This window comes from Eptesicus fuscus, chromosome 12, assembly GCF_027574615.1.
Source record: "Eptesicus fuscus isolate TK198812 chromosome 12, DD_ASM_mEF_20220401, whole genome shotgun sequence".
Taxonomy (NCBI): Eukaryota; Metazoa; Chordata; class Mammalia; order Chiroptera; family Vespertilionidae; genus Eptesicus; species Eptesicus fuscus.
This window is the reverse complement of record NC_072484.1, coordinates 9,946,084-10,087,488: the sequence shown is the minus strand read 5'-3', so window position 1 is coordinate 10,087,488 and position 141,405 is coordinate 9,946,084. Positions and strand designations below refer to the sequence as shown.

Here is a 141,405-nt window from a genome sequence, read left to right as displayed (position 1 = left end):
ATAAAAGATTATGAAACTACTGCCTAGAGAGGTTGAACACATTCCCAGAGTCACACAGCCTATACGTAGTGACAGGCTAGGATGCTAGGTCGTACCCTTGAAGGCCACATTATCCTACAAGAACTCTGTGGATGCAGGAGTCAGAGGTAAAATTCAACCAAACTGAAGGTAGCATGTGGAGTTAGCAAGACACAGTGCCAGACTCCAGAGCTGCTGGCCCTGGAAGTTCAGAGTTCAGTTCTAAATTTATTCTCCAACCTCCTTGTGGGTTCTAAATATGGCCAAGCTAGTCCTTCCAGCCTAATCAATGACGTGGGTGCGCTGTTTTGAAGATCAAACCCTTTTCCTGCTATGAAAGTAATAAAATGATGCAGAGTTTGTTTGGAGAGCAGTCTGTTAGCAGCCATCTGGAATGAGCCTGAGCTCGCTGATGGTGGACACATGTGGCTGTTAACTGATTTCGCGGGATTAAAACCGTTTCCTAAACCCAAGTCTGAATTTCTCCTCCTGAATGAACCTGAAACAGACCGTCCGGAAATAGCAAGGCAAATACTTCTAACCTGAACCGATAATAAGATTTTCCTAAAATTACTACCAATAAATAAGACAAAATGGGACTCTTTAGATAGTCTCCAGGCCGGAGAGAGAAACAGTAGGGTCTTCGGGGACTCCCAGGCCGAGTCCCCACTTCTCTGGGAAGGTGCTGGTGGGGAGGGGAGTGCTGACTGGTCCATTACCCCTTCTCAGAGATGCTGCCTCCACGGATACCCTCATGGTCTGGCCACCAATGACTGAACAAGCCCTGAACGTTGGGCCCAGGAGAGACCACCACTCGCTGCCCAGAAACATACACCTTCTGGTGCTTGGCCCAAAAGGGTGAGCCCAGGCATCAAATTGCCTCCCTCGGGGATGCAAATAAGAGATACAGGACGTTGCAATTGGTGCCGGTACTAGAGCTGAAGGTCATGGATATATGGAGTGGGAATGGCCATTCTGGGGGCACACAGATGTGCATGGAAGTGGCGCAGGCGCTGTGGCACCCTGGATCACAGTGATGGTGTTGTGTGGCTGGATCAAACTTCACCTGAAACCCACCCCACCATTGGACTTTTCAAATTCATTGTATTAGATTTCCTGGGGTTTGATGTTTGTGTTTTTTAAATATATTTGTATTGATTTCAGAGAGGAAGGGAGAGGGAGAGACATAGATAGAAACATCAACGATGAGAGAGAATCCTTGATTGGCTGCCTCCTGCATGCCCCACACCAAGGATCGAGTTCAAAACCTGGGCATGTGCCCTAACCGGGACTCGAACTGTGATCTCCTGGTTCATAGATCGACACTCCACCACTGAGACACGCCGGCGGGGCTTGATGTATTTTTTTAATAACCAAAAGGAACCTCTCTATAACCTTCCAATGCATCCCTTTTTACCTGAAATGGTTAGAGTCGGTTGATGACCCACAGAACCCAAACAGAGCACACCCAGCGGGCAGAAGCCTTTGGGAGAGTTTAGGACACAAGGCAGTGTCCCTGCAGGTCCCAGCAACAAGCTTCCTTTTCCTGTCTGAGGCCCTCGGAGGAGGGACGAAGAGGTTAGGACTTGGCTGCAGGAACACGCTGTCCTCACGCCGACCCTTTCAGCCTCAGAACTGCTGGTATCGGACTCTCTGGAGGTTGGACAAAGGGTGAAGCCAGGAACTCCTGAGGCTGCGGGGCAGGGCAGGGGCCTGGGAGAGAGGGGCAGGCTGCGAGGGAGCGGAAATACGTCTTTTGTTCCCCTTGGGCCCTTGCAGCACAGCTGTTGTCCACAGTGAGCTTAGCTGACAATGGGGACGAATAGCATTCACTCGACAGGCAGTGACCCAGTACTGAGGGAGGGGGGGATCCGGGGGGAGCAGTTAACCGAGTGTCACCGAGGTGAGTGGTGGCTCGGATTTGAACCTACGTCTGATGGGCTCCACGTGTGGCACCTTTTCCAATATCTGCCCTCGGACTTCCCTTCCAGCTGGTTCTGCAATCAGCAGCCCCTCCAGACGTCCCTCGGTGGCTGCGAGGAGCTCACTGCTGATGAGGAAAAGGATTAGCCACAAACCTGCCTGTCCCTCCAGCCGCCGCCAGACCCACCGGAGGCGTGGGTGTGTCCGCCTACCTGGGAACATCTGCTTTTGTCGTCAGACAGATCCCCCAAAGAAGGGGAAAGCCAAAAAGAATGAAAAGTAAACTTCCAAAGGAAATAAATAAGCCATGAGAATTGGCCACATCTGTGAAACTGAGCGCTTCAGAGCCAGGCACTGGGCCTGCGTGTGAGCCCAGGTGCTGGGCATCCAGGAGCTGCCATAATGGCTGCAGGGCTGCGCCTGGGGGAGCTGCTGGAGGCCTGGAGGCCCAGCCCCCTTAGGCGGTTCATCCTCCAGGGCCCACCCAGGACCCTCCTCTCGGCTGCCCAGCACCGCTTCCCCCATTGGCTCCTTGCCTTTTCCCAGGGGCCCCAGCTGAACCGGAACCCAGATGAGGATTTGAATCCTCGTCCCATGTTCACTGGCTGTGTGACTTGGGGTAAGTCCATGCTCCTCTCTGAGCCTCAGTTTTCTCACCTGTACAATGGGGAGCTTATGCTAGACCAGACGTTTTCAAACTGCTGATGGCGCCTGTCTGTGGGCTGTGAGCTCAACTGACTGAATCCCGACAGGCATGTACTGATGTAGTTCCGCCTCCACGGCGAGGGGTACGCCCTGTCCTTTCTGGGGACGGCCACGTGCTTCTCTGATCCCACCCGGCACCTCGCTTGGAGCTGCTGCTGGGCGAGCATGCTCACTGGCTACGTGGCTCGGGCTCTCTGTTCTGTTTCTCTGTGCATCGTCTGCCAGCCAGGAGTGTGGCTCGGTCAGAACGAGGGTCAGGCAGCCCGGTCCGTCCTGACTCCAGGGCGGCTGCCTCCCCACGCCTCTGCTTCAGCATCCGCCATAGGGAGTCACTCCACGACGTCAGAGGACCGTCCTGTGAAGTTGACCTCAACAGGCTCCTTGAGGTCAGGACAGCCCTCGGTACCTTCCCACCGCCGAACCAGCAGCCAGGTCTTGGGCACTGACTTTGTGACTGATTGATTGGATGGGGCTGAGCTGGGAGAGGAATGGATATCAAAGGGCTTACCCTCTACTTTCTGGCTTCCTTCGGCTGGCTGCCACCTCCAGGACAGCCCTGACCCCCGTCCCCAGCATCACCTCCATTGGAGAGTAGGTGTTTGGCAGAGCACGTGACTGGCTTTTATGATATTTAAGGTGGGGCAACAAAAGCCCATTGAGGTCTCTGTGGCCGGACCAATGGCCTGAGGGTGGGTTCCCGAGCGCCGTCCCGCCTGTGCGCCTGCCGCGCCGCGCTCAGCCCGGGGCAGCACTGAGCCAGAGCCGGGTCAGCGGCCGAGCTTCCTGGCTAACCTTGACCTCTGGGTCTTTCTGATCCAGGGGCAGCAGCCGTCTGGAGTGAGTCTCCCCTGAAGGACGGACCTCCTCTCGATGCTCTAGTCAGGCAGAATCCCACAGGAACGTCGGGAGGGTTCGGTCTGAGTTCCGTGTGACACTAGGCAAATCACGCCGGCTCTCAGAGCTTCGTTTCCGCATGTCCCTGGGCTTAGAACGGAACCCACACACTGGTTTGGGCTTGTGTCTGACACCCCTGGTGGGTATGGGCTGCTTTGATGAAGTGTCGAGATGGGTTCTGAGGCTGTTTTGCTCCCTGGGAGAGGGTGCTGTGATTGATTGTCAATGTCTGCCAGGAATTGAAGGATGGGCAAGAGGAGTCTGTTTGGTGTCACGCACTTGCCACCCCAACCCAGAAGCGCTACAGGGCTCCTCAAGTTGTGAAATGGCTCCGATTCTTACGGTTTCACTGGGTCACACAAAACGTAAGCTCTCTCTGTGGATTTGACCTTCTTTCTAACAGCACCCAGGTTTCTCCTGGGCAGGGACCCAGCCCCACTCTTCAGCGCACACCGTGGAGGCCCGTTCAGACCCCACATCGCACAGCCTCAGTGGCTGGCTCGGCCAGGAAATCTCCTCCGGCCCAGGTCACTGGAAATCAGCCCTAAGAGCCCCCACCCCCACTGGATCCAGCCAGACCTGAAGCTAAACCTAATCCTACACTTTCACATTCTGTGAGCCAATACATTGGCTTTTTTGCTTAAGCCAGTATTAATCAGCATTTCATCACTTGTAACTCAAAGAGTCCCAATGTGCAAATTCTTTCTTCTCCCCAGGCAGGCCCAGAACGGGCACCAAAGAGGGTTTGGCTAACATGACAGTGAGAACATCTGGGGCTTTGTTTTTCTTTTCTTTCTTTCGTTTTTTTAATTTTTTAAAAAAAATCCAGGCTGGACAAGAAGCCTAGAATGCAGGGAAAAAAGAGACCAATTTCTTCAAATGTAGAAGCCTGGGAGACCCGTCGTCCTGAGGGGTCTGTGTGATAAGATGGCCCCTGCTTTGGATGAGTAGAGTCAAAAAGAGGGCAAATTGTCTGGAACATCCTTCTATTCCCCCCAAAACAAAGTTTTCATGAATGCTTTTTCCTTCGCTTCCTGGGGCACTGAATCTAGCGTGGTTAAAGTTTGTTTAAAAACACTGACATAAATCATAAACACCCTTGAGAGGGACCATTAACCATCAACCAGCAGAGTTAATATCCCTGCACCCCCGTCTCCTCCAGCTAAATGGCCTGGAACCTCCACCCCATCCCCAGAGGAAACGTCCCTGCCTTGTCCTGGAACATTTCAAAATGGGGTTTCTGCGTAAGTTCTTGACGTATCCTCACCCAAGCTCAGCGTGCTGGCCTGGCTCCTTCACGCTGAGGGGACCATGATGTGGAACTAACAGCTCTGGACATTTCTGGAGTCTGGCTCCGGAAGTTTTTTCTGGAGCAAATTCTTCTCTGCACCTCCCCCACCCCACCACCCCTCTCGCTCTCCTTCACCCACCTCCCGGCAACCATCCGGGAACCTGAAAGGCACAGCAGCAGTGGGAGAAAAGTGAAGGCTTTAGAGTCAGATAGACCTGGGGACGAATCCTAGCCTGGCGCATACTTGCTATGTCACCAGGGACAAGTTGCTTAACCTGTCTGAGCCTCAGTTTTCCTTTCTGTAAAATGGGGATAATGCCACCCACTGAAGGGCTGTTTCTGAGAATTCGCTGTTACGGTGCTTGCACTGCGCCTGATTTAGTAGCAAATGGTGGTTGTAGTAGTAATGTTTATGTCATTCTCATTTTGATCCGCTTAGACCAGGGCGGGAAGGAAGGAGGATGGAGAAGAGAGAGGAGAGAAGTGTGTTTGGGACATCCTCAGAGCTTCTGCATCATCTAGTTCGAGACTCGCCCTTTTCAGCCTACCGGGTCAGCCCCTGAAAAGCTGTCTGCTTTATCCTTTCAGAAGACTGATTGATCTCTTTCTTCCCCGCGTGGGGAAACTGAGGCTGGGCCTCGGCCCAGATCCCAGAGTCCATTGGCAGGAGCTCTGACCACCGGGTCTGCGGGACCTTGTCACGGGTGCCTGAACAGGCCGCGACAATTGTGGCACAGCCTCGCTGGTCCTTCTTCGTCTCTCTGTCAGCACAGTTAGCACAACCGTCCCCACTTCAGTGTGCGATCGTTTCAAGAACAGGTCACAGTGAGGAAGATCTCACTGCACTTTCCTCTTCGCCTTGCCTCACAGCCCTCCCTTCTTGGCCCTCAGGCGTCCCCCTCCTGGAAGACTGGGTTATGCACAGAGGGCTGCAGAGCGCACCACGCAGCACGCGGTTCCTCGTAACCGAACAGACGGTGGACCTAAAAGCCACCCCTGTGAGAACACTGGTGCCAGGGAGGCAGCAGTGAGCAGGGCATCATTTTTGTAGCTTTTTTGAGAAAACAGTTTTTAAAAGTCCATTAGTGCCTTGGCCAAGTAGCTCCGTTGGTTAGAGTGCCATCCCATTATGCCAAGGTTGCTGGTTCAATCCCTGGTCAGGGCACATACAGGGATCAACCAGCGAATGCATAAATAAGTGAACAAACAAATTGATGTTTCTCTCTCTCTCTGCTCTCTAAAGATTCAATTAAAAAACACTTTAAGTCCATTAGCTCCCAATTAACATGGCAAAGGCATAGAATTTTCCCGCATGTTGAGAAAGTAGAAAGGTCTTCCTTCAGTACCTTGGGCAGGAGCCCATGCATAGAAGGCAGGACATGTCTCTGTCCTTGGCCTCAGCCACAAAGGACGGGAGCATGGAGGAGGGTGGTGGTGAAGAGTATGGACTCGGGGTGACCTGGGTTCAAATCCCAGCTCTACCACTTACTAGCTGTGTTACCATGAGCAGGTTATTTTGCTTCTCTGTGCCTCAGTCTTCCCATCTGTCAAGTGGGACTAAGCGGATTTCCTCAAAGAGTTGCTGTGAGTATTAAATGAGTTGATGTGTGAGGTTCTTAGAATGGGCTTTGGTGGATAACAGGCATTCTACGTGTCTGCTGTTTCTGTGTATCTGTGTTTTTTATACAAGTAGAGTCAGCTCCAAAGGCCGGGGTTGCACTGCCCCTCCAGGGGCTCGAGGGGGAAGCTGCACTGAGACCACCAGCCACCAGTGTAGGGTGGGGACCCTGGAACTGCAGCAGGTTGAAAGGCGGGAAGCTCTGATGTCCCGCTCTCCCTGGCTGCACAGGGTCCCCCGTGGTCAGGATGGGGCTCCACACGTGCCCACTCCGGTGTGGACACACTGTTCGGGCGAGGGCCACGGTGACTGCGGCAGGGGCTGGCGGTGACAGTCAGGGTCAGGGGCCAGATGCAGTGGAGACGAGGGTTCAGAGCCAAGGTGGAGACAAGGGGGCCAGGCAGGGCTCCGGGCCCCAGCTCCTCCCGCTGCAGCCACAGATGCCAGGAAGGCAAGCAGTGACCGGGGGCATCGGGCACGGCCGCAGACCCCGCCTCGTTCCCCCGCTGGGGAGTCTCATGGTCAGCACACCTCTGGCCACACAGACCCGATGGTGCCCCCTAGAGAGAGGCTGAGGAGGCAGCGGAGGAAATCTGAGCTGAGCAGTACCTAAAGGCCTGAAGTGCTGGGTCAGATTAAATTGACCAGATGACACTAAATCTGGTGTTTTTCCTTGTTGCTCTGGGACTGGGGTTTGTGAGAAAGCTCAGATCAATTACAGGAAATAAAGAGAAGACATTTCTCTCCACACACGCACGTGATAGCGTGAGTGAACGGACCCGTCCGTTCAGCAGGCCAAGAAGCCGCTAGGTGTTGGGGTCCTGTGTGAGGCAGCAGCTCTGCACCCATGGACCAGTCACCTAGCCCTGATGTGTGTGCCCTCATCTAAAAAGGGGCACAATAACCACACCTTTCCACCTTATGGGTTCACTGCAAAGACCAAGAAGATGAGTAAACGAATGGATGGACAGATGGAAGGGACCTCTGGTTGGATTACAGATTCAGGCAAGAAACCCGAAGGGGCAGGATGGAGCTTGCACTGAGCAGCTGCCACAAGGCCACGCCCGTACCTTGGGGAGGGCCCCTCACCAAGGGGAACCCCTACCTCCATCCTCACTTCACCAGCCTTTCTCCCTGGGGCTCGCGGACCAGTGCTCGGAGCCGCCGGGATGCTCAGCATCCTGTGCCACCCCCACACGGAGATCTGCTGTCCCTTCTTCGTGGATTATGTTCCCCATGGGGCTGCTGTTGCCCAAAAAGTGGCCGGGCCTGGCGCCACGGAGACAAACAGGCCGATAGCCACAGCATCTGATAGCCCAGAGCCTGACCCTCGTGGGAGAGCCGCAGCCAGCTGGCAGGAGTCCCACGGCCTGGCCGCAGCTCCTGGGCAGTCAGTCCTGGCAGTGACGGGACAGAGGGGAGGGGTCAGACTTCAGCCTTCACGTGGTCACGGATGCCCGCCTGAGTCAGGAGAATAAGCGCAGGCCTGGATGCACATCACAGGACCCGGGAGCCTTAGCAAATACGCTGCCCACACTCCCTGCCCGGGTCTGTGTGACCCCCAAACCTGAGCCTGACCCCTCATGTTGAACCAGGCTTGACTGCCCTTAGAGGTGCACATCTGCCCCCCATCTCATCTGGGGCTGGAGCCACTGGAGCAGAAGGGCCACAGGGGCCATGTGGCCGTGGTCTGTCCCTCCCTCCCTCCTAAGTTGGGGTGTGAATCAGACCCTGGATGCCCACAGGTACGGAGACTGGTTGGCAGCAGGTTGGGGCTTGGGGGTAACCTCAGCCCCGCTCCTGGCTCCTCCCCACTCTAGCTGATCCCACAGCCTCTTGGATGCTGGGCACAGGGGCCCCCCAGCTGCCCTGAGAGGCAGGTACTAGGAGCAGGCTCCTGCTCAGTGTGCATCAGGCAAGCTAGGAGCCAGGCCCCTGGGCCAAGCCAGGAGGCCGCTGTGCTGTTTCTCTCATCTTAACTGAGCCCCCCCCATCACCATGACAACAATGGTCAGCATGAATGAAACCCTCTGTGCCACTAGCCTAGGGATCCCCACAAACCCCAGCCCGCAGGTAGGTTATGTGATAACCCCTATTGGGCACAGGGGCGGGCTAAGGCCCCGCTGGTCAGTGGAGGAGGCAGGGCTTGAACCCAGGCAGCCTGGCTTGGAGGCAGTGCCCCCTGCCATGTGGCTGGCTCCTCCACGCTGGCCAGCCACCCCCGGCCAAGCTCTGCAGCCTGGCTTTGCCCTTCGGGAACCCCCATCCCCCCAGAGGCCTCCAACCCACTCGCTGGCCGGGGCAGCTCCAGGCTCGCCCTGCTGACACAGCAGCTAGTTCTTGGCCCCAACGCCGCAGTTGTTGGAAATTACAATCCTTCCTTCCTGACTCCGAGCTCACGGCTCCAAGAGGCTCCTAATGCGCACGTCCCCCATTATCCAGAGCAAGTTCTTTCCATGGCCACGGCCCAGGCGTGTTAAAATGTAAACTGCCGAGCACCAGGCGGCAGCAAGCTCGTTTGTCTCTGTCAGGCCCCGCCAGGCCCCTCTCCCTCGCTGTCAGCCTGCGAGGGGCTTGGCCAGGCCTGGCCCGAGGACTCAGGGTCCGAGGACCCCACAGAGTGCACCACGACGTGAGCATCTAATAGCCTTGTCTCAATGTCGGATAAATCACACCTTCATGGACCATTTTCCAGTTTGCAGCCCCAAGTCAAGACTCCTAAAACGTTACCAGCTGTCAGGGAGGAGATGTGTGCCTCTGGCACGCGGCTTCCTACCCGTGGGAGAGCCGGGCACGGGTGATCTGAGGCAGAACGCAGCTTCGTGTTTGCCACTCGACCGGCGTGGCTCAGTGGTTGAGCATTGACCTATGAACCAGGAGGTCACAGTTCAATTCCTGATCAGGGCACATGCCTGGGTTGTGGGCTCAACCCCCAGTGTGGGGCATGTAGGAGGCAGCCGATCAATGATTGTCTCTCATCTTCGATGTTTCTCTCTCTTCCTCTCCCTGCCTCTCTGAAATAATTTTTTTTTTTTTTTAAGAAAAAGACAAGATTCCTCCCCTCACCTTGTTATAGCCTCTTTGGGGGACATGCGTCTGGAGAGGTCTGGGCCAGAAGCATGTCTCACATGGCTGGGACTCTGGGACAGAAAGTATGGAACTCCGTGCTCGTGGAATGGGGCTGGAGGGCCTTGAACCCTTACCAGCTTTGGAGTCAGAAAGAAAAGGGTCCGAACCCTAGATTTGCTATTTACCAGCTGTGTGACCTTGGGCAAGTCATTTCACCTCTCTGGGCCTCAACTAAGTAATCATAGCTAGCACCCCCTTCGCAGATTGTGGAGGGGGCTAAATGGGAGAAGAGGAGAAAGGAGCTGAGCGTGTGCTTGGGGATCCTGTGATAAGGGGCGTGTTAATAACAGCTAATCTTTATTAGGGGGTTTCATGAATTGAACACTATCCCCCCAAATAGGCATGTCTCCTTGGAGTCTTAGAGCATGACCTTTGGAAACAGAGTCTCTGCAGATGTAACTGGTTAAGATGAGGCGGCCCCCAATCCAGTCCTGTGTCCCTGGGGGAGGAGGAGAGGACAGCTGCTCACTCACCTGCTCTCTCCAGAAAAAGCCCAGCAGCAGAGCAGGTGAGGCCCAGCCACAGCAGTGGTGCAGGGAGCCCTCCGGCCCGATCAGTGCCCTCAAACAATTCCAAGGTCATCCCTGCATGTACCCTACCTGGGTTTCACGCAGTTGCTGCCACTACGCAGTAGAATGGGGAGAAAGTAGCAAAACACAGGCAAAACCATCCTTGCGATGCAACCCAACAGCAAAGATCCCCCTCCCGGGTCAGGAGTGTTTTTCCACCCGGAAACCAGAACAGTTCATCTGAGTTTCTTCACCCTTTGTCCCAAGATGCAAAAATGTCAGAAATGTCAGAAATGTCCCCCCTCTGGCCTGAGGGACACGATCTCGCCCTCGTGGTCCATTTCCTGCACCGGCTGAGAGTCGGGGTGAAGACCACTGGCCGGAGAGGCAGGACAGTGGGTTGGCTCCTGCTGGGCCATGTGGATACTGTGGGGCGCACGGGGGTGGGGGTGGGGTGTCCCGCTCTGGGCGCCAGTTTTCTTAGCTGTAAACTGGGGGTGATAATGCCTGGTCGTCATCACACAGATTAAGCTGGAGCCGGTCATACAGGGCTGTTTTCCTCTGTCTTCCCTAAGGGGCCAGCGACGTGAGAACCAGGCCTCCATCAGTGCCTCCCAGACCCTACATTACAACGCGGGGACGTGGGCTGTGGGCAAATCCATTTGTGTCCACGGAGCACCCACTGCACGCTCCACGCCATGCCAGTTTCTGGGAGGTTATTTTTTTATATATATGTTTATTGATTTCAGAGAGGAAGAGAAAGAGAAATAGAAATATCAACAATGAGAGAGAATTATTGGTCGGCTGCCTCCTGCACACCCACTACTGGGGATCAAGCCTGCAACTGGGCATGTGTCCTGACCGGGAATGGAACCGTGACCTCCTGGTTCATAGGTCGACGCTCAACCACTGAGCCACGCCGGCTGGGCTCTGGAAGGTTATTGATAACTGTTAACACGGATGCTTAGCAATACCAGCAGGAGCCACCATTTACTGAGCACTCGCTATGTGCTTTGCCTCAGTTAATTCTCACAATAAACCTGCAAGATACGTGTCATTAGAACCCCCATTTTCCAGGGAAAACTCAGTTCAGCAGGAGTAACTTGCTCGAGGCCCCACAGTTCAGTTGGACTCCCTTTCAACTCTGCCTCCAAAGCAGACCCTGCTGCCCGCAAGTACCCACGGCCCAGTGGGCGGCTGCGGTGAGACCAGACCCCCCATAGATATGACATTCCTCACGCAAGCTTGTATTCCTAATGCCCGACACCAGGTCAAACAATCCATACGCCTTATGTCGCTGAGACCTCATAAAACCTTCCTAAGAAGCCATCGTCATTATTATCCTGTTCGTATAGATGAATCGAGGCCCAGGCGGTGACAAGGATGGTGGCACGAATAAGCCAGGAGCAAAAGCTGGCCTTCCTGACTCCACATCTAAGGTTTTGCCCCCACCCTTTTCAAAATGGGGCTGGATACCATGGGTGCTAAATCCATGCAGACAGCCAAGGGTGTTGGGGAAGAGATCCTAGGGGGGCTTCCTGGAGGAAGGGGATCACAAAGGATGGGCAGAACCTGCCAGGCACAGAGTTCCTCTCTGCAGACACCTGAGGGCATTTGCCAGGAACCTGGGAGCTGGAAGGCCCCAGCCCCATCCTTCTGAAACGTAGCCCCTGGCACCTCATTCCCCCAAGGGACGCAGGAGGAATCTGTCCTGCCTCCCACCCCGCCCGCCCCCACCACACAGGCCTGTCTGCATGCCAGGCAGGGCTGGCCCTGCGCCCGGTGCACCTCTCTCCGCTTCGTTCCTCGGGCCTCAGGAAGGAAGGTCCAGAGCCAAGGTTATCGTGGGGCTCGCATACCTTAGGGGAGGGCTGGGTACACAAAGCACAGGTTGTTCAATGCAGCATTTATTTGCGATCACAAAAGACTGGACCCAATCTCACGTCCGTCAGCAGGAGCCTGGATGAAGACACTCAGGCACAGCCACATGCCACTCAAGGGTCAGGCGAGGAAGAGTGGGAGGGACGTGAGAACACCACCAGCTGACATCTGGGAAGAACTTCACATGCACACGGGCAGGGCCTCATCCACGCGCATTAATCCTTACATCAACCTCAGGGGCGGGACCGTGATCATCACTTTAAAATGAGGAAGCTGAGGTGTGGGGAGGTCGAGTCCCTGGCGCCAGGACCGCTGGCTGTAAGTAAACGGGGCAGCGGGGATTTGGGTCAGGCAGTGGGTGTCAGAGCCACGCTCAGGACCACCCTGCCACATGGCCTCGCCCCTCCGCCGGGAGCACCCCAGCATCTGCGAAAGAAGAGAAACACGCGGACAACCTTCGCGCTCCCGTCCTGCGCCGGCCTGACAAACGGATTGTGATAACTCAGACGCTGTGGTAGCCAGTTTCTCTCTCCACCCCGTTATGGCCAGCGGGCCCATTGATTAATTTTATAGCCTTTCCTGGAGCCAGGACAAGGAAAACGAAACGATCCGCAGGACCCCTTTCATCACCAGCAGCCGGGTTTCACGGTGGGGGTGGAGGAAGGAAAGGAAAATCAGTTTTTCCCCACGTTGAGCTCATCGACAGAACTCAAGGCCGGGCGGCCAACATGTTGGTGTTGAGAAAAGCTGTTCTCAAGCAGAACTAATTGGCAACAGAAATGGAATTTTCCCCCCCCAAAAAGGATAAACATGCTTTATCCCTGGGAATTACCCTGCGGAATAGGTATTCCAGACACGTTGTGTGCGGCGACCCGCGTGCGGCCGGCGGCCTCAGCCAGGCGAGGCCAAAGGGGGCCGTGCTGCTCACCATTCAACCAGGCCGGCCCGCTCTGCACTAAAGACGCTCGCGTAGGTCAGCGGCCCGAACCAGTGCAGCCCGGAGTGGACGTGGCTCTCCCCTTGCCCGGCATCACTTCCCTCCTCCAGGCATAGCAGCTGGCTCTGGGGCCCCCCAGACACTGGTTTGGTGGAGTTGACCCTCCCCCCACCCCCCGGCCCAGCTCTGGGGACTGCCTGGCAGGCTTCCGCCGAAGAAGAGCGAACTCCAGGGCTATTTCAGGAATGGGCTCACACCCTGAGAAACAATAGGCATGGGGGGGGAGAAAAAAAAAACACTGAATGAGGCTTGTGGGAAGGGGAGCGCGGCCATTTTAGAGGTGCAGAGAGGCGGTCGCACAAAATTCAGGACGGCAGCTCCTGCCGAGGGGAGGAGGACATGAATGCACATAAGTACTGTCAGCTTCCCAGTTCTCAGTGGGCGGAGGGTGTACAGGTGTTTTTCATTTTACAACTGGATATGGTGAGACTTGGAGGGAAGGGTAAAGGGGGCCATTCGGGCGCCCCTCTCAGTGTCTCGTGATGAGACGATGATTAGTTCAATTATGGACCTGAGGTCCATGTTTTAAGGAAAGCTCTCGGTCCTGGATTTGGGGATCAGGGATCTACAGGGACCCCTCTCCCTGGATAAGTGAGCAGAAGACCTGAGGCTGTTCCCTCTGCGGCTAACCGGGAACAAGCCTCTTTGGTCCCTGGTGGGTGGACGCGTCCAATGGCGTGTTTGGAGGGATCGCGTGCCCCCTTCCACCTGCAGGGTCTCCCCGCCCTCCGTGGGGTGAGGGTGAGAGGCGATGCTGGGCCTGGGCCTCAGAGGAGGGCTTCCCGCAGCACTGGGTGGGGGGCCTGACACCACAGAATCCAAGTCCCATCACCTGCCTGGCTCCTGGGTTTATCGGGACTCAGGTGAGGAAGAGGGTGCTCTTTCCAGAGCCCTCCAGCCCACCTGAGACAGACACTGACTCCCACTGCGGTGCGACTGAGGGCCACTCGATGGGCGAGTGGTGTATACGTGAGTGAAATACAGGCACGCGGCTAGAGGCTCCCTAGGACTCTAATTCAGGATTCTCCCAAAACGTCTGGCTGCCTTGTCACCCTTAGCAACATAGCAAAGCAAATATGTCCACAAGTATGTACTGAGTGCCTAGTATGGGCTATAGCAGTGGTCGGCAAACTGCGGCTCGCGAGCCACATGCGGCTCTTTGGCCCCTTGAGTGTGGCTCTTCCACAAGATACCACGTGTGGGCGCGCACGTACAGTGCGATGGAAACTTCGTGGCCCATGCACAGAAGTCGGGTTTCGGCTCTCAAAAGAAATTTCAATCGATGTACTGTTGGTATTTGGCTCTGTTGACTAATGAGTTTGCCGACCACTGGGCTATAGCATTGAATAAAACAGTCCCCAATCCAAAAAAAAAAATCCCTGCCCTCAGGAACCTTACATTTTAGGGGACACTGAAGAAAAAAAAATGTAGTATATTGGATGATGGATGATAAGTGGTGCAGAGTGAGCCAGTGGAGATCTGGACAGTGAGTGCCCCAGGCAGAGGGGAGAGCAAGGGCCAAGGTCCCGAGGCAGGACCGTGCCTGGCACAACTGAAAACAGCAGGTGCAGTGAGGGGCAGGGGGAGGGAGATGGGCTCCGGATCCTGCAGGACCTTGTTGCCATGGCGAGGACTTTGCCTTTTACTCTGGGCGAGGTGGGAGCCAGGACGATGGTGTCCTGAGCAGAGGAAGGACAGGATCTGATTTCCTTCTAACAGGACCCGACTGGCTGCAAGTGGAGAGCCGACTGTCAGAGCGGCAGGGGGAGAAGCAGAGGGCCCCGGTGAGGAGGCAGCTGTCATGGTCCAGAGAAAGACGGTGGCCACGCGGGCCAGCCGGATGCAGTGGCGGTGACAGGACATGGTCAGCGTCCAGTTACAGGTGGCGGGTAGAGCCGGTCAGATTCTTTTTACTGAAGCGTGGATGCAGCCAGGCTCTACTCATGTGTTTTGGGATCGAGAAAGTTGGAGACCTGGCTAGCAAGTCGAGACGTGGTTATCAAAAGGGCTCGTGTCGTGCCAGCACGGAGAGGAATGGTTTAGGTCTTTGTGGGATAAAAGGGAAAACACCCAGGACACGTGGGCAAGTGAAAAAAGGAAGAGGCAGAGTGGAGGGGAAATGTTCTCGCTTTTGAAAACCATGAATAGGAGTGAATGAACGGTCTGGGACAGTGGTCGGCAAACTCATTAGTCAACAGAGCCAAATATCAACAGTACAACGATTGAAATTTCTTTTGAGAGCCGAAAACCGACTTCTGCGCATGGGCCACGAAGTTTCAATCGCACTGTAGGTGCGCGCCCGCCCGTGGTATTTTGTGGAAGAGCCACACTCGAGGGGCCAAAGAGCCGCATGTGGCTCGTGAGCCGCAGTTTGCCGACCACGGGTCTGGGAGAACAGGCACACCTGGCCCTTAATTACCTGGAGTGAAGATTTAAACTCGGGATTGCCCTTCCTGCCACACAAAATAAAATGATAATAAACCCCGTTTTTAGTTATTTTTGAAGTTGCTATAGCCCGGCCGGCGTGGCTCAGCATCGACCTACGGTTCAATTCCCGATCAGGGCACATGCCCGGGTTGCAGGCTTGATCCCCACTAAGGAGTGTGCAGGAGGCAGCCAATCAGTGCTTACCTCTCATCATTGATGTTTCCACCCCTCTCTCCCTCGCCATCTCCCTTCCTCTCTGAAATCAATACAAATCTATTTTAAAAATAAAATGAAATAAAATTGCTGTGGCTGCCCTCTGCCATCACAACACACTTCTCTTAGCCAGTGTCCCTACCTGGGCCTCCTCCTTGGCCTGGACAGCAGGGAGGCGGAACTTGGAAAGGAGAAATATTTTCCTCTCGTGCTTGCTGACTTGGGAGAGCTGGAAAGAGCCCACCTGGCTCCTAAAGTTTCTAAAAATAGAAAGTTGTCTTAACTTTCCTATAGTTTTGGCTTAGCCCTTCCTTCTACTCATGCCAAGATGCCGTTTGTGTTAGAGAATCAGTCGCTCTGCGTGAAAATACAGGCTGGCAGGGCAAGACCCGAAGCGGGATGGAATGAGCGGGCAGCTGCCACTGAGGGGTCATCAGAGATGATACCAGTGGGGACGACTCCTCCTGCCCCACCAACCCCTGCACCCACTCCAGCCCCTGCACCCATTCCAGCCCCTGCACCCATTCCAGCCCCTGCACCCATTCCAGCCCCTGCATCCTTCTCAGCCCCTGCTTCCATCCCAGCCCCTGCACCCATTCCAGCCCCTGCACCCATCCCAGCCCCTGCATCCATCCCAGCCCCTGCACCCATCCCAGCCCCTGCACCCATCCCAGCCCCTGCACCCATCCCAGCCCCTGCATCCATCCCAGCCCCTGCATCTATCCCAGCCCCTGCATCCATCCCAGCCCCTGCATCCATCCCAGCCCCTGCACCCATCCCAGCCCCTGTATTCATCCCAGCCCCTGCATCCATCCCAGCCCCTGCATCTATCCCAGCCCCTGCACCCATCCCAGCCCCTTCATCCTTCTCAGCCCCTGCTTCCATCCCAGCCCCTGCACCCATCCCAGCCCCTGCACCCATCCCAGCCCCTGCATCCATCCCAGCCCCTGCACCCATCCCAGCCCCTGCACCCATCCCAGCCCCTGCATCCATTCCAGCCCCTGCTTCCATCCCAGCCCCTGCTTCCATTCCAGCCCCTGCATCCATCCCAGAGATCAGAGCGGGGAGAGCAGTTTGGCTGTTCAGCTCAGAAGAGGAAGTTGAGGGAAGGGTTCCAAGGCCCAGTGTCTGGAGTTTGAATCCTTCTGGGTGAGGGCTGCGGACGCTCCGCCCCAGGGCTTTTGAGATGCTGTGGGCCAGTGGTGGGCGGGTAAAGGGTTAACCACAGCTCTCCAGGAGAAAGTGTGTCTGTGTGTGTGTGTGTGTGTGCGCACACATGTGTGTACATACAAATACTATATATGCACATACACACGCACACATATACATACATACATATACTTAGGATTATTATACATTGTATTGACATAAAGGATGTGTAGCACACAATTTACAAATAAAAACAAAATTTACAATACCCCTTTTTGTAAATTTCATATCACCCATTGTTTCACACAGAACATTTTCATTGATTTTTTTCCCCCCCTCTATTCTTGCATCTGTAGTCAACCTATGGATATAATGGATGAGCGACCATAGTTCCTCAGGAATGTTGACTGATATTTAATTTTACCTTAAGGAGTAAGACCACCGTGATACAACAAAGAGCAGTCGAGCTTAACCCCTTTTTCAATGAAATGAGCAACTTGCCCGATGTTTGGTGCTATTCCCAGTGTAACAGCTAGAGAGGCAACAGGCTTTTATGTTTAATCTGCATGGTTAACTCTTTCTCCCTCACCTTCTCAAATCTAGACAATGAACAAAACAACAAATCAAACCCTGCATCATACTCATTTGCCAATTCCCAAAATGTAAACACTCCCAATACCATCAGTATCAGGCTACCAACCTGACATCGCTAACCATGAAGTTGGGAAGAGACGTACCACAGCACACGGCGATAGTGTTCCCACCAGACAGCCACCCGAGATGGAAATAGCCTCATCATAGGTGCCAAGGTCCTTGCTTGCCCGGGACCGAGGGGGCTTCTGGGACTAGCCAATCACCCTGGAGCTGGGACCACTCCGGTCTGGGTTTGAGCCTGAGGCCGAGCCAGAAAGGACAGGAGGTCTGAGTCAGTGCAGAGCTGCTGTGGGATGGAATTTTCCAGGGAAGAGAAAACAGGAGGCCACATCTGGGTGCCAGGACCTCCAACTCTGTCCAGATGCCTGCCACCCGAGGGATTTCCCACCTGCCACGGCCCTGCTGCATATCTCTTATCTCTTGGCTGCTGCCGGCCACAGCTGCTGGGCTGCATATGCAAATCGCCTGTGATAATATTAATGTGGGATGGGCGGGGGGGCGGGGGGGGGGGGGGGACGGTGCATGTGGAAAGCACTGTTTGTGTTTCACAATTCCGTTTCTACAGAGGAGCAGAGGGGGCCCGGAGTGATTTGAAACACATTTTTGAAAAGGCAAAATAAAACTGGAACAAAACCTAGTAGAGACATATGCCACTCTTTCCACACCCAGCTCTCCCCACCCCTGCCTCAGATTAACCCTCTTCTCTCACTACAACAGAGCAGCAAACACGGCAAATGACCCCGGGCCGGCGGGCGGGCGCGCTTCATTCACACCAGGAGCCCTGCCCATCCCACCCAGGACAGGGTGCCCCTTCCCGGGGCTGACATACATCCAAGGAGCTAAAGGCTGCTCAGCCGGTTGCTTCTTCCTCTGTCCACGTCTCTGCCTCCCTCCTCCCGACAATGCTCCCTCCTCCACCCCGGCTTCCTGGGGTGATCATCACAGACTCAGAACGCAGAATACTGGCCGTGGAAACGTTAGTGAAAGTCAAGTCGGAAAACCCGAGGTCTGGTTCTCATCTCTGCCAGGGACCAGCTGTGTGTCCTTGGGCAAGTTATTCCCCCTCTCTGAGCCTCTGCTTGCTCAGCGTACAATGAAGAGAATAATAACAATACCTCCTCTCTGGGGGATTGTGGGGATTCCCCAAGCTAAAGTTTCAAAATGCCTAGCACAGTGCCTGGTACACAAGCAGACACACAAGAAGTAGCAGTCATAGCAAGACCCCCTTAAAGACCGCCTCACTCAGCCACTCCATTGTAGAGATGGACAAACGGAGGCCCAGAGAGGGAGAAGGACTTGCCCAGCGCCGCCCAGCGAGACACTGCAATGCCATCTCAGCTCCACGCGGGCTCCCTTCCCGGCTTTGGGAGCTCCAGGTCGGAGGGTGAGGACCTGCTGCCCTCCTCACACCTCCCCTCCCTCCAGGGTCCGTCCCCGTGCCAGCCGCACCTGGAGCAGCCACTTCGCACTCACCATCAGCAGGTCTGGACCTTCAGCGCCCTGTCACCATCCTCCTGGGAGCAGCTGGTTGATCGCTGTAGCCAGCGGGTTCCCATTCACGGCAGGACTCGCCGCCGCCGCCCAGGAGCCACTGTCCCCGAGGTCTTTGCGACTGTGCGCTGCTGGCTCCGATAGCGCAGCCGGCTCTTATCTGGCCTGTGTCAGGGTGCAGGCAGCTGTGGAGCCGGGGTTCCAGGAAGCCTGCCTGGGGCGCCCCCAGCGGCCCGTGCCCCCCGGATGCCGCCTGCCGCTCTGGACGCGGCCGATTTGCCCGTCAGTGTCACCCCGAGCGCTGCCTGGGAGAATTCCATGTGGCCCCCAGCAGGCGGGGCCCCCAGCCCTTCACGCCCCACCCCCCCACCCCCATCTTGGCAAGGGGACTGGGAAAAGGCAGCAAGTTTCAAGTCCACACAGCGCTTGTGGTCGTGTCCTGAACTCTCCGCGATTAATCCTGGAGCATCTGATTTCTGCTTCGCCTCGGAGGGGGGTGTGGGGACGCCTAGAAGTTTCTGTTTACTCCATTCTGCGGGGCTGCGTGCTAATCACAAACAGACAGGGACGCAGCCTCTCCCCTCCCCCCCACCCCCACCTCCTTCCTCTCCTTACCTTGCCACCTTCTCCTCACGCTTTCTCCTTTCCCTCCTTTCTTCCCTCTTTGCCATCAGTCCCCTCCTCAGACTGGGATCTGATCCTCCACACACCCCTTCCTCCGGTCCTGGGTTTCCCCCAAACCCCATCGTCCCCTCTGCACCTCCCCCACCTCCTAGGATGCGAGTTGGCTTGGCTTTTTCCCTTTACATCTTTATAGTTAGTAGTCAGCTTCTTTTATTACCTTTTCCCTTTTTTTACAACCTAATTATTTCAGGGTTTGCGCCGCCCCCCCCCCCCCCCACCCCCGCCCCGCACACACACCCTCCCCTATTACATTTGTGCGTGTAAGACTCCTAGAAACGGGGTGTCTCTGAGTCAAGGGGTGGGGTCCCACGCTCCTTTGGTCACCTCATGCATCTTGCTTTTGGATTCTGCTCAGGGATGCAACCAGGAACAAAGTCCCCATTGACGGAGGCCGGCCCTGCAGGGCCTCCCAGCCTCTAACACCTAGAGACGAATTTCTCTCTGCCTCGCCTTGGCTCCTTTCCACCCTGCAGCCGCGGCAGACAAGAAATCAGGGCTAAACAGCCCCACAGAACAGAAACTGACACCTCCCGCCCCACTCCCCCACACACGCATACCCTGAAGGGTAACGGGGCAAGAGCTTTGAAAACCGAAAGTGAGCGGAGGGCACCCAAAGGTCACTTGCGCTTGTGCACGGGGAGGCGCACACAGAGGGGTTTGCTAGAAAACAATGGTTCATCACAGGAAGTGATTGGGAATGAGATCCATCAAATAAGGGCTGTTCAATAGAGCGCGGAGGAGTCGTACTGTGGCTTAAGAAGACTGAGGGGTGTCTGTTTGTAACAACAGAGATGCATCTCCAAGATGTGTTATTGAGGGACAAGGGGGTCAGAATGGAACATTTTATAATCCTGATTGTGTGGCCCTCCCCCTTACACACACACACACACACACACACACACACACACACATAAAATGAAATACTATGGAAACACGTATGAAGCCAGGAAAATAGTCTGGAAGAATACAAACCAAACTGAGTCATTACCTCTGGGAGAGGGGGCGGCAAAAGGCTTCAGGGCGATGCTCCGACCTGTAATCGCTTCATTTCGAAGAATGAAAATGGATTTGCCTGTTACTCACGTCCCAACCAGCTTCCTTCGCTGGGACACTGCACCTCACACAAGGAGAAAACCTCATCTCTCCCCCGCCCCCATTTGCCTCCTTGGACCAACTCAAAGGATTCTGCACCCTGTCAGCGGAGAAATAAACAGCCGGCCTAAGGCGTGAACCCAGACATTCTGCGAACGCTCCAGTCGGATCACCTCGGGTTAGATGTTGGGACCCCTTGAGCCAACAGTGACTTATCAGAGTGAAATTCCTTAAGAGCAGGGAGCTGTCCAGTTCTCCCGCAGCGGGCCAGGCCTCCTGGCCAGGGCAGCAGATCCGCACTTGAAAGGAGAGGACTGGAGAGGGATGACTTCGTCTCAGGAAACCGTGTCACCTACTCTAACTTATAAAACATGAAAACCTTTTTGAGGCGCTTTAAAGGAATACATTTGAACAAGTGCAGACAAAGGGCTACTGAGAAAGCACGGTATCGATTGAGCCACGTTTCTCCCCCTGGCTGGCTGCACGGAGGACCACGACTCACAGACAGGAGGGGCCCGCGGACCTTGTATCCTACCCAGGGTGCATTCTCATGCGCTATGGGTGGAATTCTCCGGCACGTTCTCTTGTGTTCTTCCCTTGTCAAGAGGCGGCTTTATCCGGGGGAGTTGCTGTGGAGAAGACAAATGACATTCCCCATAGCCCTGAGCTAGTAAGGGCAGCCCCCGCCCCGCCCCCATCCTCCAGGGCAGAAGAAAGCCCCAGGTTTGGAACTCAGTCGTCGTGGACGTGGGGTTTCCAGCCGTCTGGAGGCCTCACATAGCCAGACTGTGCAGGTTCCCAGGCTCACACTGGGTGGTACCCGACAGGACTTAGTGACACACAGGCTGGGCACCAGATATAGTGGGAGAGTCATGTTAAACCTGGGACAATGCTCTTCCAATTCCATCTGGCCTCTGCCTGGAACATCACCATTTACTAACCTGCCTTTTTTAACCAAGAGAAAGCTGGCCTCAGGCTTTCTTCACTCAGCGGCCAACAGCCTCCAGCTAGAATTGTGGTTTCCCATGGACACTTTCCAATCTTTACATTTTTGAAGTTTAAAAGTGGCTTTACCAGATAAGGAAAAACTAACAAAACGTGGAGTTTAGTTCATGATAATCCTATATAACGAAAGTCTAATATGCTAAGTGTCTGTCCCTTCGTCCATTCAACCAATCAAAGAGTAATATGCTAACGATATGCTAAGGCCGCTCAACCGCTCGCTCTAATGTGCACTGACCACCAGAGGGCAGACAGTTGACCAGTCGACCAGTTGCTATGATGTGCACTGACCACCAGGGAGCAGAAGCTCCAACCAATTGGTTAGCTTACTGCTGGGGTCCAGTAGATCGGGACTGAGCGAGATGGGCCAGACATGCCCTGGAGCCCTCCCGCAATCCCTCCCCGGTTGGCCAACCTCCCACATCCCTCCCCGGCCCCAACTGTGCACCGGTGGGATCCCTCGGCCTGTCCTGCGCCCTCCCGCAATCTGGGACCCCTCGGGGGATTTTGGAGAGCCAGTTTGGGCCTGATCCCACAGGCCAGGCCGAGGGACCCCACTGGTGCAGGAATTCGTGCACCTGGCCTCTAGTGTATCAATGTTGGTGCATTCATTGTAACAAATGCTCCATAACATGTAAGATGTCAACAGTAAGGGAGACAGTGAGAAACTGGAGACACGTTACGTAAGAATTCTCTGTACACTCTTTGTAACTTTTCTTTAAATCTAAAATGATTCTAAAAGTGAAAGTTTATTTAAACATTTCAACGGACCTAGAAAACAAATAATTCCATGTTGTTGTTCTGTTTTTTTAATCCTCACCTGAGGATATTTTTCCATTGATATTTAGAGAGAGTGTGAGAGAGAGGGAAAGACAAAGAGAAATATCTATGTAAGAAAAACACGTCGATTGGTTGCCTCCTGCAGGCGCCCCAACCAGGGCCTGGGTCAAGGAGGAGCCCGCAACCGAGATACATACCCTTGACCAGAATCTAACCCGGAATCCTTCAGTCTGCAGGCCGACGCTCTATCCACTGAGCCAAACTGGCTAGGGCCCATGTTGTTGTTGTTTAATGTATATATGGAGAGAAATAGAGAGAGAAAGCAAATGTGGCAACAATATTAACAATTAGTGAATCTAGGTGAGAGATATTTGGCTGTTCGTGGCGCTATTATCTCAACTTCCCAGCAGGTTAGGAATTTGTCCAAACAAAAAGCTAGCAGACAAAGGAAATCAATTTAAAGAGAAATATTAAGTACGTAAGAGCCCAGGTGGCAAATGAATTTGGCCAGGTGGCGGCTGAGCTGCTGGCACTTCAGGCGGAGAGGCGCCTGGCAACGAGGTGGATCTGTGACGACTCCAGGTGACCTCTCTGGGCCCTGAGCGGCCACACTCACCACGGCGGCCCCTCCGGCCACACTTCCAAACGACTTCCCATCTCTGCCCATGTTCCCTCGTGAGGTGAGCAGGGCAGGTGTCATCGTCCCCCACGGCCAGGCTGGGTGTTTGGCGACAGAGATGAGTAGAGAGGAAGTGTTCCGTGTGGACAGGCGTGCCGGGCCATCTGCACCGCAGCCCAGGTGGTAAGTGCTGTCGTCAGAGCAGAGGGGAGGGGCCTCCGCCTTTGAGAATGGAGGGGAAGCCCCAGGGAAGTGTGTCACCAGGGAAGGATGAGGAAACAGAAAGGTTACGTGATCTTTCTAGAACACCTCTACTCTCAGGCCCTCAGGGGAAGGCCAGTCCCACAGCCTTTGCCGCCCGCCCTGTGGGGCCAGAGCCTCGCTGTCTAGTCCCACGCAGTCCCCTCCCTGTCTCCTGCTTGGGAAGGGGGTGAGGGAGGTGTGGGGTGCTTTTAACAGGAGGCACAGTCTCCCAAACCCACCCCACTTGGCACAATCCATCATCCTCCTGCAGACGGTGGCAGAATTCTCCGCTGCTACCCACCCTGTCGGCCCTCAGCACTGACAGGAGCGTCAGGGTGCTGGATTCTTCCTGGAGATAAACATCACCCTCCATCCTTCCAGGCTTCTCTCCCCTGCACTCTCACCCGGCCCACAGCCTCTGCCGGCACCTCCGCTCACGCATCAGATAGACGTGCGCTCTGGTGAGCTGGGGCGGCGTCTGGGGTGACAGGCTCCCGCTCTGGCCTCGGCCAGCCGGGGCCATAAACCTCGATTCAGCAGAGAACAAACCTGCCCTGCAACCTTATCAGTTGGAGGGACTATTAGAGGCCTCGTCCTGACCTGAAAGAAAATCCAGACGCCGTCCACCCTCCCTCGGGGCCCTCCGGAGTCAAATATTTTCAGAACCAGCCCCAGTTAAGTAAATAGTTTCCTGCACGTGAATGCTCAGGGGGTTTCTCGGAGGACCTGACATTCTCCGCTTGGTGACAGTCGTTTCCTTACAAACATAACACGGAGAGCAAGCTTTGCATTCCCGGGATGACTTCCCCCGCTGAGGAATTCTGCGATCCTCCTCCTTCTGTGCTTTGATGACAACACCCCCACCCCCACCCCCGAGATGCATCCTGTATAATTTGATAAGAGCCCTTTGCGCCCCCACCCCACGCCGGTCTTTCTTCGCCACAAATTTCTAGGAAACTCTTCAAAATATGCGCCGCCTCAATTGGACCCTGATGCTGGGAGCGCTAATGGGCGTCCCCTTCAAAGCGGTTCTCTACCACTCGACCGCGTGCGTGGGGCCGGAGACAATGGGCTGAAGCGTACAATGTATTTGGCTTGGCCGGGTTCATGCTGGTTGGAATCTGCTTTGGGGGGGAAAACAAACCCTGCACATGTTTAGATTTATAATTTATACCAAAAGCACAAATACCTCGCAACAGGGCCAGAGTGAGACGCCGTTTTGAGCAGGAGCCACTGCGCATGGAGGCTGCCCTCTGCACTGGACGCACTAAGAGGGATCACAAGCTGCTGTGGAGTAAAGCCCCCTTCTTCTCCGCCCCCTCCCCAGGGCAACGGCTGTGGCAGACGCTCCCCACGGCCCAACCCTTGTGCAAATGGCCTGTTATGGCTCCTTCCTGTTACGGCTCCTTCCTCGCTGCCTGGGCGGTGCCGGTCCTGTGACCCGTCCTGAGAGGTTCCCACTGACTGCCTCCCTCCCTCCCCCCACACCGCCCCAGGCATCACGGTCCCGAGCTGGAGAGGAGGAGACGGCAGTAGAGGAAGGGGAAGTCACTTGCCCGAAATCCATGGCGAGCAGTGGACAGGCCCGGATCCCAACTCAAGGAGTCTTGTTCTAGAATCGACGTGCTCCATCCTTAGGCGCTTTCCGAATAAGACTAACTGGACTTTTCATGGTAGCCGAGTTGAAAGAGAAGCAAGACAATAGCAAGAAAGTAAAGTGAAATCATGACTTAACCAAAGCAAAAAGGAGGTCCCGCTCCCCAGATTAAACCAAAGAAAAATGGGGAAAGAACATATTCAACCTACATCTCCTCAGCCTTCTCCACCTCCATCCCCCGGCCCAGACCAGAGATGTCCAGTTCGGAGAGGAGACTCGGGGCCCCCGAGGGCTCTCCATCGATAAGCACAACCCAGAGCTGCCCTTTGGGCTCCAGGACAAGGACCTCGAGGGTGCGCTCCGGAGAGACTGCTGTGAGGGACGTTATCATAAGGGCCCCCATGAATATGCCTTCCCAGATCCATGGTTCCCTGCAACGGGCTGACCCTGCTCTCCCGTGAGGGGTGGAGCCTGGATGTCCACCCATTCGGGTCTGTGACTTGCTCTGACCCACAGAATGAGCTGGAAGGGATGGTTCGCCAGCTTTGGGACCTTCTCCCTGCACTTCCTGTCTTTGCTTTCACTTTCTTGCAACCTCAAGACCAGCAGGGGTGAGGGAGCCGGGGCCAGAAGGTGGAGGCCCCTATGGAAGGGAACCTCCGCCCCTCGGCCGACAGCCAGGCCACTGCCGGGCGTGTGCGTGGAGCACCTGGACCCTTCAGCCCGGGTCCAATTGCCAGGTGCCGGCAGTCACGCGAGGGAGCCCACGTGAGACCAGCAGAGCATGAACACACATGTCCTCAGCAGCAGTATTCCTAATCCAAAAAGGAGAAACAACCCCAATGCCCATCAGCTGGTAAGTGCATAAGCAAAGTGTGGTCAGCCACACATTGGAATACTATTCAGCACACAAAGGGGTAAGATGCTGATACATGTGTTGACCTTAAGAAGTAAGAGTCAAACCAGGCTGGTGTTGCTCAGTGGTTGAGCATCGACCTATGAACCAGAAGATCAGGGTTCAATTCCTGGTCAGGGCACATGCCCAGGGTTGCAGCTCGATCCCCAGTAGGTGGGGTGCAGGAGTAGCCTATCGATGATTCTCTCTCATCATTGATGTTTCTCCCTCTCCCTTCATCTCTAAAATCAATTAATATATATATAAAGAGTCATTTATATTACCAGCAAAATGGGTTTATTTAGAAACAGCAGAGGAATTGCAATCTGGGACAGGCAGACTACAGAGAATCACACACAGGCCTGCAGAACAGAAGACGGGAGCTGGCTTGTGCCAGGGAAAAGTGGGCAGCTGGGAGGGCTGTTTCTGGAGAGTTCAGGGAGGTAACGGCTTCTCATTGGCTGAGTGTGTCAGTTATTCACTAGCTGGGCCGTAACCAGGAGCTCAGCCTGAAGGCAACCAGCTAAAGAGGTTCAGGTGGCCACTGAGGCGTTTGCTGGACAAGGAGAAGTCCTCCTTCCTCCTCCTCTGGGGGTCTGGGTGGCAGTACGGAGAGCTCCCCCTTCAGGGCTTCCCAACCCCATTTCAAAGGAGGCTTTCTTTTTTTTTTTTGCTTTGGCATATTTTATTTTTTTTTTTTCAATTTTTTTTATTAAGGTATTATATGTGTACATATCTTACCATTGCCACCCCCCACCGCACTCCCATATATGCCCTCACCCCCCAGAGTTTTGCATCCATTGGTTATGCTTATATGCATGCATACAAGTCCTTTGATTGATCTCTTATCTCCCCCACCTCTCCCTAACCTTCCCCCTGTAATTTGACAGTCTGTTTGATGCTTTACTGTCTCTGTATCTATCTTTTTGTTCAAGTTTATAATGAGGCTTTCTTTATTTTTAACGCATGCTACGATGTGGCTGAATCTTGAAAACATTATGCTAAGTGGAAGGAGCCAGACACAAAGGCCTACTGTAGATTGCATTTAGGTGAAATGTCCAGAATAGGCAAATCCATAGAGACAGAAAGCAGACTCATAGTTGCCAGGGGCTGGGGCCAGAGGGGTGGGGGGAGGGGTAAATGGACGGTGACTGTTAATGGGTACGGAGCTGCTTTTGGGGGTGATGAAAATATTCTGGAATGAAACAGTGGTGACAGCTGTACATCTCCCTTAACATATTTAAAACCCCTGAACTGTACACTTTAAAGGGTGGGTTTTATGGCATTTAAATTATATCTCAAACAGAACAAAATGAAAAGATGAAGCCGAACAGATAGCCAACCACACAAGGCATTGTGGCCCCTGCTTGGGAGCTTTTATCTTCAACCTCAGTCTGATGGGAGCCACTGAAGGTTTGAGGCATACAATGGCAATATAGGTTTGCATTTTAGAATGCCCTCTGTGACGAGTGGGCTGGATACAGGGGGCATAAACGGTGATGGAAAAAATAAAGAGTGGACTGGAGATGGGCAAAATGGATAGTTTTGAAGGGTGATGAAGAGCGGGGTGTCCGGAAGGATGCCTGGCTTGGAGCTTGAGCAACTTGATGGAAATGGTGCCGTTTGCCGGAAGGCTAGAAGGCAGCACATGGAGGGCAGTGTGCTGCAACAGCCATTACAGAGATACAATCGTGCGTGATGAGACAAGATCTGGAAGAAATGACTTCTGACTGGCAGCACCTGGGAAGACTTCTTGGAAGAGGCAGCATTTGAGCAGAACTTGGAGGGTTGGCTTAGGGCAGTGGTCGGCAAACTGCGGCTCTTTGGCCCTTTGAGTGTGGATCTTCCACAAAATATCACGTGCGGGCATGCACGTACAGTGTGATTGAAACTTCGTGGCCCATGCGCAGAAATCGGTTTTCGGCTCTCAAAAGAAATTTCAGTCGTTGTACTGTTGATATTTGGCTCTGTGGACTAATGAGTTTGCCGACCACTGGCTTAGGGCATACAAAGATCCAAGGGGCATGCTAGGCAGAAGGAATCACACTAGCACAAATATGGGGGCTAGGAGTGTCCAGGGATAATGGGGTTCTGTTAAGCCAGGTCAGAAGGGAAACAAAAAGGATGGTGATGCATTTATCAGGGTTCTCCAGAGAAACAGAACCGATGGGATACAGAGAGAGTAACCTACGAGGAGACATTATAGGAGTTACGGAGGCCCAGAAACCCCACGATGTGCCACCTATAACCTGGAGAACCAGGAACGAGCCGGTGGAATTCGGTCCAAATCCAAGGCCCGAGAAGCAGGGGTGCTGTGGCCAAGGCCCGAAGGTGAATGTCCCAGCTCCAAGGGAACACATTGGCTCTTCCTTCACCTCATTGCTAGATGCAGGCCCTCCACAGATTGGATGATGCCGGCAGCATTGATGAGGGTGCCCTTCACTCACACTCCTGATTCATCACTACCCTCTTCCAAGACACCCTCACAGCCACACCCACAGGAATGTGTTACCGGCTCTCCGGGCATCCTTCACCCATCATACCGACACAGACAGCTATCACAAGTCTACCCCTTGTCAACTTGGCACCCATGTGCATCTCCTTGAACCATACTAAATCTCCTAATAGAGACAGTGCCTCGGTCATAATTCTGCCTAACGTGATACAACTATCCTGGGAACAACTGGAAACACCCTAAACTGGCCAGGAGGGGGTGTCCTCTCATTTCTCACACCTTCCCTGTGAGGCTCTAGCCAGTGATGGGCAACCTTTTGAGCTTGGTGTGTCAAACTTTGCCAAAATACTGAGCATAACTCGGGTAGTGTGTCACTTTGAGGAAAAAACATTATTTCGCAAATGTTTCATCCTCGGCACGCGGCCGCGTGTCATCAGAAATGGCTACGCGTGTCAGTGCTGACACGTGTGTCATAGGTTCGCCATCACTGCCCTAGGCCCTTTTCACAGGAGGCTGAGGTTCCAATGGGGCTAAGTGACTTACACCTGATGCCCCACAGCTACGAAGAGGCTGGCTGGTTTTTAATCTTAGGTCTATTTGGAAAAAAATATATGTATATGCACAGGGTGGGTTTGGGCCAACGTATAGCATGTGGACTTTATTTTATAGTCAATAAAGTCATTCTTTCTCTCCTTGGGCTGTAAAACCCAGTCTTCCCCGCAGGTCTGTTTTGGATTACACATTCCGATCCCTCGAATCTTTCGATTGCAAGTTTCCTTAAGGGAGAAATTGTGCTCGTTGTTTGGAAAATGTAGTCCGCCGTCGCACAGAAGATGATGGAGGGCTCCTGACACCTCCGTGCAGGGATGTAGGGTGTGTGTTCTTTAAGCGCCAGAGAACCGTGACCGGGGAACGCTGTATCAGGGGGGCGGTGACAGCCTCCTCGTTTTACACAGCAGACTGTTCTTCCTGCCGCTTACACTCCCGGGCTTTGCTCTGAGCCGTACCTACCCAAAACAAATACATATTTGTTCAACTCTTGTTTAATTCTGGTTGGATTCCAGTTGTTGAGATAGAATCATTTCTTTTATGTAATGCATTTTTTAAAAATGTACTTGAACATTTTTACCTTATGGTTTCAACAGCCCTGGGGAAAGTCTTGAAATATTTTTAAAGGGAGAAGGGTGAGGCAGCGGGGAGGTCACAGGGATGAAGGATACAATGGTTAGAACTTGGGGACCAGCGCAAACCTAGTTGGAGACGATGGGGACATCTGAAAGGGAGGAGAGTGAAGGGGAACAGATGCCCAGCACATGCCACCAGCTTGCTTCTCACCTGAGACGTCATGCAATCCGGGACACCCAGCGGGCCTGGCTGAGGGACAGAGCGACCTGGGACTGCTGGTCGCTGCCGCCCTAAGAAGAGCAGAATTGCCTCCCAAAGTTAGTCTCCCGTCTTATCTAGCCTTTTCCAGAAAGTGCATCATTTCCCAACTTGCCTCAGGACAAACACAGCCACAGGTGCTCTTTGACAAGGCAGGTTTAAGGACCTAACCTAACACCAGTGAAATGGAATGTCCGGGAGAGATTGCTAACTGAGTGATTACAGGCAAGCTACTCAGCTCCTCGGCGCCTCCGCTTCACCTTACAACAGTGATGGGAACAAGCACCCAGCCGGGCTTAGGGGAGGGTTGAATCGGGGAATCCCGGCGATGAGCTCAGCAGCGTGCTGGCACCTGTCCATCCTCGATGGCCGTCACCTGCTTATCTCCTATTTTCTGTGTCACGCGAGGCACACATCTACAGCATCGCCTTCTCCAGCCTCAGCCTCAAGAGGTGGCCCCGAGGAGCGTCTCCTCAGAGTCAGTCTGCGTCTTGTTCCACCTGAATATATGCCACCTCTTTTGTGTTTTGGCAACCCCGCCTGTGCCTTGGCTCACCTTTCGCCAGGTCAGGTGGAGATGTGCTGCCTTGGGTTTCGTCTAAGGTGGCCACTGCCTCTGAGAACTACATAGGTTTCCATCGCTCAGCCTCATTCACTTACGAGCACTGACCCTGGGACAGAACGATTCTAGGTCCTGGAAATAAAGTCGGCAAAACGAAGTCCGTACCTTCGAAGAGCTCACCTTCTCGTGGGGGAGGCAAATAGTAAAGAAAGCGAGTAGGTATGTACAGGACCTGACCCTTTCTCGCCGGAAGCAGAGAGCAGGAAGAAATGAAGGAGAGGCAGGGGAACCTCAAAGGCCCTGAGTGAAGGAGGGTGGTAGGAGATAAGGTTGGGGGGGGGGGGGGGAGATTTGGGCTATCAAAGGCTATTGTAAGGAGTTTGGATTAACTCTGTGTGAGATAAGAAGTTTTCAAAGGGCTTTAACCAGAGGAGGGACAGGCTATCACTTAGGTTTTTCCACGTTTTACCTTCTGGCTTCGTGTGGAGAATAGACTGTAGAGGGAGGGGCAGGGGTAGAAGCAGAGAAACCAGAGAGGTGGCAACTGCAAGAGTCCAGGCAGGAGATGATGGAGACTCGGTCCAGAGTTCAAAATATGAAGGTGGTGAGAAGCAGCTGGATTCTGGATATTTTTGGAGGTCAAGCCAATAGTCTTGGATGTGGGGTAGTAGTCATCTGGAAGACACATCTGCAAGGATGGAGTTGCCATCCGCTGAGGAGGAAACGGCTTCTTGATGAGCAGTGGGTAGAGAGAGCAAGAGTTCCTTTTGAGCTGCCTGATAAGTAAGGGGCCGAGGAGGCAAGTAAAGACACACATAAGGAGTTCAGGGGAGAGATGGGGCAGGAGATATCTATGTGAAGCCATGTCATTGGATGAGACCACCTGGGGAAGGAGTCATAGACGAGAAGAGGTCCAACGACCCAGGCCTGGGTGCTCAGGCTGTAGAAATGGGGGCCAGCAAAGCATCCGCTCTACAGATGCGGGATCCAAGCCCTGCTTAATGTGGTCACCAGTCGCTACCCCTCCTTGGACCTGCTGACGGTGGACGATAGTGGAAAGAGACCTGGATTTAGATTCCCAAGACCTGGCCCCTGCCACTCACTTATGGGATCTTGAGCACAGCATTCTACTGCTCCCAACCTCCTGCTAAAAGTGGGAATGCTACTTCCCCAGCCACAGGGTGATTGTAAGGACCCAGTGAGATTATGCTGGGAGGGAACACCACAAACTCGCAAGTCTTGGTCAACACTTAGTTCTTCCTCGAGGGGCCCAGTCCAGAAACTCAGCCTGACTAGGGGGACTCAGTGATTGAGGGTCGACCTATGAACCAGGAGGTCATGGTTTGATTCCCGGTCAGGACACATGCCCAGGTTGTGGGCTCGATCCCCAGTGTGGGGCATGCAGGAGGCAGCCGATCAATTATTCTTTCTCATCATGGAGGTTTCTATCTCTCTCTCCCTCTCCCTTCCTCTCTGAAATCAATAAAGATATATTTAAAAACAAAAACAAAACAAAAAAAGTTCATTCTGAGTCCGATCATATCGTCAACTTTTACTCATTCAACAAACATTTCCTGAGAGTCTCACATGTGCCAGGAGCTGGTTCCGCAGCAGTAAGGATAGACACAGCCCCTGGCTTGCTGCAGCTTATTTTCTAGAAAGGACCGTCGTCCGAACAGTCACCTTTAATAGAACTCTACTTCTCTCAGAATCCTTGCATTTTGTGTTTTTAAGGTGCTTTTTTAAAAATTTTGTTTATTTCTAAGAGGTGAGAAGAGAGATTATCAGGTTTTTATTTGTAAGTGCTGCTCCCCTGAGTACAGATATGTGTAGAATCATTGCTATGTTGTTTTTTTGTTTGTTGCTTTTTTAAATGTAGGTTTACAGTTGTGAGTATGCCAAACAGTTTATTCTTGTATTATTATTTATTAATTATTGTATTATTTTCCACATGAACAACTGTAAACCTATGTTTTTATTTTTTTAATGTATTTTTATTGATTTCAGAGAGGGAGAGAGAGACAGAAACATCAATGATGAGAGAGAATCATTGATTGGCTGCCTCCTACACAGCCCACATTGGAGATTGAGCCTGCAACCCAGGCATGTGCTCTGACCAGAATCGAACCATGACCCCTGGTTCATAGGTCAACACTCAACCACTGAGCCACACTGGCTGAGCCATTGCTATGTTTTTCTTTTTAATGTTGATTTTGCAATAATACAGGTGCCCCATTAACTAGATTACATCGGCAGTTCTGCTATGGTAGGAATAAAGCAAATGCAGGTCTGAGAGAGAACCAGTGTGATACTGTACAGCCGCATGTGCTGGGGTGAGTGTCACCGGAATTGGTGAGTGGCTGAGCCGCGCACACACTCACCGGGCAAGTGGAAGCTCCTACACTGCCAGCTGTTTTAAGGGAAATTTAAAAATAATTACTTTATTCATCGTTTTAAAGTTGAAATGGAAGCCACTGCATTTTTGACATTTCCAAGGACTCTCTTAATTAACAAACCCCGGGGGGATATGAGGCCCACCCCTGGGAAACACAGTTAAAACACCCAGGGCTTTAACTCAGGCATCGCCACTGCCTGGCTGCATGACCTTAAGCAAGTCACTACATCCCTCTTTTTTTTTTTCTTTTAATTGATTTGAGAGAGAGAGAGAGAGAGAGAGAGAGAGAGAGAGAGAGAGACATTGATTTGTTGTTCCACTTATTTATGCATTTACTGGTTGATTCTTGTATGTTCCCTGACTGGGGATCAAACCTGCAACCTTGGTGTACTGAGACGATGCTCTAACCAACTGAGCTCCCTGGTCAGGGCACAAGTCACTACATTCTTCTGACTCTTGGTTTCCTCGTCCATAAAGGAGGGATCATAATACTTCCTATCTCCTGAGAATGAAATGACATCATACCTATAAAGGCCTTTGCTTTACACAGTCCGCCCTCCATAAACGGCAGCCATGATTATGGGGACTGAAGGCACAGGGTTGGAGGCAGGCCCTGGAGAGCCCTGGGTCCCCCAGTCAGCCGGGCTCCAGAGAGGTGGTCAGCTTGCTCTGGCTGCCGCCTCAGATGGGGCGGCTCAGACCCGCCTGCCTGTGGTGTTTACTAGTAGTTTCAGCAGGAGATCACGAAGGCCCACCCTGGGGTGCTGCTGCGTGTTAGATGTTCGGATTCAGGCAGCTACAGGGAGGGAGACCAAAATAAAGTGGCTGCCCTGGATGGCCAAAGACAGTGATGGATTCCGTTGAAGATAGAGAAGCACAGACAGATATTTAGGAGAGGAAGGGCTCAGAGAGGGATTAGAGGGCAGGGAGTGCCTGTGGAATTTGGGGATGTGGCCACTTCTTGTCCTTAAATAACCTCTCCAGAGCAATGCAGCAGTGATAAGTAAAACGGACTCTCACCTCAATTAGATCTGAACTCTGAGGCTAAATTAGCACCATGGGTGCTTCTCCCTGATGCTCCTCTCGCTCTCCGCGTCGGAAAATCCCACGTCCAGCTCAGACTGCCCTCTGTTGGACATCTCCACCGCAAGTCCCGATCCTTTTCAGCTCCCCAGGAGAAGGGTAAGAGAGGACACTATTCCCCGAGAGCCTCCCAGGCCTTTGCCATATGGTTTACCTTATTTCCACGATCACTCTGTGCGAAGGTTACTGTTTCCAAGGTGGGGAAACTGAGTCGGGGCAGAGGTAAACTTGGAGGCCAAGTTCTGTGCTTCACTCACTCTTCTCAGCTGTCCCTCTCGATGACAAGGATGGTTAGGTCAAACGAGGATCAGATGTTCCTCCAACGGGGCTGCCAGGGCACCCCAAATCACAGTCCCTTTCTTAAGGGATGTAAGGCACAATCTTAAGGACCACGGTTAAATCTGTGACACAAATATAATTATTCAAAGCCTTCACTCCTGGTTCTGCATAGGGCACCCCACCAGTCAAGGCCAATGGCACAGGGCTGTTAGAGGTCGCTGGAAGCACTGGAACTTCACCAGACAGAGTCAGGAGTCTGTTCTTGGCTCTGTCTTGAACTCACGTGTGACCTCCATCAGGTTCTTCCCCCTTTTGGCCTCTTGATCGGCAAAAGGAGGAGTGAGTTCAACAGCACACGTTTCCAACTTTAAAATCGGATGTGATTTGTACTATCTTTCAAGAGGACTGTTTTGGCAACACCTACAACACCCACTGGCTTCTTGGAACCAATCCTAGAGAAATACACATATACGCGTGTGGGACGTACGCACATGATGTTTACTGCAACACTGTGAGTAATAATGACCTAGGTGCCCGCCATCACAAGACTGCCTAAATAAACGATGGCGTACCTAGACCTCGGAAAGCAATGCCACCTGGGAAAAAAACACACAAGGAAGGTATCTAAGTAGTAGAGTGGAAGTATCACCATGATATGTATTGAGTGAAGTAAGCAAGATTTGTTTTTTAAAAAATCCTGTGTGGTATGAGCCCATTGCTATATTCATGTGCATATAATAAAAGACCTAGAAGGAAGGGTAAAGGGGAGGTTTCTTTTTCCCCTACAAAATGCTTTACTTTTAGAATAAGAATGATTTCTAAATATTCTAATCTGTAGAGTGCTTTGTAAGTCTAAACGGGTCGCATCTGAGCAGTCGGAGAGCTTGAACTGCCAAAAGGGAGTGATGATGAGACTTGCACAATATTCCTCGAATCCGGGTGTGTCCAGTGCTTTGTGTGTTAGCTACACCCAACAACCCGGTGGAGTGGGGAAACTGAGGCCCCACAGATGATTGAGCGCTTTGGATTCCTACACAACGATTTATGTTCCTGTCTTTTTGGGATCTCAACCGATGAGGACATTTATCACATTGTATTGTAACTATGTGTACAAACCCCATGCTGTTCCAAATGTGGTTTGCACAAAATGTGGAATCCAGCACTAAAAACATGGGGCTTGCATTTTGTATGTCTTTGGGTTTTTTTAATTCCTTTTTTTTTCTGATAATTCATCTTTATTATATTTTACAAAAGTATCCATCTGCAACAATTAAAAATTGTAAACTGGTCCTTCAGCACTGTCTCCGAGAAGCACTGGGCGGAGGGAGTGGTTGAAAGTGGGGCAGGCCCTCCAGGTTTGGTGTAGGAATCAGTATGTCATCGATGAATGGCTACATAAATGACCCAGGAAGGAATTTGCCCAGAATCCAGGTTTCTCAAGCAGGGCCATGCAAAGGGGAGAGAGCTCAGGACTTGAAGTTCATGGCCAGACTCCAGAGGAGCATCCCTAAACGCTCACTCTCCTGACTTACAGATGAAGCTGGGAGACCTTTCCCCCGCCCCACCCCACCCCCCCCCACCCCACGTCACAGGACTGACCCGCAGAGGAAAAGTACCAGCAAGGGCCGCTCGCAGAGGCAAAGCAGCATTCACTGCTCATCGTTGCAAAAAATCAGACGGGGTTTGTGGACTAAGATAAACATTCTCCTTACCATCCTGAGCTAGCGGCTGTAAACACAGGCTCCAGGCACAGCTCCTATTTTAAGGACGGCTGTTTACGGGGAGGGTTTTGGACACATTTACCTCGGGGTGATGGGACTGAGGAGGGGGCTGGGTTCAGCCCTAGGGCTCAGGTTCATGTCTGCCTGGAAGCCCTCCGAGTGTGTGGAAAACAACTTCAGCCTGAAGTCTTTGCCTCTGCACACAGGCAAAAACTCCCCCATCCAGAAGGCTGCCGGGCGACCTTGCTCCATTTTGAAATTTCCCTTTCCAGAACAGATCTTAGTAGTTAAAGGAACCTGAGACTAGAAAAATGGCATCTTTTAAAAAAAATTTATTAGTTATTTTTTTTGTTGTTTGTTTCCCTGGAAAGTTGTGCAGTAAAAAGCAGAGTCAGAATGGACCTGGGTCCTGATCCCTCCCTCTCTGTGTGACTCTTGAAGCCAAACCCTGGATCCATCCCTCTGTGCCTTGGTCTCCACATCTGCAGATGGAATAGTCATCACAGTCCCCGAGTTACCGGGAGGATTAAGTATCAGGCTGTGTGTGGGACACCTAGCTGAGGCCTGACATGGCGGGAGCCTTCAACAAACACTAGCTCAGATCTCTGTCTAGTCGCAGACCAAAGGCATCCTGACCAGGAGCAGGTACCATTGACTCAGCGCGTGCGGTGGGCCAGAAACAGTGTTAGTGAACGACTTCTGATCTGCTGGGTTCCTTAACACGGCCCCCTAAGGCAGACACCAGTGTCCCCTTTTGGAGAGGAGACTCAGGAGAGGAGGCTGCCCCCAGGTTAGCCAGCACAGAGACAGGCAGGCAGGGCTGAGCCAGGCCCCCACTGTGCGCCCCATCCCTGGGCTCAAATGCTCTTGGCTTCCTTGATCTCGCCTTCTTTCTGTTTCCCAAGAGCATACGATCGTGGGCATTGACTTTGGATGGCTTTGTTGTTGTTCTCAAGCCTCTTTCATCATTGGTATAATTTTACATAAACTTGGCATTCCTTTAAGTTTTTTAAAAATATGTTCGGTTCTTAAATGTCTCCCGAGGGAGAAAGGGGTTTCTGTAAATGATTTCGTTTTCTTCTTCTTAATGTTGAACTTAATAAGGCTCAGTTACTGGATCTCCCTTAACGAGTTGGGTTGTTTGTTGGTTTATTTTCGTTTTGAAAACTCCTCTCTGTAGTGAACAACACTCTCTCTCCTCCTGAAAAAAATCCCGTGAGGAATTTTGATCAGATGCTGGGGCTGTGGGGACAGGTTCTCTGGAGGGTGTCGTGTTTCTAGAAGGCTCCTAGAAGGCAGCAAGTCTTGCAACCTGACTCTTGATTGACTTTTTACCTGTAGGATTGCCTCAGGGCAGGAGAAAGGGCACAATCATGCTTCCTGCTTCCAAACAAAACGATGCATTTCATAAAGGAAGACATGTTTTTAAGCCAAGAATTGAAATTCACTTGACCCTAGAAAAGGCAATGTGGAAGGGTGAGGGACCTGGAAATCAATGACGTGGGTTTGAGTCCCAGCTCTGCCACTTACCTGTGTGACCCTGAGCAAGTTACTTAACTTCTCTGTGCCTCCGTGTCCTCATCTATAACATGAGGGTGATAACTGTCCATATGTTTTCGCGAAGATGGAATAGTGTTTGCTAGGACTTTTCTGGGGTTTTCTGGAACTCTCAGGGCTAAAACTGGGAAAGTCCCAAGCAAACTGGGTGAGTTGATCAACTTGAAATGAAATGAGAGCAGACAGTATGCTCTTTAGGAACAGCCCGGCACATTTTAGTGCTCCATAATATTGATGTCATTAGTTGTAGCTGCCTCCAGCAACCATCCTATTCCTTGTGATTTGTTGCCTTGGTCTCTTGTTTCCTCACCATTCACTCTGCAGGGGCCTTCAATGTGCCTTTTATTCTGACAGTACACCCCCAAAGTCCCCAATGTTTCTGTCATTCACGGGACAAGCACTGGGAGAACTGATCATATGCCAAGCAAGCAGCTTTTCAACCAGGGGCGCGGGGCCTTTTTTCTGCCAAGGGCCGTTTGGATATTTATAACATCATGCGCAGGTCGTACAAAATTATCAACTCAAAAACTGGCTTGATATATTTGGTCAAACATTTAATTAACTTACCTCCCATGCCTTGGCAGGGCCAGACCAAATGATTTCGCAGGCCTTGTATGGCCCGCGGGCCGGATGTCCCTCACCCCTGCATGAATCCTATAGTCTTTTTCCTCATCTTTCAGGCAACATGTAACTTAAAAGTTAACATGGGGAAAATTCGACGTGATTATAAAATGGGAGACTTGAGTGATGTCCCTGCAAGCGCAGGAATGCCAGTGAGGTGGCCACCCCCGGAGCTGGGAGTGAGGCCTCCATCAGATTCTCCCTCTGCCTTTGGCTTCCAGAGCAGTGAAAGGACACATTTCTGTTGTTTTAAGCCTCCCATTTGCAGTACTTTGTTACGACAGCCCTAGAAAATGACTAACGGTCCCCTTACACAGCCCACGTCCAGGCTTTCCCCCTCATGAGTCCTGACACCAGCAAGGGCCCCACGGTCTTCTGCCTGCGAGTTTCCTGTCCTCAATCTACCGTGGACACCCAGTTCTTACTCCCAAGACGGAAACCTGCAATGATGTGCCTACATCACCATTTTCCCAGACTTACCTGAGGGTAAGAATCCCTGGATGATAGTTAAGGTTACAGGTTCCCTGAGCCCCATTCCAGAAATGGGACCACAGAAGGGGGGCCCTCAATCTACATTTTTAATATGCACCCAAGATGATTCTTAGCCTCAGGCGTGCTTGGGACACCCTGGCTTACAAGATAAAATCCAGAAGAGACCAAAGCCCTTGGTTGAATGATCTCCATAAAACGGCATCAAGCCCCCTACTTAACTGTCATCTCCCGAGGATTCCCAGGGTCTGGAATCCATCCCAGTGCACTCGCTGCCTCAATCTCCTTCAACCGTCCTTCACTCAAGGGTGAGTGAGAACTTGGAGAACTACTTTGTTCTCACCATTTTCCTCCCTAGAACATCTCTTCGTTTCCTCCTTCTTCTGGGTCTAGACTCAAAGGCCACAGGCCTTAACGTTTTTTCTAATTATTCAGAGACTAGAGGCCCGGTTCACGAAATTCACGCACGGGAGGGGGGGTCCCTCAGCCCGGCCTGCACCCTCTCCAATCTGGGACCCCTCGGGGAATGTCCGACTGCCGGGATGGGGCCTAAACCGGCAGTTGGACATCACTCTCGCAATCTGGGACCGCTGGCTCCTAATCACTTGCCTGCCTGCCTGCCTGCCTGCCTGATCGCCCCTAACCGCCTCTGCCTACCGGCCTGATGCCCCTAACTGCTCCCCTGCCGGCCTGATTGCACCCTAACTGCTCTCCTGTGGCCTGATCACCCCTAACTGCCTCTGCCTGCCAGCCTGATGCCCTTAACTGCTCCCCTGCTGGCCTGGTCACCCCCTAACTGCCCTCCCCTGCCGGCCTGATCACCCCTAACTGCTCCCCTGCCGACCTGATCACCCCTAACTGCTCTTCCCTGCCAGCCTGATTGCCGCTAACTGCCTCTGCCTCAGCCCCCGCCATTGTGGCTTTGTCCGGAAGGATGACCAGAAGACATCTGGTCTAATTAGCATATTACCCTTTTATTAGTATAGATGGCTTCTCAATGAACTTCTCCTCAATGACTTGGCCCTGCCCACCTCACCTCAGGTTCACCTGGAGCCATTCTTCTCCTTCATCCAGAAGCTCCAGGCACGGCCTTCCTTTGAATTCTTCAAACACACCAAGTTTTGCCCTTACTGGACTCTTAGTACATGCTCTTCTCCCTTGTCACCAACCTTACCACCTTGTAACACTTAAATATCACCTCCTCAGAGCTTTCCCATCCTAAATAGAACACCTCTCTCTCTCTCTCTCTCTCTCTCTCTCTCTCTCTCTCTCTCTCTCTCCTTATTCTCAGTCACGGCACTGTTTGATCAGTTGTCATCATTTAAAAACCAGAAAGTTTCACTTAAAAATGTCAGTGTCTCCTCTAAAGAGTCAGACCTGCACTGTGAAGCACGCCTTCCCGCAGGCCTCACCAGCTGGCAGAGAGCCTGGCTGGGGCTGGAGCTCTCTCCTCCGCAGGCCCCTCCCTGCCTCTTCACTCCTTTCAGTTACCTGCCCCACCACAAAGCAGTCTTGTTTGTGACACTCCCCTGCCCCGCCTCCCAGCTGGTCTTATCCCCAGAGCAGCCCCAGCATCTAGCCCGTGCCTGGCACATAGCTGGACCTCCATAAAGATGTGCTGAATGAATGAATAAATGAATGGAGGGATGTCCTGCCTCCTCCCTAAGTCTCATGGGCCACACCACTTATTCTGCCATTTAATCATGCCCTTCCCTGCAAAACTCATTAATTTGCTGTCCCCAGTGCCTACCTCCTGGCTAGATCTTATGAAAACACAAATCTGATCCTTTTATTGCCCAGTTTTAAAGATTTTTCTCCCAGCACCAACTGGAGAAAGCATAACCTCCTCCCCAAGGCCTTTGAGTTCATTGTCATCTGGTTCCCACCTACTTCTCCAGCCCCCATCTCCAGAGAGGACCCCCACCCCGCACACACCCACACCCCACTCAATGGCTCGGGGAACACACCGTGTTCTTTCTCCCCCCACACACCTCTGCTGGGAAGCTCCCTCTCCCTGGAATGCCTCCTCCCCTTCTCACTGCCCCCCCTCCCCCAATGCCTCTAGCTAACTCCTACTCATTCTTCTGCCCTCGCTCTAACCAAAGTCACTTCACCCCTGAAACACTCCAGAACTCCCTGGGCTGACTTAGTCATTCTCTCTGCTCCCACCCACCTCTCCCATACCCCGGCCTTGTACTGAGTAATGTCTCAAAACAGCAGCTGGTGTCTCCTGAGCACTTGCTGTGTGCCAGGCACTGAGTGAGCTTTATCACCTTTAGTCCTCACACCCCAGCAGAGCCCTGCCTAGAAGCCCCCCCCCCCCCCCCCCAACCTGAGAATGAGGAGAGGGGAGGGGGCAACTGGAAAAACAAGAGGATCATTTTCTAACCTCCAGCTTTCCTGAGAGGCCATCCCTGCCACCTCATTTACATTTCTCTCTCCATCCACACCTTGCCCCCTCTTCCCCCTCACAGCCAGGCCTCCCCATCCCCCTTCCCTGCTTAAGTTCTCTCCAGGGCTTTTAACAGGAACACACTATATATTTTGATGAAATAATTGGTGTATTCTCTCTCCCCTGGGATGTCAGCTCCAGGAGGCAGGGATTCTGTTCTGTCTTCTATACTACAGGATCCATCTAGCATAGTGCCTGGCTCATCACAGACACTCCCTGAACAGCTGTTAATTCAAAGAAGGTAGATGCTATTACTTACCTTCCGTTTATTCCTGTGGAAAGTGGTCTTTAGAGAGAGTTGCACAGCTGGCTGGTGGAAGAGCCAGATGTGATCTCTGGGTGGTCAACACCAACAACCCCACCACATCCTTACCTGCTGTGCCCACCACTTCCAGAAGACGTCTCTCTGTGCGTCTGACTTCTCAGCTACAGTTCCTTGGAGGCAACAACTGTATCGTATTCATAATTGTCTGATCCTGGTAGGAAGTCAAGGAATGTTTACTGAGCCGATCTCTATGTAACTGAAGTGCCAGACAGTAGGAATCATATCTTCATTCTCTTTTCTTGTTATCCTTCATTTCCATGTCAAGCACAGTGTTACATACATGGCTGGGCTTTATTAAATACTCATTAATTAATTCTATTAGGGCAGTAGGTAATAAAAATAATTAGCAATAATGACAATGAAAGGTAACGTTTATGGAATCCTGACTCTGTATTGAGTCCTATTCTAAGTGCTTTATACGTGAATTAAGACAGGTAAATCTCATAGAAGCCTCATTTTATAAATGTGAAAAACCAAGGATCACATAAGTTAAAAACTTGCCCAAGGTCACCCAACCAGGAAATGGCAGAGGCAGGATTTGAATACAGGCATCTGGCGAGTCCTGTTATCAATGACTCTAGGCTGACTTTCAGCGTATCTAAGAGATGTCCATTAAAAGGTTGCCCTGTGTGAAAACAAAAAGAATAGTTTAGTACACATTTCTGTTTTATTTCAAGTAATAAACACTAATATTCGCATCACACTTGATGCTCTGCAAAGCTGTTATCTGATTCCAGCAACAATGCAATGGGCACTGCCATCTCCTCTTAAAGAGGAGGACTCTGAGGCTCCGAGCGATTAAGAGAACAGGGTCAAGGTCACCCAACCAGCAAGGAGCAGAGCTAGGGGTTCAAATTAGCATCCATCACCTAAATTTTTTTTTTTTAAAGATCTGAGTGCCTCCGAATGCAAAGCTCTTTCGGCTGCTGCTTAAACGTGACTAAGATAATCCTCGGGAAAGCTTTGCACAGTGCCTGGCACCTGGAAGGACCCTCTTAAGTGTTAGTTTTCATCATCTTCACCAACACTTCCTAGAAACTGGACTATTTTAGCTGATGACTGCAGCCTGCCTGTTGACCCTGAAGAAAAGATTACCCTTTTCCTTCCAGTTTTATCCCTGGTAATGTTGAAATAATGATCAATCTTCATTATCCCCGGGTCCTGCAGAATGTTGAGAGCTGGAAGGGACTGTGGAGATGATCTCATTCTGGCGCCTGCCTTTGCAGATGGAGAAATTGAGTCCAGAGAGGGAAAAGGTCAGCTCCTCAAAGGTTGGGCTCATGCACAGTACCTGGCACATACTGCCTCCCACGAAGACGGTGATGTTGCCTAGAAGGGCATCTAGCCTGTTATAGGCCACAGGGGAGAATCCATCATTTCTGGAGCTGTGAGTTCCAACCCCCACACCCTCCGTGTGCATCCACGCATGCGCGGGCACACACACACACACACACACACACACACACACACACAGAATTAAAGTATTATAAGCTATTAACCAGAAAACAGATCATGTGACTTAATTCCACCTCTGCTAAAGAGCTTAAAATGCTTTGGTGAGTAGTCTGAGATTCATAAATATACACTTCAACTCTTTCTCAAAGAATTATTAACCAGCTCCATCAACTGGAACTTGAGCAATCAAGGAGAAAAAGAGCTGGCAAGAGAAACTTCTTGAAAAATACCTCACCACCATTATGTATGACTCCTTGCCACCTCTTTTTTTTTTTTTTTTCCTAAAAGTTGGAGGAAGAAGGAAAGAAAAAAGTATCATTATGCATGACAACGAATCAGTAAAACTAATTGTGGAAAATTACAAACTCTTTTCACCAAATGAACACAACCGTGTGTTAAGTTGTAGAACTTAAAGACAGAAAGTCTTGATAGGATAAAGCAGAAATGTAACAGCCCTCGCTAGCTCCTTTCGGGGTGGAGATGGGTTGGAGAGATCAGAAGCTATGTGGGTGTGATAATCAGTGGTAGCCAGTTCCCAACCAATGATTTTTGTGAACCTATTAATTTATAGAGTCCGTGTCATACACTCGCTTCACTTTATCTTCCTAACGCCCTGAGTACTAATTCTCCCAGGCAAGGGACTAGCTTTTCATTCCACATGTAGGTCTTGGTCAGCTTGAGCTCCAGGATTTGGGGGTGGGGAGGGATGATGGAAAGAAATGAGATTAGGATTCAGCCTTCAAACCAAAGAAACAGATATAAGCCCTTCTGTGTGTTTTTCTCGGGGCTTCATGTTTCTGGAGAAAGGCTGAAATTCAGGCCCCGTGAACAAACGTGTGGTCCTAACAGCTCTCAGGATGACAGGGTTCCCCTCCTCCACGGCGCCTTTATCAAAGTCTAACTATTTTCCACATTCCTCCCTCACACAGCCCAGGCGTGCTTGTGAGGCAGGCCTCCGAGCTCATTCTGCTCAGGAGATCCAGGGAGCTCTGGCCTGGCTCTCCCTTCTAGAAAGGAAAGTCCAAGTAAAGAGGGATGCCACACCCTGGGGGAGGGGAGAGAGGATGTGACGACATCTCCAGGAATGCAGGGCCCACGCAGGTGTGTTGGCACCCACAAACTTCCTTTTTAAAAGGGCCAGATAAATCAGTACCGATAACAGCAATAAAGCTCAACCACCCAACAATCACTCACACAAAGCTGGGGCTCTTGCTCCCAGGGTGTGGCCCTGGCAACTGGGGAGAGGAGGGTGACAGCTGAGATGGAGACCCCTAAAGGTTGTGGCATGTTTTGTAGTCAGCGGTTCTCAAAGTGGGGTCCCTGGGACCTTGCTAGGGGATTCTCAAAGCCCAAACTATTTTCTCAATATTGTGATGTCATTTGCTCTTGTCACCTTCCTTGTGTATACAATGGAGTTTTCTAGAAGGGACATGTCATGTGATGATATCATCACCCTGATGACTACTGGAATGTGTGCTTGTGTATTCTTGTGTCTTAAACATTTCTCACTTTTCATTCTAATACCATGAATATTGAAAGACATAACACATATAAATAAAATGCTTGGTGGCCTCTGTAATTTTTTTAAATATATTTTTACTGATTTCAGAGAGGGAGAGAGAGATAGAAACATCAATGATGAGAGAAAATCATTGATTGGCTGCCTCCTGCACACCCTCTATTGGGGATCGAGCCTGAAACCAGGGTATGTGCCCTTGACTGGAATCGAACCCAGGATCCTTCAGTCTGCAAGCCAACGCTCTATCCACTGGGCCCAACTGGCTAGGGGACCTCTGTAATTTTTAAGAGTAGTAAGGGGTCTTGAGACCAAACCATCGTACGCCTCATCACAGGAGCATGCTTCATTTCCAGCTCAGCTTGAGTCACAGAGTAGGTACTTATTAGTATGAACAGGGGTGGAGAAGGCAGCCTTATTGGGATGGTATCCTTTCCACCTGTACTGCCACCCCAAATGGCTACAAAAACCTTATATTCCCCCACAAGCATTTGGTGACCTGAACCCCTCAGGGGAAAAGATGGGGTTTTCACCTTTGAAGCCAGGTGGGGCAAGTTAGCATGGAGAAAACACACTCCCTCAGCACCAGCACCCAGCAAAGACCTATCTGAGCACTTGCCAGGAGTCAGGTCCCATGCTACACGCTCAACAATGAACAAAGCCGATGTGGTCTCTGCCTTCCCACAGCTTTCATCCAGGGCAGAAGTGAATTACACTCACACAGGAAAACTGCACCTTGTGAGTCACATGCTGGCATGGAGGTGTGCAAGGTGTTAGGAGGGATGTGAGATGAGGGAGGAAGGCCCTGAGGACTCAGGTGGAATGAAACATCCTAACCAGCTACCCTTGGCCATTCCAGGTTCGACACCCGCCTGCGGGCCCAGGCCCAGCTCAGGAGAGGGCTCAACAGCTCTTTGTTGAGCAGTAATCCCACAGTGAGCCCTTCTGCAGGTGGGTGCAAGGATCTGGGGGTCTCCTCACCTCCTCATCGCGGCCAAAGCTAAACAGGGTCTCTGTGAGGCGAAACGGACTCTAGGGCATTTGGATAGGAGTCAATCTTTTGTTATTGGTAGAAACAGCAAATGGCCAAGAAATGGCTGGAGGACGGGAGAGGAAGACCTCAAGACATTAAAATAAAGAAAGAAAAAGGAGGAAAAGAAAAAAAGCCGTGGAGGGCCTGTCTAGGAGAAATGCGGAGGGAGGCCAGACCTGCGAGGGCCATCCCGGGCCTCAGCCCACGTTCCCTCCCTCCAGGCACCCATTCTACCCCCTAGGACCTGACGGATCGCAGAAAGTCTCTACGGACAAAACCAAACCAGAAAAACCCCAAGGTTCTTTCTCCCCCCGTAACTGTGGTAGAAGCGGGAAAACTTGAATTTTGCAACCAGAGTTGCAGCCTGACACCTAAAGAACGCAAATGGGTGGTGGAGGGACGTTGTTTCAGGCTGCAGCATCCCAAAGTGCTGGCTAGCAGGAGGGGCAGGTGAAACCCACCCGCCCCTGGACGACGCACCCGGCGGCACGTTATATCCCCCAGCGGGGTGCGAGCTTCAACCCCGGCCTGGGCAACCCGGCCCGCGCCCGCGCGTGCGCAAAAGGCCCACCCACCCCAGCTCGTCTCCAGGTGCGCTCGCGCTTCCGGCTGGCCTTCCCGGGGCGGAAACCACAGGGCGGGTGCATGCGCTTTCCAACTCTCCCTCTGGGTCAGAGAGGCCCAGGGCTTCAGGTGACCCGCCCCGCCCTCGCAGCGCGAGGCCAATCGCGCTGCGGTGGGCGGGATTTTCTAGAAGGTGGCCCGCCCATGCGCCCTGCAAGACGTGTACCGATTGGTTGGCGCCGCGGGCGCAGGTGCGCGCTTCCTATTGGGTGTGGGCGGAGCGCGAGCCTCCGAGGCCTTTAAGGAGGCTGCAGGTGAGCGCGCGCGCCGCGCCTCCCGCCCAGCTCGCGTGCGCGCGCGCGGGCTCGCGGGGGAGGCGGCCGAGCGCGAGGCTGCGGAGCCCGTCGCCTCTGCTCCGCCCCTCTACCCCCTCCGCCCCCTCCGTCGCGGGTGCCGCCAAGGCCCTGAGGGAGGGAGTCGCGTCCCCGCTGGCCGCGCGGCCAGTCCCACCCTCGGTCTCGCCGCGTGAGGAGCCGCCCAGCGGAGCTCTGCGCGGGGACTCGAGCCGCGGCCGCCCCTCTGCAGGTGCCTGTGAGGAGGCTCCCGGCCGCAGCCACGTCCAGAGCCCTCCGGCCACGCACTCTCTCCCCGCGCTCCTGGGGGGCGGCCCGGCTGCCGGAGGCCGCCGCGGGGCCCGGCCTCAGCATGAACCGCAGCCACCGGCACGGGGCGGGCAGCGGCTGCCTGGGCACCATGGAGGTGAAGAGCAAGGTGCGCGGGGCCCTGGCGGGGCGGAGCGGCCGTCCTGATGGCAGCGGGGGCCTGGGGGAGGCCAGGGACTGGTCAGGGACGGCCTGAGGAGCCGCCCGGGCGTCTGGGTCGGCGAGAGGCGCGGTGGTGGGATTTGGAGGCAGGAGATGGTGGATAATAAACTTGCTGAGAAGGAGAGGGCGGGGGGATGAGGGGGGGCAGGTTGTGTCTGCTCCTGGCCCAGGTGGGTAGATGACCAGTGGAGCACTTTGTCTGGTTCCTTCAGTCTCATTCCTGCTCATGGACGGGAGTGAGGGCCAAGATACACCCAAGCCATTTGAGCGCAGAGCGGTTTCCAAACGTTTGGGGGAATTCTACCTCCTGGCCTGGGAGTGAGAGGTATTTGGAGCACCCGCGGTCACAACATGTTACCCCCTTCTGTGGTTCAGGGGTGCATGGGGTGGTGAAGAGGGAGCCCAGCGAACTACATAACCCTTTGAAAGTTGGCTTTGCTTCCTGCTCGGGACGTTCCTGGCACTGACTTGGGTATGCACTGAGTCTGTAACATGGACACGATCACCTTTCGTTTGAGTAGCACTCCACAGTTTGAGTCTGGATGCTGTTTTCATTCCATCACGCCACCTTCTCACATCAAGTGTTTTTCATTCTTGACCAACGGTATGCCAATCTGCTGATAATTACTTCGGTATCTACTGAATTCCTACATTTCCAGGCTCCCTGAGCAGGGTAGTCTGTAGGGATTAGTTAGGGAATGCTTTCCAAAGGAGGTTTTGAGCTGGAATTTGAAGGTGATCGGCAGCCACGGGAACGTTCTCATGAGTTGCAGAGCCAGAAGGAGCTTAAATAATCTAGTGTCATTCTCCCAGAAGACAGGGGCTTCGAAAGGTTACGACTTCGCCAAGCTCTGCTTTTATGACAAAAACCTTAGAGCCTTTTTATAGAGTAACCTTAGAGCTTTATAGAAAAAAAAAGAGAGGGCACTGGCTGGGCCCAGACACATGGGAAATAGAATCGGGAAGACCAAAACACGTAAAAGGGTAGGAAAAAGTAAAAGCGCATCAACTTCAGAAATAATGAAGCATCGGTGAGTGTAAGACTACTTCGAATGCAGGCGAAGGAGGGGAAGGAAAGCTTCCCGGAGCCTGTGGGTAAATGCTTTTTATTATCTAGAGTTGATAGACGAAGTTCTGTAAGTTGTTGTAACTGACATAGTCACATCAAGAATATCTAAATTCATTTTTAACATCATTTTACAGTGTTCTCTGAAAGTTAACTCATGTATCAGGATAGGCCAGTGGTCGGCAAACTGCTAGTTTCAGAAGCCTGGCTGCTTCCTAAGAATCGAAATGTAATTAGAGCAACGTAAGGCGTGTGTCTTCCCTGTGACCCCCAAGGAGCTGCCGTGGCAAATGGAAGTGACACATGCTTGGACTAAGGGTTGAGATGATTTAAAACAGAAAACTTTTCCTCTAGCAGTGTGTATAGCAGTGGTCGTGGCTGATAGCTGCCCAGTGGTTGAGTCTTCTAAGGGCATTTCTGTTATAAATCTAGTATGGTTTTGTGGGTGTTGAGGTTAAAAAAAGAAAAACCCAATATTGCATGATCTTAAAATTCAGTTTATGGTCCTAATGGTAGCAAGTCTTTAATTTTTTTTGGTCACAGGGAGAAAATGAGTAGGAATTCTAGGTACGCTGATAAATACAACCAAACAGTAATTGATCTCCCGAGACCAGGAAACCTTGAGCTCTTGGGGACTGGAATTTCAGGCTTTCTCTGATTTGTGAATCTTTCCCATACTTACGTCTAACCTATACTAGTGTTATATATGGGACCTGCCATACTGCACTTTTAGTGAACTGTGTCTCAGATAGAACCAAGGCATTCTGAGAACCTGCAGGGAATGAAGTGTCATCCCACTGTCATACTAGCTGTTGATAAATAGGCACGGTATAAGCTCTGTTACTAATGTGACACCTTGTGTTTCAAATATATATGGTTGATACATTTATCTTTAATGGATCAAATAAAACACCTGTCACCTTTACCATTTAAAAATATTTGGACAGATGTTTTCCTTTTCACTGCTTTAGTGGTAGTATGGCTTTTTACAAAAATGATCCCTGAGAAGTTAGGTTGTGACCACAGCTAGGTGATGTGTAAACCCACATTTCAGGATCTCTTTGTTCTTCATAGAAAACAGTGTCAACTTTATCATCTTTGCTCATGGAAGGGAAAAATGGTACAAGTAAAGTAATGAATATTGCAGATATAACTATAGTTAAATTGTGATACCAGCTACCATGTGACTTTTCTTTGGTAACTGATTTATCTTCCTGTTTCGCCGGAGTTGGGAAAGTTCTTAATCAATAATCAAGGTGGTGTCCTTTAATAACCTTGGAGCAGTCTTTGAGCTGTACATTTCCTAATTATTATTCATGGACAAACAATATTAAAATTAAGTTTGCATTTCTAGAATGTACCAACAGATGCTAGGAGAAGGGTGTTGATTCACATTCTGGGTAATCAAAACAAATTAGACCAAGCTAAAAAAGTTGTAAATGGTTTATATAATGAATAGTTGTTGATTGGTCTTAATTTTATCTCTACCTTCATGTTTTGTTTTTATGTAGTAAAAAAGTTCTCTTAATCCTATTGTTCTGATGCAAGAAGCATAACAATTTCTCTTTTTTTCCTGCTAACATTTGCCAAAGGGCACATCTACTGTGAGCCATACAGTTTTCTATTGTTTTTTTCATAACATTTAAGCGAGAGAAGAAAATGTTGAGCAAAGAATTTTCATCCAGTAGCTTTAGCAAAAGCACTGAAGCCCTAAAATATTCAGTGATTAGATAGATGTTACTCCCATTTCTGGATCATGGGAAGTGATAAACACTGGGGTGAATCAAAGCCCTAGGAACTTTACGTTGTGATACCAGAATAAAGAAATGAAGGAGAAACTATGACTTTTGATAACATCATAAGACTAACTCTGATATGAAGGGTGTTCCCGAGTTTTTATTTACTTTGAAATGAGAAGGTGTGACTAAACTTTTTGAGAGCCCTGAATATGAGTCACCTTGTATTTCTTGACAAGTGTTAGTGTTTATGGTTCAGGAATGTATTTTGGAAATTTTTTAATTATTTATTAGAGGTAATAGGTGGTTTTGGTGAGTTTTAGTGTAAAATAGTGAGCAGCGTGGGTAAGCAAGGCAGATGAACTTCATCGAGTAAGAGCTGTGACTCCAGATACCCATAAGGTCCTTGGAAAAATGAATTGACACATTTGTAACCTCAAATTATTCTGATAGGAACTTTGTCTGCAGGGTGCTTAAGGCTGTCTTAGTGGTGCATTAGTATTTCTTACTCATAATAGCTATTTAGAGGAAAAATGAGTTCAGTGGTCAAGCACATTTGACAAACATTTGTTTTTTTGGGGTTTTTTATAATATTCAGATGCTTATATATTGAATGTAAACCATTTAAATGATATTTTTTAAAATATATTTTTAGTGATTTCAGAGAGGCAGGGAGAGGGAGAGAGAGATAGAAACATCAATGATGAGAATCATTGATTGGCTGCCTCCTACACCTCCCCCCCCCCCCCCACCACACACACACACACACTGGGGATCGAGCCCTCGACCTGGGCACGTGCCCTTGACCCGAATCGAACCTGGGACCCTTCAGATTGCAGGCCGACGCTCTATCCACTGAGCCAAATCCGATAGGGCTAAATGGTATTTTTTCCGGGGCTGGGGGCGGGGGGGGGGGGGGGGGGGCGGGGGGAGAGATAATCAGTGGTGGAAACCTTTTAGCCTTATCTAACTGATAGTTCATAGGGAGTCAGATGATGGTGGTTGGGTGTTGCTTTGTTCCAAAAATTTGAAATTCAGTGCAGAAAAGGGATGCGCAGATACCTCCTTGCACCATGATTCAGTTTTGTGACATGATGGCTTCTCTGGTAGAGCTTTTAGTTGAAGATATCCTTGTTTTCCTTATTTCCCATAGTTTGTAGTTCTGGAATATAGTTGCTACATTCAAGCCTTTTCAGTCTGTTTCCAGAGCTTGACTCTAGGGTATGATACCTTCCTTTTAGAGCAGTCTTGATGTCGCTTCTTCTTTAATTCCCTAGTTGTAGGACTTCATTCAGCTAGATTTCAGGGGGTTCTGAATGATGGTTGTTCTGTAGTTTAGTTGTAATTTTATTGCTATTGTTGTTAATCCTCCCCAGGGGATATTTTTCCATTGATTTTTAGAGAGTAGACGGGAGGGGGAGAGACAGAGAGAGAGAGAAACATCCATGTGAGAGACACATCGATTGGTTGCCTCGCACACAAACCCTGACCGACCGGGTGGGGATCGAGCCTGCAAACAAGGCAAACGCCCTTGATTGGAAATCGAACCCTGGACCCTTCCGTCCTAAGTTCTATCCACTGAGCGAGACTGGCTAGCGCTAGTTGTAATTTTGATTCGGTCGTGGGAGAAGGTGCTTACCCTGTTTACTTAGGCCACCATCTTGACCAAAGTCATTTGCAAACATTTGCTTTAAAAATTTTTTAATCAACTGCAGGACTTAACTGAACTTTTACTCTCTGGTCTCCACAGTAACCCCTAAGAGTGTGACTACAGTTATGTAGCATTTTCCACGTGTGTGGCTGGGTACACCTTTTTGAGGAAGGCTGATTAACCTTTTTTTTTTTAATATATTTTTATTGATTTCAGAGAGGAAAGGAGAGGGAGAGAGATATAGAAGCATCAATGATGAGAGAGAATCACCGATCAGCTGCCTCCTGCATGCCCCACACTAGGGATGGAGCTCCCAACCCTGGCATGTGCCCGGACTGGGAATTGAGCATGATCTCTGGGTTTATAGGTTGATGCTCAACCACTGACCCACACCAGCCAGGCTGATTAACCTTTCCTAGGTTTCCACATTTGGGGAGCAATGCCATGCTAGTCCCATAGTAAGTGCTATAGATCCTGTTGTTCATGGACTAGATGAACTCAGTCCTTAGTGTTGGATAAGGGCCACTTGACTAATTCAGCATTTGGAGAACAGAGGTGTGATTCTAGCATAGGGAAGCAGACCTGAGAATCAGAATTGTGGAGATAAATATTGGGCCTGGTAGAGGTGTCATTCACTCCCTGGTGGTATGATCCCTTAATACCTCTCTGATGTAACTATTCCCTTTATCCACTAATTGGTAAGCTCACGTAGGCCTGAGCCTTTCAATCTCTAGGGTCTAGCCCTATGCCAAGCATGTAAACACTTCTTGTGTTCCTGGGTAGTTGTAGGACATATATTTGACGTATTAATAAAGCTTTTTAATAATAATAACAAGGAAGATGCTTATCTCTAGACTGATTTCTTAAATACTGTGCCTCCATTTGTATCATATTTTAAATGCCAAGAAGCTCAAAGTACTTTTTGTACCTGTTTCTGTTCATTCTTGCCACTTTTGTGAAATAGCAATTCCTTTTATGGGGGAAGAAACTTAGATGCTTTTTGTTAATGGTCAAAATAAAGACTTGGGCACCTCTTACCCCCTGGCCTGAGTGAGGAGAGTGCTGCTTTCAGGATCTGGGCTGCAGACAGGGTGTGAGAGGACAGTCCCCAATTCGGCCTGGGTGCCCGGGCATTGAGGTAAACCTGCATCTCTTAAAGTGATTGCCCTTCAGAGATACAGCACCAAGAAGGCACATCCCTGTGCCTTTCTTATGTTATTTTATCTCCAGATGATGAGGTTTCTGACAATAGACTGTGTCACTGGAACTATCTTCTTTATTAAGAGAAATAATAAGCCTGATAATTTTCTGTGGCATGCATTTTAAAATTGAGTCCTGTTACTTTTTAAAATTAATACATTTTTTGTCTTTATAGTTTGGAGCTGAATTTCGTCGTTTTTCACTGGAAAGATCAAAACCGGGAAAATTTGAGGAGTTTTACGGATTACTGCAACATGTTCATAAGATCCCAAATGTTGATGTTTTAGTAGGCTACGCAGACATCCATGGAGACTTACTACCTATAAATAACGATGATAATTATCACAAAGCTGTTTCAACGGCCAATCCACTGCTTAGGATTTTTATACAAAAAAAAGGTAAGTACCACTGTTTACAAAAATTGTTTTACAAATAGAAGTGGTTTTATTTTTCTCATTGATAGGATACACAGACTTTGCCACAAACTTACTGAATAGACATTTTCTGTGAATCTTACCATATTAAGCAACAAGTGAGTTTAAAACATTTTCAGTATTACTGGTTTAATGGTTATCTTTACACTTCAATAGTGTACTTTAGAAAATTTGTGGGGGTTTTTTGTTTTTGTATTTTTTTAATCCTCACCCAATAATATGCTTATTGATTTTAGAGAGAGAGAAACATCAATGTGAGAGAGAACATCGATTGGTTGCCTTCTGTAGCCCCAACCAGGGATTGAACCCACAGCCTTTTGATATACAGGATGATGCTCCAACCAACTGAGCCACCTGGCCAGGGCAGAAAGTTTGTGGTTTTAATTACTTTAATTATAACCCTCTTAGGTTTTTAAAAATAGAAATTCAGAATTTCTTGAATCTTCACTTTAATGAATGAAATTTTGTTCATTCTGGAAGATGTGGTAGAAAGAGTATGACTTTGGAGTCAGAGAAACATTCTAGTTTTTTGGTGACAACCAGCTTTCAAGTGCTGTACTTAATAGATACCTAACGGAAAGCTATTTATCCTTCCTGGGTCTCAATGTCTTTTTCTATAGAATGGGCATATTATCTCATAGGATCACTAGGAGGATTGAAAGAGCTAAGTACAGTGCCCCTGGCATGTAGTAGGCAGGCATCCAGAGACTGTTTTCTTTCCTTTCTCTTTTAGGATATTGTTCACAGAAAGCAAATTAGTAGTTACTCATCTGGAAAATTAGATAGTAACTCATTATTTTGGAGGAATATAAATGTTGATATTTGTCTTATAAAAGAACATTTGAAGTAGCCACTTTATATTGCAAATGTTTTTAAATGTCTTTGAGTCCTAAGTTTTTATTTTTTTAACTTTGTGTCTTCCTTCATGTGTGTGTCTCTGTCTGCAGATGGGCAGGGTGTACGCCATTTATTCCTTTGTCTTTGGTAAAGGAAGAGCTTTAGAAAGCTAGCAGGGAAGCAGCAGGCACTGTATTGGTGGGATAATTAAAGCCTTGCTGTGTTTGTAAACCAACCCAGAAACAGAATGGTAGGGATTACCCTTGAAGATGAAACTTTCTTTCCAATCAGTTGATAAGCATGGGACCACTCCCAGGGCTTTGAAATTCCACTGATTATGTATGTTAGCTTTTCTGGGTTTGGAGGAACTAAAGTCCACCAACAGAATAACCTGCCAAGCGTAACTTATATCTTTATCACTTGACTGTTTACAAAATATTAACAAACACAATTTTCCCTACCCACCCCCCCACCAGATGGATTTTGTAGATAACAGGGGTGTGGTACAATTAGAGTATTACTTTAGGAGATTAATTTGGCTGTTGGGATGAATTGGAGGAGCAGCAGAATATGGAAGAGGAATGGACTTAAGAGAAAATTGGTTTGGTTTTAAGGCAGAAAAGCTTATCTGGCTGGTGAGTTTCAACCGTGTTAGGAAATTAGAAATGGTAAATAAAGACCTTAGAAAACTATGTATAGAATGTTAGAGAAGAACTGCAGTAGAGGAGAGAAGGACAAAACATTTGAGTGGAATTTGTCATTTTGAGTAGAATAATTTAAATAATTGTTAGATAGTAGGCCTTTCTTGTTAGCAGTTGCAATTTTCACTAAAAATTTAGTTGCTCTCTGGAATGTGTATTCAAATGTAAAAATGACTATTTTTAAACCGCTGCCGCCTGACAAATTATTCCCTTCATTAGAAAGATTATATGAGTTGGATTATACCACCACATGTTTTTGCTACTGGATTTGTAACACTTATGTGATCATGGGATTAATTAGTCCTGACATCTTTTAAGGATGGTTATCTTCTGCTATTTCCTTTTTAAATGTTTCTATGTGAACAAAACTTTTCTATGTCATAGAGATAACCATCCAATACAATTAATAGTCTCAGAGTTTGGCTTAGAAATAGGTAGTCCATTCAACAGACAAGTCTTTAAAAAATATATAAATTTAAGCCCTGGCTTGTTTTGCTCAGTGGTTTAATACATCGGCCCAAGGACCGATGGGTCATGGGTTCAATTCCTAATCAAGGGCACGTACTTTGATTGCAGGTTTGATCCCCTGTCAGGCGCGTGTGGGAGACAACCAATTGATGTGTCAATCTCATGTTGATTTTTCTTTCTTTCTTTCTCTCTCTCTCCCCCCTCCTCCCTCTCTTCCACTCTCTCTAAAAATCAATGGAAAAAATATCCTCAGGTGAGGAATATATATATATATATAAATAATATATATATATATATATAATACAAACATGACTTAAGCAAAAAATGAATAGGAAGTTGGTTGATTCATTCCTGCTTAAAACCCTGAACTGGCTTTTCATTGCATCCAAAAGAAACTCCTTCCTCATTTGGCCTTTGCCTGTTCATCTTCCTCAGTTCTTCCTCCCTCATCACAGCTACACTGGCTTCTTGTCCCTCAGACTTTGTTGCTGTCTCTGCTTTTGCACTTGCTTTTTCTTCTAAGAAAGATTTCCCTCTAGCTCTTCCCATAGCTGCCTCTTCATCCTTCAGATCTTAGCACAGATCATGTTCTCAGAAGGGTTTCTTCTGACCACCCCTAAAGGGCCACACCCTCCCATCGTTATCGGATGAACTACCCTCTGAAGATCTGGAATTCAGAGTGTCTTTGAAGTGAAAGCTCAGGGTTGAATGCATAAGCTACTTAATAGCCTGAACTTGAAGATAGGAATGAAAAGTTTTATATTTTGTAATAATTTGTTAGAAGAAAAACCCCATACTCCATTTCTAGGGCTGTTATCATGGAAGCAAAAACAAAACAAAAAACCTGATATCTTAAAAGTTTATTTTCACAGAGAGGATTTCCAGATCTTTTCCCAGCCCCCACCCCCACTGGAGTTTAGAGTATCATCATTTGTTTGGGGGAGGGGAAGAGAAGGTACAGAGTAGTTTTCCTCCTCTTGTTGTTTAGATTATTATTGTACGGCAAACAATATTAGAAAATATCCTAAGGTTGTACCTTTAAAAAATACCCAGGTTATTCCTGTAGGTTTGGAATACAGCCAGGGAAATGTGTATTAAAAAAAATAAAAAACTTCCCAGCCAGTCATGGTGATCAGCCAAGTCTGGGGTCTGTTGAAATGCAGAGACTCCTTGCCAGATCTGATCAGAATGTGCACACCACAGTTCTTGCTGTATGTATCACCACCTGTTTTTGTGTGACATTAGACAGATATGTCTGCATCTTGGATTTATTCAGAGGAGTTTGTTGGACTCTCTAGAAGGGCCTTGCTTTAAGCATCCCCTCACTTAGGACATGGCCTTGTGGCCCCGACACCTGTACAGTGGACATTATTTTGCAAATGGACTTTAAGATTATATTTTAATGAATCAGGGTTTAATTTAGAAATGTCTAAGGTATATACATTGTAATAGTAAGTTGTAAAAAAAAACCCATTCAGTTTAACAAAAGGTATGGCCCCAGAAATTAAACATTAAATAAAATAGAGAGAGAAAAGAAAAGAGGAAATTGTGGAGTAACATCTCAGAATATGACACCAGTTCTCATGATGGAAACCTGGGAGCCACCTTCGACACATACCTGTTTTTCTTAGTCACCAAGCCTGTTAAAACTGTGTTCTAATTATTTTTCAGGTGTTTTGCCCTATCTCCATTGCCTCTGCTTCAGGCCAGGTGCCATTCTAAACCACTGCACAGCCTCCTATCTCCTCTCAGGTCCATTGTCCACCTCGAAGCCAGAGCTTTAGAGAAAAACTGAAACCCTTGGTTTTCTTCCTGTTGCCCTGAGGCCGAAGCCCATAATCCTTAACACTTCCCTGAAGTCCCCATTGGTCTGCCTGGCCCCTGGCTGCTTCTGACTTGGCTCTGGACTCCTCCTTCTCCTCCCCGCCCCCTCACCCCCAGCCACCCTTTAACCTCACTACAGTCTGTGGGCCACATAATGAGGTTTCTGTCAACAAATTCGACCACATATATGGTGCTCCATTAGAATACAGGAGCTGAAAAATTCCTATCGCTTAGTGACGATGTTGTGGCTATAGTAAGGTGGGAGTGCATCACATTCCTCATGCAGTTGTGGCAATGCTGGTAAACAGACCTACTGCACTGCCAGTCCTATAAAAGTTCAGCCCATGCAATTATGTACAGCACTTAATACCTGATTATGATCATAAAAGACTGTTGCAGGTTTACATATGTACTATACTTTTCATTGTTATTTTAGAGTTTACTCTTTGTACTTATTCACAAAAAAAGTTTGCTGAAAACAGTAGGCCCTGTTAACACCGGCAGCATCCCTATCTCATGTCTCTCTCTCTTTTAAAAAAAAAAAAAAAATTTATTTAGTTCAGAGAGGAAGAGAGATATAGAAACATCAATGATGAGAGAGAATCATTGATCAGCTGCCTTTTGCATGCCCCCTACTGGGGATCGAGCCTGCAAACCTGGGCATGTGTCCTTGACCAAAATCGAATCCAGGACCCTTCAGTCCGCAGGCCGATGCTCTGTCCACTGAACCAAACCAGCTAAGGCTCATGTCTCTTGATTGCATCATTTTCTCTTGTGCTTGATTTAATCTTGTGTAGTTTTATGCAGTAACCTGCTGTACAGGGTTGTAGCTCTGGAGCACTAGGCTAGAACATGTAGCTAGCCTAGGTGTGCAGTAGGCTATACCATCTAGGTTTGTGTAAGTCACTCATGATGTTCGCTCAACGATGATATTGCCTAACGATGCATTTCTCAGAACATATCCCTGTTAAGCGGTGCGTGACTGTGCATTGGACTCCTTCCCCTACCTCCATCCTGCTCCTCTCTTTATTCGTTGTATTCTATGCCTGGAATGTCCTTCCCTGATTAACTAGTCTCAGCGTGATCCTTACTTTCCTGACGAAGCCTTTCCTTTCCTGTGCACCATGCTAGGTTCTCATTTACATACTTGCACAGCACAGTGTACATCACAGCTCTTAGCACCTTTGTAATAATTAAATTATTTGAAATTAATTGCCATCTCCTCCTTTAGACTATAAGCACCATGAAAGCAAGCACCTTATCTGTTTTGTTCACTGGATCTATGACCCAGAAAACAATGCTGAACCACATACGAGATACTTCTTAATATTTGGTGATTGATTTTTCTTATTAGGAAGTGAAGGGATCTACAGAATTTGAATATCGCTTTAAGTGATGTTTAATCTTTGTAAAGTTGCCAGATCTGTTTCATTTAACCATTTTGGATTAGAACAAGGGTTGGCAAACTAAGCCTTGCTGGCTGTTTTGTAAATAAAGTTTTCCTTGGAACACAGCCAAGCTCATTCCTTTATGGTCTGCCTATGGCTGCTTTTGCAACAGGAACCGTGTGACCTCCAGGACCTGAAATATTTACTGTATGGCTCTTTACAGAAGAAGGTTTACAGCCCCTACATTACAATTTCAAAAATCATCTCATTCTTACCTGTCTTCCTGCTGAACTTCAAACAAGTCATAATCTTGAACTTTCTTAATGGCTCTAACATGAACTGTTCCTATTTTGTTACTATAAAAGGATGCTGATGCTTCACCCCCCGCCCCCCCAAGATTTGCTTTTTATCCACTGTAGGCTTTTATTTCTTGTATCTGTGTCTGCCACTCACTAGTGGACCCTTACCTCTCACTCTGTAACTTTTGACTCTCTGTGAGCTAAGGAATGAGATAACCAGGCTTTTCAGAATTAATGTTTACGGACTAAGGGCCTGCAGGGCTCCTCGGTAAGTAAAGCACAGGAACTTTTTGTGTGGACAGAAGTGAGACATCCTTGGCAGTTCAGTGGCCTTTGCAGGTGGCTCGTTGTCGTTCCTGTTAGCTGAGATTGTCTGCTGAGGGGCAGGCTTGGGGTAAGGGAGGTGCTGCTCTATAAGCCGGTATCATGTACTGTTGAGTAAGCCTGGCTTTATACAAGTGGAAGGTTGCTATAAACCAAATTTCCAAACTTCCCATCACAGTCTGAGTTCAGTGCTTTGATATACATACTCAGGTAGAAAGTGAACTCCTACTCCCTGTGGACATTCACCTTTACACTTTAAACTAACACCCTGCACCCTGGCTTTCTGCCAAAATATTTTTTCCCAGTGGCTGGAAACTGATTAGCTAGATGGGAGAACAAAGGTGCCTTTGTACAGGGGCATATTGCTTCTGAGAATTTAGCAGAGAGCATTCAAACAGGGTCAGGATGCAATGCCAAATTATGCAGATTTGAGGGGTTTGGGATCAGGTTTCCCATGAATAGGTATGTAGGCAACTTAATTTTGTTCGCAGTTTGTATGGACTGGAATTTTTCTTATATTAGGTGGGTTTTCTCAATTGATTGTTTTAAAATGAAAATATGTAATTTTGAAAAAAACACATTTAGAAGATGATTGTTAGATTTTTTTGGCCAAATTTTGCCAAAAAGATTTTTGTGTCAATGAATTTATTTCCACAGCCAAATTATAAATTTCTGTCTCTGTTAGAACCCAGTCTAAATATTTTATCTATAAACGAGGACAAAATTATCCTGGGTGGAGGGGGGGCGGAAATGCCAAAATAATTAAGTACCCCTAGTCTTGTACATTTCTCTGAAACTAGCTTTTGAAGATGTTCAAGTAGCATGGAAAAAAAAATGCCGAAGTTCTCTATACTCTGACACAGTTGATACTTAACATTCATTGTATGAATGTGTCAGGTATTGGCCTAGAAAGAACTCCTGGGTCTAGTCTTTTCTCTCTAACTTATTATGTCCCCATCATTTCCTAATCTATAAAGTAATGATGATAATAGTTATCAGTGTGTGTGTGCTGGGGGGTGAGGGGGGTGGCAGAGGGTCACAGGAGAGAATACAAATTGAAGCCTTGGACAAACGGTGATGTTACTATTCTCTGTAGCAGTAGCCGACACTAGGATTTTGAACTAGTTTTTTGGGGGGGGCCTTTTGCCTTTATTTTAGTTGAAATGGGATTTCAACTCGTGTGCCTGCTATTAATTTCATTTCCTTTTCTACCTCTCATTCTCTGATGAGATGCTTTGTTTATGGCTGGTCTTCCTTGATCTATGTGATCTAAGAATACCTGGTTTTAGGTGCCCTGTTTTCCCTTAATGTACCTCAGAGATTATAAATTGTTGGCTTGAAGAATGAATTCAACCCCCGGGTGTTATTTAACTCAGATAGGTTTTTGTTGTTGTTTAACTGGGTGTTGGCATTTAAAAATGGGAAGATTTTTACCTAAAAACCATGACTCTGGCAAATTCCTACAGGACATGAAGAAAAACTGTGGAATGAAGAGCAGCTGTGCCATTAAACAGGGCAAAATGCATTTTAAGTAATTGGTTTAAGAATGTGTTTGCACCTGGCCGGTGTGGCTCAGTGGTTGAGTGTTGACCTCTGAACCAGGAGGTCATGGTTCTATTCCCAGTCAGGGCACATGCCCAGGTTCTGGGCTTGATCCCCTGTGTGGGGTGGAGGCAGCTGATCAATGATTAATCATTGATGTTTCTATCTATCTCCCTCTCCCTTCCTCTCTGAAATCAATAAAAATATATTTTAAAAAAAAAGAATGTGTTTGCAAAACTTTCCAGAATTTCATTTGGCCATGGTTCATGTTGTTTCATAGTTATTGAGCGTTTTTATATTTAACATGCACATTGGGTAATTTTATGTGTACTTGAGAGGGCCACCTAGTGTTTTTTTTCTGATATAGCGTATCTTCTGCACTACATTTTGATCCCATTAGAATAAGCTAATGTTTAACTAGTGTGTTTATGTACCAAATACATTTTAATTATCCTTTCTGTACAGATTCAACTGCAGATAAATGGGTGTTTTCACAGCATTTCTATAATTATTTTATTTTATTTTTAAACAGAAGAAGCAGACTACAGTGCCTTTGGTACAGACACACTAACAAAGAAGAAGAATGTTTTAACCAATGTATTGCGTCCTGACAACCACAGGAAAAAGCCTCATATAGTCATTAGTATGCCCCAAGACTTCAGACCTGTGTCTTCCATTATAGACGTGGATATTCTCCCAGAAACGCATCGTAGGGTCCGTCTGTACAAATACGGCACTGAGAAACCCTTAGGATTCTACATCCGGGATGGCTCCAGTGTCAGGGTCACGCCACATGGCTTAGAGAAGGTCCCAGGGATCTTTATATCCAGACTTGTCCCGGGAGGTCTGGCTCAAAGCACAGGACTGTTAGCCGTTAATGATGAAGTTTTAGAAGTTAACGGCATAGAAGTTTCAGGGAAGAGTCTGGATCAAGTAACGGATATGATGATTGCAAACAGCCGCAACCTCATCATAACAGTGAGACCAGCAAACCAGAGGAACAATGTCGTTAGGAACAGTCGGACCTCCGGGAGCTCCGGCCAGTCTACTGATAACAGCCTTCTCGGCTGTCCACAGCAGATGGAACCCAGCTTTGAGCCAGAGGATGAAGACAGTGATGAAGATGACATTGTTATTGAAGATAATGGAGTGCCACAGCAGATTCCCAAAGCTGTTCCTAACACGGAGAGCTTAGAATCATTAACACAAATGGAACTCAATTTGGAGTCTGGACAGAATGGTTTTATTCCTTCTAATGAAGTGAGCTTAACACCGGCAGCAAGTGGCACAAACACTGAATTTGAAACGCGTGTTCCAAATCAAAAACTCTTAGAAGAAGATGGAACAATCATAACACTATGAAACCACTATCTGACTGTTTTCTGAGTGAAGATGCCATGGGAACCTATACATTCCGCTAGTTTAAAGCATATATACCTCTGAACCAGTGACCTGGAATGGGCATGAGAAAAAATGATATTGCAAGCTCAAAATGTTATTAAAATAGTAGTTTGATAATTGCTAATATAAACTTTGGTGGGTCAGAGGTGAATTTAAATCTAAAACAAAAGGGGCCTTTGCTAATGCGATTATGTGCTTTTGCTGTTTTGTCTACAGATAACTGGATGTTAGAGCACATTCTAGAACTGTGTGAGAGGACTAGATAATTTCCGTTTGAAGTGGTTGCATATTTAACCTGCTGTGCAGAGCCCAGTTAATTTTTCCTTTGTATTTTTAAAAATTCTAATGTGAAAAAGTCTCATTCTAACTTTTGGTACCTTGGGGACCTCAGCTCCTATGTTCTCTGTATTTTATTTTGATATTTTAATGTTCCTCTGTTGTGAATTGTAACAGGCAATGTTTCCAAGTGCTTTTTTTCCTAATTTCTAAGAAATCAAACTGATTGTCTATTTTTAGGAGTTGCTTCCTATGTTATAAGGCATCAAAACTATGTTCCTGAATTAAGAAACTCTACCAGTTGTTCAGGTGCCTGCCTGTCCTTCCTATAGTTTTCATTCTCACAAACGCATTCCATGTGGGTGTAACTTACCCTGGAAATGGCAATGCCGCTGACTCTGGGCATTGGGAGACTCTCCCTTAACCTCAACCTCTTCACCTCTTCTCACCCTCATTCCTAATCTCATTGGAAATTATCCTTTTCTTGTGTGTGTTGTTGGTGTGCTTTTATACCCTTTTAATGTATTCGAGAAGTGCAAATCATTTTGGATTTTAAAAAATGCACCCAAATTCAGAGATTTTTTACACACAGGACAAACTTGTGCACTTTTTATATGAACAACTTGGGTTTTCCTTCATGGGATTTCTAGGAACACTGCCTACACTTTATGAAAATTATATAGTATTCACCTTTGACAGGTAGACTTTATCACTATTGATTTTATGAAGCTATTTATTACTTTCTAATGCATCCACTTAGAACAAGTTAAGTGTAAGGCTGCTAACTTCCATTCCTTGCCTGATTTCACTATACAACGTGCACAAACACTACAGAATGCTTGTATATAGAAACAAAGAATAGTATGAAATACATAAGTTCCCTGTGGCTTATGGATATTACTGTCAGAGTTATTTATTGATTAATTTTATGGTAGGGCTAGTATGGATACCTATAACAATTGTGTGCTATTAAAACAATGAAGAATCAGATGACTCCGTTTTGAAGGATATTTTCTCTATATGGTCAAAATATATGAAGAAGTAAAGTCTTGATTAAATGAAGATCACTTGACTCAGAATACTTAAATGTATTTTGTTCACATTACCACTAAACATATTGTCACTAAACTGTTAATTGCACAAATATTATGTAATACAATGTACTTTTTGTTGAATTCACCGAAGTTCTTCCACTTACATACCACTGTTTTATAATAGCATTCCAGCTTTAACATTCTGTGAGTTATACATTTGACTCTTGAATGACAAAACAATGATAATATGTATAAGGTTAAATTTCATTTATAAGCGGTGCAGGGGTTCAACATTTTAAGTAAAAATACTTTCACACACTACCTCTCTCTCTCTTTTTTTTTTAACAAAGTTTTAACATCAGAACTTTTCTTGTTGGGGGGAATACTTCAGGGCTTGACTTTTTGTACAAATTTTAACGACTTGTATGTCTTCATGAAAATGGAAGTCAAAGCTTCTAATGCTTCTTATTTTAATTATCCTGCTAAAGATACATGTCAGTGGTGTCTTCAGCTAGATCTCACTTAAATTATCGGTAAAATAATTGATTACTAGATGTATTGTAAAACCAATAGATCTTGGTTATACAATAAAATGTGGATTCATTGGTTGTCTGAATCAGTTATTTCAAGTGTATCATCGTTAACAAAAGTATCAGTGGATGCTGCATAAAATTTCCTAGTACTAAGTGTCAAGCCTAACTGTGAATTTTGTTCTCTATCTTTAAGTAAATTTATGCTAATGTTCTCATGTGCTATCAACAAAATGTATGTACTTTTGTGAACTATGAATTTTCTAATTAAATTTTACATATGACAACATGATTTGTACATGGATGACACTGTTTAAACTATCAAATGTCAGTATTTTACTACAATTTTATTATAAAATGTACATTATCATTAACTGAACTTTGATTTTAAAATCAAATTGGCTTTAGTTGTATATTATTTTTTACAAATAAAGATAGACTTGTATAAAGGCTACTTTCTTGTTTGCAAATATATGAAAAGTGCCCAACAGTTATTTATCTATCACCCATTATATAAGCTATAGCAAAGTCCTGGCTTCCTTAATTTTTAAAAGATAAACATGAGCCCAGCCAATGTGGCTCAGTGGTTGAGCATCCACCTATGAACCAGGAGGTCACGGTTCAATTCCTGGTCAGGGTACATGCCGGGTTATGGGCTCTATCCCCTGTGTGGGGCGTGCAGGAGGCAGCCGATCAATGATTCTCTGTCATCACTGATGTTTCTCTCCCTCTCCCTTCCTCTCTGAAATCAATAAAAATCTTTAAAAACAAAAAAAAACAAAGATAGCCCTAGCCAGTTTGGCTGTGTGGATAGAGCATCGGCCTGCAGACCAAAGGGTCCCGGATTCCATTCCGGTCAAGGGCACGTACCTCAGTTGCAGGCTCTTCCTCGGCACAGGCCCTCGTCAGGGCACGTGCAGGGGGCAACCAATCGATGTGTTACTCTCACATCGATACTTCTCTCTTTCCCGCTCTTACACTCTCTCTCAAAATCAGTGGAAAAATATCCTCGGGTGAAGATTAAAAGGTAACATGAAATTGTATGTACATCCATACAACTATACACTGAGTAGCCAGATTATTATGATCTCTGAACGCATAATAATCTGGTCACTCAGTGTGTGTATGTATATGTATGTATATATATTAGAGGCCCGGTGCATGAATTCGTGCATGGGTGGGGTCCAGCCAGCCTGGCCAGTGGGAGGGGACATGGGCGGTTGACCGGCCTGCCTGCTGGTCGAGGGGACAGTTTGCATATTAGCCTTTTATTATATGGGATATACACTGAGTGGCCAGATTATTATGCGTTCAGAGATCATCATAATCTGGCCACTCAGTGTATATGCATGTATTGACTGGAAGGTTGCATTGAAAATGTACTTAATTCTGATAAATGTGGGAAATTGTGCATGATAATCCATCAGAGTTATCATTTAGGTTTTAAGATGATTTGAAACAAGACAAAAGTGGTTTGTAATGTGACAGTTTATCTTCTGAATCTCAAACTCACTTAGTTATACTTTCTATTGCCACCCTATATGGATTGAATTCAGTTTATCCTGAAACATGTACAGTAAAAGGCCTGAAATAAAACAGACCATTTCTAATCCCAAATTAGTCACCCTGTCATTGGCTTAGTTGGTCTCTGCACTGTCTCTTCAGCTAACCAGTGTGGAGGATAATTTTGATTCCTTGCCCCGATGAAAAACAGCTTGAAAATCCTCTTAGTAAAAATTCAACATCCTGACTTTAGACCTCTCCATCGTGGATTGGTACCCATTGTGCTGCATCCAATACCTGGTATTCATCTCAGTTTCAGGGTCCGTGAAACAATGGTGTACTAAAGCATCCCTTCCACCCTATAATGTGATCCCAATGCTGTTTGATCTTAAATCCCTGCTGCTTTCAAGTTTGCACTCCAGTAAAGGAATAAAATTTGATTTTGAAGTCGTAGAAATTTGCAAGGAAAAGCTAGCCCCCTCTGTCGGGTTGTGTACCTTAAGGTGTTCTAATTCATGGTTAGCAACGGTTCTTGTTTGCTTAAGATGTTCCCATCTTCAGATTGATGGAAGGTTCACTTGTGGGTAATGAACTTTAAGTGTGTGTATGTCAGTGACTTTGGCAGGTGAGCTCTCTTGAACAGGTTGGGAGGGAGGGTGCTTACTTATACGACATTGATCGTTGGAACTTTATTTGGGACAGCGTGTCACTTGGTGATGGTGGCTGGCTGTTACCTGCAGGGTTGAGCCTCCAGCTGTGATAAGTTCACTGATATGCTACTTCAGTGCTGTAATTGGGTGGATGCCTGACTGGTTATTGGAAGGTAAATAGAAAGGAAATTAATGTTAGATTTCATAATTTAGAAGTCCTTAGTATGTGGTAGTCTACCAAGTTCTTCCCTACAAACAGGATTTAGATAATATTTTTAAAGCTACTATGTTTATCCTAGTTGCTTTGCAATGTTTGATGTGTATTTTATAAATTAATACTAAAAGTCAGTGGAGTTTGTGTTCTTTACAAGCTGTATTTAGGTGTTTTCTCATTTTAAATGGCTCTCTTTTGGAAATGGTATTTATTCCCAAACCAGTGTTTTCCATGTAATAGAAAATCACTATTTTCTAGTTCATTATAATTATCTACTTCATTATAATCCCAAGAGATGGATAACAAAACTATTTAATACTATTAGTAAAGAAAATTTAAAAAAAAATTTAATCATATAAATAATACATAAATTCATTTTTTAAAAAAAGGTTCAAGTCCTTTTGGGTCACCAAACATACTTATGTGTACTGTGCTTTGTTATAAAAAGGAATTAAATTGGCTTAAAATAAGAGCAACTATAATTAATCATGTAAGTGGGAACACTTTTGCGAGAGAGTGGGTTTGCTGTTATGCCACAACGGGCACAAAGGAGCTGTCTCAGGTAAGTTGCCAGGTGAGTCATCCTATTAAAGATACTGTAGTAGAATGGCTTTCAAATAATTTTTGAAACTGTAACCCACAGTCAGAAACGCATTGAATATTATGTTCTAATACACAGGTATGTGTGTGTATGCATACGTATGTGTGTGTGTGTATATATATATACACACACACACATACCTGTAATTGCAAGTTTCGCAAAGTCAATATTACATGAAAAATGCTCTGATTTTCTATTCCATTTTTACATGTTTATTATAAAAACGAACTATGTCCAAACATTTTAGGATGCATTCTTTGAAAAATACGTTTAAAGAATTTTGTTTTCCACTTGAGTGATTTGCCATGGAAAAATATTAGTATATATTTTTCCTAATGGGGGAGATACACTATTGCTTGCTTGCTTTCTTATTTTGAAATAATTAAACCTAGAAAAGAGCTGCATGGAAAGTATAGTTACCCTTCACCCAGATCATACCCACATTTGCTTTATCTCTCTGTGTTTTTTCCTGAAACATTTGAGAATTTTTGCAGAGATCATAGCCCCTTAACTCCTAAAGGCAAGCCTACATTTCCTAAGGACAAGGACAGTCTCTCTCCCTCTCTCTTTTTATTTTTTGTTTGTTGTTAATCCTCACCTGAGGATATTTTCTCCGTTGATCTTAGAGAGAGTGGAAGGGAGGGGGAAAGACAGAGAGAGAGAGAAACATGGACGTGAGAGAAACACATTGATTGGTTGCCTCCCGCACGCGCCCTGACCAGCGCCCAGGATCGAGCCCACAACCAAGGTAAGTGTCCTTGACCACACACTGTCAAATGGCTAATTCCCTGCTGTGAATCCAGTCCCTCAGTGGTGGCTGTGAGGGCTGTACATGGTAATGTGTACAAAGCACTTAGGACAGGGCCTGAGGACTGATGAGCGCTCAGTGAACGTGGCTGTTCTGTCCCCTTCTCCAGGCGACCGAGGGCCCAAGGGACTGGCCAAGGCAGTGTCTTCACTCCAGTGACTCCGGGATGTTGTCCCCAGACCACAGCACCTGGGTGCCTGTTAGAAATGCAGGTGCTCAGGCCCCACCTCGGCTCCACTGGACAGAATCTCTGCTGAAGGCGTCCGGCAGGTGCATTTTAACAGGATTTCCCCAGGTGCTTCCCATGCCCATGAACGTTAGTGAAGTTCTCAAATTCAGCTCGCTTTTCCGTGTCTCTCACTCTCTCTTTAAAAAATTTTACTTATGTAATGGTGTTGTTGTTTTCTAATTAATTTGAGAGAGAAGGAGAAACATTGATTTGTTGTTCCATTTATTTAGAGAGTCATTGGTTGACTCTTGTCTGTGCCCTGACTGGAGATCGAACCTTGGTGTATCAGGACAACTGAGCTACCCAGCCGGGGCTCCCTCCTTCACTCTTACAGAACTGCTTTAATGAGCATGCTTATACTTTCTTCTAGAATTCGTAAAGATGTCAGAAAAGCCTTCACATAATTACCTGGCATATATTGTTCTGTCAGGTCACTTGGCCAAAGTCATCGCCAGTCTCCAGCCCCTTGTGCAGAGGGCCACACTGCCTGAGTCAGTGGAATCTGACTTATCGGAATTGCACTTGGGATGAAATACTGTGCCCCCAGCCCCACCCCCCGCCTGCCAAATCATTGTAGGTGTGCAGAAAACAAGCCCCTGAACACTCCAGGCCTCATTTTTGTGCTGGCTTATCTGTCCCCAACCCTCTGCCCCCCAAAAAAGGAGGAGAAAGGCTAGAATTGGACTAACAGTACAACCCACAGATGGTATCAGTGTAGCATTCCTGTTCCATTCGGTCTCCTAGCAATGCATCAGGGGACAAGGAAGTCGCATTCAAGGCATTGTTGGTGACAGACCTGGCGCAGGTTACGCTCAGATGAAACCGCCGCTGTGCCGATAGGACGTTAGCGCTGTTCCCAGGCTTTCTGCCCTGCCCGCCCGCGTGCTGGCCTCACATCTACAGGAAGTCCGAAGTTGCCTATCAGGTTCTCTCTAACGTTCCCAGAGGCCCTCAGCTGCTGTCTCAGGCATGTGCCCCAGGTGACTCAGGCAAAACGCTGTATGCTCAGTGACTCAGAAACTAAATCATTAACTTGGTAAATTCCTGAGGAGCATGGGTGAAGGAAGCTTGAAGGAGAGGGCGTTAGAATGTGAGCCTCCAATAAGGTCAGTGGCCACAAACGCATGAAACAGCTATCCCGAGCCGTGTGGCTTCTCAGGTGGACCAGAGACTGACCCTCGAATCCCCTGAATCAGAAAGAATCTCCCATCTCTCACTCTCACGGCAATGATCCACATATGGTAACTTACAACGAATATAGATTTCATTTCTTTGAATCTCTATCTGGTAAAGCAGAAAAATATGGGAAGGATTCTTGGCTTAAACACACACATATACACAACTTTTAACTAGTTGATTTTAAATTGGGAATATGCATCTACACACACACACACACACACACAAATCTGGTCTGCCTGCATGTGAAATTAAACTGGTGCACACATACACAAAATGCCAGACAATACCTGAAAAATGATTGCAGGCAAATCTCAGCCCCAAAATGGCCATGGTAATAATTTTTCAGTCGCCCCATGGGAGGCAACAGTAACCCCTTTGCAACAAAACCTTTGCAATTCAGTTGTGACCCATGAGGGCTTCTCTAGTGAGCTGCCCTTCCCCCCCCCCCCCCCCCCGGGCGCCTTGGCTGGCGTTCACAGGGCCGGTGCCCAGTGGGCCTGGCATGCGCCTCCAACAGCCAAGCACACGGGGCCAGGGGAGCGCGAGGGGATAAACGGTAAAGGGAGGGGAGCCAGGAGAGGAGGCAGGGTGGCTGGGAAGGTGGCCAAATGGCTCAAGGCTGAATGGGCGACATCAGCTCCTGACAGCTCCTCACATATCCTCGCCGTCCGTTCCCACTCGCTGCATGGATACCAGGGGAGCACAACGGCCCTTTGCCCCAGCGTCCCCGAGAATTCGCCAACGTTCGTTCTTAAAACGAGTCACGTAGAGCAAGACGCTCACGGTTTTGGGGGATGACACATTGGATGCAGAAGGTGAGATTGCCGTGCCACCCGTTAATCGGGGTGTGAAGTTGAAGTTCCTTGCCAAGTTGATCCCTTATTTTCATCATGGTTAGTTTTCCCGCTTCAGAAGGGTTTGTGTTTGAATGTTTGTGGCTGTCCTGGGGGAAGGAGCGATGACAAGGCTGATACTGCTTATGATGGGGGTATGTGCTTTCTTTCCTCTTTTAGCTGCGGGGAGACAAATAATGGTTAAGGGTGGATGAAATATTTAACAGTGGCCATACATAATTTATTCCGGAGCCGATGCCCATTTCCAGCCCACTGGTTTGCTCGCAATTAGAGCTTCTCAGAACGTCGAACCCCTCTGTCTCCTTGGCAAACTGACATTGTGCTTGTTTTTACTCTTTCCTCCCTAAGGCTCGATGGCTCTACCTTTTCCTGCCCAAGTCCTCCTTCCTGGATGCTGCTTTCATCAACAGGCAACAAAAGTAAAAAGTGGAAGCAACGTTTTCATATGCAGATTCATTTCTGGGCCCAGGGTTTACTCTGAGCTTCAGAGACATACTTGGAAAGGAGAAAAATATCTGTGTGTAGAAATGTTGTTGAGGACAAGTAGACTGCTTATGTGTCCGGTGAAGTAGTATATGATTTCAGAAGACATTTTAGGGGGAAAAAGTATATACAAGAAAAAAGCCACCTCCAGCCCTAACTGGTTTGGCTCAGTGGATAGAGCGTCAGCCTGCGGACTGATGGGTCCCAGGTTCGATTCCAGTCAAGGGCATGCACCTTGGTTGCGGGCACATCCCCAGTGGGAGGTGTGCAGGAGGCAGCTGATCAATGTTTCTCACTCATCGATGTTTCTAACTCTCAATCCCTCTCCCTTCCTCTCTGTAAGAAATCAATAAAATATATTTTTTTAAAAAGCCACCTCCAAAAACCACTGTTCAGAGATAAACACTCATGTTTTTTTGGTCCCTGTGCATATCAAGATATATTGCCTAATGCGTATTTGGACAAAAGCAGGATCACCGCCTCCATGTAAATTATTCTGAAGTCTGCGTTCTTCAGAGGAGAACATATTGTGAATGTCTTTGCTCTGTGTTTCTCACGGCTTCATCGCATCACTGTACAGATGAGCCAGCGTTTTCTGTCACCCATCCCCTATCGTAGGCTGCTTCCATTTTTTTTCATGACTATAAACAGTGCTGTGGTGAACAGCTTTTAAACACATCCTTCTGTACTTTGCAACCAACCTGAGCGTCCATCAGCGGAGGAATGCATAAGCCAACTGTGGCACACACATAAAATGGAATATTATTGGGTTGCCAAAAGGAATGAAACACTGGTATATGCCACAACATGGTTGAACCTTGAAGACAGAGTGAAAGAACTCAGACACAAATGTTAGTTGGGGAAGAGAAAAATCTATAAGAACAGAAAGTATTAGTGGCTGGGAGTGGAGGGAGATGGGAGTGATGGCTAAGGAGCGGGGGGTCGCTTTTTTGGGCGATGAAAATGTTCTGAAGTTGATTGTGGTGCTGGTTGTACAAATCTGTGAACATACTTTGATGGTTGCACCATTCTCTAAATATAGTTTACCACTGAATTGTGCACGTTACATAGGTGACTTATATGGTGTATGAGTCATAGCTTAATGGTCTGTACAGGTTGACCTTTTACCCAAAGCAGAAAATCATCTATTCTATGCCATCTGCATGTGCCAGTTCTGTCTGGGAGGTGGCAGTCCGACTCTGCTTGAATTGTCCCATCCGTGGGGACTCACTGCTTGGAGAGCTGTCTGGTCAGGAGTCTGGGTACGGTTACCTGGTCCTTGGCTCAGGGTCTCTTTTTCCCCCATCAACTCAGCAGAAATTCATTGGTGGGGTAACACCTGACATGAGGTTTATCTTACATAATCCAGGGTTTCTCCAAGCAAAACAGCTCCAGCTCCTTCACATTGTCATCAGATGACGTGACTTTATTGTCCACTTGTCTCACAGACATTTATCGAATGCCTACTTGGTGACAAATACCTTGCCTGGCAGTTTAATCGATTGTATTATTTATCTGGCCATCTAATCTACCTTCCCTTGAAAACATTCAACTTTGACAATATTCCACTTATAACGTAATACGTATTTTTTTGAGCACTCACTTTCTGCCAGACAATGTTTAAGGCGCTTTACATAGATTATCTCATTGAATCTTATCAGCAACCATAATGAAGTTGTATTATGCCACTTTACTGATGAGGAAATTCAGGCCAGAGAAGTTAAGTAATTTCATCAAGGTCACACAGCCGAGGTGCATCCTAGGTGAGGAGCCAGATCTCAAGCTCAGACAGTTTGCCTCTGGAGTCCCTGTAGTTGCCACAGTCCCTGTAGTTAGTCCCTGTGCCTTGCTCCCTCCCAGTGCTACCCTCTGTACCCAGCAGGGGGCACCAGGGCCCAGAGCACATTTCACTTTTACTTCTTTGTACAGAATTTTGTATTTTTTAGTTAAAGCATCTTCACTCTCATTTACTTTTTAGCAGGTGTGTTATTTCATTGCCTTAAGTTGGACTCAAGCCGATTTAAAAATTCTCTGTCATGTGAATTGCTGAAGACAGGATTTCTCACATGCTCACAAAGAAAATCCTCGCCCCCCCCCCCCCCCCTTTTGCCAGGTTTCATTGTGTTTGTTTTTGGCCACTGTTAAAACCAAAGGCCCTCTCAGCTTTTTGTTTGCTGCTGCTATGACTGCAGGTTTCACTGAGGGCAGTATCTCCTTTATGGAGTGCCTACTGTATACATAACACCGAACCATGTAGTCCAAGGACAGGAAAGGGCCTTCGAGGCCTAGTGAAACAGAGGTACAGTTTCCTGAAGCAAGAAAGCAAATCTATTCCCATGTCCCGAATAGTCTGAAGCATACTGTTTTCACTAGGGCACTTACCTACTTTCTAACATCTCCTGACATAACTCGACCCATCTCAATTCGATATAACAGAACGAGCCTGTGCATTCTTTTTCTCTCCCATCAATTCAGCAGAGATTCACTGGCAGGGCAAAACCTGAGCTGAATGGCATGAGGTTTGTGTAAGGCCTGTATTCAGTTCATGTAGGGTGAATGGACACACAATTTGCTAAGAAACACTAAGTTTGCTGGCAGGATGCTGCCCGCCCTAGAGGTGTTAACATTGTAAAACCCAGAGTTCTCACTCAGACACAAGTCTGTCCCCAGTGGTTTTGCATGAGGGGTGGTGGGCAGTAGTGCTCAGGGCACTGCGAGCACTTGTGAGCATGTACAGGAAGCACTAGGCTCAGACCTCGGAACCGAAGTCCTGTCCCTCAGACCTCCTTGTTTGGAGCAGTATTTTCCATCCCGCATCTGTTTATTTTTGTTTGTTTTATTGTTGTTGCTTTTTGTTTTTGTTAATCCGCACCCAAAGTGATTTCTATTGATTTTTAGAAAGAGTGGAAGGGAGGAGGAGAGACAGAGAGAAAGAAATATCGACGTGAGAGAGACACATTGGTTGTCTCCTGCACGTGCCCTGATCGGGGTTGGGGATTGAGCCTGCAACAGAGAAATGTGCCCTTGGCCGGAACAGAACCTGGGACCTTTCAGTTCATCGGCCGATGCTCTATCCATTGAGCCAAACTGGCTAGGGCTGTTTATTTTTTTAACATGTTTATTTTATTTATTTATTATTTATTTATTTATTTTTAGAGAGAGAGGAAGCGAGAGGGGTAGAGAGATAGAAACATCACTGATTGGCTGCCTGCTGGGAATCAAGCCCGAAACCCCGGCCATGTGCCCTGACTGGGCATCAGACCATCATCTCTTGGTTCATGGGTCGATGCTCAACCACTGAGCTACACTGACCGGGCCATCCAGCATCTGTTTAGAGGGGCCCACATTTCAGTATCTGGGGGAGGGGGGGGGGGGGCAAGCACTCCTCTCTTCTCTTCCTTCTCAAGACCAAAGCTAAACGTTGACATGGATGGAACCGTTTGAACCTTGACCCTTGGCCTCCTGCTTCCAAAGCTGCAGGCCCTCTCTGTAGCTGTTGTGGAAGGGGGAGGAGTCGAGAAAAACTGATCAGATTACTCGGGAGAAGGACAAGCTTTCCTTTACAGGGAAAGAACAGCAAGGGGCGCTGTTGCTGCTTCCTGTACTTAGCGATTGTTTCAGAATCGTGATAGAAACGTGCGTTAAAACCTGGCTTTCCGCGAGGCTTCTATGAAGGTGGGCTGTGTTCTGAGTTTCGCTGGTGGGGAACAGAGAGGCGACGCAGGGGAGTGGCTTCACATTTTAGATTCGTGTGCTGAGGATTTGGTGCAAAGGCAGCCTCCTGGACTCGGATATCCATCTCCCAACACATGCACCAGACGTTTCCTTTGTCCTCCAGGGACTTGCTGTCTGGTCATGAAATGACAACTTAGCAGAAGTGGGGCGGCAGGGGAGGGGGGGGGGTGGGCGGTATCGGAAGGCATGCTTAAAGGGTATATCTGTTTGGGGGTCAGAAAAAGGCTGTTGGAAAGAGACCTGGAAGGCCAGTGGAGGGCAGGAAGGGCGGTCAGCTCCGGGCACAGGGGCATCCAGACGGGAAAAGATGGATGTAGATGTGGAGCCGGGCAGACCTGGGCATGTTCAGGGGATCACAGAGTCAGAGCCTCAGATATCTTCAGGGACCAACAGGCCAGTGGCAGACTGGGCCGGGGGGGGGGGGGGTAAGACTGGGGCAAACTGGGCAGCTCCCGACCTGGCCACGTGTTACCAGGCCAGAGCAGGCCCGCTGCTTCCTGATCCCTCCTTCCTTTTCGAGAGAAGCCACACGTCTGAATGTCCATGTGAACCATGGACTGAGTGCTTATGAACAACAGGCGTTATTGTTGACAGTTCTGGAGGCTGGGAAGTCCAAGACCCTGGCACTGGCAGGCTTCCTGGTCGCAGACAGACAACTTGTCACTGTCCTCACACAGCAGAAGGGGGGGGGGGGAGCGATCTTGGGGCCTCTTCTATAAGGGCCTTAATCTCATTTAGAAGGCTCCACCCTCATGGCCTGATCGCCTCCCAAGGACCCACCTCCTAATCCCATCACTCTGGGGCGGGGTGCAGTTCCACATATTAATCTGGGGGCGTGCACACTGTCAGTCCACAGCAGCAGGCTGCGTGGCCGGGCCAGGACTTGGGAGAGACCAGCCGAAGCCCAGGGCACTTAAGGCAAGGAGCCCCTCAGTCCTGGGTGCCCGCCCTGAGAGGGAGGCCCCGCACAGTTTGTGCTCTAACTGTGCTCCTATTTGCAAGTTAGGGTTCAAAGAGCAAAGCAGTGAGAGACATGTTGGCAAGATAGGCTACGTCTTTGAACTTCACTGGGTGGGCACGGGGAGCCACTGAAGATGGATGAAGATGACCGTCCTGTGCTGTGGGAGGCAGTGAAGATGTGGGCTGGGAAGGGCTTTCCTAATAGGCCAGGCTGGAGCTGGGGAGGCGGCCGCAGGAACCCAAAGGGGTTTGGTTATCTTGTAGGGAGGTTCTAGAATCAGTCTGTCCAAGTTCAAATCCCAACTTTTCCATGTACTAGGTATGATCCTGGGCAAGCAATTAACCTCTCTGTGTCTCAGTTTCTTTATCTGTAGAATGGGCATCATAGTAGGGCCTGCCTACCTCACAAAGTGGTGGAATTTCAATGAGGCCATCTACGTGAAACGTTGAGAACAGTGCCTGGCACATAGTAGGCCCTCAGAACACGTTAGCAATGCAAACTGATGTAGAGGCCAAGGGACCACAGATCCCCAGCTCCCAGGAGTTAAGCAAGCCTGGGAACAGTGCAGGTTAGAAGCACCTGTGGGATTTTTTAAACCTCCCCAAACCAAAGCCCCACCCCAAACCAATTAAATCAGTCCCTAGGGTGGGGTCTGGGTATTGTTTTCTGGAAGTTTCCCAGGAGTTCAATGCAGCTGAGCTAGGGAATCATTGCTAATCTAGAACCTGGTGTGCCTGAGGCCTGAGGCAGAGAACTGACCTTGAAAAGACAGACAGGCAACCATTTTGCAGCAGGAGGTGAAGCCAGATGGAGGGGGGGTGGAAGGCTGAGTGAGCTCGGGGCCCAGCTGGGGGCTTCTAGGGTTCCTGGGGGCCTTGAGGGCCTGGCTGTCACCGGCACCCCAACCCCAGGCTGGGATGAAGGCCGCCATCCCGTACCCTGGGAGGACGCCCGAGGAGGAGGCCTGAGCAGCAGCTCTGAGCTGGGCTTGGGCGCCAGGGGGAGCTCGTGGGGACAGCCAGGGCTCCATCCCCGCAGCTGGTTCAAACTGGTTTGGGCAGGGTGCGGCCCAGGCCGGCTGCATTCCGGGCCTCAGGCTTGCAGCCTGCCTCACGGTCTTCCCAGGATCTGGGGGCCCTGGGGAGGACGCTGGGGCATGGGCCCCGCACACTGAGAGACGGGAGATTTTTATAAATTCAGTTCTCTTTGTTTAAAATCATTGTTTTGGCTTCCCATGGGGGTCCCCCGCCAATGCTGCAGTGAGAGGGGGCTCCCCGAGTAAGGATTACTCGCAGACTTCAGTGTGCATGGGACTCAACTGCAGAGCATTTAAAATGCAGGTGCCCAGCTCCCCCGAAGATGCTGAGGCAGAAAGTTGGGACAGGGCTCCGGGCATCTGTATTCTTAGCGAATTGTATGCAAGGCACACACATTTGAGGGGGGGCGGGGGGGGGGAGACTAGAAACAAAATGACTGTTGGCTAGCCAACTGGGCCCAGGAATCACTGGGGTGCTTGGGAAGAGGGCAGATCACTTCCCCAGACACCCCCTCTCCAGGGACAGGGTCTCTGGGCAACACCCCAGGCTTTTTGTTTTGTTTTGTTTTTAATTAGTCATTTTGGGCATTCAAAAAGTTTAAACATTATAACCAATAACAGCAGGAAAAATAAAATGTTATAACTGAACCCCCTTCTCATATCCCTCCCCAATTTACCCCCACCCCAAAGTACCCACTTTCCTAACTGTGGCACAGCTTTATACTCTCACTCCACATGTCCGGATCCATAAACAATATATAGTGTGCTTTCACGTGGTTTTAAAACTTTATGTTAATGGCAGAGTGCCCTACCGAGCCTTCTGTAACTCTCTCTCTCTCTCTCTCACGTTATGCTTTTGAGATTCATCCATCAGGGGAAGTTTGCTGAGCTCAGTCCTATTTGGCTGATCTGAGGTCACTTGTGGGGTTTTCCATGGGAGAGCCCCAGCCAGCCCGCGGGGTGAGGGTCTGCCCTCCATCCCTGGGTGTGTGTGTAATGTGGGGAAGGGCTCTGAGCAGGACGGCCAGGACAGTAATGAATGGCTAAGCGCAGGTTCAGTGAGTTCCCAGCAAATCCTTCTCCTAAGCACCTGAGGCCCAAATCTTTGCCAAGAATTTCCCAGAAAATGACTCTGGCCTCTGAAGGCCTGAATGTTTGGGTGGGGAAGTGGAGAAATTAGCAGTGGGCAGCTGTGCAAGTGGGAATTGTGCGGTGACAAATCACCCAGAAGGCAGACCAAGCATGTGCTGCCGCCCCCTCCCTACCTAGGGTCATCAGATAAAATATAAATTCAGATTTAATGGGAGGGGGCGAGGGGTGTCCTGTATATTTATTTGCAACCCTAAGCCCAGCCAAAATTTTTAAAAACGAATTTAATATTTTAAAAGGAAAGTCATCATAGGAAAAATTAGAACTCCAGACTTCCCCGTATCTCTTTACCTCGCTTAGTACTTTCTTCATTAGCATTGCTGTGGGGGCTGCGCCCCACCCTCTCCAGCCTCTCTAAAGGGTCTAGACAAGCCTCCTATGAATGTGTGGTTTTTTTTGGGGGGGGGGGGACCTCAAATTTAGTGCGCTTAAGAATGATCTGGGGAGCTTATTTTAAGCTGCTTCACGGAGGAAGAGGACCGCCACACCCGCATTCCCTGACTTCCAGGACTCCCCGCCTGGCGCCAAGCAGATGCTGGGGGAGGACGGGCCGTGGGGGCTGGGCTGGGGGCGGGGGCTTCGGTCTTTAAGTGAAAGGCTCTTTTAGGATAGCCGTTTCCCATCCTGACTGCCCGCGGGATCACCCTTGGAGGTTTAAACACAACCGGTGCCCAAGCCCCACCCGCCGCGGATTCAGGCTGAATCTGCCTAAGGTGAGGCCTGGCTTCCCGGCTTCTGAAAGCTCCCAGGACGTCCCAAAGCGCTGCGGGGACTGGGAACCATGCGCCCCCGGATTCCAATGAAAAGGGGCCCTTTACACCTCGGATGTATGTTGGAATCACCTGGCGAACTTCAAAATTACTGATGTCCAGGTTTCAACCGAGACGGTGTGTGGCCCGAACTCTGGAAGTGTCCCGAGCCCCAGAAGATTGCAATGTGCCGGGGAGTCTGAGAATCTCTTGTTTACCGGCCGTGCGCGGCCGGGCGCAGTGAGCAACGCGCGCCACTGGGTGGCGCTGCCCACTCGGCCCGGCGCTTCGGGAGGCGTGGGCCGCTGCGCGCACCTGACCTGCCTCCGCCAGGCTGGCCGCGGGGCATGCAGCTGGCGGGGGGCGGGGCTCCGAGGCCGGGTCGCGGTGACGGGTTCCCGGGCCGCCTACGCCAGCGGGACCCCGCCGTCCGCCTGATGCTGCTTGCGGACGCCGACCGGCCGGAGCCCATGCGCAGCGGGGCTCGCGAGCTTGCGCTCTTCCTGACCCCCGAGCCGGGGGCCGAGGTAGGGGACGGGGGATGGAGGTGCGGGAGGCAGGTCTTGATGTGGGGGGACTGGGGCCCGCGCGCCCTGGGGGAGAAGTGTACGGGGGCGGGGCCCCCAGCGCGCTGGTACCCGGACCCGAACTCTCGGCTTCCCCGCAGCATCCTCTCCCACGCGGCGCAGGGGCTCCGGGCCAGGAGGAGGGGCGCGAGGGTTCCCTTTTTTTGCGAAGCGGTGACTTCCCGGCGCTACCCAGAGATGCGCGGCAGGTCGCGCCCGCTTTCTCTTCCAGCCGACCCCGCCCCGTCCCCCTCTCCCCCCGCTACGCCGACCCCCCACCCCTGGGACCCACTGGGCTCCCTTCCCCTGTGGCCTCCCAGCTCGGGCCGGGACATCGGACCCAGGCCGCTGGGAGCTGCTGCCCTTTCCCCGGGGCGGACGACCCCTGCCAGGCCCCGGGCAGCTCGGCTCGGCGCTGTTCGCCAGGTGCGGGGAGGAGGCGGGCAGGCTGCCTCTGCGGGGACGCTCCGGCCTCGGTCCTGTCTGTTGCTAGGAGGGAACATACTTCGTCTCCGCCTGTACTTTCTATTTTAAACGCACAGAATAAACAGTAGGTCTAAAACTAGACCCTTCTTCATCGGAAGCCAATCTGTTGACGGTGCCGTGAAAAAGTTACTTACCCAAGTTCACCAGGAGTTATTTAGGTAGGCCTAGACAGTCTACTCATTCTCTTTTTAACTCTCAAAAGCAGTACAGAAGTATATAAAATAAAGGGTGAGCACCCGCCCGCTTTTCTCTCCCACCCGGACCCTAGATCCCTGAGACCACCCACCACCAGTGAGAGTTTGGTGTGCACCGTTGCACACATTAAAAATGCATTTACAAATGTGGGTCTGCATATCCATAGTGATATATATTTCTTTTTCTAAATCTCCACTGGATACTGTTCTGCAACTTGCTTTTCTTGACTTGAAACAGCTGGACGATGGGGCGTGACCGCTAGTGATGTAAGGTACGGCGCTGCTTTTCAGGGTGATGAAAATGTTCTGCAATTAGTGGTGATGGTTGCACAACTCTTAAGCATTTCCCGAAAACCACTGAGTGGTACACTTTTAAAAGGCTGGATTTTATGGAATGCGAATGATATCTCAAAAATTTTTTTTGTTAATCCTCACCCAACGATATACTTTTTCCATTGACTTTTAGACAGAGTGGAAGGGAGGGGGAGAAATAGAGAGAGAGAGACATTGATGTGCGAGAGACACAGCCGTTGGTTGCCCCCGGCCCACTCCCTGACCGGCATTGTCAACCAAGGTACTTGGCGGATCCCTCAGTCCGCGGGCCAGTGCTCTAACCAGAGAAAACTGGCTAGGGCTGTTACCTCAATTTTTAAAAACAGCATGTCCAATAGAAATCTAATCTGAGCCACAAATGTGCGCCATCCATGTAATTTTAAATGTTCTGGACCCACATGATAAAGGAAAAGGAAACAGGTGTGATTAGTTTCAGTTATTTAAAATGATGGTGTAGCCAGTATATCATTTCAACATGTCATCAATGTAAAAAAAGTTGAATGAGATTTTTGCATTTTGAAATCAGGTTTTTTTGTTTATTTGTTTGTTTTTAAGTATATTTTATTGATTTTTTTACAGAGAGGGAGGGAGAGGGATAGAGAGTCAGAAACATCGATGAGAGAGAAACATCGATCAGCCGCCTCCTGCACACCCCCCAACTGGGGATGTGCCCTCAACCAAGGTACATGCCCTTGACCGGAATCGAACCTGGGACCCTTCAGTCCGAAGGCCGACGCTCTATCCACTGAGCCAAACCAGTTTCGGCTGAAATCAGGTTTTTAATATTGAACTTACAATATATCTCAGTTGTGACCGGCCCACATTTTAAGTGTCCCATAGTCATCTGAGGCGGGTAGGGGCGAGTGTAGGTCTGCATCAGTCTTTGCCTTCCTAGTATCCCACGTCCCAGTGACAGTTAGCCCTATTTCCTGGGCACATACTGTGTGCAGCTGTGTGCCAGACTCTGTTCGTGGATTGTGGCATTGCCTCCTGGCAGCGACCCAGTGGCTCGGAGGCGGTTATGCCGATGTTATAGCTGAGAAGACTGAGGCCCTTGCCGAATAAGGGGCGTCCGTCCTATGGAGGTGCTGTAACTTATGACCCGTGCCCCCAGGGGTGGGCATGAAGGTTGTGTGCAGATTTTTACTGGTTTGAGCAACCTGAGTGTCTTTCTTGTGCTTGCTCTGCCTTGCTCTCAGCAGTGAGATGTCCCTGTGCCCGGTGGCTAAACCTCAGCTTCATTTAGTCTCTATTAGGGGCCGCTTTCAAGAGGAGCTGCGTGTACTAACTTCATTTTCTCACTCAGGGCTGTCTTTAACTGAGACACGGGTTGGCGCGCACTCGTTCGTAAGGGCCTTAATGAAGAGCCCAACTCCCTGTATCTCTGTGCGGCAATGAACCCACTTAGAGCGCTTGCTGACATTTATTTACCAAAAGAGGCAGAAACGATCTGAGTTGAGTCCTCTGCAGCTTCTACTTAACAGCTAATTCATTAGCAGGTCCCCGAGCCGCGGCTGTTTGCAGGTGGGCAAGTGAGTGGGAGAAGGGAGGTCTGGTTTGGGAACAGGCCTGGGCAGCAGGCCCCTCCCCCTCTGGCCTTCTCCTGAGTCCACTTTTGGCTTTTAAAGGGAGCAGTGGGAGTGTCAGACCAGCCCAGTCTAGTCCTAGGAGTGTCCTGTGGTTCCTGGTGAAGTGTACCTGCTTCATTGAACACCTTCAACCCCTACCCTACTATATGCCAGACACGGAGGGAACCACAGCGGTGAAACACACAAGGGCCCTGCCCTCTTAGGACAGGAAGCACGGAACACACAAAACCTGTAAATTGTGATGAGTGCTACGGAGAATGTGACGTGGGTGATGTGATAGCGGGCATCTATCTGTGTGCCTGGGAGGCAAGGGGCGGGGAAGGCCTCTCTGAGAAAGCCAAGACCTAGTGGTAACCAGAGGAATGTGCTGGGGGAAGAACAGAGACCCAGGATCTAGGTGGGTCACTAGCAGAGGGACCCTGGCCTGGTCTGGGTGAGATCAGGGAGGGCTTCCATGAGGCAGTGTCATTGTAGGCTGAGCCCTGAAGCATGAATAGGAGTTGGCTGAGAGGGAGAAGGAAACTATTGCAGGCAGAGGGACCAGAAAGTGCAAAGGCCCTGGGTGGGGCGCAGCAGGTGTTCGGGGCGGAAGAGCGGCAGCAGAAGGGGGCAGTGGGAGATGGGGCTCCTGGCTCACCGGCTGCAGGGGCAGCTGATGGGCCACGTGCTGAGACTGGCTGGCAGGTGAGTGTTTTACTATTTCCAGTGCCCTTGGGGGTTTCTGTCCAACCAGCTTTTGTGTCTTTTACTGTCTCTCTTTTTCTGGTTTGAACTTCCTCTTTTGGGGGAAGTTTCAGGGGGGTTTTCAGAAGCTGCATCAAGGTGGCAGGGAGAGGGGGAGATGTTTGCCTCTTGGGTGCCCTGTGACTTACAACAGTGGGGAGCTCAGGGCCCTCCCACATGGCTGAGCACTGATGCCCACGGTGAATTTCTGGTCTTTCAGAATTCCACTGGGCTCCTACGGCCCACAGATGGGGTTGATGGCCTAGAATGGGAGGAAATGAAGCCAGCCCTTTCTCACACGCAGGATCTTGGCCGAATGAGCAGAGGATGATGGCGGGGAAACCACCTGGGTCCTTTAAACACACGTGGATTAGATCAGGGATTGATGTGGTTGGTTCAAACCAGAGAGGGCTTTTTAAATGGAGAATTGTTACCATAAAAAAATCCGAGTTTCGCCCTGACCGGTTTGGCTCAGCGGGTAGAGTGTCGGCCTGCGGACTGAAAGGTCCCAGGTTCGATTCTGGTCAAGGGCATGTACCTGGGTTGCGGGCACATCCCCAGTGGGAGGTGTGCAGGAGGCAGCTGATGGATGTTTCTCTCTCATCGATGTTTCTAACTAACTATCCTCTCCCTTTCCTCTCTGTAAAAAATCAATAAAATATATATTTTTTAAAAATCCGAGTTTCTTGTTTATTTAAAATTATGAAGAGTCTGGTAATCCTAGGTGCGTGTTTCCCAGTTGCAGCCCGTTTGCCACAGTCCCCACTTTTCCCTATTGTGTCCCCATATTGAAGTGGTATCAGTTACCATTTGCCCTGGTGCTTGAACTTGTATTTTTCTGTAGTCATGATAAGAGGAGAGGGAACTGTTTCTCCAAACCACGTGTCTGGACTAAAGTAGGGAATCATAAAGATGCCCTTGAGTTTTAAGGAAAACGTAGATGAGGCTGTTTCTTTGTGGCAGCAAAGACTATTTTATTGAGTCCAGCCTGCAAACACCGTGTGCCCAGGGGAAGCCCCTCCCCCAGGCGTCCCATCCTTGTGCCTTGTGGGTCCCTTTGGGCATTCAGTCTTCACATGCTCAGATTGGAGCCTGTGGGTGGCGCCGGGCACAGTCTGCTCTGTCTCCAGCTGTCGTTCTGTATACATTTGTTCCTCGGATCTTTATGGCAGACGTGCTGTGTGCTGGGCACTGCGCTGGGCACCGGGGAGAGGCCAGGGAGACAGGTGCAGTGCCTGCCCTCAGGGACTGGCCTGGCAGTCAGAGGAGCAGACTAATAATGATCAGAGTAACTGAACGCCAGGAGACAGCTGAGGGCCGGGATGGAGATGCAGGGAGGACTGGCAGGTGCCACAGGGCCCGGTCCGGAGAGATGAGGAGCTGCCCGAGTGGGAGGACCTCGGTGATCCAGGGGGAGCGCGGGCAGGGCCACACCAGGCCTGGGGCCGTGGGGTGGAGAGTGGATCCGATTCCGGGGTCATGGATAGAAGCCCTGAGCAGGGCGAGCCGTGAGCAGCTTTATGGACTGCAGTCTGGGGTGCTGGAGGAGCAGGGTGGCAGCGGGGGGGCCGCTGATGTGCCCGTTGGGTGGACATTGACTCAGCTGACCACACCCCCGAATAGGAACCTTCAGGAGTGTGAGGAGCCAGGCCACGCGGGTGCGTGGAGAGGGTCAGGCTCTGCCTGCTGTGGAAGGAGCCATAGGGTGCCGTGCCGGGAGGGAGAGTCAGCCCGGAGCCTGGGCCAAAGGTCCCCGTCTGGCTGACCCTCAGCGCCCACCGGCCGAGAAGCTTTAGAGCAGACCAGTTCCCACTCAGAAACGACCCCAGTGCCCCTCAGCGCGCTGGTCGCGGGGTGATGCTCCTGCACGGCGGCCAGCTGCCTGCGGCCGAGTCCGCTGTGAACGCACCAGGGAGAAAGGGAAGATAAAAACCCAAAGGACTGGCCGCCCCCAAAATGTGGCAGCAGCAGGTGCAGGGCTTCAGTTCGGTGTCCTGGGCCTGGCCTGGGCGGAATGGACCACGTAGTTTCTAGGTGGGCGTGCGTGTGTGCGTGCGTGCGTGTGTGTGTGTGTGTGTGTGTTTACAGTGTTACTGTGATATAATTCTATGCACAGTTCACCCGTGGAAGTGTACAATTGAATGGCTTTTTATATGTTCACAGAGTTGCACAACCATCAGCCACAATCACTTCTAGAACATTTTCATTACCCCCAAGAGAAACCCTCTTCCCTAGCTCTCACTCTCCCCAGCCCCTCTAATCAACTTTCTCTCTATATAAATTCATCTTTTGTGGACATTTCATGTATGTTTGTGTTTTAAAGACACTGATAGGCCAGAGGATTGAAGACCCCATTCAGCCTGTGAACAGGTTCGTTTGGCCGTCATAGTGATTTAAAAATGTTGAGGTTAGTTTTGAACATTTTTGAATTGGGAGAGTTTGCATAAATGTCTGGACCATCATTTGTCTTGAACAAAACAGGTTTGGCACATTCCTACCTGGAACAATCCGCTGGAGCCAAGTAGTAGCCACCCTCTTTAGGTGGGGCGCGGGTCTCCTGTTTGCCACAGTCCCCACCCCTCCCTGCTGTCTCCCTGCCCGGAGTGCCAGCTGCCTGCTTGTGCTGCTGTGTTTCGCAGAGAGTCGAAGGGCTCCGTCAGAAGGAGGAAACGGAAAACAAGCAGCGTGCTGAAAGCCCTTCCGGAGCACGGCCCACTCCCCTGTGCTCATCTCCTGCCTGGTTTCAGGGTCTCCCTGAGTGTGGACACCCTGCTAGGGTCCAGGTTACAGTCCTCTCTCTTAAGGATATAGCATCTCACTGAGAGTAACCCAGAAAAATTACCTGACCCTCCTCAGCTTTCATCTCAAGACAGAGAGAGTCTGAGGATTGTTTTCCTCCCGTTTTCAAATGGGGAAACCGAGGCACAGAGCTGGTCGGAGATGTGGTTGGGACCACACAGCAGCCCAGGCTGCTGCTCTCAGGTGGGGCTCCTCCAGAAGAGGGTGTTCCTTTTCCTCCTGTCCTTGCTCAGGGCTGTCCTCCCTCCCTCCTTCCTGTCTTCCCTGCAGCGAACATTCATTGAGCGCAGTATTAGCGATCCATTGTCTGGTGACAACCCCAAACTCAGTAGATGGAAGCAGCTACCATTGTATGGTGCAGGGTTTTGCAGGCTGATGGGGCTCATTCCAGTGGCTCTGTTCACATGGCCCTTGTCTTCAGAGAGTGACTCGGGTGCTGCAGCGTCTCTTGAGGCCTAGACTCAGAAGTCACAGAGCATTGCTTCTAGCACATTCTATCTGTCAAAGCAAGTCCTAGGCCCGGCCGGATTCAGGGGTGGGGAGGAAGGGATCCCACCTCTTCGTGGGCAGAGTCATATTGCACAAAGGTATGTGGGTGGAGGGAGGTGGAGGGCCAGCTCTAGAAACAAAAGCACCTACTATGTGCCAGGAGTTGTTCTAGGCCCTGGGAATACAAAGGGGAATAAAATAGACTAACAGCCCTGCCCTCCAGTAGCTTTTATTCCGATGGAGGAAAAGGAAAGGAAACAAGTAAAATGCATAGTACGGTGGTAAGAGTAAAGAGAAATACACTGGGGCAGGACAGGGAATGGTAGGCGAGTTGCGAGGTCAGGGGAGGCCTCATCGAAGAGCAAAGGAAGCAGGGGATGAGCTTCACCGGTGAAGGGAACATCAGGTGCAAAGGCCCTGGGGTGAGGACATGGCTGGTGTGGTTGGTGGGGAGTGAGCAGCCGGTGATGAGGTTGGAGAGGAGGGAGAGGGTCCAGATGGTATAGGGAAAGGGAGTTTTATTTGACATTACTGAGTGAGGTGGAAAAGAGGAGAGGATTTTTTTTTAATTAAGATATAATTCATACAACATAAATCTGACCATTTTAAAGTATGTAATTCAGTGTTCTTTGGTATATTCACTCTGTTGTACAAACATCACCCAATTCCAGAACATTTCCATCACCCCTGAAAGAAACCCCATGACCGATCCCTCTTTCCCCTTCCTCGCATCCCTCGGCGGAGACCACCCCAGTGTACTTCCTGTCTGTGGATTTGCCCCTTCTGGATATTCACATCAAAGGAACCGTGTGACAGTGGCTTTCGTGTCTGGCTTCTTTCACTCCGCATACTTTCCAGGTCCGTCCATGCCCTGGCGTATAGCAGGACCCCGTTCCTTGGTGTGGCTGAATAATACTCCCCTGTGTGGATGGAACACGTTTTCTTTGTCCATTCACCAGTCGGTGGACGTGAGTTATTTCCACTTTGTGGCTGTGAAGAACAGTGTCCAGGTTTATGTAACAGCCTGTGTTTGGCTATCCTTTGGGATGTATTGCTGGGTCACAGGGTAACTCTGTGTTTAACCTTTTGAAGAACTGCCGGACCGGGTTCCAGCGCTGCTGCACGAATCCACGGTCCCGCCCGCAGGGTCCGCGGAGGGTTCCAGGCGCTCCCTCCACATCCTCGCCAACACTTACTGTTTTCCTTTTTTGGGGTTGTCGCCACCCTAGCAGCTGCGAAATGGCATGGTGGGAGATTCTGAGCTGAGGAGACTTTGGGCCTAACAGGGCCTTTCAGGGGAGTAGATTGAAGGGGAGCAGGAGAGGAAGCGGGGACCAGTGAGCGGACTGCTGCACTGTCCCAGCAAGAGAGGACAGTGCCGCCGAAACCGGTTTGGCTCAGTGGGATAGAGCGTCGGCCTGCGGACTCAAGGGTCCCAGGTTCGATTCCGGTCAAGGGCATGTGCCTTGGTTGCGGGCACATCCCCAGTGGGGGGTGTGCAAGAGGCAGCTGATCGATGTTTCTCTCATCGATGTTTCTAACTCTCTATCCCTCTCCCTTCCTCTCTGTAAAAAAATCAATAAAATATATTTAAAAAAAAAGAGGACAGTGCCTTATGCCAGGGTGGTGGCGAGGGAGACGGGGAGAAGCGGTCGGATTTGGGATACACTTTTAAGGAAGAACCGAGAGGATTTGTGTGCAGATTGGATGGGATGAGGGGAGAGAAAGAAAGATGAGTCAAGGATGCTCCCGGTTATCTGAGCAACTGGACAATGGTGTTTCCGTTTGTTGAGTTAGAGAAGACCAGAGGTGGAGGGTCTTGTGTTTTTTTATGCCAGTCACTTGGTAGGCAGGAGCCAGCCCCTCTTCGTGTGTGTGTGTGTGTGTGTGTGTGTGTGTGTGTGGTTGTTGCCAGCCCAGCTGGGAAGGTTCGACCGGCACTTTGGGAGGAGGGGTGTGGAAGAAGAAAGCAAATGCTGTGCTTCACATCTGTTAAAATAAGTGTCACTGGCCGGGCCCTGAACGTTACTTAAAGTGAGCCATTCGTGTCCTTGCCCTCGGAGCGGGACAATGTGTGCCCGGGGAGTTACAAAGGACGGCGAGGGCATTCATCCTGATGATGGGCTGCTTCAAAGGGTGCGTGGGCTGCAGCCGGCAGGCCTCTGCTTTCTGAGGCCACTTAGGGGATTATCTGGAGAGAAAATGGCCCCGTGAGTGATTTGTGGGCCTGTGGGGTGCTAATTCTGAGCTCCTTCCTGTGGGTGGGAATGTCTTGGGGCTTGTTCCTCCCTTAGCCCACCAGACAGTCAGCAAACGCGCTCTGGGCTGTCTCCTGCCTGGGGGCACTGCCCTGAGTACCAGGAGGCGGGACGGCGATGGAGGGGACACATTTCCCTCTCCCCCAGGATGGAGGGGACACATTTCCCTCTCCCCCAGGAGCATCGTGGTGGCTAGGCGTCAGCTCTGGAGTCAGTGCTTACGAGCTGTGTGACCACGAGCAAGTGACTTAAGCTTTCTGGTCCGTTGCTTCTCAGTTCAGAAAAGGGGGGAAATTCCAGCACCTGCTGTATGGAGTTCTCCTGAGGCTCAGCTGAGATGATCCACTTATGGTGATTAGCCCTTGCTTTTTCGATCCCGTGAGAGAGAGACAGAAAGCAACCACTTACACACCTACCGTGCGTGGGCTCTTTGTTAAATGGAGCCAGGTTTATTGTCAGCTTAGCCTCCGACCAGCCCTGCCCGGCCAGGGCTCCTGTCACAGGGCAGCCAACCAAAATGCAGAAGTTAAACCCGTGGGTCAAGGTCGCACGGCTGGCAAAAGAGAAGATGGGATTTGAACCCAGGACCAAGTAACTTCCTTTCTGGTTGAGATGCGCTTCCTAGGAGCAGGGCTTCAGGCGCATCTCGGGAAGGAGGCAGCGGTCCGGCTGGGGCGGGTCGGCGTTGTCTGCACCCACGCTCCCCGGGGGTCTCCAGCCCTCCGTGCCCGCTCCCGTTTCTCTCACTCGTCTCTGCATCAGAGGGAACAGCCAACACTCTCCCACCTTCGTTCTCCCTCGGCGCCTTCAAGACATTGTACCATGATTTCACTTCGGGGGGAGAACTTCCTGTGTGTTTCCCAGCCTCCCTCCGCTGAGGTCGCCCTCCCCTGTCAAGCCTCCCCCGTGCAGGCACAGAAATAGTCCCAGCTGTGAGATGAAGGTTCCAGAGTTTAAAATTGCCACGGGTACTATTTATACTCCAGCCGGAAAGATGGCTTTTTGCAGCCGTTTACTTTGTGGCGGTGGCGACGGCTGGCGCTGCAAGCAGCCGGCTCTGGCACCGGCTAAGCATTTCCCGGGGCCACTGGGTGGTGAGGGGCCTTCGGGTGCGGGGGGCGGGCCCAGGCTGCCCAGAAATGTCTGGTGTCGCCTCCCTGAGCAGCGTGATCGGCCTGGTGAGCCAGAGAAAGAGGTTCAGGGTCTAGAAGTTTCTTCCTAGATGCCTGGAATTTTTAAAAAAAAAAAACACACGAAACCCTCCCCTATTTTATATGCCTTGAGGGTTGTACATACCTGAGGGGGACAGGGTCAGACTAATTTCTACCCTCGTGATGAAAGCAGGGATTATAAACCGGCCGACCCATTCACATGCGTCTTTAGCTTGGCCCGTGGAGCGTTAGAAAAAAATGTATCTTTTTCTGAATTTGTGCCACTGGTTGAAAATTGAGACATTTCTCATGAAGTGAGAGTTTCTGGCCTCTCTTGGAAAATGAAAGGGGTCTGGCACCTTCGAGCTCCGCAGGAGGCCCGGTGGCGCGTCCCTCGGTCACGTCACTGCCTGGCCCCGGTAACCAGAGCTGGGACCCCTCACATTCCATCAAACCTCCTTTCAGTCTCCCTCGTCCCGCTCCCCGATCCCTACTCTCCTGGGCTAATGATAGGGTTTCCAAGAAACAATAGGGTGCCCGGTTCAAGCTGAACTGCAGACAACGGATAATATTGTAGTGAGAGTGCGTCCCAGGCTGTCCACAGTGGGCGGTGTCACTGAGGCCTGTGTCTGCTGACCGCACGCGTCTTGTGTAGTTACAGATTCGGCTTCTATTCTGCATCTCCCACGGCTCACGCTTCCTCTCCGGTGTTTCTCAGGAGGCAGGTCTCAGGGTTTATTGGAGCCGGCTTTGAGGCTGTGGGCTCAGACCTACATGAGAGTCCTGGCCCTGCCACTGGCTAGCTGTGTGTCCTCGAGCAGGTCACCTCCCCTCTCTGAGCCTCAGTTTCCTCGTCTGAACAACGGGGATCTTAAGGGTACCTGTGTTACTTCCTGTTGGTATTTATTTCATGTCTTTTGAAAGCTGCTTGGAGTGGATGGCCCACGGTGGCTTTGCCCAGCCCTCAGGCATCAAGATTGCGCCCAGATTATCCCTGTTTCAAATGAGGCTAGGAGAGGTTTGGCAAAGGAAAAGCCGGCCTAGAGGGAATTGGGCGGATGACCCTAACCTTTCGCTTGCTCTTTTTAAAAATGAAGGGCACTCGTCTCCCTGGAAACCTTCGCTAACCTCCAGGACGTTGTCTTTCAGGCGAAGGAGGTGGAGGAGACCATCGAGGGGATGCTCCTGCGGCTGGAGGAGTTCTGCAGCCTGGCCGACATGGTGAGAGCCGCCGGCCGGCCGGGGCGGTGGTTTCCGCAGGCCACACGCCAGGCCCGGCCTGAGTTTTCTGGGGAAGCCATTTGGGTGGAGATTTAGCAACCAGCAGGAGGGGGGCCTCGGCCAGCGGTGAGCGGAAAACCGCACGCACGCTCTCCCCCTCCACACCCAGGCGTGCTGGGCCGGCCATCTTGCTGCGTCCTCCCGGGTGGTTTTATTCCTCAGAGGAGCGGGCGCGGGCCACCAGGTGGCACTCTCGGCGCCGATGCGAGCCGTGCGGGATGCTGAGACTATATTTAACTCCCCTCGCTCCGCAGCTCCCCAGGCAGATGTGGAGTCACCAGGAAGCGCCTCAGGCCTGCGAGGCCTGGCAGGGCCGGGCGCAGCCGGGGTGGCCCTGGGCATCGCCTCCTTCCCGCACCCTCTTGCTCTCCACCTTTGCCTCCTACCCAGGTTTTTGGGGTCAAATCCCCTTAGTTGGGTGGGGAAGGACATGGAAGATGGTGCCTGAGGCCCAGAGGACAAGATCTCCACTCCCTGTTCCCTGTAAATCTCCTCTAGATCCTGGTGTCCCCAGGGCTTGCTGCCAGCCAGGTGTGAGGCCCCAAGGAGCAATGCTAGAACATTCTGGAAATGCCCAAGCTTATTAAAGGCAACCCGGCAACCCGAGATGGAGGCTTCTGCCTGGGAGCCGGGAGGGTAGAGCTCCATGCTGCGACCTGGCCCTGCCTCTCCCTGGAGCCGGAGCCCGGCCGGCCCTGTGGTGCGGACTGTGCCTGGGAAGCCAGGTCTGCAGCGGTCTGAGAGCCCACGGGGGCGCAGTAAAGCAGCCCCAGATGTTTACTGCACATCTGCTTTGTGCCAGGCACCCCATGAAGTGTGTCTCCTGTGTAACCTCATCTCCCCTAGAAGCAACCCAACGTGATGGGCACCGTGTCAGCCCCCTTCATCCTACAGACCTGCCTTGGTGCCCGCCTGGGCATGGCAGTGGACGGACAGAAACGGTCCCACGAGGGGCTGTATGTGTGTGTCTTTCTCGAGAGCCGATATTTTAGTTCAGGTGGCGGCTTGGGTGGGAGCTGGGTAATCAGACAGACTTCATGGCCTCTCAGGTTTTTCCTCTTCACCAAATATGGACGCCTTCTCTGGCTGGGCCCTGTGTGGGTCCGAGGGTGCAGGGTCCACCGCTGTCTCCAAGCCCAGCCTGCTGGGAGGGCGACGTGTGCTCCAGTCACTGTCATTCACTGTGGAAACGCTGTCATCGCCGTGTGCTCAGGTGCACAGGGAGGCTGCAGAGGTTTTGAAAAGAGAAAGAGGGTCCAGAAGGAACGGGCACGTAATCCTAAGACTTGGTTTGTTTTTTTAAAACAAAAAAAAAAAAAAGGAGCAAAAGCATTAAATTCTGCCTGGGAAATCGGGAAGGCGTCATAGAAGAGATAGTGATTAATTTGGGAGTTGAGGACACAACAGGAAGAATTCAACTGCTAAGGAGAGCGGGGTCCAGGCAGGGCATGCCGGGCGCAGCGTGGACAGCGAGGGCCCACAGGTGAGGGGCGGATTTGAAGACGGCGTGGACGGGACCCAGGGACATTGTTGTTGACAAGTCCTAGCCCATCGTCCTGTGAAAGGAGACCCCCTGTGGGTCCGGGACAGCTGGGGGTGGGAGTCAGCGTGGACAGGCCACACCTGCCTTGAAAACCACCAGGGCTTATGGGGGAAGTCGTGTTTAGGTGGCCAGGAGGCCCGAGACTGCAGGCTACACCGAGAAGGCCCTCTCTGAACTCCGAGATGGAGAAGCCTTCCTGCAAAGATTTAATACTGAGGCCGCGCTCAGGTGTCCCACGGGCCAGTCCTGCCTGCAGGTATGTTGGATTTTTTTTTGAGGTGGGGGGGGGAGGCGGGGAAGGAATTTGCTGCTGTCATTTATAGAATGTCATGCCCCAAATCTGGATTCCTGGCTTCTTAGAAAAACGAAGATCCGGCCCCTGTTGGGAGCTGGTTCCCACCTAGCCTGCATCAGCTGGAGCTGCGTAGTGGCCGCCCCTGTGGCCTGGCCACTGGCCCCTGGCCCCCTGGGAGCTCCCCTGGCTCCAGGGCCGCCTGCCGGACCGCCATCCTCTGCTCGTGTGTTTAAAGTAGGGAGCGTTCTCTGTACTCTGGGCCCTCCTGAAAGCGGCAGATAAAGCCCGGCCGAAAGGGCCCCTGATCCGAGAAATGGAAGAGAGTGCACTTCTGTGGACATGAAAACTGTTTCAGCGTGTGTACGGCAGTGAGCCTGTCCGCACGGATAGAACGTGCCTAGGACGCACTCTTGTGGCCCCGGTAGGCGTTTTGAGTTTGCAGCCCTTCACTGATGCTCTGTGCTGATGCTGTTTAGATCAGGGGGTCCTCTGGGCCCCAACAGCTGAGGCTTAGCTTAGCTGGTGCGTCTGTATCCAGGTGTTGTGAGCTCCACAGCACAGGGAGAGGTGTCCAGCTGTCAGCCCTGGCTCATTCCTCTCTTGATCTGAGCTAGGGATGCGTGGGGTCCTTTGGGAGGCAGGTGATGTCACACCATGGACCACGGTCCGGGTCCCTGCCTTGGCTTTTGGAAACACTGATCCAGTTAGAGGTCTGAGAGCAGCCAGGCTCCCTGGTACCCAGTCCAGAGGGAAGCGGCTTCATTTCTGATAAAATCAGGCTGTTAGAAAGAGTCCGGCTTCCTGTCTGGCGCGTTGACTCCTCTGCCGGCCTGTCCCTGATCGCTCTCGGTGGCTGGAATTCACTACCCTGCGCCTGTGGCCTGTTGGACCTTAGGAATAGTGCCACTTCAAGCTCTGAGTCTCCCCGCCGTGGGGCCTGGGGCACAGCACGTCACCTCTCTGTGCCTTTATTTTCTCTGTAAAATGGAGATAATGGTTCCGAGGATCTGCTGCTGCATCCAGCGACCCCAGGACGTGGGGCTGTAAAACAACGGCCCATGCATGACGTGGGCCAAGGCAGGGCACAGAGGGCGGCTCGGCTGAGCCCCAGGGCACCTGTTGCCTGGGGCTGTCCACGGTGGCTCTTCTCTCACTTGTGATGTCTGGGATGGGGGGTTGGGGGAAGCTGGGGCTGGCAGGCATGCCGGTCCTTAGTGCAGCCCCCCACATGTTGAGCTGGTGCTGCCTCGTGGCATGGCGGTGTGGCCCCCAGAGCAAGCACGCCAGCAGACTGGAAGCGGAAGGAGCCAGGCTCCGGAGGCTTGCATATGGAAATTGACACAGGGTCACTTCCATCTTTTTTTTTTTTTTTTTTGTCAAATCAGTCACGTAGGTGACCCAGATCCACGGGGAGAGGTCTTAGACCCCACCTCTTCCTGGAAGGACGTAAAGAACTTGTGGGCCTGTGTAGCCACTGACAGTGTATCCATTTCCAGAGTTACCATGAGGAATAGGTGAGGCAGGGATGTGACCCAAGGAAAGGACAGACGATGGCAGGTGTGGGAAGGATGGACATGCCAAAGGGCACGGCCACTTTGGAAAATAGTTTGGCGATTTCTTATAAAGTCAAGCCTATACTTACCCCACATTCCAGCCATGTGGCCCTAGATAATTGCCCAGGAGAAATGAAAACAAATGTCCACAAAGGCTCGAACGCAGTGTACATAGCAGCTTCGTTCATGACGCCCAGATGCCGCCGGCAGTAGGAGTGGGGGATAGAGGATCTCATACAGAGCAAAGGGCGGGCTTGAGCGCTGCCCACAACAGCCTGGGGCTCTCACCAACGTGATGCTGAGCGAAAGGAGCCGGACACGCGAGTACACTCTGTGTGGCTCCCCTAATGTGAAGTTCCAAAATCGGCACAATAACGAATGGTGGTGGGAGTCAGAGAGTGGCCAGCTTTGGGAGGGGGTGAGGCCTGGGAAGAGGCTGACGGAGCCGCACGGGGTGGTAGCGTGTTCTGCAGATGGGCGTGGGTGGTGGTTACACAGATGTAAGCACGTGTACGAGGTGATCGAGCTGTCCGCTTGAGGCCCGGGCTCTTTATGTCATGTGCACCCCATTAAAAATAACTGCTGAGCACGGGGCCTGCTGTGTACCAAGTGACCCACACACGGTAGCCACCGAGGTCATCGTCACCAGCATCAAAGCACCAGTAGGTTGTGACACTGATGAGATGATATAGACGCTGTACTGCAGAGCCTTCCGCCTCGGTGCCCTCTGGGGTTGGGGCAGCTGGCCAGGGCCCTCCGAAACCCCCATGGCCGCGGGCCCACCTTCTGGCAGGGAGCAGACTCTTCCTTCGCTCACACAATGGAGAAAATGTCCTGTTGGCCTCAGCCCAGCAGTTGCATTTGGCATTGGTGCATGTTCTTGGGTCAAGTGCATTTGCTCTCCTTCCTGGGGCCCTGAATCATCCTGGACAGCGGTCTGCTCCGTGATCTGCTGATCTGCTCCGTGATCACCTCCACCTCCACTGCCCAGACATCGGGGCTCCGGAGCTCAGCTCTGGGGAGGAGGGGGAACAGGCTGGGAAGGGAAGGGCCTGCCAGGCCCCCACCCAGTGAAGCTGCCTGGGGGTCGTCCTGGCAGGGGTTCAAAAGCATTGGTTCCTCGCTGACCTCTCTGCTCTTCTCAGGAACAGACAAAACATGCACACTCAGTGCCTGGGACGCGATGGTGTGTCGTGGGCTGGCTGTGAGAAAAGAAATGTGTCGCTTCCCTTTGACTCCCCTATAACAAGGGAAGTGCACAGGGACTAGGTGAGGAATAGGTGAGGACACCGTGCTGGGGACACACTAGGGAGTGGTGGGGACTGTGGTTAACCAGAGCAGGCAGCTGTCACCCAGCTCTAGATGGGTGTTGCCATGTGGAACCGGGCCTCAGTGTGGCCTGGTCTTCAGCAGCCAGAAACCGGGGTTTCTAAGGGAAAGAGTCTTAATTTTAGATCTTGGCACCTGGCTTGGTTGTGCTTTGCTTGGCTTCTTCTTGCGTGTGTGTGTGTTTAAGGCACGATGCTGGTTCTCTGTGGAGACACGGAACGTGAGTGCGGATCTCTGGTTTGGGGGGATGGCCTCAGACCAACCTGGGCTGGAGTCCCCCATCTCCCACTTTGTAGCTTTGTGATCCTGGGCCCGCTCACTCCGTTTTCCTGACTTTTTCTCAGTTTCATCACCGGTAAAATAAGGTTGAAGATAAAATAGTTCCCCTTTACAGGGCCCGTTTCCAGAAAATTCCCCTCTGCTGTCCCCAGCGTACAGCCTGCCTCTGGGCAGGTGCACATAGCGCCCTCACACCCACCGCTCTGGCTGGTGGAGTAGCAGCCTCAGAGAGGGGCCCTGGCTCGGCCCACAGACCCCTTTCCTCTGGTTCTTCGGATTCAGAGGAAGGCGGGATGCTCCGCGAATCCCCTCTCTGCAGCGTTCGCTTCTCTCCTGTAGGTTGCTAAGACCAAGTCCTCCCGATTCTCACCCCCCATATGTTTCCTTACCAATTAATAGAAAGAAAAGATTGCATTTGATCCACTGTGTTCTGTCCTCGCCACGAGTGACCTGCTCTGGATCGCGTCATGACGACTGCTTCTGCGAGTCGCCTTGTTGAGAGGTGGGCTTCCCTCTAGAAACGTGGCCTTGGGGAAGAAGGGGGACATTGAGGACTTTTCCCTATCGCGTAGCAAGTGCAGGTGCCGGGCAGCACACGGACAGTGGTGAGGCGTTAGGGAGGGGTGGCGACTGTGGAAGCTGGAGAGCTGCCCCGTCTGGAGGGAGCAGCTTCGGTGCCTGGGGAGACGCAGGCCCATGTTGCTGAAGCTGCTGACTCTTTTTTTTTTTTTAAATTTCTTTATTGATTACGGTGTTACATATGTGTCCTTATTCCCTCATTACCACCCCCCCCCCCCATGCCCTCACCCCCCTGCTGTCTGTGTCCATTGGTTAGGCTTATAGGCATGCATACAAGTCTTTTGGTTGATCTCTCCCCCTTTCCCCCACCCTCCCCTACCTTCCCTCTCAGGTTTAATGGTCTGATCGATGTTTCTCTGTCTCTGGATCTATTTTTGTTCATCAGTTTATGTTGTTCATTATATTCCATAAATGAGTGAGATCATGTGATATATATATTTCTCTGACTGGCTTATTTCACTTAGCATAATGCTCTCCAGTTCCATCCATGCTGTTGCAAATGGTAAGAACTCCTTCTTTTTTATAGCAGCTTAGAATTCCGTTGTGTAGATGTACCATAGTTTTCTAATCCACTCATCTGCTGATGAGTGCTTAGGCTGTTTCCAAATCTTAGCTATTGTAAATTGTGCTGCTATGAACATAGGGGTGCATATGTCCTTTCTGATTGGTGTTTCTAGTTTCTTGGGATATATTGAAGCTGCTGACTCTTAAGAGAAGCTGTACATCCAGGTTTCACCGCTGCAGTATGTTGTTTGTTTGTTGTTGTATTTTTTATAAATCTTTATTGTTCAGATTATTACAGGTGTTCCTCTCCTCCCCCCATAGCTCCCCTCCACCTGATTCCCCACCCCACCCCATACCCTTACCCCCCCGCCACTGTCTTCATCCATAGGTGTAAGATTTTTGTCCAATCTCTTCCTGCACCCCCCAGACCCCCTTCCCCCTGAGAATTGTCTGTCGCCTCCCTTTCTATGCCCCTGATTCTATTATATTCACCAGTCCATTCTGTTCTTCAGATTTTTTTATTCACTTGATTTTTAGATTCACTTGTTGGTAGGTATGTATTTGATGTCTTTTTGTTGTTCATAATTTTTACCTTTACCTTTTTTTTCTTCTTCCTCTTCTTAAAGAATATCCTTCAGCATTTCATGTAATACTGGTTTGGTGGTGATGAACTCCTTTAGCTTTTTCTTGTCTGTGAAGCTCTTTGTCTGACCTTCAATTCTGAATGATAGCTTTGCTGGGTAGAGTAATCTTGGTTGTAGGTTCTTGCTGTTCATCACTTTGAATATTTCTTGCCACTCCCGTCTGGCCTGCATAGTTTCTGTTGAGAAATCAGCTGACAGTCGTATGGGTACTCCCTTGTAGGTAACTAACTGTTTTTCTCTTGCTGCTTTCAAGATTCTCTCTTTGTCTTTTGCCCTTGGCATTTTAATTATGATGTGTCTTGGTGTGGTCCTCTTTGGATTCCTCTTGTTTGGGGTTCTGTGCGCTTCCTGGACTTGTAAGTCTATTTCTTTCACCAGGTGGGGGAAGTTTTCTGTCATTATTTCTTCAAACAGGCTTTCAGTATCTTGCTCTCTCTCTTCTTCTGGCACCCCCCAAATTCGGATGTTGGTACGCTTAAAGCCATCCCAGAGGCTCCTTATGCTATCCTCACACTTTTGGATTCTTCTTACTTTCTGCCTCTCTGGTTGGGTGTTTTTTTGCTTCCTCATGTTCCAGATCTTTGGTTTGACTCTTGGGGTACGGTGATCTACAGTTGAGTTTCTGTATATTCTTTTTTTTTTTTTTAATATATATATATTTTATTGATTTTTCACAGAGAGGAAGGGAGAGGGATAGAGAGCCAGAAACATCGATGAGAGAGAGACATCGACCAGCTGCCTCCTGCACATCCCCCACCGGGAGATGTGCCCGCAACCAATGTACATGCCCTTGACCGGAATCGATCCTGGGACCTTCCAGTCCGCAGATCGACGCACTATCCATTGAGCCAAACCGGTTTTGGCTGTATATTCTTTATTTCAGACAGTGTATGCATAATTTCTGACTGGTCCTTTTCCATTTTTTTGGTATTCTCATTAAGGTCCTTGAAGGTCTCTTCAAGTTTCTCAGCGGTTTTTAGAAGATTCTTTAGTAACCTTATAAATGTGGTTCTGAACACTGTGTCGTCCATTAGTTTACTTTCCTCCATCTCTTCTGTTCGTGACCTCCTTCGGTGTCTCCACATTTTGGCTGCCTCCCTATGTTGATGGAGTGGCTTTGTGTGGTCAGTGACCTATAGGGGCCGGTAGCTCAGCTTCCCCAATCTCCCTAGGTGGTCGCTCTTGGTACCCCCCTTTGTGGGCTGAGTGCAAAGTCTTGGTGTAGTTAAGCCTTGATTGTTGTTGGTACACTGGGAGGATTTGACCTCCAGGCCAATTGGCTGTGAGGATCAGCTGTGTCTACGCCGGGAGACAGCCTTATTCAACTAGACTTGCAAAATTGTAAAAGCCTCTGTGCTCAGCTTGGATGGGGCGGAGTTTCAGGGTGGAGCCTACAGCCTTGGCTTCCCGTCAGCCCCGCCCTATGAGGTTCCTGGGTCTCAGTGTCCCTCAGTGTACCTTTGTACTCCCTGCAAGCACCTCTGAGAGAAAGGCGCCCTGGAGTTTCGCCCGCTGCCAAACAGTCTAGTCTCTCCCCCAATGAATCTGGATTCCCAGATTCTCGCCCGGAACTGGGGTTTAGTGCAGTCGGAACTGGGGCTCAGCGCAGTCCGGAGCTTTTGTCTCCTTCCCGCTAAGGCAATTCAGTGGCACAGTCAACAGTCCGTCCTCTGAGTGCTTTCACGTGCGCGCCTCCGGAGCTCTGCCTTTCACCGCTCCTCTGTGTTTCCACCCCACAGCCCAGATTCCCCCAGTATGAGCCTGGGTCCCCAGGGTCTCGCCTGGAACTGGGGTTCAGTGCAGTCGGAACTGGGGTTCAGCGCAATCTGGAGCTTTTATCTCCTTCCCGCTGGAGAACGCCAGCCAGGTACTCAGCCGCCCCGTCCTCTCTGGCTCCGTCCTCCCCGCACGCGCCCGTGTCTCCGCCCGTGTCTCCGTACCTCAGGCTTTTACGGCTCCTCTGATTTTCCTTGTGGTTTTATCTTTCCTTCTAGTTGTGGGCGTTTCAGTCAGCCAGCTTTCCTGTGGTTCTGGATGATGTCCGTTTTGACTTTTAGTTGTATTTTTGAAATTGTTGTGCGAGGCTGCAGGTTAGATGTTTACCTATGCCGCCATCTTGGTTTCTCTGCAGTATGTTTTAAAGTCGTATTTATGTGCTTTGCTGTGGAATAGTTTTGGATTTCCGGGAAAGTTGCCTAGGTAGTACAGAGAGTTCCCATATCCCCTCACCCAGTGCCTGCTCTGTTGACATCCTACATCGCCACGCACCTCCACTGAAACTGTAAAACCCACACCAGCCGATGCTGTCACTCCACTCCACGCTTCATTTCTGCTTCCTGTTTCCCACTTGAGCCTCGCTCCTGTTCCAGGCCCGTCGAGGAGACCACACTGCCTTCAGTGGCCCATCCCCTCAGCCTCCGCAGTCTCCTAGTGCCTTCCCTTGCTTTCTGTCACTTTGCAGTTCGAGGAGCACTTATCAGGTATTTTGTACACCAACCATGTCAAACTCAGAGGCTAACACAGGCCAAATAAACAAGATTTAAGTTTATGTGGGCTGCAAAAAAACCCCAAAAACTTTGATTTTCATAGAGACATAGGTTTATTTTGATAGAGACATGCTGAATACCAAGGGCTGAAATAAATTAGTAATCGTTAACAAAAATAATAGAACATTTTAATAAAAATTAATATTTTTTCTTGAGCATTAATTTACCAGACACTGAATATCTGCACAAATTAATAAGCATAACGCAAATAAACCTAGTTTTCTTGTTCTCCGAAAGCGACAAATTTCCTGTGCGCACACCAGACAAGGCAGTCCAAGACTAATGACGTGGCAATCGGCTGCTAAAATATTCGCTGCTGGTATTAGTGGAGAGAAATGGTGCACCTGTGCGTAAGGCGTGTAAGGGAAATTAATGCAACACGATTATAGTAATCAGACATTAGCGAACATTGTAGTTTGTTATTAATAATTATGTATAAGAGGATATTGTAAAAATTAAGTTACAAAATTTTTAGTAAAACGTTTCTTACATACAGTTATATTGGCTGAGCCGCAGAAATATTTGTTGTGGGCCGCATGTGGCCCGCGGACTGTGAGTTTGACATGCTTGCTGTAGATGGTCCCTCGGTTTGGGTTTGTCAGATGTTTCTCTTGTGGTCGTACCGGGTTACGGGTTTCCGGCAAGAACGCCGCCGAGGTGAGGCGCTTCTCATCACATCATCTCCGGGCAAGTGGCTCCCACAGGCCGTCACTGGGCTTTGTCTTGGTCAGGTTTCTCCACCGCAACATTCCCACGTTCCCTCCCATCATTTGCTCCCGTCAGACTCGTGTGCATCGATCTGACACGTTGGGTTCTAGTCCAGTTTACGCTGTTGACTGTGATGTGCAGGTTGCTCCAGCTTCAGCGACTTAGCTCTGCAGGGATGGCTCCGTGTACCTTTGACACGTTGCCATCCCTCAGTTCTAAGCACGTGCCTCCTTCCTGGCCCCACGGGATGCTCCAGGCTCTTACACTTTCCCGCCCCAGCCCTGGGATCGGCCGTTTCTCCTGGAGCCCCACTTGAATTTCAACGTTGGAAATTAAGTCAAATTTGAAAACGAAAACACTTTGTGAGCTGAGTCAGGTGCCACATTTAGACATGGAAGATCTCGTTGAATGCCCAGAACGTTCTTTCAAGAGAAGCACCCATAAGCTCCCCGGTTTACAGGTGAGGAGACTGAGGCCCGCGGCTGCGCCAGACCCACCCTCTCAGGACGCTCTTCAGCCTCACGGGGTCAGAGCTGGGGGGGACTTACCCCGGACAGTGGGCTTGGCGCTAGCTGCCCAGGGGCATGGCAGGGCTGTGCCCGGAGGAGGGGCCGGGACAGGAGTGTGGTTTGGACATGCCGGGCCATGGGATGGCTTCTGGGAACCCGGGCCTCCTGAGGTGGTGGGAACAGACTCTCAGGAGAACCACAGAGGTCTCATGTACTTAGGCAGAAAGAGGAGGAAACACAGGTACAGTTTTTAAAAACAGGCTTAAAATTAAAATTTTGTCCTGAGTTACTTATCTATTGCTGCCTAGCAATGATCCCAACTTGGTGACCGCAGCGATTCTTTCCCACTTGATAGCATGTGCGGGTCAGGGGTCTGGGTGCAGCCCAGCCGGGCCCTGCGGCTCAGTCTCCGGCTACAGTCCCGGCCTGGGCCAGGGCCACGGTCATCTCCGGGCTCAAGTGGGGCAGGACTGCGTCCAGGCAAAGCCGGCGGCTCTGGGCAGGGCTCAGCTCCTCCCTGGCGGTTGGCCGAGGCCCTCAGTTCCCAGCCACGTGGGCCTCTCCAGCATGGCAACTTGCTTCCTCAGAGCCAGCAGCCGAGAGGGCAAGTGAGAAAGAAGAGGGGGGAGAGATCACGTGTGAACAAGCCGGCAACGGAGACCGCCAGCGAGGAGGAGGGACAGTCTTCTGTACAGGAGGCTCCGAGTGACAGCTCTCGCTTTGGCCACTCCTCTTCATGAGAAGTGCGACTCTGGGCCCAGCCCAGGACAAGGGGAGGGGATCACCCAGGGCATGAAGAGCAGGAGGCGGGGTCACTGAAGACTTGTAGACAGCTGCCATGCAAACACTGCTGATCATTCTGTCCTCACAGCATTCCTGGGAAGCAAGGGCCAGCGTCGCTGCTTCCCTGTCCGGTTCAGCAAAGGAGGGCTGAGAGGGCAGTGGCTTGCCCAGGGTCACACAGCTCCAGGTGGGGAGAGCTAGATTCACACTCCACTCTGAGTCCCAAGTCCGGCTCCTGTGTGCCCACTGGTGTTTCTCTGACTGCCCCTGGGCCCCCACTCCAGCTTAGCCTCGGAGCCTGGCTGAAAACAGATTGTCAGCCAACCCCAGACAAACCAGTCCAGACTCGGAGGGGCCGGGAACCAGCACTGGCTGGCTTCCCGCAGGGGATTGGGCCGCTCTCTGGCACCTGAGAGCGGGGTGCTACTGCCCTCTGCACGGCAAGGACATGACACCATGGAAATGGACTTCCCTCTCACACCGAGGGCTGGGTTTGGTGCGTTCGGCTCTGAAGGAAAACGGAGGCTGAAGTGTCCAGTTTCAGGGATGCAGGGGAGGTGGTGGCTTCATAAAATTTAGTCACTTTTGGGGTCCTTCCAAGCCGAAGAAATTGAACATTAATGAGATGCATGGGAAATGCCCAGCACAGTGTCTGCATGTGGGAAGCTCCCTGATAAGTTGTGTTTTTCGTTAACATGGTTGATGCTAATGATTAACTCATTAGTATTATTAATTCCAGGGCAGGGAAAGCGTGCCTCACCTCAAATTCAGTTGAGGGATTTGGATTCTTTCCCTTTGCTCCTTTAGTGCTTTAGAAAAGGAAGACCTGGCCAGGTAACCCGATGGTTAGAGCTCAATTTTGTAGGTTCAGTCTCTGATCAGGGCACACACAAGAAGCAACCAATGAATGAATAAATAAGTGGAACAATAAACTGATGTTTCTCTCTCTCTCTCAAATCAGTCACTCAATAAATTGATTAAATTAAAAAGAAAACGAAGATTCTTTGTTTGGGATTGGTGGTGTTGGTTGTTTGGGGGGGACGACAATTAATTTTCAGTTCAGTACACAACACCTGGGCGGGCCTGGGTCCGAGAAGCAGTGGTGTGGGTCCCTGACTGGGACTCTGGGTTGATCCTGGGCCTGCCCTAGCGCGTGATGCCACTCAGTGTCTTGGCCATCAGTGAGCTCTCTGCCGTCCCTGGCCGACCCCAGAGGCAGGCGGGAGGCCATGGTGATGGGACAGAGGGCCTCATGAGCTGTTTTGATCCTTGCAGATCAGGAGCGACACTTCGCAGATCTTGGAGGAAAACATCCCTCTCCTTAAGGCCAAGGTGACGGAAATGCGTGGCATCTACGCCCGAGTGGACCAGCTGGAGGTGTGTCCAGAAAAAGGAGCTTTCTCTGTGAGATCCGTGGACTTGTTCTGGCTCTTTCGTCTTGTCTTCCAAGATACTGATCTGACCTTGAGACTACCAGGCATCAGACCTAGTGCAGGGGGTTGGGGCCTCCACTCACGGGACATTTAAAAAATATGACAAATATGAATTTATATAAAGTATCCTATTTTAAAAATTGGTTACTTTATATAAAATCTGAATGTTAAGCTGCTTTTGGAAATTCAGAAGCTTTGATAATCCTGGGCCCACATTTCTTTAAATACTTACATCTATTTATTGTTCAAGGTATCTTATCTAATAAGAGTAATATGCAAATTGACCATCACTCCAACACACAAGATGGCTGCCCCCATGTGGACACAAGATGGCCGCCACAAGATGGCCAGCAGGGGAGGGCAGTTGGGAGGGACCAGGTCTGCAAGGGAGGGCAGTTGTGGGTGGTCAGGCCAGCAGGGGAGGGCAGTTGCGGGGGACCAGGCCGGCAGAAGAGGGAAGTTGGAAGTGACCGGGCCTGCAGGAAAGGGCAGTTGGGGGGGACTAGGCCTGTAGGGGAGGGCAGTTAGGCATGACCAGGCCTGCAGGGGAGGACAGTTAGGGGAAAACAGACTGGCAGGGGAGCAGTTAGGCATCAATCATGCTGTCAGGAGAGTGGTTAGGGGGTGATCAGGCTGGCAGGCAGAAGCGGTTAGGGGCAATCAGGAAGGCAGGCAGGTGAGCAGTTGGGAGCCAGCAATTCTGGATTGTGAGAGGGATGTCCCAGATTGGAGAGGGTGCAGGCTGGGCTGAGGGACCCACACCCCCGTGCACAAATTTTGTGCACCGGGCCTCTAGTAAATATATAAAATGCACCCATCTAAGTATACAAATTCAGTTAATTTTTACTGAAACTCACATGTGACCCAAATTTTAGAAATGGGACATTTCCGAGCCCTGGGCCGAATTGTAGAGCTGAGGCATGTGCTCGCTAATTCACCGCCGTCCCCACCATGCCCTATTGCCTCACTGCTGCCTTCTCTCCCCCATCTGTTACTGTGTGGGCTGAGCTGCACAGCATCTCATTCCCCTCCTTGCTGCGCTGCAGAGTTGGTGCCCTCCTGTCCCACCTCCCAGAGGAGGAGCCTAAGCTCCGAGACGTAAGCCACTTCCCAGGGTCACACAGCTAATTCCATGAAGCTGGACTCGACTTCTGTCCACTGGGGCTAAGCTCTTAATCGAACTGCCGCCGCAGCGTGGGATCTTGGCTCCTGGCACAGGGGAGGACGGGCGGCTGGGAGGGGCTGGCAGTGTAACAGTGGTCACCTGGACAGAGGGGCGTGGCCCTCGGAGCTGCCGAGGAAGGCCGCCTGGCAGGCAGCTCTGCGTTAGCAGAGAATTAACATTCTCGTCAGCAGAGAATGAGGCAGGAATATAATTAAAACGTTGCCCTTGGAGTAGCTGATTCATTTGAATTTTATTCCACACGTTGGGAAGAGGAAAAAGAAACATGAAGATTTGCAGCCCTGGTTCTTGCCTTGCGTGGGTCGGCCCAGCTCTCCAGCCCGATGCTTTCCTTAGCATTAGGTTCACTAACATCTATTGCGGGCCTACTATGTGCCACTCGTAGTGAGAAAGATAGGTACAGTCCACAGCCATATTCTAGCAGGAGAGACTTGACGAGAAAGCATTACTTAGCCGTTTCCTATTGCCACTGTCACAAATTACCTCACATTAGTGGCTTAAAGCATGGATTTATTATCTTATCTCTCCTGAGGGCAGAAGTCCACAATGTGTTCACAGGCTGAAGTTGAGGTGTCCGTGGGTTCCTTCGGGAGGCTCAGGGGGGGAACCACCCCTTTGCCTTTTCCGACTTCGAGAAGCCGCCTGCATTTCTCAGCTCATGACTCCTTCCTCCGTGTTCAGAGCCCACAGCCTAGCATCTCCCAGTCTCTCTCCTACCCGGACCCTCCGCGCCCCTCTCCTGAGGACCCTGTGATTACACGGGGCCTCCTGGATAAGCCTGAGCCATTGCCGCCTTTCAAGATCCTTAGTCACATCTGCAAAGGTCCTTTCACCGAGTAAGGAAACAGATGCCCCGCTTCCAGGGATGAGAACGTGGACATCGTTGGGGCGATTATTCTCCCGGCCGCCGTCAGCCCGGGTGACTTAGAGTGAGGCCAGTGCTGGTAGGGCAGGTGATGAGGGGAGGAACCCATCGGCCCCTGGAGGGCGAGTGGAGGGAGCAGTGTGGGGGAGGGGTGGGCAGGGGCACAGCCGAGACAGAAGCTCTGAGGCAGGAAGGAGATGGCACCAGAGCCTTGCAATCCAAGGTCAGGATTTGGCCTTTATCCTGAGGAACAGGAAGCCACTGAAAAGACAGGATGGCCAAGTGGTTAGGAGTGCAAGCTCTAGACAGCACAGCCTCAGTGCTGTCAGTACTCTGGGCATGAAACCCTGTGCGGCGGGGCCATCCTGTGGGCATCATAGGGCTCAACAGCATCCTCGGCCTCCACCTCCAAGATACCCCTGCCCCCCAACTTCATTATGACAACCAATGTCTCTAGATGTTGGGAATGGCTCCTGGTGGGAACCTCTGCCCGAGAGCCCTGCTGCCTGAGTCCAGTCCCGAGGCTGCCTCTTCCCAGTGTGGACCCAGCAAGTTCTGAGCCTCCATTTCCCTGTGAAATGGGCAACAGTAGTGAGGTTCTTGAACCCAAAGCGTATCGGTCTTCACTCGACAGAGATTTGTAGAACGCTGACTGTGGGCTACGCTGAGGTGGGTGCTGGGAACGTGGCTGGGGCGAGGCTCCCGGTCCCCTGCTAGTGGCTGTGGGTGCTGGGTGAGGAAGTGGCTGGGGGGTGCCTGCCAGACCTAGAGCAGACAGCTGCGCAGGGCTGTGACCTCCACGCTGAGGCCTGGAAGGTGGGGGAGTGAGCCCGGGAAGGGAGCACCGGAGGCTGGAAGGAGGAAGGCCTCCCGGGCAGTTGTGGTAGGTGTAAGAGCTCACGATCGAGGGTGAGGCTGGGGCGGTGGGCCCGCTGGCCAGGGAGGGCCCAGACATGGCTTTCGGACCCTGTGTTGAGGATGCCAGGACTCGTCAGAGGGATTATAGTTACTATACTTTGTTTTCTCTCTGACAAAGCCCAAAATAATTTTTTAAAGTGTTCCATTCACGGGTTCTTAGTATATTTACAAGGTTGTACAATTATCACCACTGTCTAATTCCAGAACATTTTATCGTCCCTAAAGGAAACTCCATATCCATTAGCAGTCATTCCCCAGCCCCAGCCTCTGGCAGCGGCTCATCTATGGATTGGCCCGTTCTGAATCTATGGATTGGCCTGTTCTGACGTTTCATAGTAATGGAATCATGCAACCAGCATGTGGCCTAGAGTGTCTGGCTCCTTTCACATAGCATGTTTTCAAGGTTCATTCATGTTGTGGTATGTGTCAGAACTTCATCTGAGTAATATTCCATCATATGGATATACCACAGGTTGCCTATCTTTCATCAGTTGATGGGTACTTGGTTTGTTTCCGCCTTTAGGCATTTATGAATAACTAGAGGCCCGGTGCACACTCTCCTTGTGGGGAGCGAGCCTAAGCCGCAGTCGGACATCCTTGGTGCTGCCACGGAGGTGGGAGAGGCTCCCGCCACCACCGCCACGCTTGCCAGCTGTCAGCCCGGCTTGTGGCTGAGTGGCGCGCCCCTCCCACTCCCACCCCCCGCACCGTGAGAGCGCACTGACCACCAGGGGGCAGCTCCTGGATTGAGCGTCTGCCCCCTGGTGGTCAGTGTGCATCATAGTGATCGGTCATTCTGCTGTTCGGTCAATTTGCATATTACCCTTTTATTATATAGGGTGCTGTCTAAATTTTATGTGGATATGTTTTCATTTCTGCTGGGTAAACACCTAGGAGTAGAATTGCTGGACCATACAGTAACTCATTTTAGGAACTGCCAAACTATTTTCCAACGTGACCACAGCATTTTGCACTCCCACCAGCATTTGTTATAAGTTTAGATAGAGGTTGAAAACTCAGAGGCCAATGGGATTCAGGACCATGCTGAGCTGGCCAACCTCAAGGCCCCCTCTGCTGTTATTTCCAACTGAAAAGCAACTGTCCCCTTCCGTGGATATGATTCTCCAGGCTTGCCACAGTCCCCACTCTGCCCTAGAGCCTCCCCACCATTGAGGCTGATGGCATTTGCCTTGTGTCACTCCCCACCTTCCTGGGCTGTTGCTTTCCTTAGAGGAGAGAGATATTTCTCTGTAAGTGGGTCTCTGTCAAAAGAAGGAAAAACTAAGCTAGTCAGAAAGGGTCATGGATTCCGAGGCCAATGGGAGAATATGTATTTCCCATGATGTGGTGTGTGACATCAGAACAACACAGCTTAGGCCCCTGTGAGAACCTGACATTGTACCGGGTAGATGGATTCCACAGCCTGACTCGGCTCTGCCCTTTGGGTAACTCTCTTCCATCTTTCGTCCCCTGCAAGTTGGGGCTGTGATGTTTGTCCCTCGCAGAGTCGTCGTTGGGCCAACCCCCAGCACATTCAGGGGCTCAGTGAGGACAGCTGTCAGGTGGTCGCTGCCCGCAGGCTGGGAGAGGGGAAGGATGCTTGCCACTCAGCCAGCCGGCCACAGCCACGGCCACGAGCCCCGGGGCTTCCAGGGAGCCAAGACCACCCTGCTCTCGGATCCGTGCGACCCACGGGGTGGACGGAGCTTGAACTGGGCCCTTTCTCAGTTTTAATAATAAAACTAACATTTACTGAGCACTTGCTATGAGCCAGGGACTCGGTGCTTTACGCCTAAGAACTTGCTTTAACCTCACAGCAGCCCCAGGAGGAAGGTCCTGTTTTAGTCCCATTTTATAGAGGAAGCGGCTGAGGCACAGAGAGGTGAAGGGGTTTGCCCGAGGTCACACAGCCAGGAAGTGGTGGAGCTGGAATTGCAAAAGTCCGTGCTCCTGACGGCTCCTCCGTGCTGAATGTTGGCACTTTCTGGGCAGGACCTGCTCTGAAGCTGGGGCCTTTGCCAGAAGTGTTCAAATGCATTAGAACTCAATATGTTTTAAAGCAATGAGGCTTTCTCTCCCCTTCCTTCCTTCCTTCCTTCCTTCCTTCCTTCCTTCCTTCCTTCCTCCTTCCTTCCTCCTTCCCTCCCTCCCTCCCTCCCTCCCTCCCTCCCTCCCTCCCCCCTCCTTCCCTCCTTTCCTCCCTCCCTCCCTTCCTTCCTCCCTTCTTTCCTTCCTTCCTTCCTTTTCTTCCTTCCTTCCTTCCTTCCTCCCTTCCTCCCTCCCTCCCTCCCTCCTTCCTTCCTTCCCTCCCTCCTTCTCTTTTTCCTCCCCTCCCTCCTGATAATAAAAGTAATACATTTTAATTGTGTAGAGAAATACATAGAAGTCGCCCATACTCCATAACCCAGCCCCCAGGGTGGCTACGATTGGCTGCCACCCTCTCTCTGTCCCCCGCCCTGTCTGCGTGGATGCATGGGTGTCTGCCCCAGTTGGCTGCAGGCTGGGGTGGCCCCAGTGTGGCCTCTCCCTGGCCCTGCTGGGCTGGGCTGCCCTCGCTGGCAGGCATTTGGGAGGCGGGTCAGACCTCGTGAGCGCGCATTCCTCAGCGTGGCCTCACTCCCCACCAGACTGGTATTAGCGCAGGGAGCGTGAAATTGGAATCGGCTGGAAGGACTACAGGACTTTCTTCTATTTCACAACCAGATGTGTCGGCCCAGGGAGGCCTCCAAGCTTGAGGGCCAGAGCCCTGGTCCTGCCCGTGGCCCCTTGTCCCCACCCCCCACACCCACACACACACACACACACACTCACACACCCTTGATGTGGCTCATTCGGCCTTTCAGCTCTGCCCTCCCAGAACCCCAGGGAGCGGCACATCTTGGGCTCACCCAGTGTCTTGCTGAGGGTGCATGGGTTCGTGCACTCACGCAGGCGCACACTCATTCACGCGTGCATCATTCATGCCCTCACCGTCCAGCTGAGCCCCTCTAGCTGACCAGGTTCTGGCCTTGGCCTGCGGACGGCACTGACCCAGCACGGGCTCTTTCAGACAAGAAGAAGGCTCAGAGGGCGAGGGGGGCTCCGGAGACGGGCTCCACAGTGACTCGGGGGCTGTGTCAGAGCAGGTGGTCAGGGAAGGTGGATCCAGGGCCAGAAGGATGAGCAGCATTCCTCCCACCAAGAACGGAGAGGGCACGTTGGCATGCAGAGAGGCCCTGTGGAGAGGGGGGCCTGCCTGGAGAGAGCTGTGTGACTGCGGGCAGGTGGCCCAACCTCTCTGAGCCTTGGTTTCCCTTCTCTAAAACAGGCTGAAAAGCGGGTCCCGATGGGAGAATATGGGAGGACACGGCGGGGCCTGGTTAGGGGTGGGAGCGGCTGCTGCTATTGTCAGGGCCCCGGGAGGTGACCTCCCAGCTAAGGCCTCACCTCTCCAGGGGCCCGCTGTGGCAGTGACTGGGGGTCGGCCTCCGCTGGCGGGGGGATGCAGCCAGGACTGCCCCAGCCGGGGGCAGATGTGGCATCCCGCTCTCTCCTCCCGCCAGGCCTTCGTCAAGATGGTGGGACACCACGTCTCCTTCCTGGAAGACCATGTGCTCCGGGCCGAGCGGAGCCACGGAGCCTTCTCACAGGCCCTGCGGAGGTGGGGGTGGCTGGGCTCCAGAGGGCTCCCCTCCTTCAGGAGCGTGAGTATCTCCCCACCCCCTCCTCCTCCCAGGCCCTGGAGTGGGAGGGGGCTCAGGAAACGGGAGGTCAGAGGGCATGTCTCAGTTCTGCAGACAGGAAACGGTGTCTGGCCAGCCCAGGTGGCTGGGTGTCTCGGTCCCGCCTGCAGGTCCCTCTGAGTTTTGAGCTTCATGTGACCGTTTGCTTATTCATCCACCATTTATTGAGCGCCTGCTGTTTGCTGAGCATGGTGGTCCATCTGGGATTACATCGCGAGCAGAAACAGACCCTGCCCCCCTGTCCCGTCCTAACAGCCTGAGGACGTGCTCATAGACCCGGAATCCAGGTGGGGCCCTCCTTCCAAGGCTGAGCTGGCCCAGCAGACCCGCGGGGCTGGGGCCAGGGAGGTGTCCAGCCCGAGTGTGGCCTCTGCGACTTGTGAAGGCCTCTCCTTCCGAATCTCTGCTTCTTGGGATCCTCCCAATGGCCCGTAAGGATCATGTGTCCCTTTTAATGATGGGACAACGGACGTCAAACTCTCCCTGCCATTGAGACCTTGGCTGTTTAAGATCCCTCTGTCTTTTCAGCTTGTCACGTGCTGACTCTCCAGCCCAGGGGACATCGGGCAAGTCCGGGGACATTTGGGTTGTCAGCTGGAGATGAGGGTTCTATTGGCATCTAATGGCTAGAAACCAGGGATGCTATTAAACACCCTACAAAGCCCCCACAACAGGGAGGTGTCTAGCTCTAAATGTCAGTAATGCGAGTGTGGGAAACCCTGCCCTGGCCTGGATTTGCTCATAATAATGGCTTATGTTAGGTCTGTTCTAAGTGCTTTTTTTAAAAAAAATTTTTTTTGTTTAATTTCAGAGAGGAAAGGAGAGGGGGAGAGAGATAGAAACATCAATGATGAGAGAGAATAATTGATCTGCTGCCCTCTGCATGCCCCCCACTGGGAACTGAGGCTACAACCCAGGCATGTGCCCTGACCGGGAATCAATCCCTTGACCTCCTGGTTCATGGGTCGACGCTCAGCCACTGAGCCACACCGGCCGGGCTGTTCTAAGTGCTTTACCTGCTGTTTTATATGGCATCTAATTCTCACACCCGTCTTTGGAAGAAGATACTTTTAGCATCACCCCCATTTTATAGACGGGGAGACTGAGGCTCAGGGAAGTGAAGGGAATTGCCCGAGGCCCACAGCCTGGTGTGACAAGGCTGGATTGAAGCCCTGGCTGACATGTCTCTGGGCCTTGCCCTTCTTAGGAACGGTGTCTGCCCAGCCAGCCGCCCTGTCCTGGCCCCGGTGGGGTCCTCACTGTTCTTTGAGGTCTGCCTGTGGGTCCCCCCTCTGTGCCTCCATTCCCCTGTGCCTCCTGCTTGCCCCCACGCCTCCAGGTTGTGTTATCATTGTGTGCATTGGGTATTAACATTACCCCCATTTCATAGATGAGGGAACGGAAGTTTGGAAAGTTTCGGGGGTTGTCTTGTAGCCCATGGACCGAATTTGGCCCCTCATTTCATTTGGCCCGGCAGTGTTACCTAAGCAGCATATCTCAGGATGCCTGACTAGGCATTCACTCGCTAGTCCCTGCCCGGATCCCACTGCCCCATCTTTCCTTACACCTGCCCGAAGCATGTGCTGCTCACCCAAGAAAGCAGAGATGTCGATCACACAGTGCCTGCCTCCAGATGAATGACTTGTCCAAGGCCAGTACCAGCTAGACAGATCTCATGGTCTAGAAACTCCTATTAATCTTGCAAAGCCCAAGCTAATGCCACCTCTTCCAGGAAGCCCTTTGGGATTTCCCCATCTCCAGACAAATGCAATCGTTTTGCCTTCCAATGACAATGAAATCAGAAGCTGCTGCTTCGTCCTCCTCTTCGCGGGGTTATGGTAACTCTTCCTGGGTGACCAGCAGCACCCTGGTCACACCGTGCTCTGCCCAGCGATGGCTCCAGGAGCACCTCGGGCGAGGAAGATCAGAGGACTTGGCCGCCATGGCCTGCTGGGCCCTGGCCCCTCTGCACTTCGCAGTCTTTTCTGTAACCCGCACAATTGTCCTCCTGTGGTTGGCACTGCTGTCACCATTAGAGGCAGAGACCAAGGCCTGAAGAGGGAGAGACACGTGTTTGAGGTCAGTGCTGGGGTTGGAAGTCAGGCCTGTGAGGCCCCGAAACTGGGGGTTCCCCGCCCACTCCTGCAGCAGGATCCCACCGGGGTGTGGCTGGGCGTGCCGGGACCTGCACCTTCTCATCTCTGCCAGACTCGGGGGCCCCCAGGCCTACCTGCGGTGACTTGTTCCAGGAAACCGGTGGCAGCCCAGGTGTGGTGAGTCATTCTGCACCCCCACCGTGTTGGTCTTGGCCCCAGGAGGGCTTTGTCTAAAGCAGGCAGTGCAGGCGAGCAACACACACACACACACACACACACACACACATGCCCGAGGGTGTCTAGGGCTGCACCTGCCTCCAGGGTGTGAGCTGAGGGCCTTTCCCTGTGAGGTAGCTCTGGGCATTGTCTCTGTTTCATAGATGGGGGAACTGAGGTGCTAACGGGTTGAATTGCTAGCTCACCCAGAGTAGTGGAGCTGGGATTCGAACCTGTGAGGCCCGGACCCAGGCCGGTGCTCTGCACTGCTTGGCTCTGCCAGGCTTTCTGCTCCGACCACCAGAACTGCTGTCTGCGGTTGGGGTCCTGGAAGAATGCCCGGATGATTCTCCATTTCTTCCATCTGGGTTTCCCCTAAGCCAGGATTTCACGCTGTCCCAGCCCTCTCCCCTCAGTGCCTGCGTGGGGCGGACACTGCCCTTCTTCGACCAGAGAGGGCGCACCAGCCCCTCCCCCTGCAGGAGAGAGAGCTGCTCCTTGCAGCCCACTCCATCTCCTGCCCCACACCCACCCTCCGAGGGTCCCGTGGAGTGGAGGCTAGGGTGGGACAGGGCTCTTGGGACTAGCCTGGGGCCATGGGATGCTGGCGAGGGGTCCTGTCACTGTGGGGTGAGCCACCCATCGCTGTCCCCATGGCCTTCCCGGAGTCGGGGGAGGAGTGGGGACCCCCTCGTGGGGCCCAGGAAGGAGGGGCCTTTTGGGGGAGATGGGGAGAAAATTGGTCCTTGCTTTTTCTGTCTAGCCCAGTGGTCGGCAAACTCATTAGTCAACAGAGCCAAATATCAACAGTACAACGATTGAAATTTCTTTTGAGAGCCAAATTTTTTAAACTTAAACTTCTTCTAACACCACTTCTTCAAAATAGACTCGCCGAGGCCGTGGTATTTTGTGGAAGAGCCACACTCAAGGGGCCAAAGAGCCGCATGTGGCTCACGAGCCTCAGTTTGCCGACCTTGGGTCTAGCCCCACCTCCTCTTCTCCCTCCTTCCTCCCTCCCTCTGCAGAGAGGGTGCAGGCAGCAGTCCCCCCACACGCTGCCCCAGCACCAGGGACCCGTGGGACTGGGTGCTGGCTGTAGCCTGGGCTGGCCCCAGGCTGCCATGGAGGAGAGGCCTGGGAATGTGGGTATACCACCCCCTACTGAGCTCCCCCCTAGCCCAGGCCTTGTACCTCTAGTTGAGCTGCCTGAGAGGTGTGCCGTCAGCCCACAGACCCAGGGCCTGCCTGGTGCCCTGGGCTCGGCGTCCAGGTCAGAAATGTGCGTTTCCATGCACAATGCATGTGTTTCCATGCTACAGTGTATGTTTTCATGCTACACTGTTTGTGTTTCCATCTACACTGTATGTGTTTCCATGTTGCACTATATGTTTCCGTGCTGCACTGTATGTGTTTCCATGCGACACTGTATGTGTTTCCATGCTGCACTGTATGTATTTCCATGATGTGTTTTCATGGTACAAAGGTCCATATTTTCATGCTGCACTACAGAAAGGAAAAGTTTTTATTAGGCTTTTGCATTGGTCCTTATATTGTTCCAAGATTTTAACTAGGAATCGTACCTTCCTTCACAGTGGCATGTTTTAGCTGTGTGGCCGTGGGCAGGTGGCGGGGCCGCTGTAAGCCTCAGGTAGCTTAACTGTCAGTTAGCTGACGTGGGCATGATCGTACGCTCGCTGGAAGACGGGTTTGGATTTGATGCAGTGACGGGGCCTCCACAAGAGCCCCAGCAATAAGGAAGAGAGAGACTCCGGGAGTCTCCGAAGGAGGGTTCTGAGCATTGGCGGGTCTGGACGGCCAGCTCTGCTCGTGCAGGACAGACTGCCGTGAGCAGGGGTCCTGGTCGTGGTGACAGAGTCAGCCCTGCAGGCCAGGCACCGTTCTCAACTCAACACCCACGGGGCAGGGGCTGTTCATCTCCCCGTTTCACAGGTGAGCAAACTAAGACCAGAGAGGCTACCCCAGGTCACACAGCTGGGCATGAGCATATGCACCCACGTTCTCTACTGCGCCCCAGACTGCCTGGGAGAGCTCCGCCCTTGAAGCTGCGTCTAGTGGGTGAATACAGACGGTGACCAAATGCTAAGCAAATTCAGTAGCCAGTCATTTCTAAAGGGGCCCAGGCTTGCTCTGAGGGGGGTCAGGGAGGGCCTTGGCGGAAGGGCCATGCCAGCTGAGCCCTGGATGATGAGTAAGAGACGGTCTGAGGTCCAAAGGAAGGGGCTCCCAGTAGAGGGAACCACAGCGCAGAGGCTGTGAGGTGGGGCCAGCAGGCGCTTCAGGAGAGGCAGGAAGCCGGCGTGGGTTGGCCGAGTGAGCAGGGGAGAGTGCAGGGAGACGAGGTCAGGGCCTCGGGACACACACAGGAATTTAAGACTATTCTAAGGGCAATGGGGAGCCATGGAAGAGTTCATAGGAGGGGGTGACTTGGTCATATTTGCTTCACGTGAAAATTTCCCGGCCTGGTTCTCTGCCCTGAGCGAAGGCTGACATTCAGGGTGGGGATGTCTTGTGGAGACTTGAGCAGGGGCGCTGGGGCCCCGGGTTTCAGGGCTCAGGCGTCAGGAGTGGGCTTCCTCCTGGAAACATCCTGTGCCCTGAGCCCACTGCCATCCTCACATCGCAGGGCCTCTTCCTGTCCAATCGGAAGAGAGAAAAGAGGCTCCAGGTGAGGGGCCCAGGTCTCCTGGCCGAGTGTCTGGGTCCCTGAGACCCTGGCTGTCAGTCCGTCTGGAGGTCATTTGCAGAAGTGACCATGTGAGATGGAGCTATAGTCATGTGGGCCACGGGCCTCAGAAGGGCTGGGGAGACCATGTCAGGTGTCGCTTATCGCTGTGTGCTGGGCCCAAGCCCAGGCTGGCCCGGAGGCCGCCATGGATGTACTGCTAACCGCGTGCTTGGGCCTCCCCTGGGCGCATGTGCCCGGGACACAGAATAGCCTCCATAATTTCTTGTAAACCACTGTTTGTTTTCTGCCGAGCCAAAACATCCTGTTCTCGGGGTGTCATTTTGATTAATTTTCCGATGGATAAGAGTGTGGTGTTTTCCATGGAGGCTGTCTGGCTAATAGCAAAACCACTTGCGGCCAGGACCTGACACCCACCCAGAGCCGGTCTGACCGGGCGCTGTGGCCTGGCCTGGACTCGGGCCTGCCTGGCCCACCTGTTCCCCCCACAAATACCAGCAGGGCAACCTGATAACGAAAATGAGTTGTCTGCCAGGTGTGACAGTCAGGAGTGGTGGGGACTGGGGTGAATTGCAGAGCCCAGGCCTCACCCAGAGGGGTGGACATGCCTTGCAGAAATGGGGGCATAGCCAGATTTCCCTATTTTGGGGGAAAGCTGTGCGCCTGTTTTCTTTCCCCTAAGTGGTAAACACTGTAGGTCAAATCTGTTGCACCTGCGTGTCACACCCAGCACACTCCCCAGCTCTGGATTTTAGGATGATGGTCTGTTCCCCGCAGGCCCCACCCCTTCAGAGGCATTTGGGACCAGGGAGAGTGGAGAGCTAGGCCCTTCACTTCTTTGTGTTAGCCCCAGCAGGAGCCTGCGGCTTTCAGCAGCAGCAGGACTCGCAGCCCACAGTTTTATTAAGCATCTACTAGTGCCCCAACGATTGTAGTCTTATATTGAGCATGTCACTGAAGGGCTTTCTGTGCCCTGTCTTAGCTTCCCATAACAACTCCAGAGATGTTCTTCCTGTTGGTGAGGAAGAGACCTGAGGCTCAGAGAGGGCTGTTCGCTTGCCCAGGGACACACAGCATAAGTGGCAGGTCCAGGCTTTGATCCAGCTTTGACTTTGTTCTATAGGTCCCTCCTCTCCCTCCTGAGATCTTCCCAAAGGCAGGAACTACAGCCCCAGTGGCCAAGGTTGCAAACTGGAGATCTTTGGGCCAAATCTACCCCATTAACATACTTTGTTTGGCTAGCTTGGTGTATTCATACATTTAATTTGAATTCAATGCCAGCATTTAAAACAAGTTTTACATAAGAATTTGTACTTCTGACTTCTCTTGAGAAAGCAGAGGTCTGGGCCCCTGAGCAGCATACCTGCCAGGCCACCATCTGGCCCATCACCCATTCTCAGTTCCTGCCTGTGGGCATTTGTGCTTCCTACCCAGGTTGAGCACATAGTAGGTGTGCATTAAATATGAATCAATGAATGCTCTTATGGCTTCCAAGGCCCTTGACGGCCTCCCCGGATTTCCCCAGAGGCTGTTTCCCGGCTGTGGAGAGCTGGGATGGCGTGCCCACGCCTCCTCACGCCCTGCAGCTTGGGGCTGCTGATGGAGGTAATGGAGGCTGTGAGTGAGCTGTCCTGCCCAGGCCGGCCTGCAGGAGTCGTCAGTGCCAGGTTTGGTGTCTCCTCCCCTCCCCCTTCATGCTCCCCCAGCTCCCTCCCCTCCCCGCCCAGCAGAGAGGAAGCGAGGGAGGGAGGGAGGGAGGCTCAGCCCTGCTGGGCACCTCCCCCTCCTCTGCCCAGTTCCCCTGGAGGGTGACTCCCGGAAGGAGGCAGGCTTGGCTGGGCTTTATCTGGTGGTGGAGGCCAGCGAGGCACCAACACAAAGGCAGACGAGGTTCCATGGCGCCTTCTCCAGGCCTGAACCGCCTCTGCTGCTCCTTCTGCCCCATCATCCCTTTCGGTAAAAATGCAACATGAGCAGATGGCAGATATTACCGCGAGAGCCGAGTGGCTCTGGTCCCCAGCCCCCCCTCCCCCGCCGCCCCCCCAGCAGCCCCCGCCAAACTGGCTCCCAGTGAGTTGCTCAGCACTCACACGTGAACAGGTCTGCTGGACTGGTAGGAACGTGCTGGGAAGGAACATTGCATTCATTCTTGTTGAGGCTCCGAGGGTGTGTGGGGAGGAAGTTCCCTTGGACAGGAGGGGTTATTATCTGGACGCCCGCATGGCGCAGGCCAGCTTCTCCCTGATTGCTGGGACCCTCGCATTGCACCCTTCCCAGACCCCATCACCACTGGGGCACCACCTGTCAGCCGCGACCTCAGGTCATTCCGACCGGGCTCTGCACATGCTGGTCCCTGCCTAGAATACCCCCCTGCTCTCCGCCTGCGAGTGTTTCTTCATCGTTCAAGGCCCAGCGGGATGTGGCCAGCTCTGGGCAGCCACCTGGGTCCCCCAGGCAATGTTCCTCTGGGCCTCCCAGTGCCCCGTTCCTCACCCTTCGAGCTGCTGAACTTTCACCTGTTGCCGCCCCCAGACCCAGGGTTTCTCAGGAGCAGGTACAGGGCTATCTTATCTTTGACTTTGAAGTTGCGATGATGCTAGTGGCCTGAGTTTTCTGGGCTCTTCTTTGGGCTGGCACAAGCTAGCACGTCACCTGCCCTAGTTTGGTTCATGTCCATGCCACCTGTTACCTAGGCACCGTCTGTTATCATCCCCACTTTACAGATGAGGAAACTGAGGCTCACAGAAATTAGAACATTTCAGCTTAGCCAGCCAGGCATTGGCATGTGTGATTCCAGAGCCCCAGGGCTCGGAATTCCAGTTCTCACCAGGATCTGGTAGGGCCCTGAGAGAGGCAGAGGGGCTGGGTGGGGACTGTGGCCAACAGAAGAGGCAGGTGTCCTCAACTCCGGCCCGGAGTAAAGGCTCAGCGTGGCCTGAGCTTGCCCTTATGTATAAAGAGGATGAGGATGTAGACTTTTATGTGAAATCAGTTGATTTTGAAGATAAATCTGAGAGGCTCATAGGAATCCAGGGGGCCTGTTGGCTCCAGGCCTCCATCTCTGCCTTGGCAAAGAGCTGTGGTGCAGCTGTGCCGAGCATGGTCCTGAGCCTGGGCGTGGGAGAGGAGGAGAGGAGGGAGAGCTGATGTCGCAGCAGTGGAGACCGGCCTTGAGAGCTGGTGCTGAGCAGGCAGGATTGGACTCACTGTGACCCTGGCCACTCCCGTCCTGGCCATGGGCACCCACTGCCCTTCTCCGAACCCTGGTGTCCTTGATGGACATAGTGCATCCAGAGGGGGTCCCACAGTGACGTGCCCGGTGTAGCGAGACTTGGCACGTGGGAGCTGTGACCTGGGCACCAGAGGGTGCAGAAGTGATGACACTGGGTCCCTGCTTGTTACTCACAGAGGGTAACTCACAGGCAGGCGCAATCAGCAGGTAATGATGAGAAGGGCTGACTGACGTCTGCACGTGCACAGCAGGAGAGAAGAGAGGCCGGGGAAGTCGCTGACATGGGCGAGGGGAGGATGGGAGGGCACAGCGTGGCCCGACGGTGGCACCCCTTCACACTGGGTCACACCCCTTCACACCGGTCACACAGCGCTCCTGAGCGAGGGTGGGCCGGGCAGAGGATGGCAGCTCGATGGGCCGTCACAGGTTCTGGGGGGACATGATGAGCGGAGGTGGGTCCTTTAGGAGTGCAGGTGCCTGTGTGATGCCTGCGCTGGGGGTGGGGCGTCTGGAGAAAGTGTGACCGTGATGCCATGGAGCCTGGAAGCTCTTGAACTTGGTTCCGTCCCTGGTCAGTGTTGTGCTGGGAAAGTGAACCACGTCTCATCAGGCAGTAAATCCGTCCAGGTGCCTCTTCCGGCTGACAGCAGCGCGCCTTGTCCCATTGCCAGCCCTAAGTCAAGGCCAGAGCTCCCGTTACTCGGAGAGTCCCAAACTACCCTGGAACCCAGCAGGAGAGGGGGGCTGCTGGCTCCCAAATGGAGGGAGGGGCTCGGGCAGCGAGGGGCAGTTTCAGGGCTGGCCATGGCTGAGCATTGCTGGACATTGCGGGGAGGTGTCCGGTGTGACCTGGTTGGGATCTCAGCCTGTGGCTCTGGGTCTGCCTTGTCCTTTCCCATGTCTGGCAGCTCTTTACTGGCCTGGACCTGGCTCCAGAGGCCTTGGGCAATGGCCCGAGTGTTTGTGTGTGTGTGTGGGTGGGGGGGGGGGAGGGTGGCCAGGAGGGGCTCAGATGGCCATAGTCATTGCTGGGAGAGAAAGGGGAGACCACAGCTGCCCAGTGCACCCAGCAGTCTGTCACTATCAGCAGGCATGTACTGAGCACCTACTGTGAGCCAAGCACCCTGACTGATAGATGAGCCACGCCTCTTGGTGCTAGAGATGTCCTGGCACTTACACGTTTTGAGGCTCCTGGTGATTAGAAATGGAAGCAGTGCGAGCATTGTGATTTAGTTTAAATGTTCATGCTTTGAAACGGAATGCACTTAATACTGAAAACGCAATGTTATGAAATTGTACACTCGGGCTGTCTGCAAGCTAATGATGGCATTTAAAAAGAATACGAATCCAGGGGGCCATAATGATAATGGAATTAGCCAGCATCCACTGAGCAGTTATATTGGCATGACATCCTGGCCCCGTTTCCAAATGAGGAAACCGAGGCACAGAGAGGTTTTAGGGGGCCAAGGTCACACAGCTGGAAAGGCGGCCACCTGAGGGGCTGGGAAGGGGACACCAGCTCTATGGACATCGGAGGGGATGTCCCAGGTTCCAATATGAGGGCCTCCTCGAGCCCCATGGCTACACCTCCCCTCATCCCTAAAGCGGCATGAGCCACCTGTCAGGGGGGTTGTGGACAGGCAGACGTGGGAAGCCCCACGGCTTGGCCCCTGGGCCCCCAGGAGGCCCCAGAAAGTGCGCTCAGCCTCTTAAGAACCTGTGGGGAGGGGAAGGGGTGGGGAGGGGGTGGGGCGGGCAGCACGGCCTGGCCTGCAGGGCACTGCTGTCCTCGGCTTCTTTCTCTCTGTACCTGGGCTTTTGCTTCTGGAAACCTTGGATCTGGTGCCTGGAGACAGCCCGCCCATCCCCCTCTGTGCACACCGCCTCTCCCTGCCCCCCACGTTCTCCTAGGAGCTGCCACATGTGTGACCCCAGCCCCTCACCTCTCTCTTCCTTCCCAGCCCCGGGGCTGGGCTTAACTCCTGGGATGCCAAATACACATCCACCTCCCCTCTTTTCTTTCACTCACGCACTTACTCATTCATTCAACAAATACCCACGCATCCATAGGAGCCCGTGCTGTCTCATGGCGCAGCCCAGGAGAGACCATGTTCCTGCCCTCTGGCAGCCCTGATCAGCGTATGCAATGTGCCCAGGGGAGAGGGAAAACTGAAGAAGGGCAGGGAGGGGTGTGTCCGGGCAGGGGGACAGGGGAGCTGGACCCTGTAGCTCATGGTGGCTGGCGCCCTGGAGGGAGGCAAGTGTGAGGTGTTCTGGGGCAGCTGAGGGAGCTGGGAGGCCTGCGTGGGTGGCAGGTTGGAGCCGGATGGGAAGGTGCGGGGAGTGAATGTAGCAGAAACGGGGCCAGTGCAAGGGCTTGGCCCTGGAGAGTGTGGAGAGGGAGCTGCCCTGCGCCTGGCCCACGTGAAGGAAGATGAGGGGTGTGTGTGGAGGCTGGGAGGTTAGAGCTGCTGGCATGGTCCAGGGAGAGATGCTGGTGGCCTGGATTAGGGTGGCCAGGGTGGAGGTGGGGAACCATGGTCTATTCTCCGTGTGTGTGTGTGTGTGTGTGTGTTCACTTGAAATTCTCTATTGAAATAACTAGTACCCCTGCGCATGAATCCGTGCGCCAGTAGCTTGCTGCTGCCCACCTGTAGCTCCCTCCACCCCCCACGCCCCCCTCCTGCCTCCCCTCATAGCTTGCTGCCCTGCCCCCTCCTGTAGCTCTCCGCCGCCCGCCTGTAGCTCACTGCCCCACCCTCCTTTTGATCCGTGATCCGGTCGTTACGAGGTAGGTGGTTACGCTTCACAGTGTAGCGACCATTTGCATATTACATCTTTATTATATAGGATTGTAGATTCACATGCAGTTATAAGAAATAATACAGCCCTGGCCGGGTGGCTCAGTTGGTTGAGCATTGTTCCGTACACCCAAAGATTGCAGGTTCGATCCCCAGGTGAGGGGTGCGGGAGGCAACCAATCACGACATCGCCCACATTGATGTTTCTGTCTCCCTCTCTCTCTCCCTTCCTCTCTCTCAAAATCAATTTTAAAAAAGAAAGAAAGAAAAAAGAGAAAAGAAAAGAAAAGAAAGAAAAAAGAAAGAATACAAAGAGACCCCTTGTGCGCTTTGTCCAGTTGCCCGCAGTGGTAACATTTCACAAAACTGTAGCACAGCATTACGGCCAGGAGACTGACATGGGTACAATCCCTCGTTCTCACTCAGACCTCCCCACTTTTACTTGTGCTCATTTGTGTTTTAAGTTCTGTATGATTGTGTCAGTTCCATACAATTTTATTTTATATAGGTTGTGTCTCCACTTTCACCCAGCCCCTGGCAACCGCTAATCTGCCCCCATCTCTAAAACTGGGCTATTCCAAAGATGTCCTATAAATGGAATCCTACAGCGTGTAACCTTTTGCGATGGTTTTTCCCGTGCAGCATAACCCCCTGGAGATTCGCTCCAGTTGCCGTGTGAATGGAGAGGATCCATCTGGGTGCGTGTGCAGGTGGAGCCCCGTTGGAGACCCCAGGGTGGGGTTCAGGGCTGAGGCCTGCGGCTGAATGAGCTGGCCCAGGGAGGCAGAGGGTGGGTTGATGCCCTGGCCTGTATTGAGTAAGTGTCTCCAGGACACCAGGTGCTGTTCGAGGCATGAGGATACGGCCGTGTACGAGACGGATGAGGTCCCTGCCGGTAACACTGGGGGGGACCATGGGGCCGAAGACCTGGAGACGGTGCTCAGCATCTTCCTCCTCCTCTTTCCTCTCTTCGCAGCCAGGGGGCTGGGCCCTGTGAGGCCAGCGAGGCCCTGGGAGTTTAGACCCGAGGTTTCCAGGAGTCCTGAGTGAGCGCAGAGGGAAGGCAAGATGGAGCCCATTCAGGATAGACCGACCTGGCTTCTCAGATGGCCTTTGTTCTTTAAGAATATTCTTTTTTTTTTCCTTTGAGAGAGAGATAGTGAGAGAGAGAGAGAGAGAGAGAGAGAGATAGTGAGAGAGAGAGAGAGAGAGAGTGAGAGAGAGAGAGAGAGAGAGAGAGAGAGAGAGGCATCGTTTGATGTTCCATTTCTGCATTCATTGGTTGATTCCTGTATGTGCCCTGACCAGGGGTCAAACCCGCAACCTTGGGACGACATATTGGGACGACTCTCCAACCGACAAGTGCCCGGCCAGTGCCAGAACGTTCTTTCTTTGACGAAGGGGTGTGGCTGGCAGATGGTGGAGGGTGGTGGTGGGTGTTTTTCATGTTCTTTGAGACACAGTGACTTGGCTTGGGTTTGGAGGCCCTGACCCCATGGACTGACTCCCCAGCTTCCATCCCAGTCCCCTTGTCCCCAGCCTGCAGCCCATCCCCTCCCCTCCTTCCTGTCACCCCGCCTGGCCACCTCACTTTTCTGTCAGGGCCACTCAGCCCTCCCCTCTCCTTTCCTCACTTATTCCCACGCTTTCCCCTCTTTAGCTCTCCATGTCCACTTCCCCTCTCTCTTCCCCACCCCCCTCCTGTTTCCCTCTGTTTCCTCTCTTTCTAAGTCCCCCTTATCTGGTTCTCCCCCGCTTTCTCTCTCTTTTCTCTCCCAGTTTTGTTTTCCGTCTCTCTCTGTCTCCCCTCCGTTGTCTGCCCCCCCCACCCCCATCTTTGATTCTCTCCACAGCTTCATCTCTGTCCCCTGCTCACTCCGTCTCTCCCTTTTCCTTCCTCTCCCTCTCAAGTCTTACTTCCCAGACCTTGAAATCCTCCTTTTCACACTCAGGGGCCGTCTGATCCACTGTCCTAACCCGACAGGACAGCACGCGAGGCTCTTGCGCGAGGGCCTCTGGGACAGTCCCGGGCCCTGGGGAAGGACGAGGCCGTGGAGGGAACCAGTGTGGCCACAGGGGCTGTGGAGGCTCCCGGGCAGCGTGCAGGTCACCTGGTGCAGGAGGGGCACCTGTGTGGGGAAGGCTAGGCTCCTGGACACCTGGACCCGGTGGCAGCCTGGGCCTTGCCTCGGAGCGGGAGCCTCCAGCTGCTGGGAGGCGGGGGAAGAGGCCCCCAGCTGGGCAGGGACAGGGCGGCCCGTGCGTGGCCTTATCTCCTGTGGGTTCTGGTGGACGCCTCTGTTTTTGCCCCGTGGCTTGTTTGTTTAATGAAGAACAGCCGCCCATGTTAGGGACCCGACAGAAGGGCCGATGGCGTCTGTGTGTGCACCTGCTTCCCGGAGCTCATTGGTGCTGTTTCCAGCCGTCTTCTGTGGCGCCAACCACCTTCGAGGCCGCTGACCAAACCTTAAGGAGTCCACCCAGAGCAGCGCCGGGCGGGAGATGGACGGCGCCCGTGACGGTGCCGCTGCGGGGCCTCAGCCGCTGCGGGGCGGGCTCGTGCTCTCATCTGGACGTGGGACCCTGCGGGCAGGGGGCCTGGCCCAGCACCCCCTGGGGAGGAGAACCTTAGTGACAGGAGGCTGCTGGCCTGTGCAGCCACTGGTTTGCTGCCTTCCCTTCCCTGCTCTGTGCCCAGAGGGGTAGTGTCTGCTGCAGCCAAATCCATCCGCTGATGTCCCCCCAGCCCACCCCTGCCCCTGCTGCCGCCCTTTGCCCCACCCTGTTTTCTCAGCCAGGAGACGGTCCCCGGGGCTGTCCCCGCGTGACCTGTCAGGCACAGCATGGAGCGTACCCACGCTGGGCCACACGGCTGTCACCACGACCGGCTGCACACTTGCGGGGCCCCGTGAAAAAGGAAGCCGTGAGGCCCCTTTCGAAGCTTGGGAAGAATTTCCAGGCGGTGACAGCGAGGATTAGACCAAGCACGGGCCACGGGCCTGTGCAGGTCGCACGCCTGGGGGCCAGCCCTGTCCATCACGTGCAGATGTCACGCTCCGAGTGAGTTCCTAAGCCTTGGTCTCCGCATCTGTAAAATGGGAGTGGCAGTCATCCTCTGCATAGGATTGTCCTCAGAGTCAGTGAGACCAGCCGGGCTCAGCTGCCGTTGCCGGCATTGATGACGTCAGTATTATTACTGCGTAGCTCGCAGTCTGTGTTGTTCGCGTTCCTCCGTGCTTTGCACATGCTGCGTGGGTCCGCTCCATTTATTGTGAAATGACCTTTTTGTCTTGGGTGATTTTAAATGTGCAGAGAGCTTGTAAAGAAGATTCAGAGTCCCCGTATGCCCCTTACGCAGCGTCCCCCATGGTCCTATCACACACAGTGCAGTCATCGAAGCTCAGCCCCAGCACCTGCCCGAGCAGCTACTCAACCCCAGGCCTGGATTCACCAGTTTCCTCTCTCCCCGTGTTCCGTCCCAGGCTCCCATCCCCGGCAAAGCGCTGCTGTTAGCAAGTGCTTTCTTTGTAACGTGGTCTCGTGTCTCCAGGGGTGGGTCACAGCCCCGGCCGGGCTGGGGCAGCAGCCTTGAGCCCCCAGTGACGCCGGAGCAGGCCCTGAGGTGTCCTCGCGTGGAGACGGGACGGTCGCCGCTGGTCTTGGGCCCAGGCCCTTCCTGTCCGCCTCGGGGGCGACAGACCAGTGGTCCGTTCCTCATGGCCCGAGTGTCTCCCGTGAGCCCGGCTCGGCTGCCGCCGGGCTGTGGCCCTGCAGACCGACGTGGCCTGTCCCCGGGGGCTGAGCCTGCGGGGAGATGGTGGTCGCCAAGGAAGAAGGTTGCAGAGTGGGCTCTGTGGCGAAGGGGGGTTGACACATGGGTGGAGGCCCCTTAGGAGGGTCTGAGGAAGGACGGACCCAGCACAAGACCCGGCGGGAGTGCCCTGAGGGGAGACAGCAGGTGCAAAGGTCCCAGCGAGGCCCAGGCCCCAGGCTGGAGGGCTGTGAGTGACGGGAGGTGACAGGCCGAGTTCAGAGGTCAGGCCGGATCATGTGCACCTGGGGTCAAAACCCCCCACGCTAAGGGGCCAGGCAGGTGGCAGAGATGACTCACACGGCCGGGGGACTGCGCGGGCGAGCGCACACGTCCCCTGTGTAGGGACGGCCGCTGCTCAGCGCCAGCTCCGTGTCCGCCAGGTGCCAGGGCTTCCGGTTCTCAGAGGAGCTTGAAATCCATTTTTCATAGGGAAATGGCATTTCAGTTAAAAACGTGAGAACAGAACCAACCAAACTAGTAAAGAAAGTAAACAGAACTAGTAAAGAAAGTCAGGCCAGTGGCGGCCTCACGGGACACGCCTGCGGTCTGGCTCTGCCTGCGGGTGTGGCGTGGGGACAGGGCCTGATGACCAGGTCCAGGAATTGGTGTGAGTCTCCCCGCAGGGAGCCGCGTGGCGCAGGGTCAGCTCTGGTGTTTGGGACAGTCCCTCCGGCTGCCGTGTGGGGAACGCGTCGAGGACAAGAGCAGAGGCTGGGAGGGCGCGGACGGCCGCCAGGGGAGAAGGGGAGAGGGGTTTGGGAAGAATTCGCAGACGGGATTGGGGATGGGTTGGCTGCTGCCGTGGGGAGTCGAGGGTGACCCCCAGGTGTCGGTTTGGACAGCGGGGTGCATGGAGGTTTAGGTAGCGGGTGGGCTGGCAGTGAGTCACTTGACTCCTGAAAGCCTCGAGTTTCCTCGTTTGTAAAAGGGCTTGACCTGTGCGGTTGGGTCTCTGGAATATAGCAGGTCCTCAATTAAAAATATTCATCTAAGTATATGTATAGCTTGTCTGTAATTGGACAGCTGCACGCAGTGGCCATGTGATGAGCAAACCCAGGCGTGTGGTGTTCAAATAGGATGACTCCCGTGCTGACCAGCACCGTCGCTGGAGGAGGGAGTCGGATCCCCTGGGGGGGCTCGGGGGTGGGGGAGCAGCGCCGCAGGGAGGAGGGGCCGAGGCTGGAGGCTCAGGTCAGGAGCTGGGTCCCAGGCAGACCTAGTTCCAGAGGGGCTGGGGCGGGACCCGCCTCACCTTGCCCTCCTCCCCTCCCTGAGGGTGTGTCAGTTCGGATGCAGGAGCCAGCGTCTTGGCAGAACTTCTGAGGGCTCCTCTGTGGTTTCCATGTTAACGCTTTCCCTCCAGCTAAAGGCAGGACCCACGGGGATCCAGGAACCTGCTCCCAGGGTCGGCATCGCCTGTAACAAGATTGCGCCAGTTGTCCCTGCGGCTAGGGGCTGCCCACTCCGGGAACCCCCAGCCCTGCTTCCCGGTCCCCAGGGCCTCCACCTCCCACGGCCACCAGCTGCCGTGGTCCCCAGGCTGGCAGCGCTGGGCAGGAGCCAGGCCGGGCGGGCGGCCTCCGCGGGAAGGGTGCATCTGTGTGACTGTGCAGGCTCCGTCCGTGAGGCTAGCCAGCCAGTCCTTCGGGCAGGATGGGACACGCAGGGGCCGCTTACAGGAACGGGAGGGCTGTGCTCAGCTGTCAGAGCATTCTGGAATACTGCCCCCCCCGCGCCCCCCCCCCCCTTCCCCAGCAGGCACAGGCAGGACAGCCGAAAGCCCAGCGGCAGGACAGGAGGGAGGCGGGCATCGAGGGGAAGGTCCTGCCACGGGCTCAGAAGAGCCCATCTGAGGCCCAGCTCTGACTTTCACCAGCTGTGCGGCCCTGGGCATAGCCTCCCCGGTCCTCGCTGAGCCTGCTTTCTCCTCCATTAAACGGCACCATCGCAGAACCGCCCTCTCAGGCTCTGGCGAGACCAGGGGAGACGGTCTGTGGGTGAAAGGCAGCAGCCACTGGTCGTGGTGATGACCCTGGGACAGGACAGCCTGGGGCCCGGGCACGGCACCGGAGCAGAGCCTGCCCCATCCAGCTCCGCCGCAGCCCCTGGAGACCTGTCCGAGCCACGTGACGGGAGCCCGGAGCCACTGCCGGCTCGGACGCCTGCAGCTCGTGTGGGCGAGGGCGTCAGGCCGGGCGGGGACGGTGGCAAACTGGACAGCACACGCCCCGTCCAGAGGGGCCAGCTCCCTGTTCCCCGCAGGAATGCGGCCCAGTGTGGCCGGATAGCTCTGTTGTTCAAGAGAAGTAGGAACTCGATACTTAATTGAAACATCCCAGTTCTTCCCTGTTGGCAGCTAACTCATTTTTAAATTTGCATGAGCCAAACCCTGTCTGTGGGCCAGATGCTAACCATAGGCCACCATTTGTGACCTCTGAGGATGCTGGGAGGGGGACCCCTCAGGGTCCCGGACTAGAGCTCAGCCCCGGGGTCACCTCGTCCTGGCTGGCTGGGTGCTGGGGCAGTGCAGATCCTGGGGTCGGCGGGGGAGCCTGGGTCAGATTCAGCTCTGCCAGTTCCCAGCTGGGCAGTCTTGGGCAAGTGCCTCTCGGAGCCTCAGTTTCCTCTTCTGTGACGGGGATTGTGGCCCCTGCGTCTCGGTGGCTGTGAGGATGAAGGGGCCTGGCCTGCGTGTCCTCGCTCCTCCTTGTCCTGGGGTTGAACGGAGAGAGGTCAGACGCCAGAGCTGCTGCTTACGTTTGCCTCCCCCCCCCAGACGAATGTTTTCATTAGAATTAGAGTCAATGGATACGAGGTGCAGAGAGTCCCCGTACACCCCTTGCCAGCGTCCCCGTCCACACCCACATCTTACTTGCTGTGCCCTGTAAACCTGACACGCTGCTGTTAATTAAGTCCACGGCTCCTTCAGACGTCACTCGTGTTTCCAACACCCTTTCCCGTTTCAGGATCGCATTCAGGATCCCCGCGGTGTTACATTGGGTCCCCGTGTCCCCCAGCCCCTCTGGTCTGGGACAGCTTCTCGGACTGGCCTGGGTTTGATGACCTTGCCAGTTTGGGGGAATAATGGTGCGGTGTTTTGTACACTGTCCCTCCGTGAGGGCTGATCTGGTGTTTTTCTCATGGTTAGACTGGGCAGTAGGTTTTGGGGAGGAAGATCACAGAGGTGAGGTGTCCTCCTCATCACATCATATCCGGGGGACACGCTGCCACCAGGACATGGCACAGATGAAGGCCTGACACCTGGCCGGGGGGGGGGGGGGGCTGGCCAGGTCTCTTCCCTGGGCAGTTACCGCCCCCCCCCCTGCCCCCACGCCGTTCCATAGTCCACATGGGAGCAAGTCACCCAGGGCAGCCCCCACCCAGCGGGCGGGGAAGCTGCAGCTCCTGAAGGGGTGACACATCGGTTACTGGGAACCATTTTGTATCTTTTGGAATTATTCTGAGATTTGCATCTTCTCCTCCTGTCTGTTTGCTCTGACACTTAGCAGTTTTGACTTCCGTTGGCGATCATTCCATTTCGTTATCTAAGCCATGCGAGCTTCGGTCCTGGCTCCTCCCCTTTACTCTGTGTGTGACTGTGGGCAGCTCTCTCTCAGCTGGAGTGACGACGAGAATAGTAGCAGCCGTGTCCGTCGGTCTGTGTTCATCTGGCTTTGTGTTTTTCCCCTCACGTGACAGGAAGTCATGAGGTGGCCAGTTGAGCTCATGGACCTTCTCAAGGACGTGGTCAGGGACTTAGGCTTCTCCTGGCTGCTGCTCTGCCACTCCTAACACGTGGCCTTTGTCCTCCTGGTCCCAAAGTGGCTGCCAGACCTCCAGCACCACTGCTGTGTTCCAGGCAGGACTCCGTGAAATTGATGGCATTATCCCATGTCACCGAGAGGAAAGGGATGCTCACGAGGATGAGAAATCCCTGTCTTAAGGGAGTGAGTGCTGTGAGGGCTGAGACCATGTATGTACCCTGGGGCACAGTAGGTGTAGCTATTGTTTGCTCAACGGGAGAGGCCTCTCCAGGTGCCTAGGGGCTGGGGTGCCTGGTTACCTGGGGATGATGGTGGGCCTCTGGGTACTGGAGCCCCTGCACATGGTCAGCCTGGGGCCTCAGACCCCCTGGGGCTGCCTGTGGAACATCAGAACTGGCCCGTGAGTGGGACAGCAGTGTGGCCTGCTTATTTGAGGATGGAGGATGCCGGTTGTGCCAGGACAGGCTGGGGCTGCAGGGATGGCCAGTGACACCCAGGCCTGAGGCCAGGCAGCAAGGCGGCCTGGCCCTGAATCCTGCAGCTCGTGTCTGCTGACCCGGTACTCAGTGCCCACTGCATGGGAGATACAGGGGACGGTTTGTTCTTGTTCTATTTAGGAAGATAGATTTAAATTCAGGGGCAAACTATGGCCTGAGGACAAATCTGGCCTACCACTGTCTTTGTCAATAAAGTTTTATTAACACACAGCCATGCCATTCATTTACATATTGCCCCTGGCTGCTTTTGTACCACATGGCAGAGTCGAGTAGTTGTGACAGAGACTTTGCAGCTTGCAACACTTGAAATGTTTGCTGTCTGGCCCTTTGCAGGACTAGCCTGCTGACCATGGCCGGTACAGAAAGCAGCCAGGATCAGGGCTGTGCAGGCGGGCTTCCTGAGAGGCGTGGTGGGCCGGGGCTCATGAGGGGCTGCGGGGTTTCTGGAAACACAGGATGCAACAGCCATGTGGGGGCTTTGTCAGGAAAGGAGCTGCTTGGGGTGCAGATTGCCAGGGTATGGCTCTGAGCATCTGCTGAAGCAGCGGGCCAGGCGATGGTGAAGTGGCCTGGGGGCTTGTGGCCCATAGGACAGCACTCCTCAGCTCGCCCCCTGGCGCCACAGGGGGCTGTGGGCCAGAGCAACTAGTTCATGCCATTTTCCAAGAGAAGCCGGCAGCCTGGTTTCATGGAGAACATTTAAAAATCATGAGTGCACGTGCCTCAGGTGTGCAGGGTGGAAGTGAGGAAGGTGGGTGTGTGGGTAGACCCCGGGAGCATGCCAGCTCAGTGCCCCAGAGATCCCTCCTGTAGAGGATGGCAGGCGGGCTCTGTGCTGGGGGAGGGCACTCAGGGTTACTGGGAAGTAGGGGGTGTGGCTGAGCCCTGGGCCTGCATGGCTGGTCTCCTGTCTCCCATCCTATCGGAGCTAGTGGGTCACTCCTGCCTGCAGGCTTGGCATGAGCCTGAGTGGGGCACCATTCCTTGCTCATCTGGCCACCCCCAGAGGGGAAGGACTCTTACAGCAGCTGTAGGTGTAGGGGTGGGAGGTGGAGATCTCCGAAGTCCCCTGAGAGATTCCCAAGGGTTTGGGTGTGCTGCTCTGTCCTCATGGAGTTGAGGCCATGCCAGGAGGGGTGATAGGTGGGGGCTGGGCTTATAGCTGCATCGGCCTGAGCGGACCCCAGCTGGAGGCTCCTGTGACCTGAGATGGGGATGACTCTTTGATTGCAGGTTGCCATGAGAATGAAGAGAAAATGGGAGTGACAGGGCTGGGTTTGCACAGCATCTGGGGTGCCTGTGCTGGGGCCTAGCCTCGAGGGTGGGCCTGTTCCCCCGACAGCATCTGGGGTACTGAGCTATTTTCAGCCTCACAGATGGGCCCTCACCTGCTGAGTCAAGAACTGGTTTCCAGGCACTCGCTGGCACCACTCTGGGTCTAGTATTTGTTTTAAGCAGGACTCTTGGTTGCAAGTGACAGCACCCAGGCCAGCGTGGCTTCAGCAAGAAGTCCTGGCTCAGGAACAGGGAGCCCAGGGTAACTCTAGCCTCTAGCAAAATGGGATTCAGGTGCTCAGATGATACTGTCAGGTCTCTGTCTTGCTCTGTCTCCAACTCGGCTTCCTTGGCAGGCACCCCAGTGGTGGCAGAAGTGGCCCTCAGGCCCTAGCCAGTGTGGCTCAGTAGATAGAGGGTTGGCCTGTGGACTGAAGGGTCCTGAGTTCGATTTCGGTCAAGGAATCGAACCTGTACCTAGGTTGCAGGCTTGATCCCCAGCCCTGGTGGGGGTGCATGCTGGAGGAAACTAATCGATGTGTCTCTCTCACATCGATGTTTCTCTCTCTGTCTCTCCTTCTCCCTTCTATTCTCTCTAAAAATCAATGGAAAAATATCCTCGAGTGAGGATTAACAACAACAACAACAACAAAAAAGTGACCCTCAGGCTTGGGATCCATCCTCACAGGAACCTGGGTGGAGGTGGGGACATCCCGTCCCAATAGCAAAAGTCCCACAGCTGCTTCTCATTGGCCCAGCTTGGGTCACATGATCACCCCTGGACCCATCCCTGCTGGGGGAGGTCAGGCCTCCTCTCACCCTTCCTTTAGCTGTAGGGTGGGCTGGGGGCTGGCACAAGCGGAAGCAGGACAATCAAGATGCCCCTCCACAGCGGAACGGGGAGTGGAGGCTGGACAGGCACACGCCCTCGCCACGCCCACCCACCGGCCAGAGCAGAGTTTGGAGCTGAAGAGGCACCTTCCGAGCCCCTGTTCTGGCGGACGTCAGTCCCGCTCTCCAGCCCGCTGGGTCCCTTTCCCACATTTCTCCACGTGCCCACCATGTTGCCAGGGGCTTGCTCCAGGGCCGGATGGAGCCGCCAGCTCCACAGCCTTGGGGCTCTCTAGACGAGGGAGCGCCAGCCCGCGCGCCGTGGCTTGTTCTCGGGAGCCCTGTGGGTTCCTCCCAAGAACGTCCCTTTCTGAGCGCACGCAGCAGCTCCCTAATAACCTGGGCCGTCTGGCCGGGCCCACCTCCCTGCACCCCCTTTTCCTTGCTTTCCGAAGCAGGGATGATGTTCCCCTCCCTCATGGGGCAGGACCATTTCTTACATCAGATCTCGCTGGATCTAAAGACACCATTACATCTAAAGCTGCTAAAGTCTCTTCTGACCCTTCCTGGTTCCTTCATAATGAGATGGATTTTCCTCCTTTTTTGGAAGTCTGTCCCCTTGAGAGAGGAGGCAAAAGCCCCGTCGGTGTGGTAGAACCATTTCAAAAACAACGGGGGATAAGGCCCCGCAGCCCAGGAGGGGCCACACAGCGGGGCCGGGACCGTGGCTGTGACCTGGCCTGGTCACTGGCCTGTGGGGACTCCCATGGGCCCCTCCTCTTGCCTGGGCCCTAAGCCTGTCTTTCAGGATCACAGAAGGGACTTTGGAGTGTTTTCAGGATGGCACTGGGCAGAGACCAGTTCTCGGGAGGAACGGGGTGAAGATACCCCAAAGCTGTGGGCTCTCCTCTTGCCTCCTCGCACTCCCTGGTGTGGGTTCCGTTGTGTCCGGCCGCGGTGCTATTGAAGGGCCTGTGTCCCATCTGTGGGGGTGGGATGCAGCCCAGGGGGGTGCTGGGAGAAGGGGACAGGTGGCAAAGGCCCGTGTCCCAAGTAGCCTCCAAGTGGGCTGAGCCAGGGCGGGCTGGCCGGCACCGAGTGCATGGGATGTGCTTTCCGGCCGTGGCCAGGTGAAATGCCGGTCTTGGTTTTCAGATGTGGGGTGACGACTCGGAGGTTTGTGCTCCGAGACACCAGGCCACGTCCTGCCTTACGGGAAATTCTTTGGTGCAGTTGAGAGGGCTCGGTGTGGGGAGGGCTCGGGGCCCTGGGCTCGGACACTAGAATCCGCCTCCTCCCACCCTGCCCCCTGCCCATCCCCCCACCGGGAGCAGCCCCTCCGCAGCCTGGCAGACCCTCAGCTGTCACTCATGGGATCAGCCCTGAGAGCTCTGAAGGTGCCCGAGTGCCCAGGCCACTCCACCGACCAGCCACCAGCCACGTCCGCCTCAGGGCGGGTCCGAGCGTGGTCCTTCCTAACCCTCCCAGGAGACTCCCCCGTGCGTCAGTTTGAGGGGATCCTCGGAAAAGCTGGTCTTCCCTCAGGTGCAGGTGTAGCCTGGAGCGGCCGGCCGCTCGGGGAGCTTGGGGAGGGCGCCTGATGGGAAAGCCCTTCCCTGCCTCCCTGCCGCAGATCCCACCCAGAAATAAGTCCAGGCTTCTTAAAACGGTTCGATTAAAAACACAAAAACTAGCCCGTGCATATGGCACACACTCAGGCAGCACAGACGGGCCCCCAGTCAGCCCGTCCCCCGTGCCCGGGCGCCGCGGCCGGCTCTGCCTGAGGCCCCCACGGCGCTCCCCGGGCACAGGGACCTGCGCGGCGGCCGGCTCCCCAGGGGGCTGGTGTCTGGGCGGAGCTGCCGGAGCCTCGCGGGGTCCGTTCCCCCACAAAACAAGTGGAGTCGCATGGCTGATGGGCACCCCATTTTCTGTCATTCCAGAACCTGCCTGGGCCGGCGTCCCCGGTGTTTGAGCTGCCCGCCTTGTACAGGACTGAGGACTACTTTCCTGCGGCCGCCGGGCCCCAGCCCCCCAGCTGCCGTCCCCGCCTGTGAGCGGGCGGCCCTGCCATCCGGACGCTGGGCAGTGACCCTCTGCGTGTGGGCGGCTCCCGTTTCTTCTTCTGTTTTTGTTGTCGTTGATTTGTTTGCTGAATTTCCCCCCTGGCTTCACGGGAGACCGACCGAGGGGTTGGAGACGCAGCTGGCACCTGCGGGGCGATGCCTCCGGGAGGAGCTGCCGAGGGCATTTCCCGCCGGGGCTGGCGGTCCGGTGTGACGAGCCGCCGTGCCCGAGGGACGGCGGGGACTTGCTCCCGGAAGGTTTGGCGGGAACATGCGGGACTCACGGGTGCCACAGGGCTGTGGTTGATGCCCCTCGCTGTGGGCTGGTTGGTCTGCGAACCCGTGCCCCCTGGCATGTGAGTCGTGTCAATAAAGGTGTCAAGAGGTCATGTGCGGTCTGGGCGTGGGAACGGGGTCGGAGGGTGGCCGTTCCTCTCTACTCCGTGTGACGTTTCCTGTAAGGCTGCCCCTGCCCCCTGGGCGAGCCCGCCCCAGTCTCCCCATGCGGCCCTGGCTCCTGCGGGGGCCCTCCGGCTGCAAAGGCGTGTTTGCTCCGTTTCTTCTCATGCAGGGGTTTCCTGCTGTTACCCTGCGAGTCCGGGTTCCGCACTTTAGTCATGTTTCTGGTGTTTCTAGAATTCCTCAGAGAGCCAAGGGGACACACCCACACACAGACCTGGAAAGGAAAAAGTTGAGACTTGCCAGTTTTAGGGTAATTTTTGGAATTAAACGATAAAGGTGGACCCCTTGTTTCAAGAAGAGCTGATGTTTTTCTGTGGAGGCAATTTTTGTAAACTTCTATAATTTTTAAATTAAAAATGTTTCTAAATTATTTTAAACTATGGAAGTCCAGCGGACATAGAGAAAGGTGCACCTAAGCGTCTGGTTCACTGAGGTTTCACATCTGTTCCCCTCCCCCAGGTGGAGAAACAGGCCAGCTTGGTCAGTGTCCCGGTCCCCCCCGCCCCCCCCCCCCAGCCCCCCGCTGCCCGGCCCCCTGCGCCAGCCCCACCCCGATACCTCGCGGTACAGACGGGGTTGCAGCCTCTGTCCTCTGTGGGCTGCAGGGTGACAAGGATGCACACAGTATGTCCTCTGTGTGTCTGGCTCCCGGCTGACACTGCCTGTGGGAGGCGTCCCTGTACGGCTGCGATGGTTCATCCTCGCGGCTGCGTCGGATCGATCCGGACTGTTTGTAATGAAGGAAGCTTAGACACTCGCTGTGCCCCAGCCTGCTCGGGGAGAGCATAGATTCGATGGAAAGTTCGTTTTTCAGACACCCCTTCCCAGAAGGCTGAGTGTATGTTGATCACTGGAGAGGCCGAGGCTTCTTTCTCCTTCCAGAGCCTGAACCAGGTGCCAGGGAGGGTGACAGGCAATGCCAGTGACCACGCCATCGCACCTTCGGTGGTCTGAAATAGAGACCCACAGGACCGAGGCTGAGAGCTTACGGGCTCTGAGGTCAGCCGGCCTGGGGGGCACCATCATCTCCTTATGCCTCAGCTGTGTGACCCCGGGCTAGTGGCTCACCCTCTCTGAGCCCAGCCTCCTCCTCAGTAAAATGCTGAGGCTAGTGGGTTGTTGTGAGGATGAGACAGGATGACCTGCACGAGCACTTGGCTCAGGGCCTGGCGGCGGCGCTCGGTGGTGGTGCTGTGGCTACGGAGGCTGCCGGGAGGAGGCCTGTGCACCACCTTTCCTAGTCGACCAGTGGCATTTCAGAGCCTCCACAGCAGTGGCTTTGGAACTGCCCTTACATTTCAGGGTAAGAACAAGTCAGGAGTGACAGCTACCAAGAGTCCAATTCGCTCTCCAGGTTTCGCTGTCCCAAGGCAGTGAGACCCTCTATGGGAAAATGGTGGCAAGTGAGCTAGAACTGACCACTCCAGGTTCCTGGGAGTCGCAGTGCCCAACAATAAACTCATAGGATTATTTGGAGACACCCGGGGGAGGGAAGGTGCGACACGGTCTGCCAGGTACTCCCGTCCTCGGTCCTGGGAGCGCCTGGGATTCTGGGGGCCGTGTCCTTGTGCCAAGTGGCCTGACAGGTGTCTCCTTTAAAGCAAGTGCCCGGGTAAAGGAAGCCTCGGGACTGACTCAGCAGGTGCCCCTTGAAGGGTCACTGTGCCGCCTTAGAAAGGCGGTCTTTCCCTTCCTCTGTGGCTGTTGTTGGACAGGGAGGCTAGGACAGAGGCCACCGCACATTTCCGTGAGAGCAAGGCTCTTCTGCCGCTGCCTGCCCCTTCTCCAGCGGACGTGAACTCCACGTCCGGCAAATCAAGAGGCTTCAAGACGGTGGCCCTGGGTTGACAGACTGTGTGGTTGGCCCTAAACTGTTTGTAAATTGTTTTCAGGTTGAGACAACGGAGTAACTATCTGGAAAGAAGTGAGTCCGTACTTCACTCTGCACAGCAGGAGCAGCTCCGGAATCCCAGATGGATTAAGAGGAGTCAAATAGGTGAAAATTAATTTATAAGGAGGCAGAAACATTACAGAACCATACAAAACCCAGAAACCATAAAAGCTAGATAACATTGACCATATATATGATTTCTCCTCTGCATGGCAAAAACAAACAGAGGGGGGAAAAAAAGAAACTCCAAAACAGAACAACAAAATCCTAAGCATATTTAAAAGACAAATGACAAAATGACAAACAGGGAAAATATATTTGCAGCTCATATGACAGAAGGATAAACCCCCTAATACGTAAACAGCACCGATATATAAATAAGAGGAGAAATAATTAAAAATGGGCAAAGGATATGAACAGGAATTTCACAGAAAATGCAAAAGACATTTAAACATTTGAAAAGCTGGTCAACCACAACCTGTACCAATCAATATGAAAGGAGATCGATATTACTGAGTCCTATCAGGCTGGAAAAAATGAAGTGTTTTTGAAAACACTGTTGGTGAAATCCTGAAGAAACATTCATTCTCATACATCGTTAGGGGAAGCCATTCTCATGGAGGCCGGGGCTGTACCTGCCAACATTAGAAATGTGCATCCTGTGAGCCTCGTAATCCCACCCTTAGGGATCCAGCCTCCCAATGCACACACGAGAGAAACAACACATGCAACATGTCACTCACTGTGCACTGAAATAGCAGAAGTCAGAAGGAACCCCAGTGTCCATCACTCTGGGACTGGTTTACGTATAGCCCATCCATGACACATGGATAGATGGAATCCCCTGAAGTTACAAGAATGGATTAGGAATTCTTTATGAATCGGTATAGAAATACCACCGAGATCAGAAAGCCAAAGTGCATACACATGTGCATGATATGCCATCATATTTGCACAAAAGAAAGGCATCGAAATTCTCTGGGAGGATAAACAGAACTCTGAGAACAGTGAATATGTTTTAGGTGAGAAAGCTTTTTTCTTTTACTTTTGTATACTTAAAAAATAATTTTTGGCCCGCTGCGGTGGCTCAGTGAATGAGCGTTGACCTATGAACCAGGAGGTCATGGTTCAATTCCCAGTCAGGGCACATGTTTGGGTTGTGAGTTCCATCCCCGGTGGGGGGAGTGCAGGAGGCAGCCTATCGATGATGTGTGTGTGTGTCTCTCTCTCTTTCTGAAATCAATAAAAATATATTAAAAATATTTTGGTGTTCACCTATTCAAAATATTCAATTAAAATCAGTTGCCAGCATTAAAAAATTCGGACAGTCCAGATAAAGACCTGGACTTACAGTTTCTCTTAAAAAAATGGAATTACTTGGCAATATTGGCCCCCGTTCTTTCAAGGCAACAATGAGCGACAGCTGGGTCGCTTTGGTGGGGCCGTGCTCTCCAGGTTTCTCGGATCAAACAGTTACTAATTGATTTTAACTGCCGGGCCGCTGTGGGCATTGGCATTTGCAGGCATGTCTGTGCCCCGATTTCAGATTCCATGGGGACGGAGTGGGGGTCTCATTATAGAAATGTGTGCTTTCCTCGCTCTCCTTTGGGGGGTGACTGATACCAAGTCAGACAAAGATATAAGAAAACTACAGACCAGTATCCCTCGCGAATATAAATACAAAACTCCTCGACAAAGTATTAGCAGACTGAATCCAGCAACTTATGAAAAGGATTATTCATCATGACCAAGTGGGATCCCCTAGAAATGCAAGGTTGGCTTAACATCTGAAAATCAGTGTCACACACTGTATTACTAAAGGTCAGAAACTATGCCATCGCCTCAGTAGATGCAGAGAGAGCATTTGACAGCCTCCATTGGTGATAAAAAGCTCTCCTTGAGGTGCAAGGGGAGTTCTGAGAGAGGAGGGCTGTAGCTTTGTTGACACCCAACCCCAGGCAGCTGGAGGCATCCAGGCATTTTCCTCCCCATCTTAAAGCAAAATTCCTCTCTGTCTTATGGTCAAGAGCACAACCACCTTGGGGTTTGCAGATTCAAAGCGACCCTGACTCTGAGCAGCTGTCCGTGAGTCCTGTGGGTTGGCTGTGGATTCAAAAGCCTGAAGCCTTACCGGTCAGGTCGTCGTCAGCTGGATGCACTTCAGGCTTGCAAGCCGCTGGGGAGGGGCGGTGGGTGGAGGGCTTGTCGCTGCCCTCTGTACTGGGACCTGTGGCGGGTCTGCTTTGCTGGCTGGGAGTTTGAGGAAGGGGTTGAGGAGCAGACTGCCCCAGACAGATGTATTTGGTTGGGATAAAGTGTGGTTCTCCCAAAGAACCAAACGAGCCCCCCCCTGAACGCTGGAAGCCGGGCCCCGCACCCGGAAGGGCTTTCTCCCTGGGTCTTGCGAGGAGCTGCTCCATTACAAATGTAACGGTGCTTCAGCAGCACCACTCTTCTGGGAGAGCCAGGCCGAGGCGTCCGCGAGGGAGACCTGGAGGGGCACCCCAAGAACAAGGTATGTGCTGTTCTTCTGTTGGCATATCCAGGGTGGCTTCCCGGGGACTCCAGCCGGGGAGCCACGGCTCTCCGGTTAGGCTCCTGGTCTTGCTGCCCGTGAAGTGGGGAGACATGAGGGCATTAGCTTGCACACGTACAATTGTCTGCTACACCCAGGTTGCATCTCTGAGTGTAGAGATGGGACTTTTAGGCTGTCCGACTGGTGTTGAGTAGAGGGGAATAGAAAATATGGTCGGACACCGGAAACCACTGGGAGCAAGTCTGTTAATCAGGGGAAGGCTCACGCTGTGGCCCAGGCCCCCTTGTGTGTCTTTAATACAGTGGTTCTCCCCCTGGCTGGGTAGCTTGGTTGGTTAGAGCATCACCCCTATACACCAAGGTTGCGGGTTGGACTCAGTCAGGGTCCCCAACCAATGAATGCATAAATAATTGGAACAACAAATCGATATTTCTCTCCCTCTTTCTCCCCCCCCCCTTCCTCTCTCTCTAAAATCAATGTAAAAACCCACAAAAATAACCCCACCATGGTTCTCCGTCTTGGCTGCACATTGGAATCAGCTGGGCCACGCAGCAGCCCAGTTACATCAGCGTCCCTGGGGGAGGAGCCGCAGCATGGCCAGGTTCTGTGACTTCAGCATGCACCAGGGCCGGGATCAGTGCTTTTAAAGAACAGCAGTCAAGAGATTTTTAAAAGGGAATTTGCGACCTCTTCTCAGTCGTAACAACTGCACTTTCCATGTGTGTGTGTGTGTTTTAATATCTTTTTATTGATTGCAGAGAAGGGAGAGGGAGAGAGATATCAGTGATGAGAGAGAATCATTGATTGGCTGCCTCCTGCACACCTCCCACTGGGGATCAAGCCCGCAACCCAGGCATGTGCCCTTGACAGGAAATCGAACCTGGGACCCTTCAGTCCACAGTCCCACGCTCTATCCACTGAGCCAAACCAGCTAGGGTCCATCTGTTTTCCAAACTTGATGGAAAAGGTTTTATTTGGGGAAAATGTAGTGGTCTCACCCTGGCTGGTGTGGCCCAGTGGGTTGGGTGTTCTTCTGTGCACTCAGGGGTTGCTGGTTTGATTCCTGGTCAGGGCACATGCCAGTTCCAGGTTTGATCCCCGGTGGGGGCATGCAGGAGGCAGCCGATGTTTGTCTCTTCTCCTTTCCTCCCTCTCTGCAAACCAATAAACTATTCTAAAGAAAAACAAATTGTAGTGGCCTCAACATCCATCTCACACCTTCCTGCGTTTGCTGTGGAACTGGGTTGAATTGGTTCCACCTCAGGTTCAGAGATGGGTGCTGACTGATCTGTCACTCAAAGTAATCCTAGCTCAGCAACTCACCAAGGTCGCTCTGGCCTAAGCCATGGGCCACAGAAACTTGTTCTGGAGTGGTCAATGGACTGAGTCCTGTTCAATAGGAGGAGGGGAAACCCTCTCAGGGAAGGTGAATGGAGGGGCCGATGACACTGGGGTGCCTGCCTAGGATGAAGGTGACCGTGTGGGTGTCAGAATGAAAAAAAAAAGGACGGGAGCCCTTGCGGATATCGCTGAGCAGCCTTCCCCGCTCAGGCACAGTGGGTTACCTGCGTGTCCCCTTGCTTCAGCCGTCTTAGTTGGAGTTCCTGTTATCTGCCAGGGAGACTCTTATTCCATAAAAAAGGAGTCTAAAGCCATCGCAAACTTCCCTGGGAAGCACTCTGAGCCAGAGCCATCCCTTGACTTCTAGTTCAGGGCCACCGGCACGCAGTAGGGAACAAGCCACACTGAGACAGACAGGAGGCTCATCCAATTCTCTGTCGTGCCTGGCTGGGCCAGGGGGGAAGGCTCATTTTGATGCCCGTGTGACCTGAACCCCTCTGATTTTCCTTTTTAACCAACAGAGCAAGTTTCATGCTCACAGACCTCAGCAAGCAGTTATAGGTGGCAGAAATTTAGTGTTTTTTCTTTCTTGTATTTATTTTTATGAAGGCTTTCCTTAAATGGCAAATTATGTTGGTTGTTCTTTTTTTGCAGAGGTAGCTATCTTTTAAAAAGGGGAGTTGAAATATACCAAGTACACAGAGCAGTTTCTTAGGCAGATGTGGCAAAAAGGAGGATGGCAGCGTGAGCGAGCCTAGTTCGGAAAACGCCGTCAGGGAAAGCGTGTGTTGGTTTAGAGACGGGCTCATGTGTCTGCATTCACAGCACAGACAGCCTTTCTTATGAGGCTCGTTTTTAGTCAAGACCAGGGCTGCACGGTGTGGTTAGAATTCCAGTGACCATGGGCTCAGCCTGGGTCCAATTTACTTCTCTGAACCTCCATGTTCTGAAACTGGGTGCTAATACTCCCTTTACAGGGCTTTTATTTGGGGCTGGAGCAGGACTGTCTTGAGGACTCAAATTACCTTAGAATCTAGTGTTCCACAGCTAGTCCCAGGAATACTTCATTCAGTATGTTCATTCGCAAGGACTTGCCGAGTACATGTGTACCGAGGATGTGTGCTGAGCAAGGAATAAGGCCGTACTCCTCTGGCCTGGATGCCCCCTCCTTGGAGGACAGGGCTCTGAGTTTGAGCCCCTTGGTTCCCTCCTCCCAGAGAAGCCCATATAGCGGTGCTGGCAGATGCAGCGACCAGCAAACTACGCCGCCGTCTCCAACGCAGGGTCCGTCCGATTCCTACACTCCCAGATGGCTGCCTGCCTTACACGGCTGTAGATGGCAGCCAACAGACTTCCCATCAAGTACATTGGAAAAGCCTATCAGTTTCAAAAAGGTGAACAATTTGATTAGTAGGATATCCATTTTGCTTCATTTAGTATTAAGACATTCATAAAGGTACAGGAAGATTTATCGCAAAAACCAGTCGAGGTTAAAATGGCTGTACATCTAAGACCTACTAGTGTACCGGGAGTGGGGGGAGGGTTGGTGTGTACCAGAGATGTACATTGTATTCTGAAACACACATACCTGCAACCTCATTTAAATAGAGCCGAGGATTCTGCATCTCTCCTGGCAATGACAGCGGAACTCCCTTCCTGTCTAGTTGGAGCACTTTGAAATCATGGCTTTCAGGATAGGCAATTTCCCCTTTATATGCTTATTTTTGAACACAGCCCCCACCAGATTCAAGTTAGTGAATGTTAAAGTGAAGTAGATGGGAAGTAGCAGGATGCAGAGAATTACCAAATGGAGACCCTCATTTGGTACAAGTTTGAGTCTGCTTTCAAGCTAACCTTCCAATAGTCGCTGGCAGAAAAAGCCTCGCTTTATTTTCCTGGTTTGATGGCCAGTTTATCTCAGCTGAAAACCCATTTTTCTAGAACACCTTATGGCAGCCAACTAATAATCTTGATAGTTGCAACACGGTTTCAGAATGGGGGACGCTGCCTCTCCTTTTATTTCCAATCTTTGGGGGTTCGGTTTCAGAATGGGGGACGCTGCCTCTCCTTTTATTTCCAATCTTTGGGGGTTCGAGATGTTTTCTCATGACATTTTGGTGAAACATGCCTGCAGCTGGAGCCAACCCCATGAGCAAACAGGGTGGTTAGAAATGAGGGCCACCATGGGTAGAAAAGACCATTGCTGGAGGGGCCCCTGCTGCTCTGTGAAACCCAGGATGTCAAGAGTAGGCTTCACTCAAGCTACGTGGTTCTCACGCTTTAGTGGCAGTCAGTCACCTGGAGATGATTTGGGGGCCCCGCCTGGAGGGTTTGGGGCTGGTAGCCTACCGTGGAGAAGCACCCCTCTATGTGGCAGTCCTCACTGGCCAAAGCCGCTCCAGTGGCTGCTAGTGAAGTGTTTCCAATAGGGCACCCACCCACCTGCCAGATGGCTCAGAACTGGCACCCGTTTGTTCTCTTAAAAAGTGTGCATTTTTACCAACGGCCAGGCATTTGGACCAGGGCAATAAAAGGCACAGATACTTCACAGCTTGGATCTCGAGGGGACAGCGCTGTGTGCGAGACCCTGGAACTGCTCAGGGAGCCAAAGACGGGACGACAATGCTTCCAAGTGCTGAAAAGAACCGCCGTGCTAGTCAGCTGCACTCCAGAAGCTTGAAGGGCAAATGTTCTCTGGAATCGTATTCTTCCTTGTTATAAAGAAAATTTAAAGAATAGTTCAACTTCCAGTTGTATTCTCTAAGTAGCAGTTGGCCACAGCTTTTATTTCCAGATTATTCCAAAAGCAAACAGTAAGCAACAACATTCTTTTAAAATGGCTTTTATTGAGACACTTCCAGGGCTCCTGCAACATTGTTAGTTGGTCCCCTTCTTAGTTGGCTAAGCTTTTCTGAATGTCAACCAAGTCCACTTCCACCACCTCAGCAAGAAAGCACTCGTCTGTCTGCTCAAACACCAACCAGGAACCCCCACCCTGGCTATCTTGCACAAGTCTCTCATTAGTCCTCCATGGAGGATTAAGTAAGCCCAGGCCAAATTCTTCCCACCTGTTAATTAGGCAGAGTAATTTCAAAACAAAGTGAGATGGCTTAAGTTCAGATGGTATTACTATCCTCAAGTAACACACCTTCTTAATGCCATTTATCTCCACCTCCATGTTATTTGGGGATATCCCGTCCTAAATATTAGCTGGCCTCCACATAACTTAT

The 141,405-nt window shown here is 51.8% G+C and overlaps 2 protein-coding genes and 1 long non-coding RNA gene across 7 annotated transcripts; 2 read left to right on the top strand and 1 right to left on the bottom strand.

Annotated features, from left to right (window-relative positions):
* Positions 1-11,984: 11,984 nt before the first annotated feature.
* On the bottom strand, positions 11,985-19,620 carry LOC129150922 (uncharacterized). The gene is made up of 3 exons (XR_008557734.1): positions 19,515-19,620; positions 18,882-19,064; positions 11,985-12,284 (listed from the first exon to the last, which is right to left on the bottom strand). It is a non-coding gene; the product is annotated as an uncharacterized LOC129150922 (long non-coding RNA).
* Positions 19,621-46,071: 26,451 nt separating this feature from the next.
* PARD6B (par-6 family cell polarity regulator beta) lies at positions 46,072-63,690 on the top strand. 2 transcript variants are annotated; one of them, XM_054723949.1, is made up of 3 exons: positions 46,072-46,460; positions 52,354-52,576; positions 60,528-63,690. In XM_054723949.1, exons 1-3 carry the CDS (start codon positions 46,407-46,409, stop codon positions 61,355-61,357), a joined length of 1,107 nt encoding a protein of 368 aa, XP_054579924.1. In that variant the 5' UTR covers positions 46,072-46,406; the 3' UTR covers positions 61,358-63,690. The 2 variants fall into 2 exon arrangements, with proteins under 2 accessions (XP_054579924.1, XP_008139401.1); XM_008141179.3 differs by having other exon boundaries at positions 46,072-46,472.
* A 13,992-nt stretch (positions 63,691-77,682) lies between these two features.
* BCAS4 (breast carcinoma amplified sequence 4) lies at positions 77,683-132,332 on the top strand. Of its 4 annotated transcripts, none has more exons than XM_008141180.3 (5): positions 77,683-77,914; positions 89,125-89,196; positions 101,804-101,905; positions 108,470-108,610; positions 131,823-132,332. In XM_008141180.3, the coding sequence occupies exons 1-5, from the start codon at positions 77,735-77,737 to the stop codon at positions 131,934-131,936; spliced, it is 609 nt and encodes a 202-aa protein (XP_008139402.2). In that variant the 5' UTR covers positions 77,683-77,734; the 3' UTR covers positions 131,937-132,332. The 4 variants fall into 4 exon arrangements, with proteins under 4 accessions (XP_008139402.2, XP_054579925.1, XP_054579926.1 ...); XM_054723950.1 differs by having other exon boundaries at positions 101,804-101,932; XM_054723951.1 differs by lacking the exon at positions 89,125-89,196 and having other exon boundaries at positions 101,804-101,932.
* The last annotated feature ends 9,073 nt before the right edge of the window (positions 132,333-141,405 follow it).

Excerpts from the sequence above, each read along its gene's own strand:
- PARD6B (XM_008141179.3), top strand. The coding sequence starts at position 46,407 with ATGAACCGCAGCCACCGGCACGGGGCGGGCAGCGGCTGCCTGGGCACC. Across the intron at positions 46,473-52,353 it reads CCATGGAGGTGAAGAGCAAG|TTTGGAGCTGAATTTCGTCG; the intron begins GTGCGCGGGGCC and ends TTGTCTTTATAG. Across the intron at positions 52,577-60,527 it reads GATTTTTATACAAAAAAAAG|AAGAAGCAGACTACAGTGCC; the intron begins GTAAGTACCACT and ends ATTTTTAAACAG.
- BCAS4 (XM_054723950.1), top strand. The coding sequence starts at position 77,735 with ATGCAGCTGGCGGGGGGCGGGGCTCCGAGGCCGGGTCGCGGTGACGGG. Across the intron at positions 77,915-89,124 it reads CCCCCGAGCCGGGGGCCGAG|GCGAAGGAGGTGGAGGAGAC; the intron begins GTAGGGGACGGG and ends GTTGTCTTTCAG. Across the intron at positions 101,933-108,469 it reads CAGAAAAAGGAGCTTTCTCT|GCCTTCGTCAAGATGGTGGG; the intron begins GTGAGATCCGTG and ends TCCTCCCGCCAG.